At 41.4% G+C, this 144,179-nt stretch overlaps 2 protein-coding genes and 1 long non-coding RNA gene across 5 annotated transcripts; 1 reads left to right on the top strand and 2 right to left on the bottom strand.

Annotated features, from left to right (window-relative positions):
* Window positions 1-971: 971 nt before the first annotated feature.
* CDH24 (cadherin 24) lies at window positions 972-118,330 on the top strand. Of its 3 annotated transcripts, XM_040354183.1 has the most exons (13): window positions 1,320-1,408; window positions 2,543-2,596; window positions 4,149-4,517; window positions 86,038-86,332; window positions 90,827-90,946; window positions 93,472-93,639; window positions 97,717-97,904; window positions 99,163-99,416; window positions 105,006-105,142; window positions 105,834-105,955; window positions 108,503-108,611; window positions 108,731-108,979; window positions 117,468-118,330. In XM_040354183.1, exons 2-13 carry the CDS (start codon window positions 2,576-2,578, stop codon window positions 117,983-117,985), a joined length of 2,550 nt encoding a protein of 849 aa, XP_040210117.1. In that variant the 5' UTR covers window positions 1,320-1,408; window positions 2,543-2,575; the 3' UTR covers window positions 117,986-118,330. The 3 variants fall into 3 exon arrangements, with proteins under 3 accessions (XP_040210110.1, XP_040210126.1, XP_040210117.1); XM_040354176.1 differs by lacking the exon at window positions 2,543-2,596 and having other exon boundaries at window positions 972-1,408; XM_040354192.1 differs by lacking the exon at window positions 2,543-2,596 and having other exon boundaries at window positions 972-1,408; window positions 117,494-117,626.
* Window positions 4,063-5,575, bottom strand: LOC120940992. Its single transcript, XR_005749502.1, has 2 exons — window positions 5,192-5,575; window positions 4,063-4,505 (listed from the first exon to the last, which is right to left on the bottom strand). It is a non-coding gene; the product is annotated as an uncharacterized LOC120940992 (long non-coding RNA).
* Window positions 118,331-135,928: 17,598 nt separating the features above from the next.
* LOC120924910 (proteasome subunit beta type-11-like) lies at window positions 135,929-137,109 on the bottom strand. The gene has a single exon (XM_040335878.1). It carries the CDS (start codon window positions 137,024-137,026, stop codon window positions 136,181-136,183), a length of 846 nt encoding a protein of 281 aa, XP_040191812.1. The 5' UTR covers window positions 137,027-137,109; the 3' UTR covers window positions 135,929-136,180.
* Window positions 137,110-144,179: the final 7,070 nt, after the last annotated feature.

The following is a 144,179-nucleotide window of genomic DNA, read 5'->3' on the forward strand; positions in this document are numbered from 1 at the left end:
ACTTTGGGGCATGTGCCCCAGGTACCCAAAAATACCAATGCCAATGCCTTACACACTAAATGTTTTTTTTGTTATGTTTGTTTTTGTTATTTTAGCAGCTGCATTTTCCAGATTATTTTAGTGGAAAGGCTCCACATATGCTTACTACATGCTGTAGGATACTGATGTGATTTCTTGTGAAACATTATTACTAGTCACATGGTTAAAAGTTGTAACTTGTATGTCTTATCTAGATGCCAGATGTGCAATATGTACACAATAACCTTGGCTGGTAAAATGCTAAATATTTTTCCCTACAGTTTTTCTTCCCTAATCTGTTTTGTTTGCTTCATACTGATATATATATATATATATATATATATATATATATATATATATATATATATATATATATATTGTGCGCAGCTTAATAAATTGAAATGTTAACATTTCTGTGTCTGTCTGCAGACAGGTCTGTGTGTTCTTTTCTATCCTGGAAGGCACACATGGACCCCAGAGACCCTGTGTCACATTCCACCCAAAACGCACCATGTCAAATGCCCATTTACGAAATACCTATAATCCATCATTGTTTTGCTGCTTGAGTACCCTAACTATTACTCTGTGACTGTGCCCTACTGCTGGCTCATTCTATTTCTATCTATCTATCTATATATCTATCTATCTATCTATCTATCTATCTATCTATCTATCTATCTATCTATCTATCTATCCATCTATCTCTTGCTTTCCAATGTTTCCTTATATACGTCTTGCTGCTGCTTGACCATTGTGAGCTCTGTGTTTATTTCACTCCTTGTCCCTCTGGTTTCTCGCTGTCACTTTGTCTCTGTCTCTCTCTGTTCTTTGTGTCCTCTTGTATTAGTGGAAAGGAGAAAGAGGAAGAAAGAGGAGGAGAGATAGAAAAAGAGAGAGACTGAGGAGGAGGAGGAGGGGGAGAGTGCAGAGGATTTGGGGGGGTGCATGTCAACTCGTATTCTCAGCATCACTCGCTCTAAAACCAGAGCAGCATCTGCAGGAACCTGTATCTGCCTGTCTCCCTCTCTTTCTCTGTCTAGCTCCATTAGTCCATCACCCTCACCCTGCATGTCTCATCCTCTCACTCTCTAGCACTGTCTGCCACTAACTGTCTCTAACATTGTCTGTTCCTCTCTATCACATGGTCTCTGCAGCAGGCTCTCGCAGATTTGGAGCTGTCTCTGCAGCAGTCTTGTCCTCTCTCACATCTGGAACTCTCTCTGCAGGAGTCTGCCTCACAACTGGAGCAGTCTCTGCAGCTCTCTCTCATATAATAGCATCTATCCCTTCGGTGGTCTTTGGCACCCATGTGGAGCTAGTTCTGCAGAGGTCTCTGCCACATCTTGACCTGTCTTTGCAGCGGTCTGTCTCATACGTCTGGAGTTATACGGTGCGTTAAAACTTCTGCTTGAGTGTGATGAGTGTATGTGGCATGTGTGTGATGGACAGGTAATCTATGTTGTCTGTAGGAGAGGCATAGCCAACACCTGTGAACACATGGAGATTGTGTCCATAACCGTATAGAATGATACATATACATATGTGAGTGTAATTCTGTATGGACGTGTGAGCAGACGTACTCTCCTAAGACTGACGTGAGCGTTCAGATGCACAGCATGCCTAATGTGCACTGCATTCATGCAGAGCTAATGTGTTTATACACACACATGTGAATGTTCCCAATTACATCTGAATACATGGAAGAAGCTCAGTTGGGTCCAAGCTGTCTGCATGATCATTTTGCACACAGTGCAACAGCATACACTAGGAGCAGTAGGAGGAGTTCTGGTTACTTGATGTGTTCCAGGAGGTGTTATAGACAGGAGTACTATTTACCAGTTGTTGGAGTTATGTGGAAGGTTGAACAGAGAGGACATATGGGCTGAGGTGGTAATTGGCAGCCACTATTTACAATGATGGTCAGTTGGAGGAAACGTGAGCAAGGAGGAGCTTTGAGGGCAGATAAGGGCAAAAATATAAGTTATATGGTGCACGTCTTGTAGAAGGTTAAACGGGGTAAAGGAACCCATTTCTAGGGAGTAATTATGGAGCAATTAGAGAATTTATGTAGAGCAATACCGGATTTATAGGGAAAGGTTATGTGGAGCAATATAAGTAATGGAACAGCTATGGAAAAACTGTTTTATGCATTGTAAAAAGGAGATGCAGTGAGAAGAGATTTAACTGAACAATGGGATCAATTGCACCAAATGGAGTAATCAGGCATTACAAGGAGCACTTATGCCAGGCAATAGAAGCTTTATAGGATGCTGAAATGGGATCCAATAAGGAGTTTTAGGGAGCAATAAGACGGAGAGAGAGAGAGAGATGATCAATGACCCTATCAGAATGTCAAACACAGCATTCTGTACACGCTCCCTGGCAGACAATCCACCTGACATGTATATGTAAGAGTTTAATTCATGTGATGCGCAGATACTGTCTCAAGAAGAAAATTGTCATTTATATGTGAAAGTTAATACCCAGCATCCACCACACTAGAATAATCCACTAAACCCTACAGGGAGAAGAGACATGAATTTTACAAGCAGTTGGAATGAAGATAGCGGGAGGAACGGTAATGTGAAAAAAGGACAGATCCAGATGGCAGGACACTGGAAATATCTAAATGGAAATGAGTAGAGATAAAGTAAAAGAAATACATCACAGAGTATAAGTTTGTTATGCATAACCCAGAGAAAAAAACACACATAAATCATTGAAAGATGAATGCTGTGACTTGTCTTCATTCTGGTCACCTATCTGAGCCTCTAAGGAGTTACTGCAGGATATTTGTTGCTATCACGGAGATGTGTCACCAGATGGTCATGTGTGTCCCTTAGAGCCACAGAACTTCTGCAGTGGCACAAATTGTGTCCAGGCAAGCTGCTGCCATCCTCTACACCCTCCTTAGACTTCTGCCCTCCCCTTGTTTCATGTCCATTCTTTCTTTATTTCTTCTTCTTCATCTTTCCATCCTTTAGGCATTTTTTCTTTCCCTCTTACCCATTTTGTCTGTTTTGTTTTTCTTCCTCTTCTCTTTATCTCTCCCTTTTTCCATCCCCCCTCCCTCTCTGAGTCTCTCTCCCTATGATTTCTTATCCTCTTCTTATTGCAGTAAAGCGTAAAGTGTTGAACATGACGGGCATACAAAGAGACAGAGAGAGAATGGAGAAGCGAGGGGGGAAAGGGAAGGAGAAGTAGAGAGGAGAGACAGATGGTACAATTTGTACACAGCTAAAACCAAACAGGGGAAATAACTTCTAGACAAGGAGGGGGGTGCAATGGGGAGAAGAAACTGAGAGATAAACAGTGGGAATGCTTGAGTGAGAGAACATGAGTTAGAAATAAAACAAAATCTCCTATAGTCAAGGGGAGAAGAGAGAAAGAGGTAAGAAAGAACAGTCAAAACCCTTTCACATAAAAGATCAGGCCTGCAGGGAGAGGGGGGAGAACGCAGAGGAGATCTGGAGAGAGAGAAAAACAAAAGTGCAGACAGAAGCAGCACAGCTCTGAATATCATTCTTGCTAAGCTTCCTCTGCTTCTATCCTTTTACTTGTGCTTCAGACAAAACCGGAGGCAGTTGACTTCTTAAGTCCACTGCTTCTCATGTACTAATGACAGACACTCCCTGTTACGTCCCAGCTGACCTCAAGGATGCCCATGGCTCACTGCTGCAGCTGTTGACTATACGACCACAGGATAATAGTCTATTTCAAGTGCAGTAAGGATACGTGCCATTATCAGCATTACTATACTAGACTTATGAAGTAGTGGCAAATTTTTTTTTTAAATTGATGTGCAACCCAAGAGGTTAACAAGTGCTGGTAATGGCGAATGCACATAGTCTGCCTTATTTTATTAAGTAGTGCAAAAAAAGTGCAGTAACTAAGTGCAATCCAATTAAAATGCAAATGCTGGATCTGATGTAGTGCACAGCTTGATATATTGCAGTCAGCAATAGTTACTCATAGTACAGTCATTTGTAAGAATTAACTAGAACACAGAAAAGATTTTAGAAAAAAAAGGTTAGAAACCTATTCGCTGAAAATGCTTTAATGATGAAGGGGAGGCCAAATAGTCCTACATTGTAACCTTTTCTTCCTCTCTTGCCTTTTTTCTCTGCCAGTTTCACATCACATGGATTGAGGTGCATTGTAAATTTCACCTCTTAACTACATGGAAGGTTTCACCAAACAACAAAGAAGTTGCAGTTTGTTGTGACTTCTGTCCAGTGGACTTATTCTTCGACCGGGTTTGCATCTTCCCAATGCCTGCCCTTCACTTGTGTCCTCTACTCTCTCTGCTTCTTCTGGGCTGCTCCTCCACTGTGCCAGTTTTGGAGGACATGTCTCCTGGTCTTAGTGGAGAGGCTGGGTCTTCATCATCTCCCCCTCAGGGGCCTGGCCCTCCTCCACGGTCCAAACGTAGTTGGGTCTGGAACCAGTTCTTTGTAATTGAAGAATATGCAGGACCAGAACCTGTGCTAATTGGGAGGGTGAGTATTTATTATTATTATTATTATTATTATGATTATTACTATTATTATTTTACTAATATTTTAGTAGTGTTTTTTACAAAAGACAGCTTTACAGGATTTTGCAGTAACTTTCCACCATGACTAACTTTACAATTACCAATTCAACATAAGATACATCTTTGTGATTGTGCTAACTATTGCTGAAATATTACTGATTTACTCAAAATTTACAGTCTATACTCAGGGGTTCTCAAGTTGAGCCCTTGTGGCTATAGGCAGACCTGATTTTTCAAATACTTTTAATTAAGCCCAAATGAGTTAGTCTGAAGCTTGGTGATTATGACAGCCGCTTGGGCTTAAGCAGAGAAAGAAGTTTTAAATGTGGCCTCTGTTCAGCTGTCACTACAAAGTAGGAATTCTGAGCTTTATGATATTTTTAAGTAGCCTAAGCAAAATGTTGGAACAGTATACCCTGAGGGTACAGTTACACAGTGCTTTTGTTAATGCATTTACAAACAATCTAACCACTGGAATATACTTTGTTCTCTCATACAATATCCTGCTGTGATGTTCAACGAACCTTAGGTCAAACATTTGCAATTTTTTACAACAAACCATATGGTTACAAAAATCCTTTACAAAAAAAATTATTCTATAATCATGTTACAGATTCTATGGCCAACTTGTGTTACCTTAATACAATGATTCTTTATAGATACCATTTTCATTTACTGGAAGAAAAAATATGTTTGTTATCATTATCCAACAAGTACAAATTTGTGGTATCATGTGAGGCATTAATGGATATTCAGGTTCTCTAATTAAGCAAAATGCAGTAACCCATATCAATTAATCAGCAATTATCTTTCACTCTCTTGAGTGCTCCAAACTGAAGAATGGTGATTCTGGTGGCCTCATACATGACATCATCATTGCTCTTTGATCCGCATTATTAAAGGGCCAATCAGCTGAATTGTAAGCTCTCGGTAGACATGGATTGTTTTAATTTTCAACCAGCTTGTTTAGGGAATCAGGTAGATTCTTTAGCTGAATTCCCTGCTCCTCCATAAGAAGAGAAGCCCACTCTCTCTCTATAAAATTTTGCATTGAATTTACATTGTGGAGAATGCAACAGTTGGAAAAAAAAACCTGTGTCTCCTGGAGAAGTGAAAGTCCTGTATGGGATTGGGTGGGGCAGCAGAGCCATTAACTGCATTGGATATCTCATCTTTGGATTCCTTGACAAATATGAGTAAGTAAGGGCCAATTTACACCAGTAGGTGCACATTTAGCTTTATATATTCTGCACTCTCTGGTGTGTGCTATGAAAGGGTGGTGCAATGTTTTGTTGCAATGTATCGCCCTGCTTACCCTTTTTTCTTTAATTAATTGAAATGTGACAAATTGACATTTCATTAAATTTTATGTACCTCGGTGCATTGTAATGCACTGGAGTGCGTTGCATAGAAATGCAACCTGTCACACTTTTTTCAGTGCACACTTATGCACTGCATTGGCATAAACTGAAACAATTAGACATAAGGAAACTTACCTTGTGTATGCTTTGGGACTACATTGGGTAATGGTGCCCAAACCAGCCCAATGCATATGGTATGAGTGGGCTCTAAGAGGTTCATTCTAACACACTCAACTCATAACTATACTATCAGGAGGGTTGACCCTTCAAATATGTCCATGTATACATATAAATTTGACTTTTATGAATTTGGTAGAAACCACAGAAAATTATACAAATCATACAATTGCTAATAGAAATTTTTCAATCAGTTAATAAACATAACAATGCTGTTTTATAGGCTTGAGTGTAATGTTCTAATTAGAAATTATATGTTTTTGCCTTGTATTTGTCTGCAGTTAAATAAAAAAAATAGATGTGTCAGACATAATGAGAAATTAAACATCAACACTGTAAAGGATTTGATTATGTCTACAGAGTTTCTACTGGAGATTGAAAAATCAATATAAAACCACAAACGGTGAATAGCTGTGTCCTTTCTTAGTCATATTAAATGCTTACTGAGTGGAATGTTGTTAACTGTCTGACACTACATCTGGCTGTGCACATTAGATGATGCTCGGACTTTGGGCTGTGATCCAACTATCTACAGTTTGTTTTACCACCAATTTACGCTGTAGATAAGTATATCTTTTAGTGGTCATAACAGCTTAGGCCTTATCTGTGTGAACTGACAAAGGATAAAAACATCTACTTAAAGCTCCCCAATGGATAGACATGTTTGACCTTGTTCCTGGGTTGTCTCTGGTGGACGTTCACAGGCACCTACACTTTTCAATATTTTTTTAAATCTTTTTTGACATTGATACTAGTGGATGACGAACGATTGCAGTTCTCTTCTCCCTTAGGAACAATTTCAGCAGTTGTAGCAACTCTGCTCTAGGTGAAATCTGGTATAGTGAGCTGCATTTTATTTATTGGAGTGCTGTTCGAGCATTATGTTATGTGAGGAATTAACTTAATCCATGAAAGCAACATAGCTAACAGAATAAAGTGCAGCTGTCTATAATACACATTATTTATTAAAGTGATACTACATTTTTTTTTTTTTTATATAACAATACTTACCTCCACTGTGCAGTTCGTTTTGCACAAAGTGGCCCTGAACGCAGTCTTCTGGGGGTCCCCCGGCAGCTCTCGCGGCTCCTCCCCCCATCAGATAACCCCCTAGGAAGAGCGGGGGGTTACCTTGTGGGTGCACTCCCGTGTCCAGCATTTGGCGTCCATAGCCGTCGAATGCAGGACTCTGCCCCGCCCCCCGGCACCCGTGTCATTGGATTTGATTGACAGCAGTGGGAGCCAATGGCTGTGCTGCTATCAATCTATCCAATCAAGAGCCAAGAACCCCGGGCAGAGAGACTGCACATCCCCACCGTTGGGACATTCCAGGGCTCAGGTAAGGAAAACGGGGGGGCTGGGGGGGGGGGGGCGGTGACTGCCAGAAGTTTTCTCACCTGGGATGTATTAAGGTGAAAAAACAGGAGGGTTTACAACCCCTTTAAGTGCAAAATCCTTAAAAGTATTTTCTGTATGTGACCGCTGGAGTCACATCTACATATGATGGATCAGTCCATAGCCACAACACCCAGATATGGCTACTCCCTCAAGGAGAATTGAAGGGTATGTTGAGGCCCCCTTACTTGGCCCCTTTACTTTTCACTATACACACCAAAAGGTGGGTTCTATACAGTGCAGGAAATGCCCTGTGCTATATTTTGGTAATGACAAAAGCACAAATAGAAAGGAGGTCACTTAAAACAAACCCATCATCACACACTTACTTGTCTTTAGCTTTCCAACCAATCTATTCATCCATTGGGAGCAGGTACATACACAGGTACATGTTCTTGTTGATTGACCCAGAGCTGTCACACAAAAAGCAAGGAGACAATCCTCTGTTCATTGGAGTCTCTGACTAGATCTATGCATGGGCAAAGCACCAGTTAAGGAGGCTATTAGAGCATTGGCCAAGGGGAAAATGTGAACATGCTGTAAGAAGAAGGTTTATTGAGTGGATTGGCAATGCTGAAGCTGAACTTTGCAGGCATCTATATTGTTCTTATATCTGAAGTAAAGCAATTGTAGCTGCCAAGTGGTTCCTGGTCAAGGGTGGTATTAACTCCAGCAGGTATATTGGTAGGAACAATATTACACACCTTGTCGAGCTCAACTAGTTTTGCTTTTTCTTAAAAAGGTTCACCTATAGAAGATGGCAACAATAAATTATAAAATAGAAGATTTACTGTATAATATATTTTATAAATTTCACCGGAAAAAAAAATCAAATCTGTTTATTTCGCTCATTTGGACCTTATGTGTTTTTTGTGTTTGTTAAGCACAAAGCAAGTCTCATATATTGTATATCAACAAGAAGCATTTACAAATTTTTGATGGGGCATTACCTTTGTGTTGTCTATATCCCAAATGACTAGACAAGTTTAAAGTTAAGTCTTACTGTAGACTTATTTTGGTTCTAGCAGAGGCACACACTATGGTACTTAACAAAGCAGCAAGGAAGAAAGGGGAAAGGATTCTTGTTAAGCATTCTGTGCAGAACTGCAAGGTCAAAAGAAGTATCTTTTGAGGCCAGAATGTCAGTACTGTATTATCTGGTGAAGGTGGATACTGGTGAAAAGGATGATACATACTTGGTATCCTTAACCAGAGCAAGTACCAGTTTAACCAGGTTGCTTCTTTTGCTGTAGTGGAATGAGAATGTGCTTCTGTGAACCCAACTGTTGCATGAAAAAATGTGTGTTTTCTAAGCAGCTGTGCTCTATTAAAGTGTGTTTTAAGAACTATGGTCACATGTACGCTATTCCTCCAGTGGGGATGAAGGAACAGGATAAAGTAAAGACTAATACAAATTAACCATAGGAAACCTAGGGATAAAATGCAAAAAGACGGCATTATGTTGTTCACTTGTTAGACATGTTTAGTGGAATTTCTTACATTGACTTAAAGGGTTCAGGTTCAACTATCCTTAAGATCCTTAAATAACACTTTAACTGTGCATCTGAAGTAAGGTTCTAGTAATAGCAGCTGAAAATGCTGAAAACTGAACAAATAATGTGCTCTAACAGATTTCTGTCTGTTTTATTGGAACACAAAATTCTAAAGTGAGGTAATTTGGAGAAGTTCAGTTTGAGTATGAAAGCAATATGTATTCTGTCATTGTGGTCAGAAATTGTTCAAATCATCTAAGAGTTCTTTGGCTGAAAAAATCAATCTGGAAGGTTGGGATGGAATAGACTACATTTTCCTCCAGAAAAGTTCTGGAAGGTGTGGATGGATTAGAATGTCTTGAACCAGGAGGTCCTGTTTGAGGGGAGAACACCTGGCTGATCCCTCAGGCAGTTCTTCTAGCAGTTGCATAAACCAAGTCATTGGTCTTGCTGAAACTTTAGCTGCCACTATTTTGCACATCAATACCTTTTTCAGAACTGTGGAAATCATTGGTATTAAGAAGCAACAAATTACTCAGGGTCTGAAACCTCTTGATCATTATGCAATCTAAATAGTGGTCATCTTTGGTTCGGTTGTTTATCAGATCTATTTGTGGTGGGAACCATACTGTGGGTGGACAATTTCCTGACTGATTTCCTAATTTACAAGTAGGAGGAATTTTCTTCTCCGCGGGTCTGTCAAAACATTATCTACCTTTTTGTATCTGGACTACGCTCAGTGACACTAGTTGTTATAAAACTAGAGGTATACAAATAATTTCTGGCATTTTAGAATTAGAGAAAGCAATGTGGTGTCTTCTTGACAGTTGTACACAACAGGCATTACATTACCTGTCTGTACAATCACACATCCGGCTAGCCCTGAGTTTGCAATGATACAATGGCTTTTCTGACCACCTGTATCTCCTCCCATCTCAAACTTTTGATTATTAATGAACATCTTTCTCTGTTGGATCTGGCTAAGAAGAGGTGCATTGCCCAGCCAGGGATGGACATTACAGTTATCAGGACTAAGTGACCTGGTGGAGCTCCAGTCTGGGCAAACAAAATTAAAAGTCAGCAGCTACAAATACTGTAGCTGTTGACTTTTAATATAAGGACAATTACCTGTCCTGGGACACTGAGCTGTTGCTTCAATCTGCTTCAGGTGCAAGCGCCAGCATGTTCACCAAGGGAAATGGGTAGTGAAGCCTTCAGGTTTTTACAGCTAGTTTCCTACTGCGCATGTGCGAGTCATGCTGTGCTTTCTGTATGTTCCCATCATCTTCTGGGACCTGTGTGTGTCCCAGCAGGCGGCAGGGGGGAGAAGAAGGGCCCAGAAATACTCAGAGAATGCTGCAGTGGTCTTTCCTGTTAGTGGGAGGGGGTACCTATCAAAACCAGGTACCCACTCTCTTTCTCCCCAAATAGTGCCAAATATGGCAGTGGACAGGAGGGGGGGAGTGAACAAACTGAGCTTCCCCTTTTGGGTGGAGCTCTGCTTTAAATAAGTTTTCTTGGGTTATTGAAGGTGAATGCAGCCATCATCTGAGAGAGTTCTTGGCTTCCTTAAAAAAGTATTTTTGTGATCTAGTAGGGTTTAATCTTTTTTCAACGCTCAAGGGGTTTCAAGTGAGAAATTGTGAGTATTGGAGGAGACCAACAGTTCTCAGAATGAACACAATAAACTTCAGAACTCTAATAATCATCCTAGATTTTTACAGAGGGAGTTCAGTTAATGAGGGAACCAGTGATCTCTACTTTTTTATCTGCTCCTTTGGCAGGGTCAAAATTATTTTAAAAAGACTCTACAATTAGTCCAGAAAATGTATGGCAGCAACATGGTAATGGGACTTTTTTGTACTCTAACTGCAAGCATTATCTTTAAGGTAGGTTGAACGTTTTGTCAATTTTTTTTAACAAAATATCTTTTAGCAGCCAGTTGTCCAGGAAAAACCCAAAGGTAACATTTTCGAACCTTGGTGGGAGATTACCCCATATTGAGTCGAGAAACAACAGTTCCCAACCTATTTCCCTTACCTATTTCCTTGACCTATTTCCTTCACTGAAACCTGTGTGCTGACTGGGGATTGTTCCACCAGACCCGCTTCAGACTGGGAGGACACTAGTATCATGGGCAATCCTTCCATCTAGGAAGTTTCCTCGGAATGAAATATGCCACCCATTAAATCCAGGATCTTCTGGATCCTGGCTGTCCTGTTAGAGAAAGTCCAACTGATGCTTTCAAGGACATTACTGAGGACCCATGTGAAGATGTTAAGTGTCCTGTTGAGCCTATGGACCCCTCCATGGATACTGTTGCCCACCCAGGTGAGGGTGTTATGCCTGACCATGGTAACCCCCAAACACCTGAGGCCTCTGAGCAACCAACAATAGCTGAAAGTCCTGGCATTGAGCCAGTGGGGTCTTTGTCCGATTAGGTCTAACTGAGGGCAGTTACCTACAAAGTATTATGACTATGTTGTGTAAACATACTTGTTATCAATCCATTTGTGTCTTATGAGAAGTTGTATTTTGCATTTGTGTGCTTCCAATGCAGAGAACAGCATCTGTAAAAGTGGGGGGGGGGGGAGTGTAGGCAAGTGCAGTTTATCCTCCCTTCTGTAGGTGGTGCTGTTTTGCTGGCCACTGTACAGAGGGAATGGAGGATGAGAGGATTTTTGTTCCACCAAAGCCTCAGTAGGTGTCATCAGGGAAGCAGCTGTCCGATTAGATGTTGCAACACTAGAAGTTGGCTTGCATTTCAAAGTGGATAGAGTAGGGACAGGAGCCCTGCTTGTTAGGGATAGTGTATTTAGTGCTGGGGAGAGGTTCCTGTTGAGGAGGGACAGAACAGGGATACCTCAACTCGCGGGGCAAAGATTTTTTTATCTGTCTGCTAAGTTTACCTGCACTGCTGCTCTGCCAGTCAGCTACACTCTTTATTCAGATGCTGCTCTTGGAATGTAAGCATTATTGTAGTGACACCTAAAGTGCTAGGGCTGTGTTAAAGTATCGCCAGTGTTGCTGAGAACTGTTGTAGCCTAGTCACCTGTGTTGTCAAGACTCTGATGCCATCTTGTTTTATGACTGTTAAGTAAGTCCCTTGCCACTGCTCTCCACGTGTCATTTGTTACTTCTATTTAACCAAATAATAACAGTGCCACTGTATTTGGCCTCTCTGTGTGTCTTTACTCCAACTTGCGTACCAGTCAACTGACCCTGCCCACGGGCCTTTACATCACATTGAAAGGACAAAGAGACACATCCTGACTTCCAAGTTCCTTGGTGGTGGAATTTTTAATAATTCTAATCTTAGACCTGAATAAATTGTATTTCTGAACAAGTGCTCTAAAATTGTGCTTTTCATAGATAAGACTTCAAACAAATGGAGAGGACAAACTTCTGGCATCATAATTCTTTTGTTTTGCTGTTGCTGACACCTAATTTCAGTTAAATTTGGTTGAAAAAGAAGAGTCTTTTATACATGCAATATTTTCAACTTTCTTCATATTTTGTTAAAGAGATTGTAAAGGATCGTTTTATTTTTTATTTTTATATAACAAACATGTCATACTTACCTCCACTGTGCAGCTTGTTTTGCACAGAGTGGCCCCGAACACGACTTCTGGGGTCCCCCAGTGGCTCACGCGACTCCTCCCCACATATGATAACCCCCTAGGAAAAGCGCTCTCCCGAGGGGGTTACCTTGAATTTGGCAGTATATCAGGCTCCAGCAGTCCCTGAAAGGCAAACTGGGAGGGGGAGAGCAGAGAAGTGCCACAAGGTGCCAATCAAAACATGTGTTGACAAGAAGCATGTTGTTAGGAAGAGAAAGCAGTCACAGAGGAATGAGCTTATCATTGTACTGCTTCTCCTTCCACTGTCCACTCACAGGCTGGACTGCAGAAGTGATAAAAGTGGTTATAAAGCCAATTTTTTTTTTACCTAAATTAATTTCTGCAATACGTTAAATGTGTATTGGCCCCTCACCTTACTAAATACTTGCAGTTCCTGAATTCTATCTCCATCCAGCAGTATGCCCATCTACAGTCACGCTAGTCTGTGTTCCTCTCCTCACATACAGGGCTCAATTCACTAAAGAGATGAGATAATTGAATCATGTGATACATTTTTTCCAATTATCTCATGAGATGCTAAAAATGTAAATTCACCATCAACTCATGAGATATGTACCTCAAAAACCAAAAACACTCAGTAAATACCAAACAAAAATTAAAATAAATGATGGTAAAGTCAGTTTACTAAAGGAAATACATAAATAAATTAATGAGGTAAATAAGTAGTGGTCCAGGCATGAGGTATTTAAGGAATGTAAAAATATAATAGACAATTTGGAGTAGTCTCTACCTTTTTGGATCAGTTCTACAGCAATGCATAGAAACCTAAATATGGAAAAATACAGAATCATTGGGGGGCTGAAAGTATAACTAATTGCAGCATTTACATTTTTTGGGGGTTTTGGGTAGAGTGGAGATGGATTAGACCCCCTGTTGGGTTTCTATTGCTGTCTGTCCCCCCCATCCCCCGTTAGGGAGACTCACTACTTGTCCTGTTTACTGTTATCATTGAAAGTAAAAGAAAATCTCAAATTTTGGGTTGTCTCCAGAAAAGTAACACAGGGTAAATCTTCCAATGGGGACACTAGTTCTGTTGACCTGAAAGTCCCCATGGGATTCTTTTAATTTGTAAGGATTTCCTCTCACTTCCTCTTTTGGCCATAGGACAGAAGTGAAGTGAAGGGAAATCTCCCCAATGACAACGTTTGTATTTTTTTTATTGGTGGAAAAAGGGTATTTATTTATGTGTGTGATTTTTGATACAATTTTTTTTTTGACACTTACAAAGATATCTAGTATTTACTTAATTGAACTTGGTTGTTTTTGATACGCCATATGTGTCCTGTGAAAGCAGCTTCCATTTTATTGGTATTCTAGTCACCTTTTTTCTGTTGTTTTAATACATATGCTGCAGGGTTGGCATACACTGACTTGTGAGTTGGCATATTTCTACAGTTTAAATCATTTTACCACTTTATTAGCAATAAAAACTGACAGGGGTTTTAACCCGTCTCCACTTTATCCATTCCAGTGGATGTCACATCATGGGATCAAATACTGAATGGTTTCATGAGAAGAATACTTTATATTTTGATGAAATAATGCTTTATTTTAATAGTGTTTTTTTGTGAATTGAAAAAAGCTATTTTTATTTCAAGTTATTTCAAGAGGAAAGAGGAAAATAACTCTTTGTGAATTCAACCCTCAGAGGCAGCAGTTGGCATCAAATGTGGATCATGGTGCCTATCTGGCCACAGTTCCCGAGACACTGGGATAAAGTCTGTACACCAGGGCCAGGACAAGGCGTGGGCAGGAGGGACAGCTGCCTTGGGCGCAGTGATATATTGCAGGGATGGGGTCGATCTGTCCCAGTTGCTTTGGATACAAGGCTGAGTGACAGGAGCAGTGACAGTGACATCAATGTTGACTCTAACCTTAAGGGAGAGGGGTGCATTTTGGCATCTTTGCCCCAGGTGCTGGGTGACCTTGTCCCGGCACTGCTGTACACCCATCCTGGCTATGCTAGTTAGGGACCATATACAATCGCAGCAATGTTTTGTAAGTAGAGTCTACCAGAGCTGTATTGATAGAAATCGTAGAGAGATTATTTGTCCAGAATAATTAAAAATATTCTAGTTAATTGCCCAAGATGCTATAAAAACTGTAACTGTAAGTAATTAGGTACTGGCACTACAGAAAACTGGTACAGACAGGTGGTGTGACACATCCCTGAAAGGTTTGTATGTTGATTCTAACAGGCTTCTTTTCCTGAGAGTGTAAGTTAACTTTTGACTGGTTGAGTACTGACTAGTTTATACTAATTAATAATTAACTTTTGTATGCCTTCAAGGGAGGGAGAGATAAAAATATTTGTGGGTGTATTTATAAAAAAAAATTGAATACCAATTTGCCCAGTGAAAGCATTCAATCTGTGTAAATCGGGCAAAAAACAAACATTATTAAGCTATTTCCTGTCCTGATCCTATGTTTGTCATTTATTTAAAACAGAAATCACCCCATTTGACCTCTAGATGGTGCTAAGTATTATAGGAATTTCCTATGATACTTAACTCCATCTAGTGGCCACATGCTGTGTTTTCCATCTGAAATCCATGAATAACACTAGACCAGCACATAAAACAACCTAATAGCAATCTTTTCTTTTTTTCCCCCCTATTCGCACAGAACAAATGTTCATGCACTTTCACTGGGCAAAATGCTATGCAGATTTTTATTACACCATTATGTGTACTGCCATTAGCACCAGATAAAGGGTAATATCCATGTTAAAGATTATTATTATTTGCACAACTTATGCTTATGATATATAATAATTAAAAATAAGGGAATGTTTAAAAAATTTTAATTATTGCTGGTACCCTTGAAAATCCTGCATGTTCTAAAAGCTTTAGCTTTAGAGTTTCTATTTAAATTTGGAATGCGTACGCGGTCTATTTGAGGCTGTGGTACTAATTATTTACATCTGTCATCGTTTGGCAAGGTTGTCTAAATAATGTAGCAAATTGTCTGGCTTAGACAGTGTCAAGTTTGATAACAACTTAAAAAATCAATATATATATATATATATGCAGGCTGTTGTACAATGGGTATTTTATTGTCTGGTCTGGGACCTTTTGTCTGTCAGTTCCCACAGTATTTCCATATTATATCCACTATTCTGATTATAGTTATGGTATAGCTCTTTTACAGTTCTTGTTTCTTAGGTAGTGTGTCTTTACATGGATCAATATAAACTATCCAGTCTTTATCTAAAGAGCTGTAAGCGTGTATTTTGTATTGGAAATTTAGAATACATTTAGTTATAAATATACTGTCACACAATGTCAGTTATGCAGTTTTTGAAAATAATTCATTTTAGGCTGTGAAATATGTGACATCGCTATAAAGAATTGTTAACCAAATAAACCAGTCTGGTTAGACTTCATGAAAACGGGAATATTAGAATACTTCTGGCAGAAAAACCCAGCGCAACAAAATGCTCATTTTGGCGTGTAATCGTGCACGTGTACAGGTGTATAATGTTAAAGTATATGCGCCTAACTCATTTCATAAAGGCTTACTTATACTTGTGTTGCCCACTGAAGAGTGATCCCTCTTGGGTTGCTTTACAGAAGGAATTGGATAGGTGATAAGGAGGTGTTATATTTGAACCCTTAAACACCTGCACCATTGCGCCACAGCCTCATTCTGTTAAATGGGTCACGTTCGGCAGGTGGGAATACATTTTGTCATGGGATATGTACAGCCCTGTTGACTCTCTCCCCACCTCTTTGAAGAACTATCATGTGCTGTGGGGTTCTCCGTGTGGCCCTATGGATCTGATGGGGATGGGGGCTTGTTCCCAATAACTCCTCATTATATACATGTGAGTGTATTGAAGCGTTTTCCCTTGTTATACTTCTGAGGGCCAGTTCTGAATGTGCATTATATTTTTTATTGTAGAAAAAACATATACCCTGCATTTATACTGTAAACCCCTAAATAAGAAAGAGTTTTTTTTAAATTTGTAATGCGTTGGGTGTTTCCATCTTTAAAACAAGTGTTGTTTTGGATGGAGCTTTGCGGGTTTTCATTGTACCCAGTATCAGTGGCAGCCCGTAATGCAGGGCACAGGGGCACCACCCCCCTATCCATGCATCCAGCCCCCTGACCTACATACGGGGTGCAGGGCACATGGATACCAATGGGGCTTTTTCTTTTTTTGAAGCACGTAATTACAGCCTGAGGCTCTAATTGGCTTCAAAAAGGGGGGGGGGCTCGGGGTGCCGAGCAATGCGCCTTAACTTTACCCAGTTGTGTGACAATAGCAAATAAATATTCGCTATTGTCACACTGGTTCTCCTCCCGGCCAATCAGAAAGCGGGTCGTGAGATCCATTTCCCGATTGGCCAAAAGGAGAAGATATCCTATGGCCTAGGAGGTGGAGGGAGGAGACGCAGGGGAAGCGGTTGCCCGGAGGGAATCGATGTTCACGCCATAGATAGGGTAAGTGCAAGGCTGGTAAATTGACTGACCGACCGCCGCCACTGCCCAGTATTCTCTGATCTGTACATGTATGCTTTGGCCGCACAATAATGATTTTATACCTTTTATGTGTCTTTTTGTAGAAATAAAGCTTTCATATATTTTTATATAACTGTATACACTTTTAAGTCTAGTTCACAGCTACGCAGTTTGCTTTTGATCCATTTCTGCAGTGCTTTTTGCTGTGCGTTTTGCATTTTTGCATATGCAATTTTACAGCAATTTGCAATTTTTTATGTTTTTTTTTCTTTTTTGGGGGGCTAATTTGTTGGCAAACGCAAATCACTGCATGCTTTTCAGCAGCTTCTCTATTAACCACTTCCTTACTGGGCACATATACCCCTTCCTGACCAGGTGAAATTTTAGCTTGTGGCACTGCGTCACTTTAACTGACAATTGCGCGGTCATGCGATGTGGCTCCCAAACAAAATTGACGTCCTTTTTTCCCCACAAATAGAGCTTTCTTTTGGTGGTATTTGATCGCCTCTGCGGTTTTTATTTTTTGCGCTATAAACAAAAATAGAGCGACACTTTTGAAAAAAAAACAATATTTTTTATTGTTGCTGTAATAAATAGCCCAATTTTTTTAAAAAAAACATTTTTTTCTCAGTCTAGGTGATACGTATTTCTTCTACATATTTTTGGTAAAAAAAAAAAAAAAAAATCGCAAGAAGCGTCTGGTTTGCGCAAAAGTTATTGCGCTTACAAAATAGGGGACAGAATTTTTATTATTTTTTATTATTTTTTTTACTACTAATGGCGGCGATCAGCATTTTTTTCATGACTGCGACATTATAGCGGACACATCGGACACTTTTGACACATTTTTGGCGCCATTCACATTTATACAGCGATCAGTGCTATAAATATGCACTAACTACTGTATAAATGTGACTGGCATTGAAGGGGTTAACACTAGGGGGTGAGGAAGGGGTTAAATGTGTACCCTGAATTGTGTTCTAACTGTGGGGGGAGGGGGGTGACTGGGGGAGGTGACCGATCTGTGTCCCTATGTACAAGGGACACAGATCGGTCTCCTCTTTCCCCTGACAGGACATGGATCTCTGTGTTTACACACAGAGCTCCACGTCTTGTCCCTGTAGCCGCCGATCCTGAGTGACTGGCGGACATCACGGCCGCCAAGCACTCGCATCGGCATTTTAGCGATGCAGCAAGCACGCGCGCGACGCCGCTGGACGCGTGCCCGCACCGCTGACTGCGCGCGCAGGCCGTAAAAACACGGCCAGTCAGAGAAGTAGAACCACCCTGCGGCCGTATAAAGTCGTACGGCTGTCGGGAAGTGGTTAAAGTCTTTTGAACAAAAAAGCAAAAAAATAAAAACACTGTTTTGCATTTTAAAAAGTCCCTGACTCTTTCCAAAAACGCAGAGGCTGAAAAAAGCATAGATGTGGACATGTCCCATAGGAAACCATGTTAAATTACCTGTAGTACGTTTCTGTAAAAAGCACCAAAAAACACATAGGTGTGAACCAGGCCAAATGCCCGAGATAGTCCCAACTAAGAGGGTTGCCTGGTTTTGATGATGATATTCAGCAAAGAGGGCATTATACTTTGCTCTTTACAACTTACAAAAAAATTTGTATTGCAGCTTAAGGGGAAGCAGATGGGGGGGGGGGAGAGGTGTTCTACCACCCCAACAACAAGTGTAAACAAGGCCTTAGCTAGAATATTTATTTGTTCTGGCCACTGGAAATAATATACAGACACATCCGTTTACACTCATTTATGCATGTTTGCGTATGTGCATAGGTTATGTCAGTAAACACCCCTCAAAATGTAATATCGAAATAAGCCACCCTCAACCCCTTTACTCAATTCCACAGATAAAGGATGCCAGTGCTCTATGGACTCTGTTGGCTGTTCGGCAACATAGCATGTCAAAAAAGAGTGAAATTGGAGGTTTAGGTATGTGTATGAAAAAATTGGTCTGCCAAATCCAAATAGAAACATAGACAAACATAGACAAGAAACACCTGATGCATAGAAAACCCCTCATGGATTTTTGATTTTTGACGGACAGACCAAACATGTTGATAAAAAGTATACATTTTATTATAACAACATGATAAAATTGTACAATTCAATAATAAACATCATATAGTATTATATGTGAATCATATAGCATTGTGACTATAAGATCATAATACATATTACCCAAGATAACGCATTCTGTGTGTCTAGCACATGCTGCCCCCATAGATATGGTAGGCTAGCTGTTGTACATACTGATGTGGACACCTTACATGTTTCAGACTAATTATAGTCCTTCTTCAGAGGTTTTATGTCAAATGGGTAGTGGTAGTTTTACAATATAAATATATCTTATTAGTAATATAATAACATAAGAATGCATATAGAGCAGAAAAAAGTGCATTAATGTATCTATATATAACATAAATCATATGTCATACTTACAAAATTGGAAAAACAGACATTGCATATAACTGATGAGTAGGTGTTCAGTTGTTTCCCAGAAAGGGCAGCGCTGACAAACCCCTGTTGAAGCCACAAAGACTGTGAGGAGATTGGCCCAATAATGCACATACAGGGAACCCAGGTATCCGGGCGAAAGCTCCCACCATATAGTGCCAGATAGCCAGTCAATGATCAATCATTGAGAGGGTTTATTATGATGCTCATCTGTATAGATAAGATGATATAGGAAATTGCTAGTGTAGAGGTATGCAGAGATTCAGAGACATTTCAATTATAATGTGGTCAAAAGTAAGGTAATTCAAGATTGAACCTGACCAATATCTAGTTAAAGATCTCATGGCTAAAATCAAAAAACTGCCTCAAAGTACAGCATACCTTGATCTCCACCACCAGCTCCATTGCAATCTGCTGCAAGTTGTGTCCTGCAGAATGACCACACAAGAAGGAGCAGATATACCCAGCTGGCAGGCTTGTTAATCGAATCCCCAATTAAGTAATTGGGCACACCTGATTAGGCAAGATGGAAAGGTTGGTGCCTAAGTATAGGCATCCAGCATCCATCATGGATCCCTTGGTGCTAGGGTGCGTGGAGTGGCCATGCCCCCCGGAAGGGGGCCGGGCGGAGCCGTGTCCCGCGTCATCATGCCACCAATGCGTGTGCAGTCGCCCTACTGTGCTCTATGGTAGAACGCAAGCAGGAAGGAAAATAGCGGTGGACCCTGTGATTCCCTAAGGCCAGAAAATAAGTCCATCCACACCCAAAAAGGGGGGTATGAGATGGACCCATACGCGCCGGGCAGTGCAGAGAGGGCTTCACCCTCCCAATCCAGCTGCACCCTTGCAGGACCAACAGAGAAAGCGTCCGTACATGCCCAATCCAGGGGTATAAAACCCTCCCAATCCAGCAACACCCGTCCGGGTGCCAACCGAGAAACCGTCTGCGCATGCCCAATCGAAGGATGTAAAACCATCTATCGCACATAGACACTTCTACAGCATATGCATTAGGTTGACCCCAAGTGGTAGTAATGGATACATCATTTGTTGTACAAACTAAATTGGTTATACACATAGCCGAATTGGTAACAAACATAGGACAACAGACCGTGTATCCCATAAAGCAGCCAATTCGACCAGTGTGTCAAAATACAACACCCAACAGAGAAAGATGAATGAAAAAAAATATAATACTGTAAATAACATGAAAAAAATATGTAAATAGTGCAAATAATAATACAGAACTGGAGATCTAGTTCACATACATCTAATTGAAAACCTGATAGATAGGGTTTGAAATGTAATGCCTCATTGAGGCCTGGTGGCATGGTAACCTAAAGATGGTAAATCCATCTTAGTTCACTCTGTAATAGTAATTTATTGAAATCCCCCCTCCTCTGGGGTTTGCATAAATATGAGCTAATGCCAAAAAATTTATTTGTGGAAAAGTTTCCCTGTGAACCAGAGAGCTATGTCTTCCAAGTGGTAATTCTGAATCTTTTCTGTTTATGTTAGTTGTATGTCCGTAGATCCTTAATTCCAGCTTTGTCTTGCCAACATAATAACAGCCACACTCACGTGATAATAGATAAACTATACCAGGAGTGCGGCAGTTAACATAATATTTGGGTTTAAATGTCTCCAAATTTCGTAAAGTGATACATTTTCGGGAGTCCATGAATTGCCAATAGCTACAATTACCACAAGGGAAGGTATCCGTAAGTTTGTATTTTTTGTGTTTCTCTGCTTGGTACTCACTATGCACAAGTTTGTCCTATAAATATGAAGACCTTTTGTAAGTTATCAAAGGATGGTCAGAGACAAAAGGGGCTAAAGTGTAATCCATACCTAAAAGATGCCAGTATTTCCTAAAAATATCACTAATTTGCTTGTATTGTCTTCAATATTTTGTTATAATTCTAGTGGTTTCCTGCACCTTTTTTTAAGAAAAGAGTAGATTATACCGTGATCTATTTTTCACTTTTTTATATGCTTTTTTTTAAGGATCTTGTATCCTCTTTCGCATTTTCTGGCTTTTAATGTCTGAGCCTCCTTCTCAAATAGGGCATCACTCGAGCAGTTGCGTCTGGCATATGGATGTATTGTCCATATGAAATAGAGGCCTCATGTATGATGTTTCCTGCCTTAGGTTTTCTAAATAGTACATAGACAAGAAACACCTGGTGCATATAGCACAGTAAACCCCCCATGGATTTTTGAAAGACAGACCAAAAATTTTGATAAAAAGTATATATTTTATTATAACAACATGATAAAATTGTACAAATCAATAATGAGCAACATATAGTATTGATATAAATGTGAATATTTTTTTTAATGATACAGTATCTGTGTATACGGACCATGCTATTGCATGGTACCGATATATAGATGATATTTAACTTTTATGGGATGGCTCCATAACACTTCTCAACCAATTTCTTGATTATATTAATCCCAATAACACCTTCAACCTCAAATTTACCATGACATATAGTCCATCCACCATTACATTTCTGGATGTAACTATACATAAACACTCCAATGGCCATCTGTCTAGTGAACTATTTAGAAAACCTACGGCAGGAAACACCATACTTGAGGCCATATAGACAATACATTCGGGCCACATGCAACTGCTCGAGCGATGCCCTTTTGAGAAGGAGGCTCAGATATTAAGATCCAGACTATGCAAAAGAGGATATTCTAACAAGATCCTTAAAAAAGCATATAAAAAGTGGGAACATTAGCTACTCTTTTCTCCAAAAAAGGTACAGGAAACAAACTCCACTAGAATTATAACAAAATATTGTAGGCAACACAAGCATGTTAGTGGTATCTTTAGGAAATACTGGCATCTTTTAAGTATGGATTCCACTTTAGCCCCTTTTGTCTTTGACCATCCTTTGATCACTTACAAAAGGGCTTCATCTTTATGGGACAAACTTGTGCATAGTGAGTACCAAGCAGAGAGAGACTAAAAATACAAATTAACGGGTACCTTCCCCTGTGGTAATTGTAGCTATTGCCAATTCATGGACACCAGAAAATGTATCACTTTACCAAATAGGGAGACATTTAAATCCAAACATTATGTTAACTGCCGCACTCCTGGTATAGTTTATCTATTATCATGTGAGTGCAGCTTTTATTATGTTGGCACAGGATCTACCGACATATAACTAGCATAAACAAAAAAAGATTCAGAATTACCACTTGGAAGACAAAGCTCTCTGGTTCACAGGGAAACTTTTCCACAAATTACATTTTTGCCATTAGATCATATTTATGTGAACCCCAGAGGGGGGGGGGATTTCAATAAATAACTATTACAGAGTAAACTAAGATGGATTTACCATCTTACGCTACCATGCCACCAAGCCTCAATGAGGCGTTCAATTTCAAATCCTATCTATGAGGTTTTCAATCAGGTGTATGTGAACTAGATCTATAGTTCTGTATCAATACTATTTACAATTTTATTTTATTTTTTATATTTTTTATATTATTTCATGTTATTCATTATATTTTTTCATTCATCATTCTCTGCTGGGTGTTGTATTTTGACACACTGGTCGAATTGGCTGCTTTATGGGCTACACAGTCTGTTGTCCAATGTTTGTTATCAATTCGGCAATGTGTATAACCAATTAAATTTGTACAGCAAATGGTTTATCCATTACCACTACCCAATCTAATGCATATGCTGTAGTAGTGTCTATGTGCGATAAATGGTTTTATATCCCTCGATTGGGCATGCGCAGACGGTTTCTCGGTTGGCACCCGGATGGGTGTTGCTGGATTGGGAGGGTGGGGCCCTCTCTGCACTGTGCGGCGCGATTGGGTCCATCTCATGCCCCCCTTTTGGGGCATGGATGGACTTCTTTTCTAGCCTTAGGGAAACACAGGGTCCACCGCTATTTCCCTTCCTGCCACACGACTCCGGGGGGGTGTGTGGCCACGCACCCTGATGCTGAGGAAACCATGATGGATGCTGAATGCCTATATTTAGGCACCAGCGTTTCCAGCTTGCCTAATCAGCTGTCCCCAATTACTCAATTTGGGATTAGATTAACAAGCCCTCTAGCTGGGTATATCTGCTCCTTCTTGTGTGGTCATTCTGCAGCACACATCTGGGAGCAGGTTGGAGGAGATTTTAGCTATGAGATAATTAACTGGATATTGGCCAGGTTCAATCTCTAATTACTTTACTTTTGACCACTTTATAATTTAAATGTCTATGAACCTCTGTATACCCGTACACTACACTAACAATTTCCTATATCTGCTTATCTATACAGATGAGTATCATAATAAACCCTCTCAACGATTGATCATTGACTGGCTATCTGGCACTATATGGTGGGAGCTTTTGCTCAAATACCTGGGGTCCCTGTATGTGCATTATTGGGCCAATCTCCTCACAGTCTTTGTGGCTCCAACTGGGGTTTGTCTGTGCTGCCCTTTCTGGGAAACAACTGACCACCTACTCATCAGTTATATGCATTGTCTGTTTTTCCAATTTTGTAAGTATGGCATATGATTTATGTTATATATATAGATACATTAATGCACCTTTTTCTGCTCTATATGCATTCTTATGTTGTTATTATATTACTAATATGATATATTTATATTGTAGAACTACCACTACCCATTTGACATCTCTGAAGAAGGACTATAATTAGTCTGAAACATGTAAGGTGTTCACGCCAGTATGTATGACAGCTAGCCCACCATATCTATGGGCAGCATGTGCTAGACATACAGAATGCGTTATCTTGGGTATTATGTATCATGATCTTATATTCACATTTATATCAATACTATATGATGTTTATTATTGATTTGTACAATTAAGTGGTCTTGCATAGCAAGACCACTTACTGTTATCTCACATATATATTATTCTTATTATAGACAAATTTACCACCCTAACTCCTCCCACAGTTTTTACACTACATAGACAAGTAATATACCGAAATGTGCGGGTTGTTCCCGATTGGTGTGCTATTACTTCGTAGAACGTTTTGCCAAATCGTTCACAAAATATCGTCATTTTTGCAGCGAAATTTGTCCGGTAGGAATGAATGGCGAAACTGTGAGCTGACAAAGACTTAAAAATCAGGACACGATTTCTAAACTGCCACCACTCCCTCATTTTCGAAGCCCACACAAATCTTATATCAAAACGTTCTCCTATCCCTGTTGCCACTACACATGTCCACGGCTAAGCCATAGTCCTAAAAGTTTTCACAATATGACCATTTGTTTGCAACTCACGCCATCCATAGACATTCATTGAAACTTCACTCTAGAAACCTAAAATTTAAAAGGGCAAAATCTAAATTGCGACTGTGCCTTCAATTTTAATATTTCAGAGACATACTATGCTATACTAGGATTTATAGTTTTTAGAATACGACCGTTTGAAAAATGACAAGTATTCAGGAGAGGCAAAATACTCTGGACTGTGCTTAGAGCCTGCATAAACATTGGTTTCTTGGCAATGCTGAGGGAAATTGTAGCTCCTCCCACACAGCTCTGAGGAGAATTATAGCTTCTCCCACACAGCTCTGAGGGGAATTATAGCTCAATGTTCAAAAATAGAGTGGGAGCTGACAAAAGCTGACAACCCCATGATCATCCAAAACATTATGACCTCTCCATGATCAGCCAAAACATTATGACCTCCCCATGATCAGCCAAAACATTATGACCACCCCATGATCAGCCAAAACATTATGACCCCCCCCCTCATGATCAGCCAAAACATTATGACCAGCCAAAACATTATGATCAGCCAAAACATTATGACCACCCCATAATCAGCCAAAACATTACGACCCCCCCATGATCAGCCAAAACATTATGACCACCCCATGATCAGCCAAAACATTATGACCACCCCATGATCAGCAAAAATATTATGACCCCCCCATGATCAGCCAAAACATTATGACCACCCAAAACATTATGACCACCCCATGATCAGCAAAAATATTATGACCACCCCATGATCAGGCAAAACATTATTACCACCCCACGATCAGCATAAACATTATGACCCCCTATGGAGGCAACAACACTTCTCACAATTTCCCCAGAAATTGTAGCTTTTCTAGTTTTATCATGTTTTAAAAAAAATATATACTTTTTATCTAAATTTTTGGTCTGTCTGTCAAAAATCTATGAGGGGTTTTACCGTACTTTATGCACTAGGTGTATCTTGTCTAGCATGTCAAAAAAGGTCGATGACCCTCTCTGAATTTCAGAATCGGGGGCAATTTTTTGGCCCTGAATGCTGCCTAAAAAGAAAAAAAAATAATGATCATAAGCACATTGGCTGAAATAGCTGTGTTCAGAGGCTTAAAAAAAAAAGAAAAAAAGGAAAAATTCCTCTAAGGCCTCGTACACACGGCCGAGGAACTCGACGTGCCAAACAGAGGAGCTCGGCGGGGCGAGAGCTCCCATAGAACAACGAGGAAATAGAGAACATGTTCTCTATTTCCTCGCCGAGCTCCTCGTCGGCTTCCTCGGCCGAAAGTGTACACACGGCCGGGTTTCTCGGCAGAATTCAGCCAGAAACTCGGTCGGAAGCTGAATTCTGCCGAGGAAACTGGTCGTGTGTACGGGGCCTCAATGCAGCTCATGTGCATGAGGCCATACGGATGAGTCTTCTATTAGTAGAAATGCCTCTATGCAGACAGGGGGTTGATTTACTAAAACTGGAGAGTACAAAATATTGTGCAGTTGCGCATAGAAACCAATCAGCTTCCAGGTTTATTGTCAAAGCCTAATTGAACAAGCTGAAGTTAGAAGCTGATTGGCTACAATTCACACGTTGCACTAGATTTTACATTCTCCAGTTTTGGTAAAACGCTATCAGGTTCATTCAATAAAACCGTGCAGACAGCAGTGATGAATTGCCTTGTGCAATAATCGTAGCAACCAGAATTCTGTTTACTTTAATCAGTAAGAAGTTGTTGATAGACAGGTTTTCTGTATATTGCTCCACCTCACAAAATAGGACCACGTGTTAGTGAATATACAAACTTTTCTAGATTTTGCCCACTATGAGTGTTTAAGCCTTTGCCTGCAAAAAAGTTTTCTTAATGATTTCCTTTTAAAGTATTGCCAACTGAAGACTTACTCCTTACTTTTTTTATTCAACATATTAGTAGGACATTAAGGCTGTCATATAATATCGGGAAAAGTATCCGGCTAGTACAGATAACATGCTATTGAAAGTAATGACCTCCATCTGGTTTGCAGGGCCTTTTTGTTTATTGTGAGAAAGATTTGCAGAAAAACATTAGTTTGGGATCTCAGGGCACATTCTTCTCTGTGAAAAGATCATTTTAATTTTACAAATAGAAGAAAAAACAGATACACAGTAAGTTATCAGAGATATTAAAGCGGAGTTCCACCCAAAAGTGGAACTTCCGCTTAATCCACTCCTTACCCCCTTACATGCCACGTTTGGCATGTCATTTTTTTGGGGGGGGGGGTGGGGACTTCGGGAGGAGTGGGACTTCCTGTCCCACTTCCTCCTTCCGCCCAGGGACCGCTTAGGCGATAGGTCATATCGCCTTTTGGCGGCCCCTCCCTGTAGGCGATCGCCTGGGACACGTGACAGGTCCCAGCCTATCCAATCAGGTAGCGCAGCGCCGCTCGCGCATGCGCAGTAAGTGCCCGGCCGTGAAGCCGAAAGCTGTCACGGTCGGCTGCCCACAGTTAGGATGGAGGCGCCAGCCAGGGAGGGGGTGAGAGGAGCGGAGCTCCGTGCAGCGCGGCGCTGGACAGTGGAGCAGGTAAGTGTATGTTTATTAAAAGCTAGCAGCTATGCTTTTTGTAGCTGCTGCTTTTAATAAGCATCAAAAAGGCTGGAACTCTGTTTTACTTGGACTAGCAAGTCTTGAAGAATTTGAATGGAGCAAGCAGACCCTTGGAAGATCATGTTAGTGTGAACGGTTAGGGGATCTACTCATAGAATACATTTGCATAGCAATCCATCCAGAAAATCTGCATGCACATTCATGTGAATTGGGCAAAAAATGTATGTTCTTTAGGTTATTTTCTCTTCTGAATGAATGTTGTTTTGTAATGGACAGTAGTAAAATACTGCATTATGGCCACTAGATGGAGGTGAAGAGCACAGGAAATACATATGTCTTTGTGACAAGAGGCACAATGGGGTTGATTTACTAAAACCTGCACCAGATTTTACACTCTTCTGTTTTAGTAAATTAACCCCAATGTAACAGTTTCAGAGAATGCTAGAGGGAATTAACAAAATTTATATAAAACCAAGGTTTTGTATTTATTTATTTTTTACATGTATTTGCTAATTCCCTCAAGAGTTATAGGTGTTATTTGGCTCACTCGGGTCCAGAAACAGCACCAGTATCAATTTAACCTTGGCTGTACTAGTTAACTTTGGTCTTGAAAGTGATTCCAAAGAACCCCTATAAATTGCATCTCATGCAATTCTTGAAAAGGGAATGCCTTCTTTATTACAAATAACTGTATGTATCTTTAATGTATTAAGTACTACCAGCCCTAAAAAACAATCATATAATGTACCTGCAGTTTAGTTTTGTTTTTGCTGTTGTTTCCTGGTACTCTGATGTACAGAGACAAAGAGCCAATAGAGGGCAGTGATGCTTTGTAAAACGAAACTGGATTGGTGCTGACACTCAGTAATCACACCTCCTTGATTAGTCACCACAGTGAGAAATCTCCCAGTACTGTGGTTATCAGGAAACAGACAACCAGGAAGTGTCCAGAACAGAGAGAAATTACAGCAACATCAAAGCAAAAACAAACAATGAGGACATGAAACCAGGACTGCAGTAAGGTAAAGGAAGCTAATAAGCTAAAAAAAAAATCCTTTAGTGACCCTTTAAGTGGTTAAAGATGTCTAAACGTCCACTGTTAGAGATGGAGACTTTAGAAAAACTCAGGTCCTAATAAAGATGTTACGCCGCGTACACACAACCGTTTTTCAATGATTTAAAAACGATCATGTGTAGGCTTCAGAGCATTTTTCATGACGTGAAAAATGGGCATTAAAGATTTTTTTTTGCATTGTTTTTTCACGTCGTGAAAAATGGTCATGTGTAGGCTTTAACGACGTGAAAAACCCGCACATGCTCAGAAGCGTAATGGAGATAACACATTCGTCACACTGTAACAGACTGAAAAGCACGAAGACTGAAAAGCGCGAATTGTCTCCCCCCAAACTTTAAATAACACAAAATCAGCAAAACCAGCCCAAAGGGTGGCGCCATCCAAAAGGAACTTCCCCTTTATAGTGCCGTTGTACGTATTGTACGTCACCGCGCTTTGCTCGAGCATTTTTTTTCACGATCATGTGTAGGCAAGGCAGGCTTGACAAGAATCAGGTCGAATAAGGCCTTGAACATGTCTGCTGAAACTGGTCCGCGAACCAGTTTCAGCAGACATGTTCGGTGGTGTGTACGGCCGAGCGGACAGGTATCCAGCGGAAATTTGTCCAGCCGACCGTTTTGCAGCGGACAAATGTTTCTTAGCATGCTAAGAAACATGTCCGCTGGAATCCTGTCCGTCGGACATGTTCGGTCATCTGTACAGACTCACCGTACATGTCCGATCGGCCGCCATCCTTCACATGCGTCGAAGTGATTCGACGCATGCGTGGAAGCTTTGACCTTCCAGCGTCGCGCACGTCGCCGCGTCATCGTCGTAGCGATGGCGCGGACAAGTCACAGCGCTGTCTGTCCGCGCGGATTTCGGTTTGATGGTGTGTACAACCATCAGACCGAAATCTCCCAGATGTGTACGAGGCCTAAAACGTTGTTTTTTCTAGACCATTAAAAATGGTCGTGTGTACGCGGCATTAGAGTTTTTAAAGACAGAGCCATTTGAAACTATAAAGCCCAGTAAATGGCTCTGGAAGCCAGGAAGACTTTTAATATACATAGGTAATCTACAAAACCAGCCTGTACAGTCTGTTTACATCCTTTGGATCATCAGACGTCAATGGTAACCATATGAGCATGCGCCCACTTCCAGCTTTATCCCCATGATTGATGCATGAAGCACAGGAAGGAGAACTCCCATTGATCTTAGGGCGAAGCACATTTTTTGAGTTACCACACACAGGTTATAATTTTTGGAATTCTTAGAGAAGATGCATAGGGACCCAATAAAAGTTTATCATTTTTTTTTCACAGAAATGAATATTGACATTCTGACACATCACCAGGGATGGACTGGCCATTGGGACTACAGGGAGTTCCCCGGTGGACCGATGGCTCAGTGGGCCTGCTTCAGTGAAAGCGGACCGCTGCCCCCCTCCGCTCCTCTGTCTCTCCCTTCCCGCAGCACTCACCTCCTCTCCCTCCCCACAGCGCTCACCTGGGGGGAACAGAGAAGCAGGGGGAGGACCAGAGGAGCAGGGGAGACGACAGAGGAGCATTGGGGAGGGGACAGACAGCTGACTCAACAGCTATGGCCTGGGAGTTTCTCACTTCTGCCTAATCTTGTCCCATAAGGGGGGCACCGAACTGATTCCTTGCCCCGGGTGAAATAATGTCTAGCTTCCCCACTGGTACTGCCTATAAGAATACCAGTACCAGCTGTTCTACCCTAATAAAGTAGAACGGCTAGTGGCTACTGGCTAGTGAAGGGGGAGAGGGGGGCTTCGGTGGCCGGGGGGGGGGGTGCAGGATTTGTCCGGCCGCCATGGGAGAGACCTGTCAAAGTGGGCCAGTCTGGATGAAGTCCAGGGCCAAATTTTTGTCCCAGTCCAGCCCTGCACATCGCCGTCTTTATCTTATATGACATTAGTGCATAGCAAAGTTCTTGTTTTCTTAAAAGAAAAAAAAAATGGCAAGGAGCACTCCTGATGGCAAAAATCTACATTGTTAAAGTAGTTGTCAATTTAGCCTCATCAGCAGAAGACCTTATAACCTGCAACTAGATTAATACCCTACGTCAGTCATCAACATAATGGGCTGTGTGAGTTATAGCTAGCGATAATATGTAAGAAGAGAACTTAATTCATTTTAAATCCATTTAAATTAATAAATAAATGTAATGAGATTGCCGACTTCACGACTTCTATGATAAAATACATTTTATGTGGCATTTACTGTGAGTGTTCATGTGAGCCATCATCAGTTTCATAGAAATAAAAAAAGCTCAGGAAATTATACAGTAGAGGAATATAAACCAAACTGTTTTCTAACAGGAATTTTGGGATAGTGGAAATGTTTGGGTCCCAAAACCATAGCAAACTGGCAAATGGGTTCTTAACCATTTAAGGACCGAGCCTGTTTTTCTGTTTACAAGTTAAAAACTTGCTAGAAAATTACTTAGAACCCCCAAACATTATACTTTTTTTTCTAACACCCTAGAGAATAAAGTGGCGGTCATTGTAATACTTTTTTTGTTACACCGTATTTGCGCAGCGGTCTTACAAGCGCACTTTTTTTGAAAAAAAAAATCACTTTTTTAATTAAAAAATAAGACAACAGTAAAGTTGGCCCAATTTTTTTTATATTGTGAAAGATAATGTTACGCCAAGTAAATTAATACCCAACATGTCACGCTTCAAAATTGCGCCCACTCGTGGAATGGCGTCAAACTTTTACCCTTAAAAATCGTCCATAGGCGACGTTTAAAAAATTCTACAGGTTGCATGTTTTAAATTACAGAGGTCTAGGGCTAGAATTATTGCTCTCGCTCTAACGATTGCGGTGATACCTCACATGTGTGGTTTGAACACCGTTTTCATATGTGGGCTCTACTCACGTATGCGTTCGCTTCTGCGCGCAAGCTCGTCAGGACGGGGCACTTTAAAAAAATAAATGGGGGTTTTCCTTATTTATTTTACTTTATTTTATTTGTTTTAAAACTGTTTTTTTTTTAAAGTGGGAAGGGGGACCTCTCCCGCCGCCGATAAAAGTGATCACGCGGCGAATCCATCGCAGAGACCACTTTTATCTTGTAGCGGACCGCCCGCTGAAGAAGAGGACACTGGGGTTATGGTAGCTATCTGCTACCATAACAACGGTATTCCTCTTCAAAGTGCCGACGTAAAACTCAGAGTCTTGTTTCAATTGTTTAGATCAATTGATTAAATAAATGCAACTCAAGACAACATAACACAGGCATAAATAATGCATTTGTGCGCACAACAAGGGTTTCATCATATCTAGAAGTTTCCCAGCCCAAATATTCCACCATGTCACTTACAGACAGTGGCCCGGATTTACGACGGCGTATCTCCAGATACGCCGTCGTAAGTCCGAATGTGAGGCGTCATATCTATGCGCCTGATTCAAAGAATCAGATACGCCAGAATTTGTCCAAGATACGACTGACGTAAGTCTGTTACGCCGTTGTATCTTAGGTGCATATTTACGCTGGCTGCTAGGGGCACTTCCGTTGATTTACGCGTCAAATATGCAAATGAGCAAGATACGCTGATTCAGAAACGTACTTGCGCCCGTCGGATTTAGCTACGCCGTTTACGTAAGGCGTATGTCCGGCGTAAGTTTACCCCTCATAAAGCAAGGGTAAGTCATGTTAAGGTATGGACGTCGGAAACGTCAGAACAGCGTCGTATTTTACGTCGTTTGCGTAAGTCTTACGTGAATGAGGCTGGGCGTATGTTACGTTTACGTCGACAAAGCATTGAGCCGACGTATCTTAGGGAGTATTTGCAACGTGACTCTGAGCATGCGCGCATGCGCCAGTCGTTCGGCCCCTCATTTACATGAGGTCACGGCTCATTGTAATACAACACGCCCACTGCTTTGATAATTTGAATTAGGCGGGCTTACGCCGGCCCATTTACACTACGCCGCCGTAACTTAGAGCGCAAGTTCTTTCTGAATACGGTACTCGCCTCTCTAAGTTACGGCGGCGTAGCGAATATGAGATGCGATACGCCCACTGAAAATTACGCAGATCTTTCTGAATCTGCCCCAGTGTCTACGAGATCAGTGATAATCTCATTTTTGGTCACAATTTAGAAAATCAATGTGAATGGACTAATCCTTAAAGTACTTGGATGTCCTGCTGTATTGTGATTGAACAAAAGCTGCAACCAGAATTTACTGTGAGCTTTATAAACCATGTTAATGAACACTTGATTTAAACATCAGGATTTGCCTAAGGTTTTATGGCAGTATTTAGAATACGTGCCATTTATTCAACAAATATTGCTTATTGTTCTTGTAATTATTAGCAATGACATTGGCATGCCTTGCTTCTCAGTAGTAGTCGTTGTTAAAGCTTTCTTCCCTTCTGTAGGCTGTTTATTTACTAAAGGCAAATAGGCAGTTCACTTTGCAAGGGAAATTTCCCCAAAGCTTAGAGAATGAGTTGAAGCTCTGCAGACTTCTGTCATCCAATAACGTGCAAGTAAAAATGCATTTTTAGAAAATTCCCTTGCACATGATTTTTTTTTCTTTGCAAAATGAAATCTCATAACATTCACTAAGCTCTATGGAAAATTCTGTTGCAAAATGAAACTTCCATTATAAAAAAAGACTATGGGGGTTAGTTACAAAAGGCAAATCCACTTTGCACTACAAGTGCAAACTGCAAGTGAAGCAGAAAAAGGAAAAAATCTTCTGGACAGCCGCACTCAAAACAAATGTTGCCTTTATTGGTAAAGTAAATAGCACTACAAGCCACAGCAAACTGGACAGCTGACGCGTTTCACACTATTCCTAGTGTTTCAAGTGCAGTCTCTGTAGATCCGAGGGAGACATACAAGGAAAATAAAAAACAGCATTTTAGCTTGCACATGATTGGATGATGAAATCAGCAGAGCTTCCCCTCATTTCATATCTGCCCCTCAGATTTACAGCGACTGCACTTCCAAGTGCACCTTCAGTGCAATTTCAAGTGCACTTTGCACTTGTAGTTTGCACTTGTAGTGCAAAGTGGATTTGCCTTTCGTAAATAATATGTGCCTTTAATAAATTAACTCCATAAACACATATTTAGCACTTTCTGACCCTTGTTTTCCAATGTTAAACTGTAGGGCAGAGCCTAAAAGAGTAAAGTGCACATCATACTTGTGACAAAACCATCCAGCATCCAGCTTGGGTGCTTCCATCAAGATATGGCTTCCTCCAGTCTGGACCCAGGATCCAGGTATTACAGCTGAATTTTGCACCCAAGATACTGGACGATACTAGCTTAGGTGCATACTGGAACTCAAATTGACTTTATTGAAAATTCCCACAATATATATATATATATATATAGCACACAAAATTAGCTTGATCATGTTATGAAAACAGTAAGATAATTAACATATATTCCCAAAGTCTGTGTGTTTCGGCGAGACATGGATCCAAATCCGAAGCAAAACCACTCCAAGGGTCCCCCAGGCACACACCTCCCAAGGAGTAGTATTCCCTTAAAAGTCCAGGGCCCATAGTCAGTAGACAAGAGTCCACCCTGTAGTCCCCTCCATAATCCTTCGTCCCGGTTGGGTCTGTCACAATGCTATACAAGTGCTGCTTTACCCAAAAGGAAGAGTGGAGGGTTTGCCAAAGATTGCAACTTGGCAATACCAGTAGCAGCACCAGTTTCCTGGGTTGTAAATCATACTACAGATTGGAAAAAAAGATGAAGGGAGCCCAGATGAAAATTTGTAGATCCCAAGTAGAACCTAATGCATAGGTTATAAAGAGGTCCTAATTGTAGATGGGTCCCATAGAATGACTTCCTGTGAACCAGGCATAGGCGTGCGCACAGGGTGTGCCAGGTGTGCCTGGGCACACCCTAATCCTGGGATTGGCAACCTGTCATTGGTGACCCTCAGAACCTGCACAGGAGATGTGGCAGGGTGCAATTTAGTGGAACCGATCTGCATTTTCCTCCTGCAGCAGCTGAAAGTAGGCTTCTCCTCCTCTCCCCTTTGTCAACATTCAGCTGCCACAGGAGGAAAATATAGGGGATTGGTACTAATATATGTCACCCCTTCTTTCCCTGTTTCTCTTCCTTCTGTTGCCAGGGTCCCCCATGTGCTCCCTTGCTCCCCCTTCCTTCCCTTTCCTCCCATTGTTTCAGGATGGAGGGCGGGGAAGAGGCCAGTAAATATTTCAAACACATATGTGTTGGAGCTTTGAGGTGCACACCCTAATGCAATAGGCTGCGCACACTTATGGAACCAGGTAAACGCGTCACTACACAATTTCTGATCCTAACTGACAGTAATAATGTTTGATTTGACTTCTGCTCTAGTCCACCATATAGATCTTAGCAATTTATTTCTTCTCCTCAGCAGTCATCTTTCATGCGCTTTTAACAATTTGACCAGCAATCAACCTATTGGGTTTTATAGGATAATAGCAAACATGATTTACTTTCATTGCAAGCATGATCAGGCATCAGTCCAGTTTTCAAATGTCAGTGCTGATCTTGCAAAATGTAATTTTGACAAAATAGTGAAAATACTAAGAGCTTTTCACAGATGATGCAACAGATTTGATCATCTCCTTTGTGTGTCACAAAGTTTATCTGTTACCGAAGCCATAAGTACCTGCAGCATTGGTCGAGAGGTGAATCAAGTTGGGGTTTGACTCAGTGATCATTGTCAGAATGCACCGTTCTAGGATCTATCTGCAAATGATCAACTAATATAGACCAACATAAAGTCAGAGTAGTACTCCATTATTCCACTATTATGCTAAATATTAACAACTTTAATCAATCCAACTTCTACTCTGCAGAGTCATTAAGGGACTGGTAAGTGTTCTTTCGAACCTCTTTTTACCAGTTCAAAAACACTAGAAGGCAATACTAACAATTGCCCAGTGGATTCGATTTTTTTCCATTATTCACTCATCTCTAATTACTATTACTGTTTGCACTGTCTTATGGATTGTATAGCTGAGGTTCCCCCCTGGTAGGATAGCCTTTAGAATGAATGTTGGAAAACCCAAGGAATTTTGCCTAATTGCATGCTCACAGTTATGCTGCTAGACATTCATTATATACAAATATTCCATTAAAATCAATAGGAAAGGTATCATTATATGGGAAAAGGTGTTTAAAATATACTGTATACACCATCATGTTACTTTGTTAGCCACAACTTCAAGAACAGATGATCAAAGCATCATGGGTGGTATAACTGCACTTGGTTGTAATGAAAATCGCACCACCTCTTTCATGTAGTAAGCCTAAAGTGTCCAGACAAGCAATTACAAATTATCCACAAGCAGAAAGAAAAGCTCTAAAACAAGCCATCTGTCCTAACCTCTCTAGATTTTGCGTGGAGCTCTGCATTAACTACATGAACAATCATTCTGTACAGCAAAGAAAAAGTGGGAAAATATAATATATCTGCTAGATTGATGCCGCCTCAGCACTCTGACCCCTCTACACCCCAGATATCCCCCCAGCACTCTGACCCCTCTACACCCCAGATATCCCCCCAGCACTCTGACCCCTCTATATCCCAGATACCCCCCAACACTCTTGCCCCTCTACACCCCAGATATCCCCCCAGCACTCTGACCCCTCTACACCCTAGATATCCCCCCAGCACTCTGACCCCTCTACACCCTAGATATCCCCCCAGCACTCTGACCCCTCTACACCCTAGATATCCCCCCAGCACTCTGACCCCTCTACACCCTAGATATCCCCCCAGCACTCTGACCCCTCTACACCCTAGATATTACCCCCAGCACTGTTACCATATACCATAAGATACCCCTTGTATTGTGACCCCACTACATCCCTGATACCCCCTACACTGTGGCCTCTCTACATCCCTGATACCTCTAGCACTATTGCCACCCAGGCTACCCCAAGCATTGCTACCCCCTATATACCCCAGATCCCCCCTCAGCATTGTTTTCCCCCAAGAATAACACAGTCTTTGCTAGGTAAAACAGCTTTTGATAAAAACAGAAAAGAGCAGAGGGCACCTCCATCTGAGTGTAGAGTGTGCAAACCAGAAAATAGTATAAATACAATAATGCACTCACATATGGTAAAGAAAGAATCAGCATGTCATCTAAGGAGGAGTTGTAATCACTGGCAGAGATCAGCAGGCAAGCGGCTTATGAAAGCTGCTGCCTAATGCTGCGTACACACGATCGGAATGGACTTTTTTCATCGGAAATTCCGATCGTGTTTGGGCCCCATTGGCCTTTTTTCCCATCAGTGTTTAGAAATAGAACATGTTTTATTTTTTTCTGATGGAAAAAAAAACTATAGGAAATTCTGATCGTCTGTGTGCAACTCCAACGGAGAAAAAATCCACACATGCTCAGAATCAAGTCGACGCATGCTCGGAAGCATTGAACTTAATTTTTCTCGGCTCGTCGTAGTGTTTTACGTCACCGCGCTTTGAACGGTCAGAATTTGGTCTGACATGGCTGCTGCACACCATGTTGCTCGTGTTCCAGCTCTATAAGCCACAACGCTTTAATCCATATCAACTTTGCAGCTTCCTGGCTGAACTCTGCAGAACACCAGTTGCTTGCCTGTTGATCTCTGCCAGTGATGACATGCTGACTCTTCCTCAGATGGAGGCGCCCTCTGCTCTTTTCTGTTTTTACGTTTACTAGGTTAACTCAGGACCTATACAGGGGAGCTGCCTTATCCTCTGAGTGGACATATTCTAGAACTTCCATTTCCTTTTTTTTCTTTACATCCATCCAATTGTATCTCTGGGAGACTACAGCAGTGCCGTAATCTTTTTCCTTTAAAAAAGCTTTTTATATATGTATTTATTCTGTGTATGCAGCTTTTTGGCTGGTGTTCAGCTTTAATCTCTAACCTAAATTATAAGTATTAACCCCCTAAAATCTAACCCTAAGGCTGGGTTCAAACTAGTGCTCTCAGCAGGGGTGGTGCGTCCCTGTTTTCCATTTGAGGGAGGAATCAGGGTCTGAATTCGGAGCCAAAGATGCACAGGGCCCCTGTGCAAGCCGCTCCGCAGCAGCCCCAGAGATTTTTGTTAACCGGCTCCATAGAGAGCTGGTTACAATCTCCTGTCATGCGAATTGGATGACGGCGAAACCTGCATTTAATTTGCACTAGTGTGAAGCCAGCCTCAATCTCAGTACTTGCACCAAAGGCACACAGTGTTAAAAAAGAGAGAAAAAAAAAGAGAAAATATCCATCTACGGTTGGGTTTTTTCAGTCCACAAGATCTGTAAGAATATGAGTGTGATTAAACCTGTCATTATCCACTTACTCTAAATATAATTATGTGTATAGACCTATACTTTAATGAAATTGTTAAGATTTGTTTTTTTGTACTGACCTTGAATAAATTTGCATATTATTCTAATCTTCAGTCCGGTCACATATAAGGTGCTTTTTCCAAAGTAAATTTGTCTTTAACTCATCTTTTCCTTTTATTGTATTAACCACAGTAACAGTAAAAATGAAACCGGTTTTATGGAGAAAATCACATAAACCCACCCTTTCTTTTTTACAACTGTAAGCTCTATAAAATAATTAGCTATAACACAGCCTCCTATTGTTTACATTCACCAATAATGGTCCTCTGCAGACAAGTACTGTAAATGGCGGATGAAAAGTATATCTATTAGACAATTGGCAGTAAAATGTAACCATTACTTTGATCATGACAGGTAACAGATATTACCTTTAAATGATAACAGTCTTTCATGCTACCATTCTTTTGAAAATTTGCGTTAAGAAAAAAACCCAAATAAGGCTCGAGAGACGACCGTTTGCTGCTCTAGCGCCAGTCTCCAATTGAAAAACAACTCACTTAAGCATCTTTTCATCAAAGGTTATTATTCCCTTCACATGGGACAGATAAAGTCTCTTAAATAGCTCAGCGTTTGGATGAATGATCCACGCACAGCAGTATGACTTGTATATGTCACTCTGGGATAAATGAGACAAGGTGAAGAATAGACCCCTAATCTCTTTTGTGATGAAAATACTATTTTTTTTTGTAAATGTGTTGAATAAACTTTGTAGATATCAGTTTAGAGGGCTGATTACAGTAACACAATCTGCTCAGTGAAGGGAAACAATATCTGCATAAAAATTCTGCTTTGACTGAACATAAAAAGATAACTGCCCCCCTGGTCATTAATTTGGCAGGTATGGAAACATATTCTGAACAATGAACAGTTCAAAGCAATGGAAGACTGCATGCTGTTTTAAAGATAAACAATGTGCACTCTATCCATCATACAGAAAATTATAAAAAATAAATAAAAAAGATAAGCTAAAAGGAAAAGTACAATAGCTGTACTGCATGACTTATCAGAACAAATGAAACAAATAATTGAACAAACTAGTAACTACAATGCATGCCATGCAGATTGGACTGTAAAGCCCCATACACACGATCTGAATTTCCGATGGGAAAAGTCAGACAGACTTTTTCCATCGGAAATTCCGACTGTGTGCATGCCCCATCTGACTTTTTTTCCAAGGAATTCCATCTGAGTTTAGATAGAGAACATGTTCTATTTTACTCCGATGGAATTCCGTTAGAATTTCGATGTAAGTGTGGCAGGGCAAAAGCCCGATCGTGTGTACAGGGCATAACATCTGGGCTCAGTTGGGTGGACCTGGCACAGATACATAAATATTCACACATGCAAAGCTGTCAGTTAAAAAAAACTTTTGGGATTGTGCAAGGAAAAATTTGAATGGCTGCATGCATAGTCATGCATAGTCTTTGCATTTGCCAATCAAATTTAAAATTATGTGTGTGGAGAAATCTGATAAAATTAGTAGGCTAATTAGTGGCAGACTATATCTAAAAATGCCATACAAAAAAAGCTAATGGTAATGCAGTAATGCATAGAAACCTATTATGTGCTGGTGACATGGTGAATTTTAATTGGCTAGCACTTACTAAATAAGACTGCAGATCTGTAAATTTTAGATTTTCCAAGTACCTGCAATACGCTCTTGGAAATTGTAAAAAAAAAAAAACAGCTATGCTAGTCCTGAACATAGGCTTCACTAAACTTAACCTATGGGGATAACACCTACTGTACAGCCATGGCCAAAAAATTTGAGAATGACACAAATTATATTTTTCACAAAGTCTGCTGCCTCAGTTTTTATGATGGCAATTGGCATATACTCCAGAATGTTATGAGTGATTAGATGAATTGCAATTGATTGCAAAGGTCCTCTTTGCCATGAAAATGAACTTAATCCCATAAAAAAAAAAATTTCACTGCACTTGTGAAGAAGGTGTCTTGGTGCCCAAGAAAGTCCAGCAAGCACCAGGACCGTCTCCTACAGTTGATTCAACTGCAGGACCTGCAGGCACAGTGAGGCAAAGCCTTTTGGAGGGTGGCCTGGTGTCAAGAAGGGCAGCAAAGAAGCCACTTCTCTCCAAAAGAATCAGGGACAGACTGTTATTCTTCAAAAGGTACAGGGATTGAACTGCTCAGGACTGGGGTAAAGTAATTTTCCCTGATGAATCCCCCTTTACGATTGTTAGGGGCATCTGGAAAAAAACCTTGTCCGGAGAAGAAAAGGTGAGTGCTGCCATCAGTCCTGTGTAATGCCAACAGTAAAGCATCCTAAAACCATTCATGTATGGTTGCTTCTCAGCCAAGGGAGTGAGCTCACTCACAATTTTGCTTAAGAACACAGCCATGAATAAAGAATGGTACAAAAACATCCTCCGAGATTAACTTCTCCCAACCATCCAAAAAGTTTGGTGATAAACAATGCATTGCCATAAGGCAAAAGTAATAACTAAGTGGCTTGGGGAACAAAACATCAAAAGTTTGGGTCCATGGCCAGGAAACTCCCCAGACCTTAATCCCATTGCGAACTTGTGGTCAGTCCTCAAGAGGCCGGTGAACATAAAAAACTCCCACAAATTTTGACAAACTCCAAGCATTGATTATGCAAGAATGGGCTGCCATCAGTCAGGCCTCGTACACACGACCGTTTTCCTCAACAGAATGCATCAAGAAACTTGGTGGCAGAGCTTTTTTGCCAAGGAAAACGGTTGTGTGTATGTTTTTCATCGAGAAAACTGTCGAGGAACTCGACGAGAAAAAAAGAGAACAAGATCTCTTTTTCCTGGTCGGGAGTCTCAATTTCCTCGTCGTGTTCCTCTTCGGGCTGGACGAGAAACACGTTCGTGTGTATGCTTAGAAACCCGCGCATGCTCAGAATAAAGTATGAGACGGGAGAGCACCTTCGGTAAAAGTAGCGTTTGTAATGGAGATAGCACATTTGTCACGCTGTAACAGACTGAAAAGTGCAAATCATCTCCTACCAAACCTTAACACGCAGTAACATGAGATTAGCAAAAGCAGCCCCAAGGGTTTTTGCCAGTGGAATCGAACTACCCCTGCCGTCGTATGTGTTGTACATCACCGCGTTTGAGAACAACGAGATTTGGTCTTGACAGTGTGTACGCAAAGAAAGCTTGTCAAGTTTCTCGACAAGCCTAATAAGGAACTCGTCGAGGAAAACAATGTTTCATTTATGATAAGTTCCTCGGTCGTGTGTACGAGGCCTCAGGATGTGGCCCAGAACTTGATTGACAGCATGCCAGGGCGAATTGCAAAGATCTAGAAAAAGAAGGGTCAACACTGCAAATAAATTGACTCTGTATAAACTTAAAAAGGAAGTAAACCCTGATGGGTGTTTCTTCCTCTTTGTTTCCCTGCCAAGTTAAAGCATAATGGGCTACTATGTATCGCATAGTAGCCCATTATGTGACACTTACCTGCAGTTGAACCCCCCGATGTCCCCGTCTTCCTCGCAAGTAGCGAGCTGCCATTCTTCATCCCCTTCCTTTCTGGGGCCGCAAACTCCGGCTCTGTGAATGGCCGGAGTCGCGTGACTTCAATCCCGCACATACGCGCGGGAGCCTCCACTCACGGCATGACCCAAGTTAGAAAGGGCACAGCGTGCCCTTCCTAACTCTGGTGAATGCACAGAACAAATTGCTGTACGGTGCAGGTCTGGGAGATATTTCAAGCACCTACAGGTAAGCCTAAATCTAGGCTTACCTGTAGGTTAAAGTGGTTGTAAAGGGTTTACAACCACGTAATGTAATTGTCAATAAAAATCCTTTGACACTTATGAAATGCTTGTAATTATACTTCAGTATATAATAGTAACATCTGACAAAAAGATCTAAAAACACTGAGAGCCCATTCACACAGGGGCAACATGACTTCTAGCATGACTTTGGGAGGCAACTTGGACACGACTTGAGTATGAATCATCAGGCAACTTACAAGGCAACTTCAAGTTGCCTCCAGGACAGTACAAGGCAACTTCAAGTCGCCTCCAGGACAGGAGGCTTTTCAGTGGCCAATCAAACAACAATCAGCTATGTGGGAGGGAGGGGGGAAGGAGGGGTTTGCCTGAGAAATGTATGTTATCTTCCTGTATTGTTGCTTCAGTTAAGGCAGTGATCCGACTTCTGAGGCGACTTCCATTGAAATCAATGGGTACAAGTTGCCTAGAAGGTCGGATTGAAGTAGTACAGGAACATTTTCTGAAGTCGTAGTGACTTCAGTAGTGTACATTAAGATGGCTCCCATTCACTTCCATTCATTTTCTCGACCGCACAACTTGGGGCAACTTGGGGCAACATAAAGTCGGACCCCAGGTCGCCCCAGTGTGAACCGTCTCTTAGGCAGCAGACTGTAAAAAATTATTTGTGGCATTCTCAAAACGTGTGGCCAAGGATGTATATACTAAAAAAAAATCCTGAAATTATATATATTAACATTGTCACATACAGTAAAATCTTGGTTTGAGAGTAACTTAGTTTGAGAGCGTTTTGCAAGACAAGCTAAATATTTTAATAAATTTTGCCTTGATATACAAGCGATGTCTTGATATAAGAGTAGCGTCATGTCACAACTGAGTATAAAAAAGAAGAGAGCAGCCTCTAAGTGTAGCAATATGGTTACATTTAATGAAGGTACAACATTTAGCAACATATTGCTACACTTAGAGGTGCCTCTCTTCTCTTTTATACCCTGTAAAAAAATGCTTTGATATACAAGTGCTTTGGATTACAAGCATGTTTCTGGAACAAATTTTGCTCGCAAACCAAGGTTTTACTGTATTTTATCTATGGGGTGTCGTATTTTTGAAGGACCATGTTAAATTGCCTTAGTTGATCAATAAATGCATTTTCCTACACACCTTGATAGAAAGCCCTGGTATAAACAGATCTCCTAAACAATTATGTGTGGAAACATGTTCAAAGTATTTTTTCAAATATTTGTGATGTTCAGACACTGTTAATATCTCCTACCACTATTATAGTCTTGTAGTTTTTTTTGCTATGGCAATTTTAACATGGCAACCCAAAGCACTGTGAATTTTGTTTAAAAGGGCCTATAGAGTGCTCTGAAAGATTTTCTGTAGGGTTTTAGGCCCCGTACACACCATAGAATCCATCCGCAGATAAATCCCAGCAAATGGGTTTCTGCGGATAGATCCTATGGTGTGTACACGCCAGCGGATCTTTTTCCACGGATATATCTCCCCTGGGATGGATTCCAGCAGGTCGGATATTTGCTGACATGCAAACAAATCCATCTGCTGGAGTCCATCCCAACGGATGGATCCGCTGGTCTGTACAGACTCACCGAATCCATCCGTCCGAAGGGATCCCCCGCATGCATCGTAATGATTTGACGCATGCGTGGAATTCCTTATATGTCAGCGTCGCGCACGTCGCCGCGTCATAATCGCGGCGACGGCGCGACACGTCATCGCCAGAGGATTTCGGCACGGATTTCAATGCGATGGTGTGTACACACCATCGCATGAAAATCCGCCGAAATCCACGAGAGGATTTATCCACGGAAACGGTCCGCTGGACCGTATTCGCGGATAAATTCTATCGTGTGTATGGGGCCTTAGTGTTTGGGCACCACCACCACCCAAAACCCATTTTTTTAGAAGCATTTTAAAAGTTGCAGATACAGTGAATGTTTAGTAGAGTCCATTATATGCTCTGCAGGATTTTATCTGTGGATTTACAGTATGTTATTTGGGCACCACCCAATTTTATCACAACTGTTTGATAGTTGTAGATGCAGTGAATGTTTGTTAAAGCAGAGTTCATCCTGTGATCTGTAGACCGTTTTGTGTAAGGGTTATGGTGGTTGGGTTGATCCTCCATTCTGCAAGAATATTAGAAATGTGATTTTTACAAAAATTATTTTACAGAAGTACAAACTGTTCAGTTTATCTGGGCTGGGTAAACACTGTTCTGGCCATAAGTTTTTTGGTTGAATTGCAGTGCATTCTTATTAAAAATGCACAATACATTTTGTTTCCTCATGCTTCTTCTCAATTGCAAAATTTGGTAAACACACATCTGGCTTTACCCATTACCTCTGAAATTCTGGCCTGTAAAACATGCTTTAAAACATGTTCAAATTCAGGTTCAGTTAATTTCTTAAAATATTTTTCTCCTAAGTCCAAGGGAAAATACAATGTAATTTTTGGATTTGCAGAAGGAACCTGTCTGCTCTCTTCCTCTCAAATTGCCTCTGATGTCTATTATTTACAATTACTGCAGAAAATCGATGTAATTTCTAGCTTACGTGTAATAAAAATAACAGTCTGATTTGTGCTGATTGAAATATAACATCTCCCTGGGTTCTAAATTGCCTTCTCTTTTAACAGAAACATTAATGTGCATTGAATCTGTAAAAATTATATAGTGTTTCCTAAAAAGAAAATGCATGTTTTATTTTCTGGCATAAATAAGCCGACTCTCTGCCCCCTTATTTGACTAATCACAAAAAGAATGAGATTACTGTATGTACTAAGAATACAAATTCCATTATTGGTGTGGTTTCCTTTACAATTTCAGGCTTATGTAAGTCGACTCTCCAAATTGGCCTCCCATTAAAGCGGTAGTAAACAGCAACAAAAAAATGGAAAACAATGGGCCCCTGGGTGGTTTTAGTCATAAAGTGCTGCATTGCACAACATACTAGTACATTATGAAAGACTTACCTGAAAACAAAGCACTGTCTTCCTTCCGGTTTCGCAGGCTTCGACCATATGAATGGCCAGCTGTGATGACGGGAATCATGGCCACGGCACAGAGATCTGAAGGAAAGGCACGGGCATGCCATTCCTTCAGAGCTCATGTGCTGGTGACATCACAGGCTGCTGCTAAGGTAAATATTTACTTATATAATATTTAATAAACATTACATATTTTTAAAAAAAATACTGTACCTACAGGTAAGCCTTATTACAGTGGGGGAAAAAAGTATTTAGTCAGCCACCAATTGTGCAAGTTCTCCCACTTAAAAAGATGAGAGCGGACTGTAATTGTCATCAACTATGAGGGACAAAATGTGGAAACAAATTCAGACAATCACATTGTCTGATTTGGAAAGAATTTATTTGCAGATTATGGTGGAAAGTAAGTATTTGGTCTCTTCTACAAACAAGCAAGATTTCTGGCTCTCACAGACCTGTATCTTCTTCTTTAGGAGGCTCCTCTCTCCTCCACTCATTACCTGTATTAATGGCACCTGTTTGAACTTGTTATCAGTATAAAAGACACCTGTCCACAACCTCAAACAGTCACACTACAAACTCCACTATGGTGAAGAGCAAAGAGCTGTCGAAGGACACCAGAAACAAAATTGTAGACTTGCACCAGGCTGGGAAGACTGAATCTGCAATAGGCAAGCTGCTTGGTGTGAAGAAATCAACTGTGGGAGCAATAATTAGAAAATGGAAGACTTACAAGACCACTGATAATCTCCCTCGATCTGGGGTTTCACACAAGATCTCACCCCGTGGGGGCAAAATGATCACAAGAACGGTAAGGAAAAATCCCAGAACCACAAGGGGGGACCTAGTGAATGACCTGCAGAAAGCTGGGACCAACTTAACAAAGGCTACCATCAGTAACACACTATGCCGCCAGGGACTCAGATCCTGCTGTGCCAGACGTGTCCCCCTGCTTAAGCCAGTACATGTCCGGGCCCGTCTGAGGTTTGCTAGAGAGCATTTGGATGATCCAGAAGAGGATTGGGAGAATGTCATATGGTCAGATGAAACCAAAGTAGAACTGTTTGGTAGAAACACAACTCGTCGTGTTTGGAGGAGAGAGAATGCTGAGTTGCAACCAAAGAACACCATACCTACTGTGAAGCATGGGGTGGCAAGATCATGCTTTGGGGCTGTTTCTCTGCAAAGGGAACAGGACGACTGATCCGTGTACATAAACGAATGACTGGTGCCATGTATCGTGAGATTTTGAGCGCAAACCTCCTCCCATCAGCAAGGGCATTGAAGATGAAACGTGGCTGGGTCTTTCAGCATGGCAATGATCCCAAACACACCACCCGGGCAATGGAGGAGCAGCTTCGTAAGAAGCATTTCAAGGTCCTAGAGTGGCCTAGCCAGTCTCCAGATCTCAACCCCATAGAAAACCATAGAAAACCTTTGGAGGGAGTTGAAAGTCAGTGTTTCCCGTGAGCCTCAAAACATCACTTTTCTAGATGAGATCTGCATGGAGGAATACCAGCAACAGTGTGTGGCAAACTTGTGAAGACTTGTTACAGAAAACGTGTGACCTCTGTCATTGCCAACAACGGATATATAACAAAGTATTGAGATGAACTTTTGATATTGACATAATACTTATTTTCCACCATAATTTGCAAATAAATTCTTTCCAAATCAGACATGGATTTGTTTCCACATTTTGTCTCTCATAGTTGAGGTATACCTATGATGACAATTACAGGCCTCTCTCATATTTTTAAGTGGGAAAACTTGCACAATTGGTGGCTGACTAAATACTTTTTTTGCCCCACTGTATAGGCTTACCTATAGGTAAAAATAAACATAGTAACTTTACTACCACTTTAATAAGGATTCTCTGTCTGAAATCTGTACAATATTTATATCAAATCTTTGCAAATATGCAGTCTATTTTATTATTTAAAGTTAAATCTGCATGCTATGCCCCTCATAAATAGCGACCTCTCCAAAAAAAGGTATAAAAGCTGTGCTGGCTAGTACTTAAATTTTTCTATCTTCTAAGTGGAAAAAAATACATTAATCATTAGGCGCAATTTGCTTATTTTTTGAGAGAAAGCTACATTTTTGGGACAAAAGGTTATTCTGCAAAGATGTTTGCAGTTTCCATCTTCAGTGTCCAAAACAAATGCTTGCCTGCTCTATCTCTCTGAAATTATGGACCGTCCACATCAGTTTATTAGTTGTATCAGTGGCAGCTGGTAAACAATTTTCTTGGGGGAGCAGCCCGTGGCCCCACCAGCCTGCAAACCACTCCCCACCCCCGTCGCTCGATGGCCGCATCGCTTGCCTGTCACCCGCCAGCCCTGCACTTATCCCATCCAGGTCGCGACTTAGGTGACTTTCCCCTGCGTCTCCTCCCTAGTCTGGCAGATGCTTCTCCTCCCGGCCAATCAGGACTTAGGACTCATGGCCAATTGGGTCTCAGGACCTGCTTCCTGATTGGCCAGAAGGAGAAACAGGAAGACATTAGCAAATATTAATTTGCTAATGTCACACAACTGGGTGGGCTTGGGGCCCACCCAGTTGGGCCTTTTGGAAGCCAATTAGAGCCGCAGGCTTTAATCATCTGCTTTGAAAGAAAAAAAACATTGGAATCCATGCGTCCAGCGCCCAACATGTAGATTAGCATAAACGATAGATGAAGGATGGATGGCCGCACTCCAAAAACCGTACAGGTTGTCTTTTATTAAATGAACAGCAGATACATCACCAGATCAAAACAACAGGAACAGGGGAACAGCCGACGTTTCGCACAAAATCAGTGCTTATTCATGGCCATGAATAAGCACTGATTTTGTGCGAAACGTCGGCTGTTCCCCTAGCACACTTGGAATCCTGTAAACAGTGTGTGACCGTATAGTAGACCCACCTGGAGCGGTGACTTTCTTTCTTCTATTCAACATGTAGATTAGGGGTCGGGCACATGGATAAGGGGGGCGGCGCCCCTGCGCCCTGCATGAGCGGCTGCCACTGAGTTGTATTGTTAAGCTATATGCTTTTTCTATCCTCAAAAAAACGAACAAATTATTTATTTCCAGATGGTAAGTGGCTCAGAAATTGTGGCCTGTCCAAACAGGCTCTTAAACTGTGGTGCAAACCTGTATGCTATTTCCATTGTTAGTGTCCCTAAAAAGAATATTTAATTTTTATAAATTTTTTACAAATACTAAATGCTAGACGTGCAGAACAGAAAAATGTGTTTTGTTTAGTTTTGCATAGGTTCGTTATGTTACTAATTTTGTTTCGTTGGTTCGTTTTGGAATTCGTTCCCTCCACATCCAAAAAATACCCTTTTTTGGTAATTAAATGCCTGCTCAATGTCTCAGGATTCCTGGCTGTGGTGCAAACCTGTATGAGATTACAATCATTAGTATCTAAAAAAAAGATACAGGGGCTAAATGTCTGCTCAGAAATTGCAGCCTGTTTATAAAGGCTTTTCATCTGTGGTACAAAACCATATGATATTTCTATGTCATTGTCCAAAAAAGACACTAAGGGCCAGATTCTCAGAAGAGATACGACGGCGTATCTCCAGATACGCCGTCATAGCTCTGAGTCTGGCCGGTCGTATCTATGCGCCTGATTCTTAGAATCAGTTACGCATAGATTTCTATTAGATCCGACCGACGTAAGTCTCTTACGCTGTCGGATCGTAACTGCATATTTACGCTGGCCGCTAGGGGCGTGTACGCTGATGTACGCGTTGAAATATGTAAATCAGCTAGATATGCGAATTCACGAACGTACGCCCGGCCGACGCAGTACAGATACGCCGTTTACGTTAGGCTTTTCCCGGCGTAAAGTTACCCCTGCTATATGGTGGCGTAAGTGCGGCATACCAATGTTAAGTATGGGCGTCGTTCCCGCGACGAAATTTGAAAATTTTACGTCGTTTGCGTAACTCGTCCGTGAATGGGGCTGGATGTAATTTACGTTCACGTCAAAACCAATATGTCCTTGCGGCATATTAGGAGCAATGCACACTGGGAGATTTCCACGGACGCCACATGCGCCGTTCATGAAAAACGTCAATCACGTCGGGTCACAGAACATTTACATAAAACATGCCCTCTGTTCCAAATTTGAATTAGGCGGGCCTACTGACACCATCCACTGCCCTACTGACACCGTTCACTGTCCTACTGACATGTCCACTGCCCTACTGACACTGTCCACTGCTCTACTGACACTGTCCACTGCCCTACTGACACCATCCACACACGGGAGGGGAATAATATTGTAAAATATATATTTTTTTTAAACTAAATAAAAAATAATAGAAATAAAAACTACTGACACTGTCTATTGCTCTGAAGGCTGTGCTAGTTAAATTCATAAAAAAAAGGCCACCAAACCCCAGTGATCTTTGATCTCTTTCATGTTGTTTAGGTAGATCTCCATCTCTCAAAGGTTGCCTACCCCTGCTTTAGAAGGATCAAACCTGCTGAGTCTCTCTCCATCTTCCACAGCGGCCTAGTAAAAACACTTACATGGTGTCAGTGGCGGCTGGTGAAGTTTTAGGATGGGGGGGCGCAAGACCCCGCCCCTCCACGTTTGGCCCCTCCCACTTCTCATAAGCCACACCCTTATAGAATCCACCCACTCCGTCCCCTGTATTCCAATTGCTTCCACTTATAGTGTCAGGAGTATACAGCTCAGCATCACAGGACAGAGTATATAGCCCCAGCATCACAAATCATGGTATATAGCGCAGTCTTACAGATTGGCGCAAACTAAAAAAATTACACTGTTAGTAATGAAGGACTCTAAATGGGCATGAGATTACCAGAGACTGCGGACATACTGCACGAGATTACCAGAGACTGCGGACATACTACACAATTACCAGAGACTGCGGACATACTGCACAAGATTACCAGAGACTGCGGACATACTGCACAAGATTATTAGAGACTGCGGACATACTGCATGAGATTACCAGAGACTGACTTACTGCACGAGACTACCAGAGACTGCGGACATACTGCACAAGATTACCAGAGACTGCGGAGTGCAGACATACTGCATGAGATTACCAGAGACTTACTTACTGCACAAGACTACCAGAGACTGCGGACATACTGCGCAAGATTACCAGAGACTGCGGAGTGCGGACATACTGCATGAGATTACCAGAGACTGATTTACTGCACGAGATTACCAGAGAATGTGGACATACTGCACAAGATTATTAGAGACTGCGGACATACTGCATGAGATTACCAGAGACTGACTTACTGCACGAGATTACCAGAGAATGTGGACATACTGCACAAGATTATTAGAGACTGCGGACATACTGCACAAAATTATTAGAGACTGCGGACATACTGCACAAGATTACCAGAGACTGCGGAGTGCGGACATACTGCATGAGATTACCAGAGACTGCAGACATACTGCATGAGATTACCAGAGACTGCAGACATACTGCATGAGACTACCAGAAAATTTAGATAACCAGGTAGTTTAAATATAAAAGATAAATTGTTAACATGCCGGGGGTGGGGGGGATGGAGGCTGCGGCTGCTATTTTTCCACAAATACACAATTTTCGGGGAACACTGAAAAGAAAAAACAAGTTAATAAGTATGTGTGTGGGGGGGGGGGGGGGGGGTGCTCGCGCCCGCATTTTTTGGGGAACGCTGTAAAGAATTTTTTTTTATAAGTTTGGGTTGAAGCAGGCCAGCCTCAACACATCAGCAGATAGATGGAATGCACCAGCAAGGTTGGATAAAATAAACGCTCAGCACCTTCTGGGGTGATTTGCTGTTTCAGAAAAGGCAGCAGAGTATTTAGTTGCTTTAACAGGCAGCGTAAGGTTAAACAGAGCAGAAGCCAAAAAAAATATCTGTACAAAATGAATACATTCTCCTACAATTTATTCATATAATCTCTGAAAATAATGAGGAGAACAATGCTGCAACAACGAACAAATATTCATTATAACTAATAAATTATATAAAATTATAAAGTTAAGAAATTACATTGACACAATATAAAATATCAATGTAAAAATGGTATTGCAATGGTATTAAAAATAACCACCCTTCTCCGTAAGCAGTTCCCACAAGTTAATATGCAGGAAGGGGGGGGGGGGGGCTGGTTGAGATGCCGCAATTATCGAGGAACAGTGAACATTGCAAAGAAAAAAAAAGTTAATATGCGGGTCGGGGTGGGGGGGGGGGGGGTGCTCGCGGCCGCAGTTATCGGGGAACATTTAAAAAAAAGTTAATATGCGGGGGGGGGGGGGGGGTGTGTGCTCGCGGCCGCAGTTATCGGGGAACATTGCAAAGAAAAAAAAAAGTTAATATGCGGGTGGGGGGGGGTGCTCGCGGCCGCAATTATCGGGGATGAGAAATGTTGATCAGCTGTGGGGATGACAGGGGTTGTTTGGACGTGGATGCTGCTGTCTCTACAACATAATTACTTACTTACTTAGCAATGTGCAGGCTTCTGTTCTTTAGTTCAACTAAGCAGACGTCACTTCCTGTTCCTGTACTCCTAGTGGGGAACTGACATAAGCTCTTTACTATGTGCACCCGCAATACTGTCCATCGCGCCAGAAGCTGTGGCGCGCTGGGTATAGCCACAAAGGCATTTTTCCGCTGCCAATGTAGCGCCTCGTCTGCAAACCCCGCAGACGTAGCGCTACCCGTCCCGCACTCTGCCCGGCGCCCGGCGCCGGGATACAGTGCACACAAGGACCTTTTTTCGATTTTTTTTTTTTTTTATTAAAGAGACATGTTTAAATATTTTTTTTTTTTTTTTATAATTTTTTTTTTTACTGACTTTGGGGTGGGGGGGCGGCGCCCGGGCGCCCCCTATGGACGGGCCGCCACTGCATGGTGTGCTGCATGTCCTTGAAATATTTCTGGCTCTTGACTATGACATAATGAACTGATTTTTTATCTAAATAAAATATGCCTTATCTTTTCATCTAACATTGTGACCACATACAAATGATTGTTTAATGAGCAGCGAGACTCTGTAATATTTATGTCTGCCATGTTTAGAATATCATACTCTATTTGTTTTTCCTTGGCTCAACTCTCCCTCTCACACTCCTGCCCTGGGCCGCAGTAGTTACGCCCCTGGTGTTATGCTGTCACTTTTGACACAAATAATACTTGGTGGATTTATTTTTAGTGCGGTAGATTAGAAGTTGAACAACTTCTCTGACACTGGAAACAGAATGAATGACTCTGAATGCATTACATTTCTAGTTGACTTCAGGCAACCGTGCACACTAACAGGTGCTCTACCTATAGGGTACAATTAACCCTATTTATGGTGCCAATCTATAAAACCACTCAATTACCTATGCTCTAACACATCTGTTTATTTGCAAAAGGAACAACAGGCCTTAAAAAGAAGAAAAAAGTGGAAGAAAAACATGCCAGTAAGAGCTTATATTACATTTTCATGCTTTTGCTAAAATAAGGTGGCCTACAAGGAAGATTAGTTTTCCTCCAATGCAGCTTCTTGTGTTTTTCATTTTTCTGCATTTACATAAGTACACAAAACAGTACAAATGCATTATAGGCTTATGTTGTCAGAATAATCCTATACAATAAAAGGAAGAAAAGGTATTGGGTCCACAAGGAAAAGGGACTATCTAGCAAACCTGTTGGTCATGAAGCCGGTGTTCCAAAATCCAAATAAGGCTACTCTATTTTTCAGTTCATTCCTAGCTAGATATTAATGTTAATTCCAATGTATTTTCATGGTGCAAGTTCAATAAAGCTGCTATAAACATATTTCTTAAAATTAAAAATCCTCATAAAATAGCAAATAAAACCACTATCTCACCACTGGATGAATATGTTCCCAAGTTTAAAGACACTGGGCTAGATTCAGGCACAGCGGCGTACCTTTTGGCCGGCGTAGCACATCTCATATGCGCTACGCCAACGTAAATCAGGTAGCCCAGAACAGTATTCTCTAATATCTTGTTGCGCCGGCGTAGTGTAAATAGGCCGGCGTAAGGCCGCCTAATTCAATATAGGCAGGTAGGGGGCGTGCCTCATTTAAATTAGCCGTGAGCCCATGTAAATGAATGGCCGTTCTTACGGCGCATGCGTGCGCATGCTCAGAATCACGTCGCAAATACTCCCTAAGAAACGTTGACTCAATGCTCAATGCACAGCCCCATTCACATACCACTTACGTAAACAACGTAAAATTTGACGGCTGTTCCGACGTCCATATTTTAACATTGGCAATGCCTCATATAGCAGGGATAACTTTACGCCGGACGTAAGCCTTACGTAAACGGCGTAGCGGGCGCAAGTACGTTTGTGAATCGGCGTATCTAGGTCATGTACATATTCTATGCGTAAATCTACGGAAGCGCCCCTAGCGGCCAGCGTAAATATGCACCCTAGATACGACGGTGTACTAAGACTTATGTCGGTCAAAGGAATCTGAAATTCAGGCGTATCTAGCTCCATGAATAGCAAGCATAGATACGACGGCGCATCTTTCAACTTACGCAGCGTATCAATAGATACGCCGACGTAAAGGCTTTGTGAATCAGCACTACTTTTGCCTGTGTTGTCTCGAATAGTTTGGCACTGAAAGCTGCAATCAAATTGTTTAAAGGCTTATATAAAAAATAAAATAAAACCACTTGGTAGTGCATCAAAAATTTGCTAAAAGATGTAAAAAAAAGTTAATTTTCCTTAAAGGGTCACTAAAGGAAAAAAAAAAATTGCCTAAAAGTAATGTCTGCAAGGTAGACAGACAGAATAGTGTAATGATTCTGTTAAAAAACGAGTAAATATCTATTAAATTCCTTCATCTATATCACCTCAGGCATTCTAGTTTCTGTTCTCTCATTCACTTCCTGGTTTTCATCGATCGTTCATGTAAGAACTACATTTCCCAGTATTAATTGCGGCACGCCCAGTAATTCACACCTCCTTGAAGTCTCTAACACGTAGAGAGCGTCCTGCCACACAGATGTAGTTCCCAGGAGGGGGTGAGCACGTTACTGACCACCGCAGTAAAGCCTGCCATCACGGTGGTCAGTAAAATAAGACAAGCAGGAAGTGAACAGAACAGAGAAGAAATAGAGCAACTTCTGAGCAAAAACGAACAATGAGGAAGTGAAAAGAGGAATGTCTGCAGGTAAAGGATGCTTATTATGAAAAAATAAATTTCCTTTACAACCCCTTTAAGGCTTTGTCTTCTTTTTCTATTGTTGGTTAAGTTTAAAGTTTTAAGTTTGGTGTAAACGAACAAAGAAACTGTCCAGACTAGTACTAGAAATAGGCTGATCTGTAGCAATTTATTTTTCCCATAAAGATATGATCAAATATCAATTTCAACATTTTACCAGTATATAAATAGGCCCCACAGTGCTTCCATGTGCAGATAGCAGAATCTAGCAATGGAATATTCCGATCACAGCTGAAAGGCACTGACCTTCTCTAAACCTTGCAGCTCTGGAGTGTAAATTGACATATATTGAAGTCTGAGGTGAGGAAAAGGCCAAAAGTAAGAAAGCTGGGGCTAATCCTAGAGCATGGCATTTTTATCAGACTTGTGTTTTGCTTTGTACATTACAATGACATTGGAGTCGTTGTGGGGACCCCTAACAGTAGAATTATTTTCGTAGCGTGGGTTGTCAGCACCCAAGGCTCTAACCCACATACATTTAGCGCTCCGAGTGCCTTCCACTCGTACAGTATTAAAACCCCTTAGGGTACATTTTAGGATGTACCACTCTTTTTCTCTTCTCCTTTCTTTCCCTTTTATCTCTCTTTATCCTAATTTCTTGTTTTTTTCCCCCATCCCTCTCTCTAGCCGTCTTTCTTGTTATTTTTCTTATTCTTTCTCTCCCTTTTTTTTTGTTCCTCTTCCTTCCATATATTCCCTATTTGTATTCCTTCCCTGGGGGGAATGGGATGAGTGGCAGTGCTAGCGGACAGTTGGGATGAGTAGCAATGCTGGGGGGAGTTCTGATCAGCCAACTTGGGTGCTCTTCATCAAGGACATCTGCTGATCTGAGAACTGTAGTGGGGACTTTTAATGGGAACTATGATCACAGTAGTGTTACTCGCTCTGTCTCTGGATTCACTGTGTCTCCGACTTTGTGGTGTCTCGTACCAAAATCAGGAGATAGGGTCTCCTCCAGCCCCTCTCACTTCACATTCCTCACCAGTCAGCTGACCTTTAGTCTCTGCCCCCCAGCCATGCCGTGAACTGAATGGGCGGCTGCAAAGAGGCGAGTGGGCGGCCACAGGCTCCAGAGACAGCCCTGCTGGGCAGCCGCAAAAAGGCTGGGAGAGAGGTGCGGGCTTCAGGAACAGCCCAGGATTTGGTGACCCCTGGCAAATCATCATTCGACCCCCAGGTTAAGAACCATTGGTCTAGAGCCTACTGGGAGGAGCAAAACGAGGTAGCAGCTTTAAACATATTGCAATTAAAAAATAATAGGTCCATAACCATTTTAGGACTGCAGCTTAAGGGCCAGTTATTACCAGTCCGTTGCAGTAATGCACATGCGGTATTGTGCATTTAGCATGCATAGCATTGAGAACATCAGAAATTTGGAATGGGCTGCCAAAACAACAAATAACAGAACCTGCAACACTTTGTTTAACATAGCACGAAGCAACACCTAGATCGTACATTTTGTTGAGTGTGTTGGAGTGCCGTTCAAGGTGAATGTATGTGAGATAAACATAATGGTATGAAATGGTACTGAATATATATATATATATATATATATATATATATATACAGTCAATAATTTATAGAATTGAAATACTGTAACCAATTACAGATCAGTTATAGTAGTCTAAAGCTATCAATGGGGATGAGATTATTCAGATCCAGGAGTCTTTGGCTTGACTGGGAAGATGTTTTATCCCTTTTTATGCTTTTACACTGATTTTGGCCCTTGTTGGATCAACATAACCACTAGATCCGCTTTGACTAGCCCACTGCAGAATTACCCCTATATGTGATCCATGCAATAATAATAGATATTATACATCAATGCTATTTACTATGTTTTATGAAACAAGTTGCATTAGAGTTTGGCTGTGCTATATTTGCCTGCAATTCATAAGGCCTGACCATGATTGTTTTTCAGAAAATTTGGTCTGGGGTGAAATGGATGGTTGGCAGGCAACCTAAGCTTTCAAAACAAAAATTGGCATATAGGGGTTGGTTTACTAAAACTGGAGAGTGCAAAATCTGGTGTAGCTGTCCAAGGTAGCCAATCAACTTCTACCTTCAGCTTGTTCAATTAAAGGAGTTGTAATGCATTCTATGCATTAAAATAAAAAATACTTTTTATGTGTAGCAGCCCCCTAGTACCCCCCAATTACTTACCTGAGCCCCATCTCTCTCCAGTCCATGAATGTCTAAGCTGTCCGGGACACTCCTCCTGATTGGTTGAGACACAGCAGCGGCGCCATTGGCTCCCGCAGCTGACAATCAAAGTTAGTCAGCCAATCAGGGGGGGGGGGGGCTGGTCATGGCTCTGTGTCTGAATGGAAACACAGAGCTGTGACTCTGCACCAGTGCCCCCATAGCAAGCTGCTGGCTGTGGGGGAACTCGATAGGAGGGAGGGGCCAGGAAGACAGAAGAGAGATCTGAGGAGAGGTTGATCTAGGCTGCTCTGTGCAAAACCACTGCACAGAGCAGGTAAGTACAACATGTTTTTTTTTTTAACGTGACTTTACAATCACTTTAAGCTTTGACAAATGAAAAAAAACTGAAAGCTGATTGTTTTCTGTGCAGAGCTGCACCAGATTTTGTACTTTCCAGTGTTAGTAAATCAACCCTGTTCTATATTAATCCATACCAACTCCACCTATTTTTTTCAGCATTTGGGCTTTTTAATCCAACATTTATTACAGCTACCTACAGACACAAGATGATCAAGACAGTATTGAAACTGAAAAATTATCCAATGTTTAACCCTTTCAATGCTGGGCCCAGCCTGCCATAATCAAATTTTTGTTGCTGGATTTTGTTTGACAATTTTTCTTTTTTTGCTGTTCTTTTTTTTTTTTTTTTTTTATGTACAACATTGAAAGTTAGCAAAAGTTCACCAAACGATATATTACCTGAAATCACAGTGTCTGTAGAACTAAAAGATTAAGCCACTGGTTTTGTATGTCCTATAATAGTTGCAGAACATTTTCTCAAAACTGTATTTTCAATACAATTACACTAAAATCAATCTTCGTTCACGCAAATACCACATTTTAAACTTCCAATTGAATCTGTAGTAATGGCAATAACAAACAAATATATTTTTAAACTTTAAATTGAACCTTAAGCAACTTACAGTTTATGACTAGCGAAAACAATGTTTTTCTTTTTACATACAATGAAGGCTAAAAACCTTGAGGCTAGCTTTACACCTATGTTTTGTACTAATTTACAATCTGCAGTACTGTTCATTTTGAATGCCACCCCAATGAACCTTGCCAGGGCATCTCAATGCATATGCATTTCAGTGCACAGCAATGCACAGATGGGAACCATCTGTGTGTTGTACTGTGCTGCATTGAAAAAAAAGGATCATGTCTGATTTTACGTGCATTGTTCTGTGCTAGTACTTCATTAAAAAAAAGAATAGGCTGCCTTAACACAATGCATGTTAAATAACAAAGCAAAGTTGACTATTCAAAGCAATATTTCCACTGATACTCACCTGTCTAGTGACCACCCCCTTACATTAATGCGTGGTAAAAAACATATTTTACTGCACTTTACTGTAATGCATAGCAATGCTATGTGGTGACATTCATATTGAACACCACCCCGATGCTCTAACCAATTGTTCATAATATACCCGCACTGCAGCGTATCACATTTCACATGCCATGCGTTGTAGTGTGCTGGTAGATCATCTTTTCAAATTCACACTTCCTCATTCCACTAACATGTACAATAACATATATGACATGCATTCCACTGTGGTTAACCAGTTCCAGTCTGGGCCAATTCTGACATTCCTCTCCTACATGTAAAAATTATCATATTTTTTTTTGCTAGAAAACTACTTAGAACCTCAACATTAATTCCTCAACATAATACAACATCATCGGTTTCTCTTGCTGTGTTCCAGGAAGCAAATGTCGCTGATAGCTGACTTACCAGGCTCCCTGATTGGATGGGAGAGCCCACTAGAGGCAGTGGTGGTGGGAGGTGGGGACCCCCTTCTGCCACCTGTAAAAGTGATCCAGTGGCTGTATAGCTGTTTGGATCAATTTGACTAGGAACAGAATCACTGGCTCTAAAAAACATTCCCAGGATCATGATTGTAGCCTCTGGCATGTTCCCAGTATAACTACTTCAACCATAGGCTGTTTATAAAAGGCATAAGGGCCAGTTCACACCACATGCAGTCCAGTGTGTTTTTCTTTCTGCATCAAAAACACATGGGAAGAAGGTTAAATGGTTTCCAATGGCATAGTTCACACCTGTGCATTCAGTTCCAGGGCTTTCCAGTTCCAGAAAAAAAGTAGAACATGCTGCATTTTTCCTTCACTGGACTGTACTGGAAGGCATCAAAAAGGCACCGGACCCCAGTAAAGTGAAAAAAAAAAAAAATAAGAAAAAATCATCTGGAATGCATTTGGAAATGCATCAAAAACGCACCGGGACCTGTTAAAAATGCGCATTCAGAAACGCATACAGATCTGCGTTTTTGTGGTGTGAACTATCCCTAAGGATGGGAAATGGTTACTTTTAAATGCCAAACCAATGCACAAGGCAACACATTCGCAATGTGTGGTAGTACAAATAACTGTGTTAAAAGAAAAAGAAAAAGGAGTATGTGTATTTGTAAGCACATTAGTATCTGTTGGTAGCCCATTTATTTTAATGCCCTTAAGTGTTACTGAACCAATAACAGTAAAATCAGTCTGTATATGCAGTAAAGCATGCTTGTTATACTCACTGTGGAACCTATAGGGTTAGTCCCGCGTGTTGTGTAAAAAGGTTGATTTATCCTGTCTTCTCTGATCCACCCCTTCTTCCACAGTCCCTAATCCATTTCCTGATAGTACAGAGCCTTGAGGGCAGTCTTTTTTATTGTTTGGGAGGGTGCATGTGATCAGCACAGGGCCAATCGGCACTGTACAGACACTGGGTCAAGGGTCATGCAGCCTCATAGGACAGTCGGAGGAGAATGAAAACTCCTCCCACAAACTTTAACCAGTGCTTTGCCAGATGCTGATAAAAGTCACAAGACTGCTATATACTGCTAATGAGAAAAGGTATTTAGCGGTTTATATTTACTAAAATAATTGCATTTCCATGTTTTGTGTACTATGGGAGACCAGATATAGTGAATGCAGGGTCCTGGGTTTAGTAACACCTTAACCACTTCAGCCCCAGAAGGTTTTACCTCCCTAATGACCAGGCCTTTTTTTGCAATATGGCACTGCGTTATTTTACCTGACAATTGCATGGTCATGCAATGCTGTACCCAAATAAAACTGTCCTTTTTTTTCTCACAATTAGAGATTTCTTTTGGTGGTATTTGATCACCTCTGCGTTTTTTGAAGAAAAAAAATGTATTTTTTACTTTCTGCTATAAAACATATCCAATAAAAAAATGTCAAAAAAATCCCAATAAGCGTATATTAATTGGTTTACGCAAAAGTTATAGGTTTAGGGACATTTTTTTCTTTTTATATATTTTTTACTAGTAATGGCAGCGATCAGCAATTTATAGTGGGACTGTGACATTGCGGCTGACAAATTTGACACGTTTTGGGAACCAGTAACATTAATACAGTGATTAGTGCTAAAAAAAATGCTCTGTCACTGTATAAATGCCATTAGCAGGAAAGGGGTTAATATCAGGGACGATGAAAGGATTAAGTGTGCTCCTAGAGAGTGCTTTCTAACTGTGTGTGGGATGGCTTAGCTGGAGGAAAAGAGAGATCTGTGTTCCTGATTAGCAGGAAGACAAGATCTCTCTCCTCCTCTCTGACAGAACAACGGTCTGCCTTGTTTATATAGGCAGACCGCCATTTTGCCTCTCCAGCGAACGATCAGCGGGTCCTGGTGGCCATCGTGGCATGTGCCCCAGAGCCGACAACAGAAATCACGTACAGGTACGAGATTTTGTGCTTATACATGTACGTGGGGCAGTCCTTAAGTGGTTAAAGCAATGCACGTTACCTAGCAACATAGCGCACCCAGCACTGCACTGATTCACTATTAATTCAGTTTTCTTCTGCAAGAGATCGGTAAACATTACAGTATTGTTTAGTTTACTGGCCTCCCTGCACTTCATTCTAACACAAAAAGCTGGCAACGAGAGCTGGTCTCATTGCCGACAATATAAACAAACTCGCAGCGACTGGTGAGCAACGGCATACGGGTGGGGAAGCACAAAAAACGTTATGAATGGGTGTGATTGGTGGCTTGTCAGCCATTGGTCACATCCATGCATCATTCCAGGCCTGGGCACCAGATGGCTGTGAGTTTTTGAACACACTACATTATTCTAAGGCAGGGGTAGGCAACCGGTGGCACTCCAGCTGTTGCAGAACTACAGTTGTAACTGCCAAACTGCCAACCCCATCATGCCTCTGGGAGTAATTGTAACTGCCAACCTTGCAATGCCTCATGGGAAATGTAGTTCCACAACAGCTGGAGTGTCAAAGGTTGCCTACCCCTGTTCTAAGGCATAGTCAACTGTTCAATGTACATTTTTTCTTTCTTACTTTTTGTTACTGTTTAGTGCATAAACATACATTAAAAATAAATCTTTATGGAATGATCTTTCTGTGGTCACGTGTTCCAGCTACCTTGCTAAGGCCCCATTCACTCAAGCAACATTGGAGCATCAAGTTTTTCACACTTTTTTTTTTTGCGCATTTTTGGACGGACACTATTCACTTGAATGGGCCGCCCATCACTACAAAAACTGTGCATAGTAGCTGCTGTACCCTTTTTTGGAGTGAATCTGCAAGCCATATGCTATGGGGGCACACATAGATGAGGAGTAGCAGACAGCTGACAGGGGACCCCAGAAGAGGAGGTTAACTATAACATGTTTATTATTATTTTAGAACAAAAAATGTACCTTTATAACTGCTTTAAGGCAATATACCAATGTGAACCAGCCTTTGAGCAGATCATTCAGATGGAAACTAAAAGATAAGTTAACCTTGCATAACATGTTACACCCATATTCGGTATATACCTCCCCAATCCTCGCTGTGCCAGCTAGCAGGGTTTTTTCACTAGTGTCAACATATAAAAAAAAAAATGGCTGTGCGGGGCTCCGCCCACCCGGCCATGTCACTCACAGCGCTCTGAGGATGGAAAACTACTGGGAGCCTTTGTGGATGTGGGATTGTAGTTTTCAATGAACTACCACGGAGCTGTGAGGTACGAGGAAGCAGATCTGTGAATGGAAAACTACACAGTCCAGCAGTGTTTGCGGCTCTCGGCTTGTACTACCATGGCACAGTGAGGTACGAGGAAGCAGATACACTGACTGGAACCCACCTTACAGTGACCACAGATATAGGGGGCATCTCATTCTCCCATGGCACACATATGAAGAAAATTGATTTTCTTAGACTCCTTTCACACTGGCAGCGACTGGCCATTACCAAAAAAAAAAAATGGCAAAAAGTCCAGTTTTGCAGCACTTTCAAAGTGCTTTGTCAGGCACTTTGGAAGCACTGCCCATTCATTGCAATGGGCAGGGTGTTTTGGGAGCGCTATTTACATCGCTCTCAAACCGCCCCAAAGATGCTGCTTGCAGGACTTTTAGTAACGTCCCGCAAATGTTCTGCCCCAGTGTGAAAGCACACTGCAATGAATGGGAGGCACTTTTCAGAGGCTATTTCTAGTGATAGAGCGCCTGAAAACCACCTCAGTGTGAAAGTAGCCTTAAAGTGGATGTAAACCCACTTGCATCCTTTCTAAACTATTGCCATAGTTGTTATCTAGAAGGATATACATGCCTCCTGCATGAATCCTTGTCTGTCAAATATCTCCCCTCTGTCTGTTATGAGACCCGAAAAATTGCAGATTCTGTGGGTCAGTCAGTTGTCTGGAGCTCAGTGGGTGGAGTCGTGATGGCAGTAGACTCCCCGGCCACCTTTATACTCCCCTTGTGAACATGCATTTTCTCCTGTGTATTTCTAATGCCTTGTACACACGGTCGGACTTTTGACCATGCAAAAGTCCGCCATGAGTCCGTCGGAAGTCCGACGGAAAGATAGAGAACAGGTTCTCTATCTATGGTCCGTCGGACTTCCGACAAAAAAAAGTCAGATGAAGGCTACACGCGGCCGGTCTTTCAGAGAAAAAAAGCCTGCTTGACTGTTTTTTCTCGGAAAGTCCGGCCGTGTGTACGAGGCTTTACACTGAACTTCTGCTATGATCTCCAGCATCCAGTCAAAACCCAGAAAAGTCATCACATGACTTCAGCATGCTCAATCATGCTGAGGTGTGGTGCAGCCAATCCTGGGAGAGCTGGAAAAGAATGGAGAAGGGGATCTGAAGTACACAGAATGCCTCTCTCACACACTCATGCATGAGATATGTAAATCACCTGTCTGTCACAGCAAGGGGGAAGAACTGACTTCTATTTCTCTGTGTCAGTTTTTATCTCACTGAAAAAAGATAAGAGGATTGCTCAGTGCTGTATTAACTCTTCATGGCAAGACTGGGCACAGATGACATGAAATCCTATACTGTACAAGGTGCAAGCCTTAAAAAAAAGATTTTTGAGTTTACATCCACTTTAAGGAGCTGAGAATCTGTACACCAAAAAAAAGCATGAACATTCCATTCCATTATCAAATCATGTGAAAAATAAATTCCTGTTTATTCCTTTATCCACACATGACTTGGTATTCAAAATAAACAGGAATTTCACATGATTGGATTATTGAAGTGAATATCGCCTATGCTTGGTCAACGGTTCCTGAAGATAGGAGCAGATACTGCCAAAAAACGGGCACACTGAGAGTCTATAGACAGCTTGGGACTTTAAAATTGGGAATTCTATTTTTCGATTTGGGCTGCGGCTTATTTTGTCCTAAATCATGATGCTATGATTGTTTCTGTTTAAGCATTGTGCAGATTTTTTTTTTCTCATCGTTCTTTGTATTGCTCCTAATTTTTCTTTCTTTAGTGTAACGCTTTCCTTTGTATGGGTCTGTCTTTCTCTGCCACTCTTCTTTTCAGATCAGCTGCAATCACTCAGCTGCACTAAACATGGGTATGCATAGCTCTAGATGGCAGATTTACTCTGAGGGCTGCAGGTGAGAGGGATGCAATCTGCCAGTAATAACACTCTCTGTCATGCCCAGATTTTTTTTAGCTCTTTCTGTTTCTAGTCATGTCTCTGAGCTTGGCATAGAGATCACAGACAGTGTGCGTATACAGTTTTCAGGAGTCCGCAGTAAGCAATGGCAGCAGAGGAATGATTTATTTATTTGCAGCTTTTTTCTTTCCTCCCACTTACACTAGAGGGGAGATCCAGTGTATTACAGTCTGGCCACATGTTGCTCCATTTTGCATTTTCTTTTTCCGATTAAGTTACTGCTGATGATTCTTTATGGATTTGTCTATTTTTCAGATTTACATCAGCGTGTCACCGTGTAAGTGCAGTTAAATCTTGTGCCATTAATAGCGGAAGTAAATCTTGTTTTTCTCTTTTTCTTTTTCTTGTAGTCCAGAGCCAACCATAGCCAACTGCACTCTTCTATTATTTACTAAACAAAGACAAGGGGAAAATGTATTACATCCGTGGATATAATATTATTTAGATATAAAAAGGTATAAACTAGACATTAGATATCAACCGCTGATTAGAATATCATATATCCACTGTAAAATCTTTTTTTTTTTTTTTTTTTTTTTTTTATATACTCGTACATATAAATGCCTTTATACCAAGGACATCACTTTAGTTATTATCCAAAAGCATTGTGCACATATTTAGACATATGCCAGAACAACTGCAGCTGTGGTACGGTCGGTTGGGCTACTAGACTCAAGCAAAACCGGTTTTCCTTTTTAATCAACATTTTATTTTCCATCATGTCCACCGTTTGACATTCATGGAAGTTATTCCAAGATTGATTAGTGCAATGAATGAATAGGATAAATAGGAGCTTTGAAAATTTTATCTGGGTTGTGAAAGGGCCCCATCACCTAGGGTGTGTGTCCAACTGCCAACGATATGAATAGTTATCAGTATTTAGAGTGGAACTTTAGACTGGGTTCACACAGCTCCGGGACTGCTGTGGAGCGGTTTGCAGAAAAGTCCTCTTCGTCTTCTGATCTGTTTCAGGTCCGAATCCAGCCAAAAATTTGTATCTAATTCATCCCTGAAACAGAGAACAGGGACGAACCGGAGCTCACAGCAGGGGTCCAGTGCGTCCCTGTTCTCTGTTTTAGGGATGAATCAGGCCTGACACTTTGGCTAGATTCGGACCAGAAGACGCACAGGACTTTTCTACAAACCCCTCCACAGCCATCCCGGAGCTGTGTGAACCGGCTCCATTGAGAGCCGGTCACAGTCGGTCACGGCCTCCTGACAATTGGAGGAGGGAAAAACTTGCTTCCAAGCCATAGTGTGAACCCAGCTTAGGCTGGTCATAGATGGTCGAATGTCGAAAGAATTTTCTTTTTAAAATCTGAAATTTTGTGTATTTTGTGATCTGATTGTGCTACCATTGATTTTGAAATTTGACCAAACAAGCCTTCAATTTCACCTCGTGTTGCTACAGAAAATAATTTGTGGCTGGGAATCTTCTTTTCTTTACGGGAATTTTCTTTTCTTTCACTCATGCGCATTTCTTTTTCGATTACATTCTTTGCACGATTCTACCATCATTGATTGAAAATCGTTTGTTTTCAAAAAATTTCCAACATGCCCGATTGCTCAAATTTGATAGCCACACGAAAATTGCCTGTTGCTGCAGCCCACTAATGGTACAAAATTCAAACGAAAATTCTTAGATAAGATTTTCTAAAGAAAATTCTTTTGAAATTCGACCCAATTATGGCCTGCCTAAGTCTGAAAATTAAAGCGGAGTTCCACCGACAAAAAAAATAATTAAAACCAGTAGCTACAAATACTGCAGCTGCTGACTTTTAATATTAGGACACTTATCTGTCCAGGGCGCCCGCAATGTCCTCACCCGAAGACAATCTGTCCCTCAGCTCCCGGGTGCAGGCGCGGACATCTTCAGTAAGGGAATCAGGAAGCCTTACGGCTTCACAGCCTGGTCCCCTACTGCGCGTGCGTGAGTCACGCTGTACGTCCTTATTGGTCCCTGCTGTCTTTTGAGACCTGTGTGTCTCCCAGAAGACAGCGGGGGGGGGGGTGAAGGAGGGGACAGACATAGCGTAGAAGCCCCTGAAAGGTGTTGTTGGCTACCTGCATACTGTCATACACTCTGCTTTTGTAACTATTGTGGTCCATAATAACCGTTGGAATCTGTTTTTAACAATTATTAAATTTTGATATTTTTTCATAAAACAACCTGTGTTCAGTGTGTTTGCCTTTGCATAGCAATTGACACCTCTCACATTAAAATCCCCAAATTTGGGGAAGTGTTTCTTCTCTCCCAAATTGTTTTACTTTCTTTTATTTGTCTCTCATTTAAGCAAATTTAACATCTATGAAATGAATATGCCCTGTTTTCCCTGACCAACATCATTGGATACTGTAAATTGTAAAATGTTAAAAATTAGGTGAATCAATGGCATAACACAATATTCTGTATGTTATTATAAGGTCAGTAAGGGATCATATGATGCCATGGGCGTAACATAAGGGGTTGCAGGGGTCATAATCACAACCCCAGCCCTAGCTCAAGGGGGCCCCTGCAGCCTTCTTGTCATATTATCATATCCTCCACAAAGTCCAGCTCCAATCTGCCCAAGAGCCCCACAACCATGCTTCAGTACTGTACTTCCACTTTGCCTTCCACGGTCCACACCGTTCTCATCATTGGCTGAGAGACAAGCTGTGAGCCATATCCTGAATGAAGGGGAGCACTTTTGCATCAGGGCCCACAAGCTTCAAGCTACGTCTCTGTATGATGCAATAAGGGGTTTAATATCAAGCATGATTTTTTGTTTGCATAGTTACATTGGCTCAGCCTGTAAGTGTGCATATTCCATATATGGCTGACCCCTGTAGAAGCATAGAATCACTGTAGTAGCTACCACTACTATGGTGATCCTCATTGTCTTTCAGATCCCATGCAAAGTGGCTGCCTAACTACAGAGTAGCTCTAGTGACCACATGAGGAAAAAAACAGGGTCACGTAACCCCTTCCAACAAAGACACTTTTATAGTAATTCATCCTGTCTAAAAAATGTGATAATACGTTTTAAGCCTGATACACACCACTAGATTTTGTTTGCTCAAGCCAGCGGGTTGGACGAAAAAAAACCCTGACCTGTCAGATCTCCCCTGCTGTGCTATTGTGTTCTGACAGGGGGATGGTCCCCCTCCAGAACACTCTGGCCAGCATTCTCAGCCATTGGCTGAGGGCACTGATCAGGAGCCGGTCAGCAGATCTTTTTCAGTCGGCTTCTGTCAGACCAGCTGCCATACATACTGGCCAAATGTCGGCCGGTTTCTTTTAAACCGGCCGACATTCAACCCGTATGTACTAGGCTTTAATCTTTGAGCCATATACTTTATGTTAGGACCTCAACTATTCGAATGTTGGCCGGTTTCTATTAAACTGGCCGACATTCAACCAGTATGAACTAGGCTTAAATTTTTGAGTCATATACTGTATGTTAGAACCTCCACTGTCCCATTTACATTTAAATCTTTTTGCATTGTTTTGTTATCTTTATTATGAAGATTAGCTGGATAAAATGTACCTTGGTAAAATGAAATAAATGACTTTGGGTGTTACTATAGTCAATGCAGCAGTAAGGTCCTCAGGTGCTCTGTTTCTTTTTAGACTTTAAAGCCAGAATAGAAAAATGGCTTAGTCACACTGGGCATTGATTGGTTTGGTCAACAAATAGATTTGCCAGGAACCAAGGAGGAGATATTTATGTTTCAGGAATCCTTAAACAGTTATCAGGAATATAATTTGCAGTTGTGTTTTTTGTTTAGGGATTAAGTAGGTGCCGGTGAATGGGTAGGATTTAAGCAAATAAACAAAGAGAGTGCAGTGGCTGGAAGGCGCGAGTCTATCTGGAACAGTAATTTCTAATTATGTGCCTGACCTCCTTTTTTTTGCATTTTTTTTTTTTACAATTCCAGCTGTCTACACAGAGATTAATCAATGTCTCTTTCAGTCGTTTGTAGAGGGTCCCCCAAGATATCTTATAGCTTATATGAATTAAATCAAATTTCAAAACAAAAGGACTATAGAATAATGTCAGTATTAGATTACAGCACAGTGGAACCTAAATGGATCATCTTGGTTGGAAATGTAAAACTCTGAGAAACAAGCGATTCTAGAATTATTATCAATGTATCTAAAGCTGAGCATAGACCATAGGATAGATGTTTTTTTAAATCAGCTTCTGTTTTAAACAGAAGCATGGAGAGAACACATATACAGTATCTCACAAAAGCGAGTACACCCCTCACAAATTTGTAAATATTTTATTATAAGTGTAATTTATTAAGTGTTGACACATAAAAAGATAGAATAAAATATTAACAAAGATGTGAGGGGTGTACTCACTTTTGTGAGATACTGTATTTCACAAATATAGGAGAGAAGGTCATCTGGGGCTTTCAGGGACTGACCCATAGACATTTGATTGCCATTGGGTGGAAATAGCTGAATTGGGAGACTGTCATCTAATATTTATGGACACCTTCAAGGAATACTGTCACACAAGATTAATGGAGGCTGCTATCACTAAACTCTCCGTTGGGAATACTAGTTCCTTAGCTGTCATTCTGATGCTTTGATTATAATGCTGTCTGAGTCACTGACAGAGAACAAGTATAGAAATAAGCAGGTGTGATGCCTTTCTGATACTTATTTGCAGCATGCTTGTTCTGGGACTTGTTCTGGCATTTTCAGAAGCAAGCCTGCAATGGCAGCTTCCACACTTCTTTCATGAAAGGCTCATTTTGAAGTTAAAAACAAGGCAGATTAAAAAAAATCACTAAGGAGCTGAATTATACAGCAACCATGGCCAAACCACTACATTAGAAGCTACTCGGAAAGATTACTTTGTGCTTCCTGAACATGGTTTGCGCTTCAACTGCTTCGGGAATACGATGGGTCATGTAACAGTACTCTCCTATCTCTGAGTGATCTGGGCAGCACTATGCAGAGAATATAGGGGGAGGAAAGATATCAGAAGTTCCTGTATTTTATATTATTTTAATATTTGTCTGTAGATGAGCCTAAAATGTTACAAGTGTATTTAACCCTGTCTATTCTTCTTTAACTCCACTCATCTCTTGGCTTCGCAGCCTTAAAGTGGATGTAAACCCAATTCAATTTTTTTTATGTCACAATGTAGAGCAGTGGCGGCTGGTGCTCAAAATTTTTGGGGGGGCGCAAAGGAAAAAAAAAATGTGCAGTCTCACTGTGCCCAAACGCAGCCACTGTTACATGCCATCAAACGCAGCCACTGTTACATGCCATCAAACGCAGCCACTGTGCCATCAATTTGCACCACTGTGCCATGCCATCAAATGCAGCCACTGTGCCATTAATTTGCACCACTGTGCCATGCCATCAAATGCAGCCACTGTGCCATCAATTCGCACCACTGTGCCATGCCATTAAACGCAGTCACTGTGCCATGCCATCAAATGCAGTCACTGTGCCATCAATTCGCACCACTGTGCCATGCCATTAAACGCAGTCACTGTGCCATGCCATCAAATGCAGTCACTGTGCCATCAATTTGCACCACTGTGCCATGCCATTAAACGCAGTCACTGTGCCATCCATTGTCACCACTGTGCCATGCCATTAAACGCAGCCACTGTGCCATACATTGTCACCACTGTGCCATGCCATTAAACGCAGTCACTGTGCCATCCATTGTCACCACTGTGCCATGCCATTAAACGCAGCCACTGTGCCATACATTGTCACCACTGTGCTATGCCATTAAACGCAGTCACTGTGCCATCCATTGTCACCACTGTGCCATGCCATTAAACACAACCACTGTGCCATACATTGTCACCACTGTGCCATGCCATTAAACGCAGTCACTGTGCCATCCATTGTCACCACTGTGCCATGCCATTAAACGCAGCCACTGTGCCATACATTGTCACCACTGTGCCATGCCATTAAACGCAGCCACTGTGCCATACATTGTCACCACTGTGCCATACATTGTCACCACTGTGCCATGCCATTAAACGCAGCCACTGTGCCATCCATTGTCACCACTGTGCCATGCATTGTCACCACTGTGCCATGCCATTCAACGCAGCCACTGTGCCATACATTGTCACCACTGTGCCCTTTGATGGTCGCCGCTGTGCCAATTATCCCCACTGTGCCCTGTAAATTGCTTTCTTCCCCCTCCGCCCGGCACTTACCTTTACTGGTTTTAGGCATCCACGTCCCACGATGTCTTCTCCCGCCCTCGATGACTGACAGGCGTCTCAGCCAATCAGGTTACTGGTAGCCAGAACCGGCCAACCTGATTGGCTGAGGCGCCTGTCATCTTATTCAAGGGGCGTACAGTCTGTGCGCTCCGAGAATAAGCTTCCGGAACCCGAGGGCTGTATTGGGAAAGCCTATCAGAGCCGCTGGCTTTGATAGACATTTCCCTACAGCCAACCAGCTGGCGTTATTCAGATGGCCGGACATTGAGTGCCGACCATCTGAATAACAGCGGCAGCGGCGAAAATAACATAGATTCGTGCAATGCATGAATCTATGTTATTTGACTGAGTGGCGGTGAGAGCCAGAGGGGACGGCGCTCCAGCGCCCTCTATGGACGAACCGCCACTGATGTAGAGTATACGATTTCCTATCATCTGTGCCCAGTCTTGCCACACAGAGTTAATCCAGCTCTAAGCAATCCGCTTTTATTGTTCATTGAAATAAAACGGACTTACAGAGAAAAACCTTAGTCCGTTCCGCCCCCTTGCTGTGAATGACAGGTTATCTCATGCACTATAAATTTCCTTTTTTAGTTGGTCATTCTGTCTCGTGAATTCTTCCTGATCTTTTAGTTCCTCCAATCCCTGTGCACTTACTTGAATTTGTTGCTGGATCAATATCAATTGCTGTTTTTCCTCGTCAACAATTAATCCCATCACAGCCAGACCATGATTAATACAAAGTTCCTTCCATTTGGGAAGAAAAGTGTTGGTGTGCAAGTGTTTGGCCGGTATAATTCTGTCTCGCAAACCTCTCGGTATGATCCTTTGGGAAATGTAAGTTTCTAATGATGAAACGTCCCATTTCCTGTTAAGGTGTTTTATCAATAATTTTTTGTGTTCCTTAAATTTGTTCTTTATCTCGTCGTCTTGGTCAAAGGTGTGAGGGGTGTCACACCTTTTATCTCCTGGTCTATGTCCTCGCCCAATACGAAGGCCATCCCCAAATAGGAATGATGTGATCTGGTCTAAGCTTAGTCAAACTGTACTTTATGAAAGAGGGTGGACTTGCTAGAAATGACCCTAAAGATCAAGCAATATAGTCAAAATATGAAGGGAAGTGGGGGAGGAGGAGTGCGCAAGATAACCACTAGTTTATGGGTATGAGTATATCAAACCCATAATAGATCATGTACCCAAATGGGTTATGTTGCTGTAACCAGGTATATAGCTTATAAATGGGGCAGGGAGAAGGGGGGAGGTGTCCAAGGGAAGGCCAAAAAAAGGGGTTACTGTTAGCAACAATAATTGATCAGGGGATATTCAAGTAGCAAAAATATAAAATATATTTATTAATTGATAGTATCAAGAATATATATATGAAAAAGTACAATAGTCGATGAACTATATGAAAAGGTTAATAATCATATACAGAAAATGTAATTACCAATAAAAAACAATGTAACGAACAGGACCAACAAATAGACAACACAAAACTCAAGGCACAAGTCCGGACGTGTGTGTATTCAGCCCAAATATTCCTGCACAAGGAAATTCATATAGTGGCTAAATTTGGATATAAGGGGCAATGTATATGTCAGAAATCCTGATAGCCCCTGGTATATTGAAGCCAAATATGTGCTGGTCAAAAAGGGCTGAATACAAAGTGTGGAGGGGAAGAGAGGAGGGGGATGGGGGAGGGTGTGGCGGGGAGCGAGTGGATAATTCTGCGGTACCAAAAGAATGTCAATCAATCTTCATAAATAGAAGGATGGTTGTTGGGCCAAAAAATTATTCAAAAAATTGTGGTGCCACTTAGGTAATTTGGTCCTGATATGCAGATGCTTGGAGGAATGTTGATTGGAACAGTCTATGCTAGATCCAGGTAATTCAATTAATTAACAGTTGTCGGAAGGATTTGTTCAGCATAAGTAGGTTACCCGTGCAATGAAAAGTCTGTTTGGCAATAGCGCAGAGGACAGTGAATTCACAAGTTAAGCATTGTTAAGTGCTTGTGCTGTATGGAAGTCCTACAAATAATGGCTGAGCACGATGTAAGCACAAGAAATAGAATGCGTATACATGTCCAAATGACTGTACATTGCCGACTTTTTGGTCTGCATCTTGTCTGCTGTCAGTCGCCCAATTGAATTGATGGTGGATGAACTCCTCCGTTACTGGGTGTCCAAGTTGGAAGGTCCGGACTTGTGCCTTGAATTTTGTGTTGTCTATTTGTTGGTCCTGTTTGTTACATTGTTTTTTATTGGTAATTACATTTTCTGTATATGATTATTAACCTTTTCATATAGTTCATCGACTATTGTACTTTTTCATATATATTCTTGATACTATCAATTAATAAATATTGTTTTATATTTTTGCTACTTGAATATCCCCTGATCAATTATTGTTGCTAACAGTAACCCCCTTTTTTGGCCTTCCCTTGGCCACCTCCCCCCTTCTCCCTGCCCCATTTATAAGCTATATACCTGGTTACAGCAACAGAATCCATTTGGGTACATGATCTATTATGGGTTTGATATACTCATACCCATAAACTAGTGGTTATCTTGCGCATTCCCCCTCCCCCACTTCCCTTCATATTTTATCTCATGCACTAGCCTGGAGACAGGCATTATTTTTCAATTCCCACCCCCACTCCTTTTCTGAAGTCATGTGGTTACTTTTCTGGATTTTGACTGGATGTTAGTGATCATAGCAGAATTTAGTGTAAGGAATATACAGGAAAAAATGCATGTTGACAAGGGGAGTGTAGAGGTGGGCGGGGAGTCTACTGACATCACGACTCCACCCACAGAGCTCCAGACAACAGATCCACCCACAGAATCTGCAGTTTTTCAGTTCTTATAACAGACAGAGGGGAGACATTTGACAGATAAGGATACATGCAGGAGGCATGCATATCCTTATAGATCAGCACTATGGCAGTAGTTTAGAAAGGATGAGAGTGGGTTTACATCCACTTTAACATCCACCTTTTGGATCTATATGCTTGTCCCCATACATTATTTTACACAGATATTGAAGAGTTTTTCTATTAATTCTTTAAAGAAAGCCAAGACTCTGATCTTCAGATCCCTCCATCTGCCTATAAGATCACAAATCTGCATCCAAAAAGAGGACCCTAATTTATCATATCCTAATTAGGGATGAGCCGAACACCCCCGCGTTCGGTTCGCACCAGAACGGACCGAACGTTCGGGCGAACATTTAGAACCCCATTGACGTCAATGGGACTCGAACGTTCGAATTCAAAGTGCAAATTCAAAGGGTCTTGCCCCAGAGAACATGTATCAATGGAAAAAAGTTTTAAAAACGGTCGTTTTTTTCTGGAGCAGTGATTTTAATGATGCAGCATCATTAAAAACACTGCTCCAGAAAAAACGACCATTTTTTAAAAAAATATTCCATTTATACATGTTCCCTGGGGCAAGACCCGGGTTCTCAAATACGTTTTCACAGGCATACTATAGACACCCAGCAGGTACAATATTTAAAGGATTTTTTTTTTTTTATTTAAGCATCATGATGCTTAAATTAAAAAAAAATATGAAAAATTCCTTTAAATATTGTACCTGCTGGGTGTCTATAGTATGCCTGTGTAGATTTATGGTGCACACTTCAGAGGACACAGGCAATACACCACGTGAGAATACTGCAGCTAGCACAATCAACTACCTGCCAGTAAATTAGGAAGAACTGATCTAGCTAAACTATACAGTGTATAAATATATGTACAACACCTGGGATGTATATATATCCTCTACACACTGTAACATTAACTGACTAACCTGCCTGCTCTATCCACCTAGAAAAAATGACACTCTCTCTCTCTGACTGATCTCTAACCAGCGCCGGAACACACTACACAAGGCCGACCTGCAGGCGGCCTTTTATAGTGTGGGGCGTGTACTAAAACCCCTGGCTTTGGCCAATTACGGCTCTCTGTACTGACGGCGCTGTGATTGGCCAAGCATGCGGGTCATAGTGCATGCTTGGCCAATCATCAGCGCGCAATGCCGCAGTGAATTATGGGCCATGGCGCTTCACTCGAATTTGGCGCGAACGACCCGTTTTGTTCGTATTTCGACGGACATACGTTCGACTCGAACACAAAGCTCATCCCTAATCCTAATCTGTGAAATTTGTAATTGTAATTACATTATTCTACATTTGTATACTGTTGACCATCTGTATATATCCGCATCTGTTTGATGTACAGTATGTCATTGCCTACAACGTTAACTTCTCAATAAACATTTGTAAAAGAAAAGTGTATGAACTTTTCTTATATGCTCTGTTTTGGTCTTTTATATATACAGTACAATTGAAGGCATTCCTTTATACCTGTTCAATAAGTGCAAAGAAATCTGTTGATGCTACCAGAAATCTAGTAAGCTCTTCCTGATCCTGACTCTGCAGCAGTGAAATTCTAGACACTGTGATAACTCTTTACAGTTCAGTCTGTGGAGATGGGGAGGGGGAACTTGTTCTGTAGTCCGAAGGTGACAATGCTACTCCTCCAAAGATACAATATAAGAGAAGTGTGTTAAAAAATAAAGATAAAAAGCTTGAAGATAAAAGAAAATGAATGCAACCAGCACACAAAGACTCATAAGTTGCAATATATTAAATTTATGTTCTTGAGGCTTGATAAACTTTAGCCCACGTTCACACTGAGGGCGGGTTTGAAACTGAATCGTGAGTTCAGCTGGCATTTCAGTCCCACTTCGGGGGCGATTTGACAGACATCTGTGCAGGTTCATACACAGATGTCTATTGGAATCGCCCCCGAAGTCGCCTAAAGAAGTGCAGAGACTACTTTTGGGAACGGACGGTGCCATTGCCAGCAATAGGCTCTGATTTGATATGCGATTTGACAGGTCGAATCGGCCCAATGTGAACGTGGGCTGAAAGGCAGTTTGCAAACAATGCTCCAATATTAATTATTAAAAATGATCAGTGTATCCAACTATAAGTGGATCATGTTTGCAATGCTCTGGCTCCTGCAGATTCCAGATCTGTAGCAAGGTACAGACCTTCAGTTACAGGGATTTTTTTCCAGTCATTAATAATTAAACTTTTTTTTTCCCTTTTTTTTTCTTTTGTTTATTCATTTTTTAGTGTTCATTAAAAAATACAAATAAATAAATAAACTTATTTTTTTTTTTTTTTTTTAAAAAAGCCTTTATTTCATTTGTAAATAACTTTGCAATGCTTTGTAACAGAATCATAATTTTAGTGTAATTTAAACTGTATAAATTATAGACCAAATGTGTATTTTATATCCATAAAAACACAATACATTTTAAAACTAACAATGATCAAAGTAAGACACTTTAAGAATATATCACCAAAAAAAAAGCCTTGCTTGTTCTAAAAAATATATGAACTTGTTCTCTTAACTACTTAAGGACTGGAAGGATTTGCCCCCTTAATGACCAGGCCATTTTTTGCAATACGGCACTGCGTCACTTTAACTGACAATTGCGTGGTCATGCAACGTTGTACACAAACAAAACTTATGTCCCTTTTTTCCCACAAATAGAGCTTTCTTTTGGTGGTATTTGATGACCTCTGCAGTTTTTATTTTTGCGCTATAAACAAAAAAATTGTGCCAATTTTGAAAAAATCCCAATATTTTTTTTTTTTTCCTATAATAAATATTTTAAAAAAAGTAAAAAAAAACATTTCTTCATCAGTTTAGGCCAATATGTATTCTTCTACATATTACTGGTAAAAAAAAAATCAATAAGCGTATATTGATTGGTTTGCGCAAAAGTTATAGCTTCTACAAAATAGGGGATATATTTATGGCATTTTTAATATCATTTTTTTTTTACTAGTAATGGCGGTGAGCAGCGATTTTTAGCGGGACTGTGACATTGTGGCAGACAGATCAGACAATTTTTACACTTTTTTGGGACTATTGACATTTATACAGCAAATAGAGCTACAAATAGCCACTGGTTACTGTCTAAATGTCACTGGCAGGGAAAGTGTTAACACTAGGGGGCATTTCACAAGGGGTTAAGTGTTCCCAGGGAGGTGTTTCTAACTGTGGGGGGAGTGGACTGACTGGGAGTAGAAAGAGGTTGCTGTTCCTGCTCACTAGGAACAGATGATTTCTCTCTACTTCACTGACAGAACGGTGATCTGTCTGTGTACATTGTGTACATTGACAGATCCCCGTTCTGGCTCTCTGAGGAGTGATCGCGTGTGGCCGGCGGACATCATGTCTGCCGGCTACATGCATCAGCTCTGGCATCACGCCGTAGGTGCACGTGCCCTCTATAGCTCGTAAAGTCACCTATCACGGTTTGCGCACCTGTGCAGTATAATGACAGCGGCTGGTCGGCAAGCAGTTAAAGCAATTTCTCTACAAAAAAAACACGAAGGCATGTATGGATGGGTGAGTTTGCTTTGAATATTAAAAATTAATTAAATATGTTTTAAAATGCTTAACCTCTTGACCACTGCCCCATGTCAAAAAGAAGTCCTCTTTTTAAAGATGGATATCTCGGTAACGGTAGCAGCTGCTGCCACAACCGAGATATCCATCTCTTCAGTGGGCGGTGGTGTACACGATAACGGCGGTCTCCGTGGAGGATTCGCCGCGAGATCGCCGTTATCGGTGGCGGGAGAGGGGCCCCCCTCCCGCCGCTCTCCTGCGCCCTTCGCCGCTTACCGGAGCCGTCGGTAGCAGCGGAGGCGATCGGGTCCGTTCAGCAGCTGACTGGGGTTGCGAGTGAGGGAAAAATGTCCTTCACCCGTCCCCATAGCTCTGCTGGGCAGAAGTGACGTCAAAAAGTCAGTCCCGCCCAGCGTCTTAAAGAGACAATTTTTTTGTTGACATTTTTTTAAATGACAAATTTTCCTTTTCTTTTTTTTCTTGCATTTAAGTCTAAATATAAGATCTGAGGTCTTTTTGACCCCAGATCTCATATTTAAGAGGACCTGTCATGCTTTTTTCTATTACAAGGGATGTTTACATTCCTTGTAATAGGAATAAAAGTGATCATTTTTTTTTTTATTATTTCAGTGTAAAAAATTATTAACTAAATAAAAATAAATAAGAAAACAAAAAAAAAATTTTTTTAAAGCGCCCTGTCCCGACGAGCTCGCGCACAGAAGCGAATGCATACGCGAGTAGCGCCCGCATATGAAAACTGTGTTCAAACCACACAAGTGTGGTATCGCCGTGATCGTTAGAGCGAGAGCAATAATTCTAGCCCTAGACCCCCTCTGTAACTCAAAAAATGCAACCTGTAGAATTTTTTAAACAAAACGTCGCCTATCGAGATTTTTAAGGGTAAAAGTTTGACGTCATGCCACGAGCGGGTGCAATTTTTAAGCATGACATGTTGGGTATCATTTTACTCGGCGTAACATCATCTTTCACAATATATAAAAAAATTGGGCAAAATGTATTGTTGTCTTATTTTTTAATTCAAAAAAGTGTTTTTTTTTTCAAAAAAAAGTGCGCTTGTAAGACCGCTGCACAAATACGGTGTGACAAAAAGTATTGAAATAACTGCCATTTTATTCTCTAGGGTGTTAGAAAAAAAATATATAATGTTTGGGGGTTTTAAGTAATTTTCTAGCAAAAAAAACTGTTTTAGTCTTGTAAACACCGAATCTGAAAAACAAGCCTGGTGGGAAAGAGGTTAAAAAGAGTTAGTTCAGCTTTAATGTGTTAGTCAAGCCCATCTAAAACATCTAATGCACCTAACACTACCTACCTTCCCCTAGATTGACAATGCTCCTTCATCCAAAGTGGGGGCACTTTAATATAGGAGGTGTGTTACTGGCCAGACCACTGGGTAAAAACAGACCAAAAAAAAGCCCCCAAAAAGAAAACGATTGCAGCCACCACATTTATTGATTGGTAAGCTGCAATATATTATATTTTTGTTTTTGTTATTGATTTTAAGACCCACTGATCTGGAACAAGAATTCAAATTAGGAATTCTGACCTTACTGCCTGGCTTGTTTGACATATGAAGGCATCTAAATGTTGCACTACCCCGGAGGAGCTGCTGGTTATATTTTGGGTGGCACGTTACCTCTATCTTCTCGCTGTCCAGGGTGAAGTGAGAGTCTGAAGAATTTCAATGTCCACACAATGCACTACTTTTTCTTGGGTTTATTTGGGAGAACTTCAGTAGAAAATAAGGATGAGGGGTGGAAAGGGTAGGAAGGTTCAGGTGCATAATCACAAATAGGAAACACTCCTGCTTCCAGCAAAAATTCTCGTTGCCGCTCAAGCCAGAGTGGGTATTGCTCACCCAGATAGGTCCCTCTCACTGGCCTAGCAGCTGGGATGACGCACTGAATAAAGTACAGTCTCTGCCACAGACCTTCCTTCATGAGGAGACACTTTTGGTCCGGAATCCTCTGCCACAGAATTCAGCACCCGGATCTCTCCAGCCTAACTTTGATAGAACTTTAGGCCCGACAGGCGACACTGTCAAGCCTCTCAGTGTATGTTGCATCCTTCAATTAAGTTTCCAGGCCTTCTCCCATGGTACCAGCCTCTTACATGGCCCCCTCCAGGATAGGTCCTCCCCTGGCTTCTTCATCAAGCGAGCTCCTCCCGCAGGACGTACGGTACAGGATCACCTCTGAAAAAGAGGCAGGCCCCAGTCTGACTACTGCCAGGTGAAGCCGCGCCCCCGGACCAACGTAGTCCCAAAGTCAGGATTCAGGACACGCACCACAGGCCAGGCGGGCCACGAGGCGTGTGGGATGACAGACCACCGCCAATGGTGTCTGTCTCTTAAGTTCCCCTCCCCAGCATGCATAGCGAGGCGACCACTCCCACTGTTTTGCTGCTGAGGGGGACACCCAATACACCCTGACTTTGCTGCTGCCACCCTTGGCCTGGGGTGGTAATGACACCCCCAGGCGAACAATGGTGGAACTCTCAGCACAGCCATGGCTGGAACAGAGGCTAAATTTGCCATTAATCATACTAGTCTGAGCCAAATAACATCCCAGACCCCACTAAATTTACAGCAGCGCCTGTTCAACAGGAGCAGTGCGCTACACAAATAATCCGTCTAATTTGTATTCAGACAAGCAGGTCTTTGCACTATTTAGTTGTTGTTAGATCTAAAGGATATTGTACAATCAAGTTGTATAGTGTGTGGCCAGCCATAGAAGGACTAGCCAGCTCTCTCTGTTAGGCCCTGTACACACGACCGAACATGTCCGCTGAAACTGGTCTGCGGACCAGTTTCCGCGGACATGTCCGACCGTGTGTACGGCCTAGCGGACAGGTTTCCTGGCCTAGCGGACAGGTTTCCAGCGGACAAAAGTTTCTAAGCATGCTTAGAAACTTGTCCGCTGGAAACCTGTCCGTCGGATATGTCCGATGGTTAGTACGACTCATCGGACATGTCCGCTGGTTATGACGTATAACCAACAGCCTGAAATCCCGCGCATGCGTCGAATTGATTCGACACATGCGTGGAAGCATTGTACTTCTGTGTTAGAGAACGTCGGTGTCTTCTACGTCACCGCGTTCTCTGTCCGCGGGGATTTTGGTCTGATGGTGTGTACACACATCAGACCAAAAGCTCCCAGCAGACATGTCCGATGAAAACGGTCCGTGGACCGTTTTCATTGGACATGTCTCCTCGTGTGTACAGGGCCTAACACGTTAAATATACAGGCAGTCTATGGTGCACAGGGTAACAATGCTGCTCCTGCAATAAGACACTGTAGAAGTTTCATTGTCCCTTTGTAGCAGGGGGCACACTTGTTGGCAGGATCATAATCTAAAATTAAAAAGGGAAAGGCAATGATCATGAAAAAAAAAACTGCACAAACTGTTGTGGAGCCAAGCTATTACATATTAAATGATTTTATTTTTATTTATATACATTACAAGAGTGCTTGCAGGCTGCTGAAAACTCCTGAGAGCTTCTTGCCCTGCTAAATCTTGTGTTAATAACATAAAAAAATAACTCTGCTGCCATACCAAATAAGCACTGCCTACAATATACTAAATGTATAGCACAGTTGAGCTAAGGAAACTGTAGTTGCAGACCTGCATGTGGGTCAGTACTTCTTGGCTATGGCTCATTTAGGCCCAGGCTGGCACTGGCAGGATAAATCTCCACTGAGCTGTTAAAGGTTTAGATTAGATTTATGCCAACTCACAGCCTAGCTGGACTATAGATGATTATGGACCTTTAGACATCATTACAAAGCAAAAAGTGCAGACTATTGCACTCAGATGGCCTGGCAATAACACATTATTTAAAGATATGTACATATTAAAGGGTACGTTTTAACTTAGCATTACATGTAACAGTCAGCATCGTTGTTAAATAATTTTCAGCAAATAACAGAACAAGCCATGCAAAGACTTTATTGCTTTGCTTACCCTGTGTAGCTCACTCCATAGGGAGCCATTTGTTCCATCTTTTTAGAGAACAATTGCCACTCCTAGTGATGAGTCCTTGGAGAATTTTTAGTAGTTCAATCATGTTGCTAAATTCACTATGTACCCATAGCCTAACGAGGTGACACAGCAAGTAGTTGCATTAGTCAGAAGCAAGTAGATCCAAATCGCCCATGTAGCTTGAGGTCTAGGTTTGACTTCATCATTCCTAAAGCTTTTAAACGGTCTGTAAGCTTTAACTGTGATTTGAGCAATCACATGTAATCAATAATCTGTATTTAGTACACAGAAAATGCATATGATGTACAAAAATGTTGCAGCCCATAACTACAGTGGGGATCAAAAGTTTGGGCACCCCAGGTAAAAATTAGTATTAATGTGCATAACGAAGCCAAGGAAAGATGGAAAAATCTCCAAAAGGCATCAAATTACAGATTAGACATTTTTATAATATGTCAAAAAAAGTTAGATTTTATTTCCATTATTTACACTTTCAAAATTGCAGAAAAAAAAAATGGCGTCTGCAAAAGTTTGGGCACCCTGCAGAGTTAATATCTTGTACTGCCCCCTTTGGCAAGTATCACAGCTTGTAAACACTTTTTGTAGCCAGTCAAGAGTCTTTCAATTCTTGTTTGAGGTATCTTTGCCCATTCTTCCTTACAAAAGTCTTCCAGTTCTTTGTGATTTCTGGGCTGTCTGTCACGCACTGCTCTTTTAAGGTCTATCCATAGATTTTCAATTATGTTAAGGTCAGGAGATTGTGAAGGCTATGGCAAAACCTTGAGTTTACGCCTCTTGATGTAATCCCCTGTGGATTTTAAAGTGTCTTTAGGATCATTATCCATTTGTAGAAGCCATCCTCTCTTTAACTTCAGCTTTTTCACAGATGGCATCAAGTTACCATCCAAAATTTGCTGAAATTTTATTGAATCCATTTTTCCTTCTACTTGTGAAATGTTCCCTGTGCCACTGGCTGCAATACAACCCCAAAGCATGATTGATCCACCCCCATGCTTAACAGTTGGACAGAGGTTCTTTTCATTAAATTCTGTGCCCTTTCTTCTCCAAACGTACCTTTGCTCATTCCGGCCAAAAATTTCTATTTTAACCTCATCGGTCCACAGAACTTGTTTCCAAAATGCATCAGGCTTGTCTATATGTTCATTTGCAAAGTTCAAGCGCTGATTTTTGTGGTAAGGACGTAGAAGAGGTTTTCTTCTGATGACTCTTCCATGAAGACCATATTTGTACAAGTATCTCTTTATAGTGGAATAGTGTACCACAACTCCAGTGTCTGCCAGATCTTTCTGGAGGGATCGTGCAGTCAAACGTGGGTTTTGAATTGCTTTTCTCACAATCCTGCGAGCTGTTCTGTCTGATATTTTTCTTGGTCTTCCAGATCTTGCTTTAACTTCCACTGTTCCTGATGACTGCCATTTCTTAATATCATTCCGAACAGAGGATATTGACATCTGAAAAAGCTTTGCTATCTTCTTATAGCCTTCTCCAGCTTTGTGAGCGTCAACTATTTTCAGTTTCAGTTTTCTAGACAACTGCTTAGAAGAACCCATGGCGTTGATTGTTGGGGCAAGGTCAGATGAGTCTGGGCATTTAAAACCTTTGAGATTGACATCACCTGGTCTTCCCAGACGATGATTGAGAACAATCCATGACACTGGCAGGTCTCAGCTTTGCAAAGGGGGTAGTGCATGCTATAAATTCAAACTTTTGCAGATGCCATTTTTTTGTTTTCTGTAATTTTGAAAGTGTAAATGATGGAAATAAAATCTAACTTTTTTTGACATATTATAGGAATGTCTAATCTGTAATTTGATGCCTTTTGTAGATTTTTCTATCTTTCCTTGGCTCCGTTATGCACATTAATACAAATTTTTACCTGGGGTGCCCAAACTTTCGATCCCCACTGTATGTACGTTATTACAAATAGTAAATCAATCATATTAAAGTGGAATTAAACTCCACTTTTGAACTGTTACCTACAGGCAAGAATTTTAGAAGACTTAGAAAAAAGAAAAACTGTGCTAAAAACAAACCTTATGCCTCGTGCACATGATAGAGATTTCCGTCAAGAAAACCGCATTTTTTTTCCTTGCATACACACGGTCACATTAATCTTGGACGAAATTTCAACTTCAAGAACGTGGTAACGTACAACACGTACGACAAGCCAAGATCAATGAAGTTCAATAGGCAGTTTGATTCAGAGCATGCATGTTTTTTTTTTGCATACAGACGATCACGATTCCCGATAGGAATTTTTCGTGTCACGAAAATTGAGATCCTGCTCTCAATCTTTTCTTAGCAGGAATTCTCACAGAAAAAGTGCGATGGAGCATACACACAGTCAGAATTTGCGACAAAAAGCTCACATCGCACTTTTCTCTTTGGGAATCGCGATCGTCTGTACGAGGCATAACAATAAGCTGCAACTCAAAGTAAGATACACACAAGATAGCAATACATAAAAATATTGTTGAGCTCTAAAGTGACATATCATTAAATTTATACACAAATAAATAACTTAAATAAATAAAATAAATAAAAAAAAATAGTAAATATTTGAGAAAGTCCCAACTGTGAAATTTTTGACTCAAAGTCCTCTAATAATTATTCAAAATACTGAAGATTCCTTCCAAAAAGGATGAATCAACGGCCAAGACTTCAGTGAAATTCTTGTGACTTAAAGCGGAGCTCCACCCTAAAGTGGAACTTCCACTCATCGGAAGCCTCCCCCCTCCGGTGTCACATCTTACATGTTCCTTTTTCCTCCACTCTCCTCCTAATAGCATGCTCTGTGCTTTGCAGCACACATAAATGGCTCCTTGTTGCACTTCTCTCTCTTTTAGTCTGAGCTCTGCCTAACAGACTATAGAGTAGACTGAAAAAACTTTCTGCATGCCTGCAAGCAGTGCAAGAAGCTACCTACACAGCTTGCATTAAAAAAAATAATGATATATTATTAATCACTAAGCTGCATGCATGTGTGCCTTTTATATCTGCCTGTGGTTCAACTTTAAAGTGGTTGTAAACCTTGTTACACCACTTGTACCTACAGGTAAGCCTATAATAAGGCTTACCTGTATGTACTAGAAATATCTCCTAAACTTGCATGGTTTAGAATAAATTTACCATATACGCCTGCGCCTACGTCATTGGCCCATGCACACTGAAGAAAGGGCACAATCGTGTCGTTCCTAAAGGACTCGTACCGCACGCGCAGGAGTGATGTCATCAAGCCCAGGTACATGGGGGCCCCACAATAATCTTGCATTACATCATACTTGCCAACTCCCACGGATTTGCTGGGACAGTCATGCTTTTTACTAAACTGTCCCGATATGGTCATGTCCCGAGAAGCGTCTCAGAACCTATATTGTGCCCTCCTGATCCCAGTATTGTGCCCTCCTAACCCCCTCCCCCTCGTACTGTGCCCTTCTTACGTTCCCCCCATGCTGTGCCCTTTGTGTTGACTAGTCTTTGATTTATGGAATGTTTTCCTTTTGGAAAAATTTGATTTTATTGGAAGTATTAATGAATATATGTTTAATCCTATTAACTATTTAAACTTTATTTCTTTGAAAGTAGATGTGTAAATTTGGGCAAGCTGGTATGGGCCCCAGTGCATTATTTTGCCCAGGGGCCCTTGATGCTTTTAAGACGACCCTGTTGAGAGGTGTCCCATTGCCTGGCATCCTTTGATACAAAAATCATTTGGCCAAGAATTATTATAATTCTTGGCCAAGCATTGACTGTGGCCAATCAGCTGTAGTCACTGTTTGACAATGCCAAACCTATTCCGACAGTTTCTTGTGCTGGCCATCAGAAAACATGGGCCTCACTACTCTGTTTAGGGTGGATGGAGGAATCTGTTAGATTTTTTTGCATACAGCCTGCAGGCATAATGAAACAATCTATTAGGTTATGGCCAGGCAACCCTCCTAAACAATGACGAAGTGATAGATAACGATTTGAATCTTTATGAATTCCCTACATTACAATGAATATATCAGATCTTGCTCATGTGTTCTATGTTGGTGCAGGCTTTTCCAGGTACTTTAGCTTTCTTCTACAGGCCAAAGAACCACTGGTAGGTTAATTGGCTTCTGACTAAATGGGCGCCAGGCTGTGTCTTTGTACTTTTGTGGAAGGAAAATTAGATTACAAGCTCCAGTTGGGCAGGCTTATGTCTGAATGAAATTTGCAGCTTGTAAACGGTTTAGTAATAGTTTGGTAGAATACAGGGAAAAAAAGCTGTGATTGCAAAGAACAGTATAATGTAAACAAGATACAATCATTAGGGATTAGATCTGAATAAAACATAGGCCTTTATTTAATAATGCAATGTGCAAAGTGTAATAACCCGTAGCAGGTAATCAAAAGAAATCTTATTTACTTGTATTTATTTTATTCATTTAAATCGCACCAAAAGATACTGCAACAATTCAAAAGAGAACTTTGAACCATTCGCTCTATTCCTTACACAAAGAGGAGTTTGCGAAAAGGTTCCAAACATGGTGCTACAGAACCCCCACCCCCACCCCCCCCCCCCCCATAGCAAAGGGATTCAACAAAAATGTGTTGGCATCTTTGCAAACAGCAGGAACAAATGCTTCATTTAGCTACACATGGGTGAAATTCCATTTTTTTGCACCAAATAATTTTTTTTTAGCTGTCTTGTACCAGCTATACATTCTTGGTATACAGTATTTGTGTGTAGAGAAAAAACATCTCCCAATAGGTGTGTGTTGACTAATACTTACAAAAAAAATCTTAATTCAGATAATTTATTTAGATAGTATTAAATCATTACTAAACTGCCGAGTTCTTGCAAAGAGACTGTAACGGAATGACCCGTGACAACCAGAGACTTTTGAAGGATGGGGGGTACTCCTGTGCCAGCGTCACTAATGACTCTTAGGTCTAGGGTCACCCTGTGCCCCTTTTGGGCATAGAGTGACTGGGAAATATTAATTATAAATTACATGAGATGGGACATTAATGATAATTCATATATTGCAGGATATCTTGAGATGTTACAAGTTGGTTATTCTGACCCCACCAGGTCAGTGGAGTGTTTTCATTCAATGTGGGGACACATGCTTTTGAGGTGTTAATTGGGTCTGCTCCAAGACCTTTCATTATGTATGCTAATAACACTGTTTGTGTGAAGATGCTATTGATGATAGATAAGTGTTGTGAGTTAGCAGTCTAAAGGTCAGATGTCTCCTTTCAGGGGTAGGGAATTAGCATGTTAATTATGTTTAGTAAAGGAATGTGTTTGTGTGAAAAGTCTATTGATGATACTATGTGATAGAAATAGCAGGTGAGAGTCATAACGTCTGACTTCTCAGCTGTTGTAATTAGGTCATGTTAAATTGGTGCCAAAACGTCTGACATAGAAATGTGTATTATGCAGGTGAATCACTTAGTATCGGAGTCCGGACGTCTGGGGATAATTAACTCAACTGAATGTCATTGTCTTAGAGTGTGTATTGAAGTGTCTTTTGGGTGGAGTTGATTTATTGTTCACTTGGTTTCTAAAACTGTATATAAGAAAGCTTACCATTAAAAGAGTTCATACATTTTGACTCAGAGAACGGAGCTTGTCTCGTTTATGCTGGGGAAATCCATATGGATCGTGTCTGTTGGATGGTTGGAGTGTCAGATAAGCTGTCGTGGTTGGTGAAATGGGAATATCGTAAACGGTGGTGACCGTTACAGAGACAATTTTAGATTTTAATTAAAACAGGTTATTAAAGTGGTTGTAAACCCACTTTTCCAGAAAAAAAACACCACCTGCAAGACAAAGGCATAATGAGCTAGTATGCATAGCATATTAGCTCATTATATAATACTCACCTTACTTCCGCGTATCGCGGCTCCAGCGCTGTGATTGGCCGGAGCGGCGATGATGTCACTCCCGCGCATGTGCGTGGGAGACGACAGTCACAGGACGGCCTTTTTTTAGGAACGTCACGATCGCTGTTTCTAAAGTGCGCCTGCGCCATTGTCACTAAGTGCTTTAGATTGAAGCATGTACACGCTATAGAAGGATATGCTTTGTTAATTTTTCATTTCAGGAGGTTCACAATCACTTTAATGCCAAGGCAACGATCTTGTGCTCACTATTAAAGAAGATCAAAGTTGAGGCAGAGATGTTTATTGAATTAACGTCATCTTTGACCATGTGACTAAATGCCAAGGCAGAGCAGCTGTTTATGCTGTCTAGGTATATCATGCCTTGTCAGAGTGGCAGGATATTTTTACTCTAGAACTGCTTTAAACTACTGAAAGCTGGGTCATGATTGGTTGATATTGATTAATGCACACTATATTTGTTTAATAGTTTGCTACTAAAGCTTGCTGAGCTTATTACTTTGATAACAGCTTTATGTAACTTGTATGTAACTTATGTAACTTGTATTATGGCTTTACAGCTTCACACAGATATTGATCGAGGGGAAGGACGGGCCAAATATATCCTGACTGGAGAGGGAGCTGGTTCTGTGTTTGTTATTGATGACAAAACTGGCAATATCCATGTAACAAAGTCCTTGGATCGGGAAGAAAAGGAGGAATATATTCTACTGGCACAAGCTGTGGACAAGGTTACCCTCCGACCACTTGAGCCCCCCTCTCAGTTCATCATCAAGGTGCAAGACATTAATGACAACCCCCCTGTTTTCCTGCACCCTCCCTACCGGGCCTCTGTGCCAGAGATGTCCAACGTAGGTGAGGGGGGAACCTGAGGTCTTTATATTGAGACATGTATTGAGCAATGGGAATATTAGAAGCCAAAGATTTATGTCTTCACATTGCAGACATGCCAGTGATAATTACTCATTCTATGAAAGTGACAGTTTGCTAGAGAGAAGGGGCAATGAATTCACACAACATTTAGTGCAGAACTGTTGATTTTAGATAACAGATAAAAGAGATCTGCAAACTGTGTTGACAACTAAAGTCCAAAGAGGGTAGGAAGAGATGATTAAACCGAAACAGGACAAAACATATTTGTGCTTACATTTTTTCTAGAATAACTGAAAAGAAGATTTTTTATTTGGCGCCCTGCTATAGTAACACACATGGATTATACAGGTTTGTTACAACTACTATGGCCAAGATGTGATTGTTAAATTTCCAGATCACTTGTGAGGTTATAGTAGCGATTGTACAACAATTGCATACAATGGCAATTACAGCGATTGGATAAACGTTTTCATTGTTAAGGATGCTCAAATCCACAAATATATACACAAAATAAACAAAGGGCACACCGACCTAGTGCATTATTCTAAGACCAAATATTTATTATAGTAAAAAAATTTAAGTATTATACTCACAAAATGGCTATTGTATAAAAGCTCATCACATAATCCAACATAGTTCAATCCATAATTCATCAACTCATGTGACAGAAGATGAAGATCCAATAGGCTAGGACTAGCCTCTACCTCTGTCACATGAGTTGATGAATTATGTATTGAATTATGCTGGATTATGTGATGAGCTTTTATACAATAGCCATTTTGCGAGTATAATTCTTACCACTTTTTACAATCATAAACAATTGGTCTTAGGATAATACATTAGGTCGGTGCTCCCTTTGTATCTTTTGTGTGGTTTCAGTGTTCCAGTGTTCTATGACGGCAGCAAGACCTTACTTACCCGTATAGAACCAGGATGGAGATATAGCCTACTCAAATATATCCGCATTTTATTTTTCAATTACAGCAAATTAAGTCTAAAGCTGGCCAAACATTATCAGAATCTTGTTAAAAACATTTTTTTTCGAAGCATTCATTAAACTTTTTTAATAGTTAGTGGGGTCAAGTTGACTTTCATTTTCAACTGCAGTGACGACAAAATTCGAAGGATCAGAAATGGAAAAATTTTCTTTAACGAATGCATTTCTAACAATGTATAATGATTTTCCTTTGGGAAATTACATTCTTTCCAAAAATGTAAAGAATCAAAATTGAAGTACCTATGTCAAGTCTCTAAAGGTATTATTGAATGTACTGGTGAGATTTTTTTTTTGTAAGAACGTTCATATGAAAAGCTATAGTGTATTTCCAGCCTAGAATGATTCTGCCCTTAAATCTTTCTAAAGCTAAAATATTTTTGTCAGGTGTTAGAAACTCTAAAACATTTTTCTTGCTGTCTATTTCTACACTGGAGGGATTTGCACTCTCTACTTGTCCTGGTTACTAATGTCACCGAAATAGAATCTGAGGGAAAATTCTGCATTTTTAACTGTCAAAAGAACAGGAATAGAGGAAAAATCTTCCAGTGCGGACACTTCAGTTTACCCAAAATTACTTTTTTAAATCAAATCCAATTACTATGAAGAAGTTGTAGTGGATGATACAGTATGGCCAGTTATGGGCAAAAATATTAGCACCTTTATATTTCTATCAGATAATGCACCACTTCGCCCAGAAAATTGTTGCAATTACAAATGTTTAGGCATTGTCAGGTTTATTTCTTTTATTTGTATTGGTATGACACAAAAGAAGTGGAGAAACTAAAAGCAAAATCTGACACATTCCTCGCAAAACTCCAAAAATAGACAGAAATTTGAAGAAAAAACTGAATTCCAAGTTTGTGATGCACCTGTAATTTGTAATTAAACTCAACTGTATCAATTAACAGGTGCTGACAATATAGAAATCACACCGACATCCAGTTAAAATGGTGAAAATTTGAGCAGCAAATAATTGTCTAAGGATTTGAGAACAAAAATTGTGGAAAAGCATGGACAATCTCAAGGTTACAAGTCCATCTTCAGAGATCTTAATGTTCCTGTGTCCATTGTGCGCAACATTGTCATGAAGTTTACAGCCTGTTGCACTGTAACTAATCTCCCTGGACATGGACAAAAGAGAAACATTTATCAAAGGTTGCAACAAAGAATTGTTCGAATGGTGAATAAAGAACTTCGATCAACTTCCAGACAACTTCAAGCTGACCTTCAAGCACAGGGTACAACTGTGTATAACTGTGTATACGACGCCATCAGAATCAAAAGGAACACTGTGGTCGGGGAAACCAGGAGGACCTCACTGCTAACACAGAAACATCAAAAAGCCAGATTGGAGTTTGCCAAAACTTTTGAATGTGCTGTGGATCTACAAAACAAAATTACAGCTTTTTTGAAATGAGACCTTTAAAAGCCTTTAAAGAAAAGAATGCAGTCCCTACAGTCAAACATGGTAGAGGTTCACTGATGTTTTGGGGATGCTTTGCTGCTTTAGGCACTGGATGTCTTAACTGTGTGCATGGCAATATGAAATCTGAAGACTACCAGAGAATTCTTGGTGCAATGTAGGGCCCAGTGTCCGAAAGTATGGGGCTCTGTCAGAGGTCATGAGTCCTACAGCCCCAAAGCACATGTCAAAAAGAACCCAGAAATGGTTTAAAGTGGATGTAAACCCACTGTCATTCTTTCGAAACTACTGCCATTGTGGTTATCTATAAGGATATACATGCCTTCTGCATGTATCCTTACCTGTCAAATGTCTCCCCTCTGTCTGTTATGAGATGTGAAAAACTACATATTCTGTGGGTGGGTCTGTTGCCTGGAGCTCGGTGTGTGGAGTCGTGATGTCAGTAGACTCCCCGCCCTCCTCTCCACTCCGCTTGTCAGCATGCATTTTCTCCTGTGTATTTCTTACACTAAATTCTGCTATGATCACTAACATCCAGTCAAATCCCAGAACAGTAACCACATGACTTCAGCATGCCCAATCATGCTGAGGTGTGGAACAGCCAATCCTGGGAGAGCTGCAGAAGAAAGGAGTGGGAGCGGGAATTAAAACCTAATGTCTGTCTCAGGCTCCTGCATGAGATATGTAAATCACCTGTCATTCACAACAGGGAAGAAAAATTGACAGGGTTTTCTTTGTTTGTCTGGATTAACTCTTTATGGCAAGACTGGGCACAGATGATCTGAAATCCTATACTATACATTGTACCAGCCAAAAAAATATATATATATTTTTGGGTTTACATCCACTTTAAGACAAAGCGCTGGAGAGTACTGAACTGGCCAGCAATGAGTCCAGATCTAAATGCAATAGAGCACCTGTGGAGAGATCTCAGAACAACAGTTGGGAAAAGAAACCCTCCCAATCTGAGAGACCTGGAGCAGTTGACAAAACAGTGGTCCAAAATTCCAGTAGAGCTATGTAAGAAACTCACTGATGGTTACAGGAAGCGATTGATTTCTTTTTTTCAATTTTTTTTATTTGTAAATAAGTGGAGGGGCCGGTCCGAGCTGGACCACAACATATACATACAGTCCAACAGAGTCATCAATATCAATACATGAACATAGGGAGACAGTAAGACAACGTAACGGTAAGGCGTTTCACTCGGCTCTTATCAGTAACTGGTCTCTGTAGGGTCCCTGCCTTCCAAGGATGGCAACAGGAGCCTAAAAGCCTGGGAGCCATAACTATTCCCCCGTATTCTACTCTGGGCAGTCCCGACAGGTCATCTCTGTTTTTTTTTTTTCCCTTTTAGTGGGCGTAACCATCTATATGTGGATGTGGATCAAGATTAAGGGCCCGGGAGGACCAGCCTCCTCCTCCATTTTCCGAGTTTTCTGCAAGGGAATGGGGTGGAGGCTTAGTGGGGGTGAAGGGGGAGAGATGGGGAGAAGTAGAGGGAAGAGAAGGGAGGAGAGAGGGGGGGGGTGCTGCGCAGGCAAGGGTGTCCCAAAGCGCCCTTCACGGGCGTTAGTTACATAGTGGGTTTCTGAGGGTCGATAAATTATTAATGTTTCTCATGTCTCAAGGCAGAGGTCAGTCCTGCTCTCTTAGGGACTGTCCCTCTTCCGAATATTTAAACATATTCCAGATCTGCCAGGTTTTGGTATATGCTTCCTGCCTTTGTTGGCCAGAGAGGACTAGATCCTCCATGTAGCTGATCTCGTCCACCTTCTTAAGCGAAGCGATTGATTTCAGTTATTTTTTCCAAGGGGTGTGCTACCAAATATTAAATTGAGGGTGTTAATAATTTTGTCCAGTCATTTTGGGCATAATTGCAACAATTTTATGGGTAAAGTGGTGCATTATCTGACAGAAATGCAGGGGTGCCAATATTTGTGGCCATAATTGTACTGTATAATAGGAAATGGCGTACTGATATTTGGATACTACTAGATGCATGTTTATGTAAGTGAAGCTTGCTGATAAAAATTAATCAAACTGAATCTCACAGGGACCTCTGTGATCCAAGTGACAGCCAGCGATGCTGATGACCCAACATATGGCAACAGTGCCAGACTTGTGTACACTGTGCTGGAAGGGCAGCCATACTTCTCTGTGGATCCACAAACAGGTACCTTTCAGTGAATGCGCTTGTGTGACTAATATATAATTAATATTTCAGAGGTATTTATTCTTTCTTTAAAAAGTGTATGTCCACCAGTAAAGCATTTTTCAGATGGAAAATGCTTTACTATATTTTTCAGAAATATTCAGATTATTAGAAGCTGGTATCCATTTATTAGCTTATAAATTCAAGAGTGGTATTCAGGTTTCCAAGCCTGCTCTTGCTTTTGTCTTTGCAAACTTGGCAACATCACACCAGGGTACACTTAAAAAGGGAAACGTTCATAGCGAGGAAGTCCATAGTATTACATCATATTAATCTGATATCCAGTTCTCTTAAGCTATGGAAAAGTCTAATTAATAGCATACTGCCTAATGAGGAGATGAAATTTAAAAACATAAGATGTTCAAATACATTTCTGAAAGTGAGGGGGAGGTGGTGTGATACCCCAGATACACTGGTATAAAATAATTACCATATGCCTGATTTATTATTCTTGCCAGGCGTATTACTCTTAACTTTCATGGTGTTTAAGTATTTCTTAAATTTAATGGCTTTCTCAGAACAATTATTGTCCTTATTTGGTACTCTTTTATAACAATTGTACTGGGTTTACAATGCTTAAGTAGCGTAATAATAATAATTAAAAAAATGCACTATTCTGTATGCATTTTAGTGTTAATTTGTTTAAATACTGAATTCTACGCACAACTGAATTATATTCTGGTACAAGCTTATTAATTATAAAATTAGATCTGATAGGATTCACCAAGCATTTCCTTTAGGATTAGTCCTTTGTATTATGTATTCACTGGGAAAATTGTGTTAGATCAAATCTTGCTAGGATGAATATTGGTAGTACTGTAGCAGTTATTTTTCACTTATGCACAGGTCTTTGAAGGAATGAATCTTTGGATGAATCTTGTTAATAGGAATGTTCTTTCATTAATTTGCCTGCATGCTTTCCTTGGTGCTGAAATGGTGAAGGCTGTGTAGTGCTTTACCACTAGGAGGGTTAATGTAATATTTAAAAGAAATAAACATTTTGAAAAAAATGCATGTAGGTTAATATTGCCATAGCAAGAGAGCTGCAAGCATTCAGCCCCTCTCCTATGCTGATACCCATGCTAGGCACGATATTATGTGCTCAGGGGCATAGCTAAAGTTTTATGTTTTAAAAGGGGAATAATATAAGTTTATTTGTGTGTGGTGTCTTTTTTTTATTTATTTTTTACAATTTTCACTAACATGCAAACACTAGTGGATTGGTTAGAGATCCAAGGGACCCCTAAAACCAGTTTAATGCTGACCATCTACTTGCCCCCCCCCCCCCTCCATGGGGATAGCAGACAGGTGAAGCATTGGCCTTCTGTTTGCGAATACCACCTCCTGGACCCCCAAGAAGCACCCCCCAAATGTTGAAGGGCTGATACCAGCATATCAGGGGAGTATTAGCTCCCTTAATATGAGGATACAAGACCAACATGCCTGTCATAGGTGGCTCATTCATTCTAGGAGCGGGGAGATGCTGTATTTTTAGAAACACAAAGCATTTTTAAAGATACATTATCTACTTCCAATCCAGGAACAGGGTGAATAAGGTAAAAAATAGGTGAATGTTTGGTGAAATTCAGAAGGAAGTTACATTCACTGAATAATAAACAGGATGAATAGTACCGTAAAGTAATTTCCTATTGAAAAACCGATGTTGGGTGAATCTTGTTTGATTACATTTTCAAATGGGTGAATCTTGTTTGATAATATTGCCAATGGGTGAATCGTATTTGAAAACTGTTGTCAAAAACCACTGTGATAAATGGATGGAATCAATAAATACTTGATAAACTAACTGGTTAATATAGGGTGAATGTTGGTTGAAATTATTGTTGAAATATTGTCTAATGCAATCTTATATGTTTACTATATGTTAATATATGTTTTCATGTAAAAAAAAAGAAAATTATATATATATATATATATATATATATATATATATATATATATATATATATATATATATATATATATATATATATATATATATATATAAATATATATATATATATATATATATATATATATATACGCACATACACAAATCTGCCCAATGTTTTTTTTTTTAAGAAATATACCTGCTCTGTATGGTATGTTATTGCTTTTGTCTTTTCTTTTTTACCATAAAGCTCAACTCCAGGCAAAACTTTTTATTTTTTATTTTGGAAAGACGGGGAAGAGAAATAAGCACTGTGTTGATTTTACTGCAGTGTGCAAACCTATCGCTTTCTGTCGGGAAGGGTTATTTAGTAGTTATTGTTACTGTCTGTGTCTTCCTGGGTTGGTGACAACTGTTCCCCTGATTTCTTGTCTTATTGTCACAGGCAAAGGAAGTACGGTGAAATCTCCCCAGAAAGGTCATGTAATGCAATAAAAACTTGGCAAAAGTATTTACTCTTCTAAAGTCTTTAAAAAGGGCTTTGGCTGTTAGTTTTTTAGACATAGTAATATCTGTTAAAACATAACTGTTTCTCCAGGTGTGATCCGCACTGCTATCCCAAATATGGACCGTGAGACCCAAGATGAATTCCTCGTTGTCATCCAGGCTAAGGATATGGGAGGCCATGTAGGAGGTCTCTCAGGCTCCACCACAGTTACAGTCACCTTAACAGATGTAAATGACAATCCACCCAAATTTCCTCAAAGTAAGTGTACTGAACTTTTATGTCATCATGTATTTTTAGTTCACATTATGTGAATTATGAATGTATAACTTTATGGAACATTAGCAGACAAGATTAGTAGGATTGTTACCCTTACTGACAATCTGATATCTTCCCTTGTCAGCAATAGAAGCATGGCAGCTCAAACCATATACAGTACATAGGGTTGTGACAGCACATAAAGCTTGCTTCAAAAAAATGTTTTTACTTTAAGTTCCAATTGTGGAACTTATATGTAATATCAAAACCTTATAGGCAGTGTTTTCCTTGCTTACACCCTGACTAGTGTGACTTAGCCAGTGGCTGAAGTAGCTCTGATTATGCCAATAAAAGGAATTAAAGCACTTTATCTTAAGCTTAGCTGCTGTGTTTGTGCTTTCTGTTGTAAATTCCAACCCGTAAAACCTTGCTATAGCAAACCAGCCTGGGAATTTTCTCCTAATTCTATTTTATTTATACATATACATAAACAGGTTTAAATTATACAATTAAGAAATAATAAGCCTGTGGGCTTGGACTGGCCATCTGGAAATTCTGACAAATGTAAATCTTGCTATTTGTTGATTACTGCCTAGTCCCAGAAGGCCCTCTCTTAATAGGCCAAGAAAGTAATCTTCAATGCATGCATATCCCGCATTTGGTTCCCAATAAGTAAGGTGGTCTCAATTTATAACATGGTCTTTAGTGGTACTCATCAGAAATCTAATGTGATAGTCCAGTTTTGTGACCTTTCAATTTATCTAGTGATCAAGTAAAAAATACTTCAATGAGAGCTATTTCCAAGTCTATTTGACAGTGTGTGGGGGGGGGGGGCTCTCAACACCCATCTGTTTCACATCTATTATAAATGGGCCCCAAAATCTCTTGTGCAGCTGCACAGTCAGCACAAATATGTCTGCCACTGGAGGTCTTGAATAAATTCAGCCACATACTAATGTGGGTTGACATACTGTATCTTACAGGCTAATAGGTGTATTCAGAGAGAGTTAGGCCGGCGTATCAGTAGATACGCCGACCTAACTTGGAATCTGCACCGTCCTAAGTTTAAGTGTATTCTCAAACTGAGATACACTTAAACCTATCTAAGATACGACAGCCTGCGCCGTCGTATCTTAGGGTGCAATATTTAGGCTGGCGCTTCCATTGAGTTCGGCGTAACATATGTAAATAACTAGATACGCCTATTCACGAACGTACGTGCGCCCTTCGCAGTAAAGATACGCCTTTTCCGTAAGAGATACGCCGCCTAAAGATAAAGATGCCCCCTAGGTGGCGTAGCCAATGTTAAGTATGGCCGCCGTTCCCGCGTCGAAATTTGAAAATTTTACGTTGTTTGCGTAAGTCGTCCGTGAATAGGACTGGACGTAATTTACGTCCACGTCGAAACCAATACGTCCTTGCGGCGTACTTTGCCGCAATGCACACTGGGATATGTACACGGACGGTGCATGCGCCGTTTGTAAAAAACGTCAATCACGTCGGGTCACAGTTAATATGCATAAAACACGCTCCCCACATCCTCATTTGAATTAGGCGCGCTTACGCCGGCCTATTCACGCTATGCCGCTGTAACTTAGGAGGCAAGTACTTTGTGAATACAGTACTTGCCTCTCTGACTTACGGCGGCGTAGTGTAAATACGCCGCCGCAAAGATGCGTGCCCCTACCTGAATCCAGCTATAAGTTTTTTATAAACTCCAGCTTCTCTATGTACCAATATACCATAAATGTACCTCTGCTGCAGAAAAGAAAAAGCTTTCTCTATATTCTAAAGCAGGAATCACCTCAGCCTTCAGTATCTCCTATAGAAAGCTCCTCCATTAGTTCCTGGTATTAGTCCTTTGGAACGTGAAAACTGTTAGAAGGAAGTAGTTCAGCAGCTGACTCCACTAACACACACCCTGCATAAGTCCTCCCTCTCTAGGAGATTGTTCCCACCCTCCTCTGCAATTACATGCAGACATTGTCAGTGAGCATCAATCTCCCTCAATACATACCCAGTGTTTTCCTCTGTTGATCAATTATTTTGTACCTTACTTTCATTTTGCATAGATCGTTCATTTGTCAGATTGTGCAGGAGCTGAGCAATCACATAACAGCTGATGTGGAGCAGAGCTGTAGTATTGAAAACAGGAGAAGTGTGTCCCTGGAAGTCTGTAAAGCTCACCATACACTATACAAAATGATTGCACAATCTCCTTTAGATCCACCATTAACTATGTAGTTCAAGAGACTGCCTGGTTGGATACAGAGTGATTGGATAGATAGGTGTGTCCTCCTAATATATAGTCTTGATAAATCTAAAGGGGCTTGTACAGAAACTGTACAATCAGATTGTATAGATTTCCATTAATTGTCAATGGCACCCCTAATGCTAAATCAAACACGCATTTTGGCAAGTATAAAACAAGCAACAAACGTGGCAAAATGCTCAGTAAAAACCACGCAAACTACAACAAGCCAGAGTGTTCCTTGAGCTATTTCGCTGCATGTAGGGCAGCTCTATGCATGTCGCAGGAAGAACGTGCCAAAAAATGTGAGCCGTGTGAATGGTGACTATGGCCCGGATTCACAGAGAGCGGGCGCACAATACGCCGCCGTAGCGCAAATAATATACGCTACTCCGATGCAGCGCAGAGAGGCAAGCATGGAATTCACAAAGCACTTCCTCCCAAAACTGTGCTGGGTTTCCTAGGCGTAAGCCGGCGTAGGTGGAAGTGGGCGAGAGCCATGGAAATGAGGCGTGACCCCATGCAAATGATGGGCCGAGCGCCAGACAGATACGTATAATGAACAGCACATGCGCCGTCCCGGGGACGCATCCCAGTGCGCATGCTCACAATCACATCAGGACAACTACCTAAGATACGCCGGATCACTGCCTACGGCGTGAACGTAACCTACGCCTAGTCATATTCACGTCCAACGTAAACTACGTAAAATACGTCGGCTTGTGTTCCCTGGTGCAGACCTTTGCATGTCTGCTGCTGAGTTACACCTCCTTTATGGGCATAACTTTACGCCGGACGTATGACTTTACGCACACTGTGCCGGGCGCACGTACGTTCGTGAATCGCCGTATCTCCCTCATTTGCATATTTGAATAGGAAATCAATGGGAGCGCCAAATGCATCCAGCGTAAATATGTGCCCACTCTACGCCGGCGTAGGCAAGTTTTGTCGGTGGGATGAAGCCTGTTTTTAGGCGTATCTTAGGTTGTGGGTCCGGCGCATATTTGCACTTACGCGGCGTATCTGGAGATACGTCGGCGCAAGTGCTTTGTGAATCCGGGCCTATGACAGCTGAGTGTCTCCGCCCACTCTCTCCCATGTACTTGTATAAAGCTGGCCATGCACTATGCAATCTGATTGTACAATCTTTGTACAATATCCTTTAGATTTACCAAAGCTATAGAATAGGAGGACCCACCTGAACAATCTATTCAATTTGTATCAAATCAGGCAAGCCTTTGCACTACATAGCAAATAGTAGATTTAAAGCAGGTTGTACAAATTGTATGGCCACCTTAAAGGAAAAAGTAGGAAAGTGGGTGGAAATAAAATCATTCTGTGATGCAGTAAGACAGTGCATGATGTAATATGAAGTTTCCGGGATGGTCACATGATGATACAGGAAGTGATGGGCTCAGAGTGAAGTTTTTAAAAATTTGAACAGAGGGATGAAGATTCACAGCTGCCATGGACTAAGTAAGTGGGAGATAAGCATACTGGCATGGCTTGGGCATAAAAGACATTAGAAAATGCTTCTATTTATTATAAAAAGTGAAACTTAGACTATAAATGCTTCAGCCGACTTCCCTACCTAGTCTAGCATGACGTTACATTTTAAGAACTGTGTCAAAAACGTCCTAAATATGCTGAATTCTACCTTTATAGAGGTCCTAGATTTGATAATTTTGGATTTTGGATAGTTTACTTAGTTACATCTTTGAAATGCTTTAAAATATACTGGGTTACCAGATAATTAAATAAGCATTAGGAGCAATAATCATCAAATTAAGGACTGGGGCATCAAAGGATTCAATCTATTTTTTTCACAGGCCTGTACCAGTTCACTGTGTTAGAGAACACTGTTCCTGGCTCTCTGATTGGCCGACTGAGAGCATATGACCCAGACATTGGTGAAAATGCAGAAATGTCATATAGTATTTTGGATGGTGATGCTGGAGACACCTTCACTGTAATGGTAGATGCTGTGGGTCAAGATGGCATTCTTAGAGTACAAAAGGTAAGACTGACACCCCATGGGTGCATTTCTTTTTTTAATAATATGTCCAGTTGGATAAATCAGGATGTAGGATTTTATTTAAATTTTTTTTAATGTTCACTTTAAGCAGAGAGAAAACACAAATGTTCCCACCTTCCAGCCTGAGCTTATCTGGCCTCTTAAACAAATGGTGGTAGTTCAAACTCACCTTAAAGTCGTGTTAAACCTAAAAATATGTTTTATATTGCAGCTTACTGATCAATAAATGTGGTGGCTGCATTTGTATTTTCTTATATTTTTTCCCTTTATTTTCAACTAGTGATCCAGGCCAGTAACACACTTCCTAGATTAGGGTGTCTCCATTCTGGATAGAGGAGCAACAAAGACACACATTATCCTCTCCCTAAAATTATCATAATACTGTCCACAGGGACAGTATTATGATAATTTTAGGGGGAGGATAATGTTAGATGCACCAGATGGACTTGACTAAATCTTGCCATAGATGGATCAAAATTTGGCTGGTTCAGCAGGAACTGGCAGTCTATGGTCAGGCTGGTTGAGTCGATCGATCGACTTCAGTACAACCAGCCTGTTGGATTTTTTTAGTTCGATTACTGCCAGAGGTTATACTGGCTGGCAGTGATCGTTGTATTTTGATGGCTAGGAAACCTCCCACTGTCAGAATATAATAGCTCAGTGGGTAGAATTCCCCCATCAACACTGACTGTGTTGATGGGGTAATCGAGCAATCTTCTTTACTTCAACTCATGGCTTATGGGAAAAAAATTGAATAATGTATGGCCTGCCTAACAAGTTAAACCCAAACTCCTGTTAACACCTTTTAGGCAGTTACAGACACAATTTTGTTTTTCCTTTTGTTATAAGGGTTTTAAACAAATGAATAAAAACGAAGCACACCGGTTAATGTTAAAAGGTTTGTCTCAACCTTCTAAATGCTACTTTTGCTGGACAAATGGTCTGCTAAAGGAAGTTGAAAAATAACAGATTTACTGGCAGGATCACCAGGTAAAAATAAAGGGAAAGGGACTAAAAAAAAAAGAGAGGTGCAGCCACCACATCTAAGGATTGGTAAGCTGCAATATACGTAATACATTTTTATTTTGGGGTTTAATACCGTTTTAATCTGCAGCACTAAAGGGACTGAGAACTAACTGATACCATAAAAAAGTGTATTGTGCATAGTCCAACCTACATGCCTGAGTATCCAGTTTTTCTACGGTAACTTCCCTTTCTGTCTAATCTTTCATTTTTCCAGCCTCTAGATTTTGAGTCACGCCGGTCCTTCACATTCCGTGTGGAAGTGATGAACACTGTTATTGATCCTCAATATATTCGCCGTGGACCTTTTAAAGATGTCACAACAGTAAGAGTAACAGTAGGAGATGTGAACGAGCCACCATATTTCTCCCAGGACCCGTATATCCTAAATGTTCAGGAAAACCTCCCTCCTGGAACTCTTGTAGGGGTGGTCGAAGCTAGAGACCCTGACTTACAAAGCAGATCTATAAGGTAAATTATATAAATGTCCAGCAATGTTTAAATTACATTAGCATATATGAAGCATTTTTATATATTAAGAAAAAAAACGTACACGTAAGCTTCATGGACAACATTTGTAGCAATACATGAAGGCTAATGACTTACTGACCACATGATACTGTACAAATAATGAATTTTAGTATCAAACTTGTTCATACAGTTTGAAATCTGACCAGCATCCATTTAGGTTAATAACTAATGTATAGTGTCTACTTCTTTAGGGTACGTATCAAATATTGTAATTAATGGCCCTAGAATAGTTGCTTTTGCATGGATCCCATAAAGCAAGTGATAAGTCTATTCATTAAAATAACATACTTGCCTGTTGTAAAAATGATCACCTAGTGCCATGATCAACAAGCAACATACCTCTACAGACCAAGGTTTTTTGTTCATGTATTGACTGATTGAACTTAAAGTAGAACTATAGGCAAAACTTTTGTAAGCAAGGGAGGGTTTTTTTTTCACCATCTGTGTTCCATTGCAGAGATTTCCCTTCACTCCCTGTCCCATAGCCAAAGAGGAAGTGAAGAGCAATCTCTGCAAATTACGGGAATTCCTTGGGGACCCCCAGGTCACCAGAACTAGTGTCCCAATTAGAAGATTTCCCCCCTATTACTTTTCTGGGGGCAACCCAAAATTTGGGATTTTCTTTACTTTCAACAATATTGGTAAACAGAGAAGGTGACTCTCCTTAACAGGGGCACAGACAGCAATAAAAACTGACAGGTGTTCAGATCCCTCTCCACTTTATCCAACAATAAAAAAAGATTTGTTCCTTTAGCTATACTTTAAGACCTTTATAGTTAACCTGTGCCCAAACAAAGCATGGGTTCACTTTAATGGCTGCCCCACCAGCTGCACATGCTTACCTATCTATTTATTACCCACAGCTCTATTTGGCTACTGAAAACAAAGACAAGAAATCCCGTATGAGCTCCAAGTCACACCCTTGAGCTTACACGTGGCCAAGAGCTTTCTCCTTGCCATTATACAGAGCTGGGTGCTAAACTCATGAATTGCCCCATACCATTGCTGTCACATAGAAAAAAGTGGAGTGGGTTACATACTCCCAGTATCCTGAAGTGCCAAGAATTTATCTTAGCTTTCAGTGGCCAAAAGAGAACGTCAGGAAAGCCAATTGAAGCAATCTATATGCTACTGGTAGAGGTACCATTAGGGTTGCCACCTCATCCCTTTAAAAAGGAACACATCTGAATTACACAGGTTCTGTGGCTGATTAAGGTGGTAATTAAACTCACTTGGTGCCTTATCTGCATTAAATTAGCCTCAGAATCTGTGTAATTCAGATGTGTTCCTTTTTAAAGGGATGAGGTGGCAACCCTAGGTACCATTAAAGTAACCCTGGTACTAGAGTTGATTTAAAGAGACCGTGTCACCAACCTTTAAAAATGAATGCCAAAACACAGAAAAAATGCTTACTTGTATAGTGTTTCTCGTTCTATTGCTTTTTTCTTAATTTACTTGCAATGTGCAAGAGAATTTGACCACTCCAGGACGTCTTTACCCTATCAAAGCCACAGTTCCCCCTCCTTCCTTGCACATCATAACCTCTCTCCTCTATTTAATTACTGCCTTTGCTGGCCTAATTCCTCTGCCCCTCCCTTCACATCCTTACAATATCTTTTATGTAGCTGGAGGGGAAAAACTATAATGGAATTGATATCATGAAACTAAAGAGTGCAAAATCTGGTGCAGCTGTGCATGGTAGCCAATTAGCTTCTAACTTCAGCTTGTTAAATTAAGCTTTGACAAGAAAAAACCTGACAGCTGATTGGTTTCTGTGCAGAGCTGCACCAGATTTTGCACGCTCCAGTTTTAGTAAATCAACCCCAGTGTGTCATTTGAGTGACAGCTATGAGTCTGTAGGGGCTGCTGACATCTTATCCAAATAGCGGTGCCCAGCAGCTTTTGGATGCCTTCACAGGGCTTTTACAGGTAAATACAATGCATAAAATAATTTAATTGCAAATGAAATCTTATTGGTAGATTTTTTACTAAAATAAATGGTCTGGTGACAGGGTCTCTTTAGGCATGCTTTGCATTTGCGGAACCTTGCAGGTTTTAACCTGAGCTGAAATTGTGCACTTACAATGCTGCACTAATATGTGTTCACTGATACTATAAATCTGATTATTTACGCTGTCTTACAGTCAACTTACATTAGAGACTTTACTTTGACTGATGTGAGAACTGCATATTCTATACACAGAAGGGCTGGCTTCTGCTTGAGCTTAAGAAAAAGCTCTGACATAATCGGATCATTCAGTCCTCTTTGGTTCAGTATACTGTATGCAGAATTGAAGGAGGGGACCACCAATGTGAGAGTGCTCAAATAAATCACACAAAACAGTATTTTGTGCCATGGCAACAATTTATGAGTGTTGGTTTAAATGTAAAAACATATTATGAAAAATAAATCTGCCAATCTATAGGCAGCTCTTGTGTTTGTGACTTTAGGCTATTGAAAAGATCTCAAAATTGAAGATTCCTTCAATGATGATACGCATTTTTGCTATCTGAGAACACTTGTTTCAAACCATTTCTACAAGATGATATATTTGTTATTATAAGAGATGCTGTGAGATTGAATATGGCTAGAACCAGCAACTGGTCTATTTTTAAAGCCTAACTCCAGATTTTCTGTTATTTTAAATATTTTGTTTGGCCCAAACAATTTCCTTTACTAATTGTTGCAACCACTGCACATACAGTATACAGGTTAATGGGCCAAATCCTCAAAAGGGATACGCAGGCGGAACTGCTGTTGAGCCTGCGTATCCCTGTGCCTATCTTTGGAACTGATCCTCAGAAGCAGTTTTCCAAAGATAGGCAGAAGATCCGACATCTGTAAGAGACTTACACTGTCGGATCTTAGGATGCAGTACCGCATCCGCCGCTGGGGGCATTTTGTGTCGAAATGCCACCTAGCGTATGCAAATGAGGACTTACGGAGATCCACAAAGCTTTTCAGCTTTGTGTTTTCTGCGTAAGTTTACGTTTGCATACGTAAAATTAGTTCTGCTTTTACAAAGTGTAAACTAGTTACACCTTGTAAAAACAGACCTTTTTTTCGAGCGCCACGATTTTTTTTAAATTTTGAATTTTATTTTTCGGCGCGTAATTTTTTTTTACCCGACGCAACTTTATTGTCCCGTCACAATCCACAAAGCCCGGCGTAACGTAATTTTGCGCGCTGCCCGTCGGGAAAATGATGTCACGAGCATGCGCAGTACGGCCGGCGCGGGAGCGCGCCTCATTTAAATTGTCATCGCCCCCTGCAGAAGAGGACCGCCTTGCGCCAGAGACATTTAAGTTACACGGCCGAAAATTTCTAGGTAAGTGCTTTGTGGATCGGGCACTTAGGTAGAAATTTTCCGCCAGTTTAACTTAAATGGTAAAAGTTAAGTTAGGCTAGGTTTTTGTGGATTTGCCCCTAAGTTCCTAAAGTGGTATGCGGACTTCCCATTCTGTTCCCGGAACAAAATCACGTTGGGTTGAGCTCTGCTTAGCCATTCACAGGAGGCTTTGTATTTTATCGATAAGTACAAGGCTTCCTCTGATTGCCTGATGTGGCAAGGTAGGTGGATGAAATCAAAGTCTCTGCCTCAGTCAAGCACTGATAAAATACAAGGCAGCACTCAGCCCAACTGATTTTGTTCCTGCAGCAGATGGGAAGACCCTATACCACTGCCTGAACAGAGCACTGCATGCTGTATATAGTAGATACTACATACAGTTTTTACAGCGCTGAAAGCGGATGCAGCCATTACAATCTAAAGTTTTTTTATTTATGCCCAGGCTTAATTACCAAAGTATAACTATGTTACTTACCATGACGACAGTTTCTTTCAGCAAAGACAAATACGAACCTACAAAAACCAGAACCTGCACAATTTTAATAATTAAAAAAAACTGAATATTCAGATTTCTTTAAACGCCCAGTTATGACCTGTTCTCTTCAAAGTAGAACTAAATACTTTGGCCCGGATTCACAGACAGCAGGCGCACATTACGCCGCCGCAGCGCATCCCCCTGTGCGCTACGCCGACGCAGCGCAGAGAGGCAAGCACTGCATTCAGCAAGCTATTGCTCCCCATGCTGCGTCGGCGTGGCGTAGATTTCGAAGGCGCAGGCCGGCGTAGGTGGAACTGGGCTTGACCCAAGTAAACACATGCAAATGAGGCGTGACACCATGCAAATGAGGGTCTGAGCGCCAGACAAGTACGTTTATAGAACTGCGCATGCGTCGTGCCGTGGACGCATCCCCCTGCGCATGCTCACAACCACGTTGGAACAACTGCCTAAGATACGCCGGATCACTGCCTACGCCATGAACGTATCCTACGCCCAGCCAGACTCACGTCCAACGTAAACTACGTAAAATACGCCGGCTTGTATTACTTGGTGCAGACCTTTGCATGTCTGCTGCTGGGTTACACCTCCTTTATGGGGCTTAACTTTACGCCGGACGTTCAACTTACGCGCACCACTCGTAGCCTGCGTCGGGCGCACGTACGTTCTTGAATCGCCGTATTTTCCTCATTTGCATATTTGAATGGCTGATCAATGGGAGCGCCACCATGCGTCCAGCCTAAATATGCGCAAGTATATAAATATGCGTAGGCAAGTAACGTCGGCAGGATGAAGCCTATTTTTAGGCGTATCTTAGTTTGTGGGTCCGGCGCACAGATGCGACGGTGCATATTTGCACTTACGCGGCGTATCTTGAGATACGTCGGCGCAAGTGCTTTGTGAATCCGGGCCATACTTTTTAAAAAAAATATTTGGTCAGGTTTTCTTTTTTTGCCCATCTATATCTCATTGGGGAAATTTCCCTTTAATTTCCATCACAAAGCCAAAGCAGGAAGTGGAGAAAAAAATCCCTCAAAAGTGAGAGAATCTGTGCTTGTCACCAGAACTAAAGCCCTCATTGGATGATTTGCCCTCTATTCCTGTTCTTGGGACAACTCCAAATCAATGATTTTCTTTCAATTTCTTTTTCAGAAGTAAAGGTAATCAGGACAAATAGAGAGGGTAAATCTCCATTACAGGGGTACACACAGCACTAACCATCTGACTGGTTTCCTAAGACCTCTGCACTTTACCTAATATTTCAAAAATGTTGTTATACTCTCTGCTCTCTGTAGTCACCGGCTCTTTGCTTTGCCCCTTTAGCATTCACTGGAGCGCTGAGCTGTGCAGGGGGTGGGAGGAGCTGGCTTTGTCTCCCAGTGGCTCACTGAGAGGCTGAGCCAGCTGCCAGGCTATGCTCCTTGGTGGATCCTGTCTGTAAAGTTGGGATTGATCCAGCGCTTGGACCAGCTGAGTGACATCAGCGTGCTTTAGCTTGCTGTTGGATGAAAACGGGTCACAGGAGTGCAGAATGAACTTCACTCCTGTGATCCATGGCTTTGGCCATACTTCTCCTTTAAGCAACATAGAAACGTGTCCTGTTTTATGTCAGCAACAGTGTTTCCAAATAATATATATTTTTTTTTTAATAGATTTCTTCTTAATGCTTTATTTTCCTCTCAGTTACTCTATTGATCCCCTCTCTGACCCTGAGGCGCTTTTCTCTATTGACCCTGAAGATGGAACAATTGGAACAAGTACTTCCTTAGACCGAGAGATCAAGAAAGAGCACAGTATTACTGTAATGGCTACTGAGAACGGTGAGTGAGATCATTTATCAAATATTCTAGTTTTAGATTCTTTATTAGATAGACAACCCATAGTTTGAGGGATTCATTCTGTTAATTTGTCCAATTGGCAAACAAGCCAAGCATCTGATGGCATTAGCCACATAAAAATGGCTGGCTATCCAGTTGTATTATACAGTTACGCCTTATATGCACGTGATGCAACCAGTCAGAGCATTGCTAGTGATAATCAGGAAAGGTATGGGCATATCATTTCTTCTAGATATTTGCAATCAATTAGGGATCATACCTCTTTCCCTACAGGAAAAAAAGGAACATTCCTTTTCATATGGATGTGCCAGTCAGAAACCTCTCCTAAGCCATGGAGAAAGGTTGAGGTAGTTCTTGCTTTTATGATCAGAGTAAAGTCAGGTATGACTCTCTGCCAGTCAGCCCTATTTGATCTGTCCTCCGAGAGAGAAATTTTCATCTGTAGCTAAATTAGAAAACGTATCAAGCTTCATAGGAATATTTTGTTGTACATCACTTCAAACTCACAAACTGACGCATTTCTCTTTTTTTGTGTTGTATGTGTTGTTTTGTGTATTCATATATCGTGTTGTTTTATATGTTTCTGTTGTGTGTTTTGTTTTCTCTGTTGGTGTATTCTTTTCTTTTTCGTTGTGTGTCTTTGTTGTGTCTCTGTGTTGTGTTTTTGTTTCAGACAGCCCCTCCCAGGTGTCACAAGTTGGCGTTGTCATCCAGGTACTAGATGTCAATGACAATCCTCCAACACTCGCTGAAGTATATAAACCACATGTATGTGATAATGCACAACCTGGTCAGGTATGTTCAGCTTGTATACAACTAAAAATTGCGCTACTAATACACAAAAAAGTGCAGCGTGTAAATAACATTAACAACTATAAACAATACATGTGCAAAAAAGTCCTTGTGATGAATGAATTCATAAAGCAAGTCCTTGTGAATAAACAAATTCAATTAAAGGAATCCACCACTAAGTAATCGTGCAGAGCCTTCACAGAACAGCACTTCACACCCAGTGAGCAGGGACGCTTACCAGATGTAGTAGACCACCTATTGCTAGGATGGTTAAACAGACAGGCTTAATATGCCTCTGCGGGGCGTGCAAGGGAAATTCTTCTGAGAAGTTTCCAGTATGGAACCTGACCCTCTCTGTGAACATGCTCAGACAGACCATGGCAGGAACAAAGCAGCCAAAATAAAAGTCATAAAGGAGAAAAGGGAACTCGTGTGATATCATTCAGACAGTTTATTGAAATAACAAAAGCCAATCAGCTACTTACAGAGTTAAAAACATCAATCTTGCTTGTAAAAACATATTTTCTAGCAAATTTTCAAATATGAACACAGGCACCCCAGGGTCACATGGATCACGATGGCATCAGCACATAGCTCCGCCCGACATGTGTTCATCACACGTGATGTCTTCCTGGGTCACTCGGCTTGTAAAAAGAAAAAATATATATCAAAAGAAAAAAGTAACAGTAAGATCGGTAGTCGCTGGGATGGGCTCCCAATCACGTGATTACTGCAAAAGCCAATTGCAGTGATCACAAAACTGGGAGTTCATTTCACCAACTCTTGATGGATTAAATTGTGACTGGCTGTAATCCATGGCAGCATGGGTGTGCTGGGAGCGCCTAGTGAGCGTGGTTCCTGGTTCCAGGTCATCAGTGTAGAGTTATGCAGTAGCTCTGGTGCTAGAATTATTGCTCTCATTCTGGACTGGGCAGTGATTAGTAACATGTGTATCACAAATAACGTTTTAATGTATAGGTGCCCCCTATGCATACTTTTAGGTTTATATGTGCATGTATGTGGGGGTGGGGGGCCTCAAAAAAATTTGGGGGTTATTATGTACTTGGGTGTAACTTTAATGTTTTAATGCCGCGTACACACGATCGTTTTTCGACATGTAAAAAACGTTTTAAAAAAATGTAATTTAAAACAATCGTGTGTGGGCTTCACCTCATTTTTCGGGGTTCTGAAAAACGAAAAAAAATTTTTTCTAACATGCTGCTTTTTTTAACGACGTTTTAAACTATGTTGTTTTTCGGGTTTGAAAAAATTATCGTGTGTGGGCTTAAACGACATGAAAAACCCGTGCATGCTCAGAAGCAAGTTATGAGACGGGAGCGCTCGTTCTGGTAAAACTAGCGTTCGTAATGGAGTTAGCACATTCATCACGCTGTAACAGACAGAAAAGCGCAAAATGTCTTTTACTAACACAAAATCAGCTAAAGCAGCCCAAAGGGTGGCGTCATCCGAATGGAACTTCCTGTTTATAGTGCAGTTGTACGTGTTGTACGTCACCGCGCTTTGCTAGAGCATTTTTTTTAACGATCGTGTGGGCGCAACATCGTTTTAATGATGAATTTGGGAAAAAAAACGTTTTTTCTAGAGGCTGAAAACGTCGTTTTTTTTTACATGTGTACGCGGCATTACACTTTAAAAAAAAAACACATCAAATAGGGGACTAAACGTCCGCTATGTGATGATTTTTTGCTGACCGGTTCTCTTTATTGAGACACCAGAGGTCTAAAATACCCCTGATGTTTCATCTGTCCTCCAGTGAATATAATGAAGATTCTTTCCCAGCCATATAGGCTGGAGAAAGTGACGCAGGGACCCAGAAAGTTAAGTTTTACCAGTTGATTCCGGGTCGGCAAAAAGATACAATGAGGGGAATGCATCGAAACTAGAGCAAACAGAATCTGGAGCAGCTGTGCATGACAAGCAATCAGCTTCTATCTTTTATTTTCAAAGATGTGGGTGGGTTGCTAAATGTTGTACCTTAATTTAATGTAACCATATTGCTACTTTTAGAGGCACCTCTCTTCTCTTTTATACTCTGTAGCTCCTGCTGGATTTTGCTTCTAATCCCCTTGTGGAGGCTTCCATTTGTGGATGGACATTTTATGGTTATCACATTGCTATAATCTTTTTATATGGACTATAAACGGAAAGACTTATAAATAAATGGTTGTGGAATGAATCATCTGAGTTTCCATTATTTCTTTTGGGGAAATTCGCTTTGATATACGAGTGCTTTGGATTACAAGCATGTTTCTGGAACAAATTATGCTCGTAATCCAAGGTTTTACTGTCGCTAGAGTTATTTCATCCTGTAATTTTCACACTGTAATCATTTATTATATTTTCATCTCAGTATGGCAATCTATAGATTGTAATTGTCTGGGAACAAAGTACAAGTATACCTCTACCAAATGAGCAGTTTGTATGCTAGAATTTACTTTCTCTGCAGTGGTATAATGCTATTGTATAACAAAACAATGTTTTCTGTTTTCATACTAATGACACTGTTATTCTGTCTCTGGGTTCCCAAAGATCATCCAGACTATCCAAGTGAAAGATGCAGATGTTGAGACTGGTGTTTTCTCCATTCGAAGTCCAGCTGCTGCATCTGATGGAAACTTCACTATACAAGACAACAAAGGTATGCTTATCAGCAACCCCTAAATAATGGTCCTTTTTTTCCATTCCCTCTATGCTCCATTAATATATCCCTTTCTATGCGCTCCAGTATTTATCCTCTGATCCCTCTCTTCTCACTAGATGGAAGCGCGTCTCTTCTGGTGAAGCACAGCAGCTTCTGGAGATCTCACAAGGACTTATTTTTAGTGCCCATAGAAATCACAGACAATGGAGATCCCCCACTTAGCAGTACTGATACCCTGACGGTCTCTTTATGTCACTGTGAGGCAGGCGGAGAAGTCCTAACCTGTCATATGACCACAGGGTCAGCTGCTGGACTAAGCACTCCTGCTCTGCTGGCTATCCTGGCTTGTGCATTTAGCCTTTTGGGTAATTATACCATCATCTCTTCTTTTATTAGTAAGACAAGGGGGCATTGACGATTACACGTGTGAGACCTAACAGGGGTTAAAAGCAATAGTAGGCTGACAGCAACCGCAGCTAATTGGACACCTGTGGTGTCTCCTGCATGTAATCAGTAGCGGCGCTATTTACAAGTGTACTTGGGGGCCTAAAATGTAATTTACACAATGCAAGAAATCGCTTTACTGTCTCCATGGTGTAGGGCTTGTGAGTTTTGGGGGAACAGTACAATGGTGTGCTTTTTCCATTACTAAAACTGGAGAGTGCAAAATCAGTCTCACTTCTGCAGAGAAAATAATCAGCTTCTAACCTCAGCTTGTTCAATTAAGCTTTGGCAATAAAACCTGGAAGCTGATTGGTTGCTATGCAGAAGTGAAACTTATTTTGCACTCTCCAGCTTTAGTAAATAAACGCTTTAGTGTTCTTAATTAAGATGAGTACACACTATAGAGGGATATGCTTTGTTCACTTTTAATGGAATCTGAGAAAAGCACATATATTTGTAGTGTTCACTTATCTCTCTCCAAAGCTATGGGTGTCGTTTCTCTCTGGCGCTTCGTTCCCCTGTTATCAGCATGAGTCACTTCTGAGAAGTCAGCTGTCACACAGTGTAACTGCAGTCTCTCCACCCACTTCTATGTACTGCTGATAGATAAAGAAAGATTTTTAACACAATCTGCACTTTGGAAGGGGTGTAGAGGGGAGAAGACATACAAGTACAGATATACAAGTAAAACTTATAAAAGAGGATTTTTAATCTCTGTGTATCATCTGAGGCTGTTCACTTCACCTGGGTATATGTGAGGGTTTACATCCTATTTAAGTATGGCAAACACAGTTTCCTAGCCTTCCTCGTAACAAAGAGATGTAAGATTTTTTGTTTTTTTGCTGGAGCAAATTTTTTTTAATTTATGCTATTTGAGTGGGAACAAATATAAAGTAGGTATTATTCTTGGCTGTAAAAGTAGAAATACACTTTGATAGCTGCACTATTTGCACTATTTTCCCAGGCCTACAAGCCCTATATCACCAAGTCAGTACAGCCATATCCTGCACTGATGAGGGCTATGAAGCCAGAAACAGCTGTATGCAAGTTGGTAATACCAACTCTGTAAATTTATGGCTACTACTGTAGCGTACACCAGTGGTTTTGAATGCACTGATGGCTAAAATGAGCAAAGGGGAATGATTTTAATGACTCAGCCCACATTCCCACAAGCTGAGATTGAGCACCTTGGGCCAAATCCTCAAAATCGTAGCCTAACTTAATTTTTCCCATTTAAGTTACACTGGCGGGAAATTTCTACCTAAGTGCCTGATCCACAAAGCACTTACCTAGAAATTTCACGCAGTGTAACCTAAATTCTCCCGGCGCAAGGCGGTCCTGTTATCCAGGGGGCGATGACAATTTAAATGAGGCGCGCTCCCGCGCCGGCCGTACTGCGCATGCTCGTGACGTCATTTTCCCGACGTGCATCGCGCGAAATTACGTTACGCCGGGGCTTTGTGGATTGCGACGGGACAATAAAGTTGCGACGGGTTAAAAAAAAGATACGGCGAAAAAAAAAAATCTAATTTAAAAAAAAATCGCCGGGATCGAAAAAAAGGTCTGTTTTTACAAGGTGTAAACAGTTTACACCTTGTAAAAGCAGCCCTAATTTTACGCATGCAAACGTAAACTTACGGAGAAAAAACAAAGCTGAAAAGCTTTGTGGATCTCCGTAAGTCCTCATTTGCATACGCAAAGCGGCATTTCGACGCGAAATGCCCCAGCGGCGGATGCGGTACTGCATCCTAAGATCCGACAGTGTAAGTCTCTTACAGATGTCGGATCTTCTGCCTATCTTTGGAAAACTGCTTCTGAGGATCAGTTCCAAAGATAGGCACAGGGATACGCTGGCGGAACAGCAGATCCGCCTGCGTATCCCTTTTGAGGATTTGGCCCCTTGTTTTTAGGTCTTGTGCTGGAAGTTAGGACGTGTGCTTCCCTTCTGTTATAAGGCAATGCTGTATCTCGTTTTTGCACTGGTAGAATTTTGCACAAATGTTTGTATGAAAAATCTCGCCAGTACATTTCAAAATGTTAAAATTTCCCGCTGTGGTTGAAAACAATTGTTAATTTGATTCCACTAACAATTAGAAAAAATGAAATTTTCTAACAAAATTCTACTAGTACCTGGCCATCTTTAGATTTGTGCAAATTTGCATGTACAGTGTAAACACATTGCGTATTTTGGTGCCCGGGATGTTCTGGTGTTGCATACAGCCATCCATAGACAAACCTTTATGAAGGTGGCTGCATGCAGCTATGCTTTGCTATTTGCGTAAAGTGGCACATGCGCACAGATGTAATGTCCCAGATAAAGTTAGTGTGTGTTTATTTGCCACTTTATGCATGTGTACAGCCTTGTTTATCCATTCATGCCTATGAAGGGCTGTACAAAGCACCAGAACATCACAGGCACCAAAATACACTGTATGGGTGAATATGCCCATGTGCATGAGCCCTTCGATTTTGCAGATGCAATCACATTACATAAAGGGTAGAGCTTGTACAAAAGGCCATAATTAATCAAGTGCCTGCTGCACACTGCTCCAATCATCAGCGTTCTCGCTCCTTGAGGAGCAATGTTGATTGGAGAAGTGTGAAGGTGGTGTGTCGGCCCTCTGGAGACCTGACCTGCGTGAGAGCTGCAGTCCGACCCTCCAATGTGTTATCCTTGGCTGCAGTACATGGCAAGTAAAACTAAGCAAAAAGAGCAGCATATTTATGGCTGTATATGCAGCCTGTAAACAGCATGCATCATTGTAATAAATAGATATGGTTCATTTGGCTTTTAGCAAGGATGTTATCATATTTCCTGATATACAGATAACCACTATAGGAAGTTTAGTGTAGGAACCAAAATAAAAACAACAAAAAGTTAAAATTGTAAAGTCAAATCACATATTACTTTCATCTGAAGGTTACAATGATATCACAAAAGATATACATTCCAAAGTATAATATAGTTTTCTGTAACATGGAAACTCCAGCAAATAACTTTTTTTTTTACATAAAACAGAAAAGAGTTGGAAGTTGGAACCTTTGTTAGGCCTCATTTACACTTGCAGTGTCAAACCTGTGTTTACATGCATTTAGAGCACATTTATAAATGCATATTGTGACAGATCCCGGATACCTCGCCTGGGCACCTTTGCCAGAGCTGTGTCTCCTGTTCTCCAAATGCACCCTCAGCCGGCAGACTCTCCATAACCAGCCCTTAACCCCTAATCACGAGGCAAACCACACAGATGTTGAGGGTTAAACATGCAGAGCATAAACTGTTTATTAAGTACAAAACATACACTTTTAAACACAGTTAAGGAGACTCCCCTTAGCCTTGTCATAAAGGGGGTAGGGGACAAGGAAGAACCAATGGGAACTCAACACTTGTACATTCAAATAGAAACTATAGTTGAAACAGATAAAGGGATTATGACAGGCTGGCAGCCCCTCCTTACACACCCCCACTGGGATGCGTCTTCACACCTTTTGTCTACGTGCAATGATATAACATACTTAAACACAAGAGGAGTAGGATGGGGAGAAGGGATGCAACTTATATAGGGACATCATTACATTATCCCAACGCCATTTTGTCCCCAAGTCTTGTAGCCCACACTTTGGGCATACTGCCATCTTGTATATGCCTTCATCAGCTAAACGTACATTGTTTGTGGAATAAACGTTTAAGTGTCCGGAAACAGCTCCACGAGCCCTGCCACAGACACCACGTCCACCCAGTTCTAATGAACCCACAACCGCGGACACAAGTATCTGGAGGTGGCATCTTCTCCTGGTTGCGGGAGGCAGGAAATAGCCCTTCAAATCTCCTGTTCTCTGCTTGGCCATAGTCTGTTGGTAGAAAGCTAGCCCACACCCCCCTCTAAAACACACAACGACAGTGGGTTCTGTCACACATATAAATGCACATAAGGATTTTCAATGGTATCATACAGACTGGAAGTTTAGCTGCCATTAGGGTGGTTTACTAAAGCAGCGTTTATAGGAGGGATTGTTTGCTGGCCTCCTCATGTCACTATGCTTCTTGAATGTAGCCAGCAATCACATGCAAAAGGGAGGGGAAAAAATCAACCCAACACAGTAGTCAAAGAGTGTAACTCCACTTAAATTTTGATTGGTAGAATGTGCAGCTGATAAAATTGCAGAACCAAATGATGAGGGAGCCAGAACTTCAACCTGGTAGTGTTTTTATATAAGTTGTGGGAGAATTCCACCATACAAATCTTTCCCAAAGAAACCTTGGAGACTGAAGCCCATGAGGACACCACCCCTCTTGTGGAATGAGTCCTAATTTTCTCAAGAGGAAGAAGACTAGAAAAGGAATATGCCTTTCAAATTTTCCCGAACAACCAAGAAGCCTCCTCTCCTTTCTCGTGCTTCTCTGCAGAAGAAAAAGGTTTTCAGCCTTTTGTAAGCTATCAGTCTTTGCCAAATAAATTCAAATTAGGTTAACCTTATACAAGGGGTAGCTGACTGCTGAATCCTGTGAATTTGCTGGAAACCTAGGAAGCACTGCTTCCCAATTCTGATGAACTGAAGAAACCTTTTCAAGAAACTCAGATGAAGTCCTCAAAATTACTTTGTCTTGTAATATACCACAAAAACAGTTCCCTGCAAGAAAAAGCTTTCAACTCTGATACCCACCTGACAGAGGTAAAAAAAAAAAAAAAAGAGTACTTTCTGAGAGAGATGATTTATAGATCAGGAAGAATTAGGAGAAAAAAGAGACTTCACCAGCAGCACTGATGGCAAATCTAACTTCAGGCCTCGTACACACGACCGAACATGTCCGCTGAAACTGGTCCACAGGGATTTTGGTTTTTGATGGTGTGTACAACCATCAGACCAAAATCTCCGAGTGGACATGTCCGATGAAAACGGTCCGCGGACCGTTTTCATCGGACATGTTCGCTCGTCTGTACAAGGCCTCACAGGTAGATTTAACCTGAATACGATCTTCAAGAGCTGTTGAACCAGACGATGATCCACTCATCTAACGTCGGTCAAGGATGATAGAGCTGAAACTTGCAGCTGAGTCCTGACTGAAGAAAATCTAGCACTTCATTAATAGTTAAAATAAGAGCATCAATCTCTTATTTTTGCATAAACTGGTAGAATATTATAAACAGCATTGGTTGAGAACTTTCTGGAATTCAACAAGATCTCAAAGGAAGGTGCCATGACCGTGAATCCTCTTGAGAACTCAGGGTATCCATGATGTTGCATTTGGTGAGTTCAGCCATCTGATAAAGACTGTCCGTGGTGATTGTATGAGCTAATACAGGCCAGGCATATGTCTCAGCAAGGGATAAGTCACAATTACAACAGTTGGAGTCAGAATACTGCCTTAATTCTGGTCTGCAAACCTTCTGCTCACGGAGTCTTTGGCAAATACCTGGTTGTTAGGGCTGTGACATGTCCCTGTGCCCAATAAAAAAACCTCTGGCACAACCTGGAGAAGTGGCATACTTTTGGTCCCACCTTGTTTGTCAATATAGTATATTACTGTTTTACTGTCCATCAAAACTTTCCCCTGTTTGTCTTGTTACAGAGGAGTAAAATGCATGAGAGCTCCTGGGGCCATAGTCAATTCTGTAAGATTGGAGTAATGAGGCAGTTTCTGTTATCCTCTTGCTTGAATCTTGTGAGCTGACATCTGAGATAAGAATGGAAAGGGAGAATATTTTGCTGGGAAAATTGCATTAAATTCCAAAAGCAAAACTGAAGTTGCCTCTCATGCCACCTGGTTCATTAGCCACTCCAAATCTGTCAAAGTCAGTAGAAGAATAATCTTGTGTGTCTCCAGAACAGAAGGTGTATCTCAAAGCAGCAGGATGTTGTCTAGGTAATGAAAAATTCACAACTATTGCTGAAGATGAACCTCCACATTTGCCAAAAACATCTTCAAAAAGGTCCAGGGAGCTGTTGTTAATCCAAATGTTAGACATCAGAACAGGTAGTGCCTTCAGTGAACTAAAAATTTGAGAAGCCTCTGGTGAGACCTTGCCATCAGAATATGAAGATAAACATCCAGTCTTGCTCTGACACTGATTCCATACAAAACCTCTTCACTTTCATGAAACAGTTCAGAGCCTTCGAGTTTAAGACAACCTAAACTTCCTGGAACTCTTTGTGACCAAAAATATCGAAGAGTACATACCTCTGCCCTGTTCTTAGTCTGGGACCAGGAGATAGACCAGCTTACAATCATTTATTTTTACTGGAGACGTGGGCAATTTTGTTTCCACAAATCATCCTTGGAGAGCTTCTTGATAAACTCGATTGGGTGACCCCTATTTTATAACATTTGAGACCCGTCAATCTTGAATCCTGCCCTCCCAGACCCTGTAAAACAGGGACAGTCTGCCCCCAACTGGACACTTTGGGAAAACAGGGCCCCAGAATTTCTCATCTGAAGGCTTGGCAGACTGGGAGGATTTATTCTGCTTTCCAGACCTGAGAAAAGAACCATGAGCGCCCTGCCACTGGTCTGCCAGCCTGGGCATGTCTGAATTGACTGAAAAATGTCCTTGATCGAACGGAATGTTGCCGCCTCTTCTTATGTTGTGGAATTAACCTGTTACTCTCTGGATGGCATCTTCCAAGGTTTTACCAAAGAGCATCTTGCCATTGTAGGGAATTTTACAAAGTCCCTGTTTGGATGAATTATTAGCCTCTCAATGTTTCAGCCATAAACCCCTCTTAGGTGTAACAGCCAGCATCATATTATGAAAGGATACATGAACTAAGTCCACTGTTGACTCTGCTACACAGGTAACTGCAAGTTATCCAGCACTTTAACTGTGGTTAACCTGTCCACCTTGGCCTCCAGAGCTGTCTGAACATTCTCTTTTCACTTCTTTAAAGCTTTTACCACAGTGGTAAAAAAGCCTTAAACTTAGTCAGCCCTAGCTTGCAGGCCTTCTGTCACAGAAGGCCTGCAAGCTAGGGCTGACTAAGTTTAAGGCTTTTTTATATTGACATGAACACAGTGTTTGATTGGTCCTTGAAGGCAATGGAGTTGTTCAGAAGTAAAGTGACATGTCACACCGGTCTCTGAAGCATATACCAAAGGCAGTAAACCCACAAGGAATTTGTTTTGGAGAATAGATCTATTTCCTGCCATTCTTCTTCAATTATTTGCTAAAATATTGCATAAGTGGAAAGAAAGGCATAGATTTATTTAAGGTTGTATAATACTTATGGGCTTTTTTGGCAGCCTCCAGCTCCTCAATCCAATCAAGTGTTTCTTTCACTGTATTGACATATAGGGGAATTAGAGAGTCCTCCAAACATACAGATCTCCTTCGGACTCAAAATCCTGCAGTCGGGCCTCAGGTCTTCACTGATACTTGCCGGTGTTGAAGGACACTCCTTTTCTGCAACTGTAGAAGATAGCAGGTTTGCTGTTAGAACAGTGCTTTGGGCTCTTCAGTGGCTGGCTGACTCATAATATTGTAAGGGAACAAGGCAGTAGTTAGGCTAAAAATAAAAGCCAGCAGCAGAAAAACAAAAACAGAATTTGAAATAGACAGGAAACATGACCAAAAGTGATGCCCAGAACTAACCAATAAAAGCCCACAAAAGGAGTATATGTAATTTAGGCAGGCACCATGGGTGCTTCCAGGCTAAGGAGGCTTTACTCCCAATACCAAAGCCCTCCACACAGCAGAGGCTGATTTTTGCATGGGAATTAATATAGGGAACTTACTGCTAAAATCATGTAAGGCGATCCTATCTGGTGTGGAGCTGACCCAAAAGTATGCTGATTTGAGGAGGCCTGTTAAACTTGTTTTTAACTCTTCCCCACCATATTGAAAACTAAAAAATAATTTTTGCTGGAGTTCTATTTTAATTTCTATTTTGATCTACTTATCTATTGTCTTTTCTCTTCCTGTTGCATGTTAATGTATTTTATTTTTATGGAAAATGCACTAGGGTGAGTGAGACTTTGTGACATAGACACCAACTGCTGCAATCTCCTCCACTGCGATCTTGCAGTACAAATGAAGTAGAAGAAATCTAAAAATCTAATGGTGATTCAGACTGCTGAAATGGGTGGACTGGCTGTTTACAGCCATAGCAATTTCAGATTATTTACACCTCAGCAAGCAATTGCTCACATTGGAAAAAACATAGGTGTCATTTCCTTCACGGAACTTAGTTACGTCTTGTACGTTCTGTCAGGGAAGCAGCTTTGTTGTATATGCTACGGTGTGTGCCCATAACAGCATTTACATAGTTCCTACTGGCATTGTTTAATATTAATGGTAAAACCTCTGTTTTCTCTCCATAACATATCCATCCATGAACACAACCCCATTATTATTATTATTTTTCTCTGTGTCATAACATTTTTCCTATCCTACTCATACTCCTCCACGTCAGCCCTAGTGTCCCTCTTCTATTTACAGCGCAGACACAAGCCATCCCCCCTGTCTCTATGTGAGGATGAGGATATTCGAGAAAACATCATTACTTATGATGATGAAGGTGGAGGAGAACAAGATACTCAAGCGTTTGACATGTCAGCCTTGCAGCCTCCCCAAACAGGCCTCAGTGGAGGCTTCTTTCACCCTCCCCGAATGGATGTTCTTCCAAGGGTTCCTCACCAGCCTGCTCCCCGATCACCTCAGCCAGCCCCTGTTAATGTACAACGGTTTCTGGCACTCCGTCTAAGAGAAGCGGAACGAGACCCTGTGGCTCCTCCCTATGACTCCATTCAAGTTTATGGGTTTGAGGGAGGAGGATCCTCAGCTGGATCCCTGAGCTCGCTGACCAGCAGCTCTGGAGGAGCTGGGGAAGATGAAACTATTGGGGATGACATATGGGAATGGGGCCCACATTTCAGGACACTGGCAGAAATCTATGGAGCAAAACGAAGAAATTCTGTTCCGGATGATTAAAACCGTTGAGTGATTGTTAACCGGTTTCTTGTGAATGACATGCAGAACGATCATTTTCACTTTTCCATAAAACAGAGTGACATACAATATCAGTGACAAAGCCCCTATTTCTTCACAGAGACTAGCAGACATGTAAACAAAGACAGGTGGAACCTTTGTTAACCCCTTCCCTGTCAGAGGCCACCTAAAAAAAAAGGGTTCCTAGGGGGTCTTGTGACATTTACAAGATTACATTCACTTCTTCCAGTCTTCCCACCGCTTGCTGCGGGAGTGTCAAATACAGTCCGACGTGTGCCATTTGTGGAAAACAAACATTTTATTTTCAAAATAAAATTGTAAAAGAAACCATTTGTTGTGAGCAATATGTATGTGAGTACATTCTTTTACCTGCTGTTTCAAATCCATGTATGAATCCCACATCGAACAGAATAGAAAAGAATAGAACATAGAATAGAGTTTTTTCTTTTCGCTGACCATGTAAAGTGTTGGCTAGGTATAGGCAACTCTTTTGTCATGATTGGCGCAAGGTTCTATTATTAAGCCAGCCATAGTCAGTTTGAAATGTAGGTGACATCAACTCACTAGAGCAGTGGTCGTCAACCCTGTCCTCAGGGCCCACTAACAGGCCAGATTTTATGTATTACCTTGGGGAGATGCAGACTAGACAACTGCAATCACTGAGCAGCAAATAATACCACCTGTGATGTATTTCAGTTATCTTGCAAACCTGGCCTGTTAGTGGGCCCTGAGAACAGGGTTTATGACCACTGCACTAGAGTATACACGCTGTACCGTTCAGTGTATGAGCAGGTGCGACGTCCCTTAGATTTGCTGACTCACCAATAGTGGTGCGGTCTAAGTAACTCAAAAGCATACAGCAAAAAACCTTTAAGGGGTTAAAAACCCCCTAAACGGAAGTTACAAACAAACTATGCAGCTTAAGCTGCATGGTCCGTTTGTAACTTTTTTTAGGGGGTCTTTAATCCCTTAATGTTTTTTGCCATAGACAGTTCAAACCTCAGACGGGCCTTGTAGAACCATGTATGTGCAGGCTTAATGTACCCAAGTTGATTAATCTATCAACTTTGGCACAACCTGCCTGTCGGTTTTTATATGCAACTATTGCTAGCAGTTATTATAGCCACTAGCAGTAATCTCTGTGTTCTCCTGGCAGGAACAGCTCTAGATGTCAATCCCCTCCCCCCCCCTCCCCGCTGGGAGAGCACAATGGCTACACGGAAGGGATACCCCCATCAACAATGACTATGTTGTTGGGGAAATCAAGTGCTTTTTGCAGATGGTTGCAGGAAAGAAAAAAAAATCGCTATATCTATGGCCAGCTTTACCCATTCTCCAAAATAATTAAATAAAACAAAACTGTTTCTTTGTTGTGCCTCAGGGCAGGGCTGTCTTTAATATTGATTGTACCCTGGGCAAACATTTTCTTGGGCCCACTTGAATTCAAAACTTGCAGTGCTGGCTCAAAGGGCAGTACTTTGGGCCCCACAAGAATGACTGGGCCCGGGGCAGCTGTCCCTTTTGCCCTGCATTAAAGATGACCCTGCCTTAGGGCCTATTCTGACTGTGTTGAGTTATTGCACGTTCAAAACACATAACACCTTACTGTATTATTATGAATGAGCTAACCATGCACCTTAACGTGTAACTGCATCAAAGTAGACTTGGTAGTCCATATAAATAGATGAGATTGCACAGCACATGTGCAGAACAAACCAGGAAGATTTCTGACTAGTGGCCAGGTGATTTAGAAAGATATTTTGCTGTATTAGGGCTAGGTGAGTATAAAACTGGGAGGAGGGCAGGGGATACGCAACACACCAATGTGCATTACCATGGGTTGCAGCATGCTACCAAAAAATGACAACTCATCAATTTTTTTTCCCCACACATACCAAAGCTCAGCATTGTATGCACAGCGTTGTGCATTGCCCGCTATAGTAAAGCCCATGTGTATTGCGTGTTAAAGCGGAGTTTCGGCCACAATTTCACTTTTTAAATATAAATACCCCTGTAATACACAAGCTTAATGTATTCTAGTAAAGTTAGTCTGTAAACTAAGGTCTGTTTTGTTAGGTTGTTACAGCATTAAGACACTTTATAAAATAGAAATTGACTGGGGCCATCTTAAGTGTGGGCATCATGAAGCCAGACTGTATGACTTCCTGGATTTCAGCCTTGCAGATCTTGCACTTGCTCAATGCTGCACAAGCAGTGTAATAGGTTTCAGATCAGGTTTCAGCACCTGTACTATTCAAGTCACATGATTCTTCGAGACTGGGGAGTGCACAGACTCCTGGAAAGTTACACCCACTACATTCCCAGGAGTCTGTGCGGTGTAGGTTAGGAAGCTTAAGCACCTAGGTGCAGGAAGAGGGAAGATTAACTATTCTGCCTAGCAACAACACTTTGAAGGCATCTAAAAAAACTTTTAAAACTACTGATGAAATGTTATATTTATGGGTGGAACTCCACTTTAATAATGAATGAAACTACAGTGTCTTAACACACATTACCATGCATTTAGGTGGTGCCATTGTCACAGAAAAATTAAGGGCCCTAATAGTGCATGTGGATGTCATTCAAAATTAATGCCACTGCAAGATACCCTACAACAATTTGCATATTACTACAACCCAAATGTGTGAATGGGTCCTTTAAATTAAAACTTGCCATATAGTTACAAAGCACGTAACATTTAGTTAGAGATATTGGCAATTGATAACCTTTGCTTCTGAAAAAGCTAGTTGCCTGTCTACCATGCTAATCCGGTTGGCTCAATACTCTATTGCCGCGTAAAGACGGTGTTTTTTTGTGATGAAAAAAAACGACGTTTTTGAAAACGCCATTTAAAATGACCGTGTGAGGGGGAAAACGTCGTTTTATGTCTTCTGAAAAACTACAAAAAAAAATTCGAACATGCTCGAATTTTTTGTGTCGTTTTTCAAAACGTCGTTTTTTGTGTCAATGAAAATGATAGTGTGTGGGCAAAACGACGTTTTTAAAACCCGCGCATGCTCAGAAGCAAGTTATGAAGCTAGCTTCAATGGAAAAGAGTGCCGCCGTACGTGCTGAACGTAACCACGCTTTGCTAGAGCATTTTAAAAAACGATGGTGTGTAGGCAACGTCGTTTTTGAAAATGAAGTTTCAAAAACGTCGTTTTATTTCATGATTCAAAACGTCATTTTTTTTTATCACAAAAAACGACCGTCTGAACGCGGCATATGAGTCACTGACTCAGGAAAAGAAAGATCAGATGTTTGGACTTTATATGCTACAAACCTTTTCCAGGTTAGTGAATAAGAGTCTACTGAAGCCACATTAGATTTCCTCTATGGCTTTTAAGTGGTATTAAACCCAAAAACAAACATTTATTATATTGCAGCTTACCAATTCTTACATGTGGTGGCTGTATTAGTGTTCTTTTTTAGGCTTTCTTTCTTCTATTTTCATCTGATGATCCAGCAAGTAAGCCTGTTGTTTTCCAAAAGAACAAGCTCTCCAGCAGAATGTATCAGTTAAAAAGATGAAACAAACCATTTAAACACTGACAGGGGTACTTAAAATTATATATATATATATATATATATATATATATATATATATATAAATATATATATATATTTTTTTTATGTAAAACCTTTATCGCAAAAGGAAAAACAGTTTGCTGTAACTGATTATAAAGTGTAGCACTGTCCCCGTAGGGCTTGCTGAGTGTTAACTTCATAGTCCTCGCTGTGGTTACCTGCAGCTGGTTGCTGAGGGTTTCCCACTTGGTTGCTAGGGGTTCCCGCTTGGTTGCTTGGAGTTCCCATCCTACCCTTACATCCACTTGCTCGTTACTCAATAACCAGTCCAGGGTATTTGTGTTGTGTATTTTATTTTGGAACATGGATGGGAGAAGGGATGATTGGGATACTCCAACTGGTACTATTCACAATGGATAAGGACAACTCTCACCTGACCTCACCGGATTACTTGCTGAATCAGTCACACTGCTTTAACCATACAGCCACATGTATGGATAAATTAGGTCACCTTGCTGCTCTCACTAGCAGCATACTTGATGCACTACATTATCTTCAGGATACCCTATATCATCCCCTTTACTGACACCCATCCATCGACTCTTCTAGCTTAAGGGGGGGACCTCGACTCGACAAAGACAGAGATCTGTACTCACAGTAAGCAGAATCAGATCTTTCCTGGTGTCTCCTTTCCAGTCAGCTCTGCATGACCTCTGAGTTCAGCTTCTCTCTCTCTCTCTCTAGGCCCCTGGGTCATCCACTCAAGGCCGCATGACCACCTCCGTGAAGGAGAGGACTGCCACCCCCTCATTCCTGGACTCTGTTCCCCCACTCAACAAATGCCGCGTACACACGATCGGTTCGTCTGATGAAAACGGTCTGATGGACCGTTTTCATCAGACGAACCGATCGTGTGTGGGCCCCATCGGTTTTTTATCCATCGGTGAAAAAACTAGGAACTTGTTTTAAAATGATCTGATGGTTAAAAAAACGATAGAAAAAAAACAATTGTCTGTGGGCACGTCCATCGGTTAAAAATCCATGCATGCTCAGAATCAAGTCGACGCATGCTTGGAAGCATTGAACTTCATTTTTCTCAGTACGTCGTTGTGTTTTACGTCACCGCGTTCTGACACAATCGGTTTGTGTGTAGGCAAGACTGATGAAAGTCAGCTTCATCAGATATCTGATGAAAAAATCCATCAGACCGTTTTCATCGGATGAACCGATCGTGTGTACAGGGCATAACTCTGAGCACATGTACTCTGGCTTTATATACAGTATCCCAACATGCAATGCAGCATTTGTCCTCTGCCAATTGCCAGGGCTGTAACAAAGCCTGTGCAATCACTTGTCAGGTCCCCTCCCCTCCCACTGCCCAATATGTCTCCCTATTGGACCAGTGGGGGACAGTCAGAACAAGCTTAGCTGCACCTGAGTACAATGAGCAGACCTAACCAATAGATCCTGCTCTCTGGTAGGCAGAGAGCACTCTAAGTTTCACCCGACCATCTTCCTGCTACATCAGAATTAGCTGGAGTTTGGATTGAATTTGCTGCTAGTATATCTCACACTCCCCCCAGACTGACAATGCTGCTGTCTGCTGTGGCTCCTCTGCTCCTTCATCCAGATTGGGAACGACACCTTCTCAGTGCATGTCAAATTACTCTAAAAAGAGATCACTTTTCAGAGGGGCAGCGAAGTCTGCTGCACATACTGTATAAACATAGCCAAAATTGGAAGAAATGTCCTAATTTTTTACACCAAATGTTGTTACTTGATTTCCACATTTGACAGTTCAGATTTCCATTGCTTCACATAGTGCTTGTAAACATTTTGAACCACGCTACCCAGTTAATACAAACAACACTCAGCTATTGGTTGCATTAGTGAAAAGACCGTAGGGTTATTTGACCATACAGGATAAAATTTCACCCGATTCCTGCTGTATGGGCCAAAATTTGTTCTGTGGCTGGCCCTCTTGGCACCACTCAGCTTGACATTGTTTAATTAGCTGACTTGTCGGGGAAGCAAGCTGGAAAATTCTCATTTAACCAGCACCTGAATCCATTCATATAATTGGACGCAGGCGCTGTTTGGCAGAGATTTTTGCAAAACTGTTTGGGTATTCTGAAAGCTGCAAATGCCGACCGTCGGAATACAATAGTATAGCTTGAATGGGGGAAATCGCATGATTTTTCTCACTTAGCCCATACACTGAATGAGAGAAATCCTAAAAAGCTGCTTCCAGTGTTGCAGATGACAAACAGGTACCGAATGTAAAAGATATTGAATATACAGTATATCAGCTGTATTTAAAGCGGTTATAAAGGCTAAAGGTTTTTTTTACCTTCATGCATTCTATGCATGAAGGTATAGCACCCTCTAGTTAGGTGGGTGCTAGAGCAGTGGTTCTCAACCTCTCCAATGCTGTGACCCCTTGATAACATTTCCCAAGTTGTGGGGACCCCTAACAGAAATAGTTTTTTGTACCGTGGGTTGTCAGCACCCAAGGCAAGACAAATAATTTGCACCCCTAACCGTCGGACATTTAGCTCCCTGAGTCCCTTCCACTCATACAATATAAAAAACCCTTATAATACATTTTAGGATGTATCACTCTGTTCTCCTTTTTTTCGCTATTATCTCTCTCTATCGTAATTTCCTGTTTTCTTCCCCATCCCTCTCTCTAGCCATCTTTCTTGTTCTTTCTCTTATTCTTTCTCTTCCTTTCTCTTTGTTCCTCCCCCTCTTTTCCTCACCTTCCACGTTTTCTCTATTTTTATTCCATCTCTTACTCCTTGGAGGGGGGGTGGGGGGGGGGAATGGGATGAGTGGCAGTGCTGGTGGGGGGTGGGATGAGTGGCAGTGCTGGTGGGGGGTGGGATGAGTGGCAGTGCTGGAGGGGGGTGGGATGAGTGACAGTGCTGGTGGGGGGTGTAATGAGTGGCAGTGATGGTGGGGGGCGGGGGTGGGATGAGTGGTAGTGCTGGTGGGGAGTTCTGATGAGCCAACTTAGGTGCTCTTAATCAAGGTCATCTGCTGATCTGAGAACTGTAGTGGGTACCATTAATGGCAACTATAATCACAGGTAGTGTTACTCACTGTGTCTCCAACTTTGTAGTGTCTCGCAGCTGTGACACCTATGCCGAAATCAGGAGATAGGGTCTCCTCCAGCCCCTTCCACTTCACATTCCTCACCAGTCAGCTGACCTCTATTCTCCCCCCCCCCCCCCAGCCATGCCGTGAACTGAATGGGCGGCTGCAAAAAAGGCTGGGAGGGCGGTGCGGGTTTCAGGAACAGCCCAGCATTCTATGACCCCCAGCAAATCATCATTTGACCCCCAACCCCCAGGTTGAGAACCACTGTGCTAGAGTGAGGATTTTTCTAGCAGAGTAGGAAAATTTAGGCAGGCGTAGCTGGTGGCTAGGCCTGTTGTTTTCATTCTGGGCTGGGAGTGGCTCAGTGCAGGGCTGGGTGACTCACAGGCAGCATCACTGTCACCACCCTCTTCTTTCTAGAAGGTGCTAGAAAGAAAGGAGGAGAGGTGGAGCTGCCTTGGGTATTCCATAGTTGCCAATATTGTAAAAAAAATTATAGGGACACTTTTTTGCCTATAGGCAGAGTCGTATTATAATTAGGGGCGGGACATTCATTAGTAGGAGTGGCAAAGCAAAAAAATAAAAACGCGGCAGCAAAAAATGGGCGTGGGTTATGCAAACATCAGCGGAGCCTCTCCTTACATCAGTGTCCCCATCAGCAGATCCCCTCCTTACATCAGTGTTGTCCCCATCAGTGGAGCCCCTCCTTACATCAGTGTCCCCATCAGCGAAGCCCCTCCTTACATCAGTGTTGTCCCCAGCAGCAGAGCCCCTCCTCACATCATAGTCCCCATCAGCGGAGCCCCTCCTTACATTAGTGTCCCCAGGAGGAGAGCCCCTCCTTATATCAGTGTCCCCATCAGTGGGGCCCCTCCTTACATCAGTGTTTTCCCCATCAGCAGGACCTGAGTTCTGTGTCCCCATCAGTGGAGGGTTGGCGGCAACTGCATGAGTTCCCTGCTTGTTTCCCATATGTTCAGTGGAGAGAGGAGGGGACTGCGTTCCGTGCAACCAATCGGCTTCTGTGTACAAGAGAATTGTCTACTTGTACACTGAAGAGAGAAGCCTGATTGGTTGCCCCTCCCCTCTCCAATGAGCACACGGGGAAAGAATCCTCGCGGCGGCGTGGGACATCTTTTTGTAGCCCACTGCTGTTCTTGCCAAAAGAACAGTCCTGATTTCCCGGGACAAAAGCAAAATCACAGGATTTTAATGGGGATGATCTCCGATTGGGATGAGGGTCCAAAAATCGGGATTGTCCCAGGAAAATCGCGACTGTTGGCAAGTATGGTATTCTAAGGAGCCTTGACCAATGACCAACTTGGATTGGCAGGGGGCAGGCCTCCTAAATACCCAGGGTCAGCCATGGGTCGGGTTTGGGCGCATCCAGGAGGAGAAAAGAGATCCTGGAGGAGAGGCACATGAGAGAGCAAGGAGAGGACAGAGAGAGAGAGAACACTGCTAATAGGCTCCAGGGAGGACAACTGGTCGCAGCCAGGTCGGCTGGTGAGTGAAGCACAGTCGGGAGGACTTTGGAGGCACGCCTGAGAGAACTTGGGGGATTGCAGTTTGAGATGGGTGCAGAACCAGAAGGGAGGACTGTGGGAAGGGCAGTGAAGAGAGGTCATTTCAGCCAGGTTGGCTGGCAGGGCCTGAAGAGAGCTATCTGAGATTGGTAGCTGAATGGAGGACAGTTAGCACCTGAACTATTTCTACACCAGAGGGACCCGAGGTCCCTGCCCGCAAAAGGCAGTTCACTGAGGCCTCGTTAAATTAGTGTCAGGCCTAGCCATGCAGTGCTAGCTAGTTTGGAGGAGTAACAGTCTGCAGCAATGGAAATACTAGTGGAGTAACAGTCTGCAGCAGGTGAAGTGCTGGAGGAGTAATGGTATGCAGCAAGTAAAGTGCTGGAGGTGTGAAGGATAAGAGGTCTTAAGCAAGAGTTTGTGCTGGAGAGAAGACTGGAGTGTATATATTAGAGCGTATATAGAAGTCCCAAGCAAGTTGCACTGAATGTTCCTAGGCATCCCATCATTTTCCATTTCCCATCCAAGTTTCATCTCCTCAATAAGAAGAAGAAAAAGAAAAAAAAATCTCACAGACTGTTCTATGTCTCTGAGTGTCAGAGAGATGGATGCCGGGCTGGGCAGGATGACAGGTGAACCACTACATTCAGCAACCCCTGTGGAGGCATGGCTACACAGTTAAAAACCTTCAGTGTGCAGCTCTCCCCTCAACCCCCCTTTTACTCAGCAGAGCCCGATCCAGCAATGTGCACCAGAGCAGATCTCCCTGTCAATCACAGCCAGTAAAGAGTAGGCGGGGCCAAGCCACGCTCTGTGTGTCTCATAGACACACAGATGCGGCTCAGGAGCCAGCATGCACAAGTGCCCCCAGATCAAGCAGCTTGCTATGGGGGCACTCAGCAACGGGGAGGGGCCACTAGTGGTCTCCAAACTGTAGCCGGGGAGCCAGATGCGGTCCTTTGCTTGCGTTTATCTGGCCCTTAGTGCACAGCTGATATGAGGTACTATTCTTCCCACTGACACATTCAATGGGATATAATTTCCCTCCAATGACATGAAACATATGTCGGATCTGATAATTTCAAAATATAGTTATTTTGTTCATCTTTATGCACTCTGCCTTGGTAAAATGACTTTACCATTTCTAAGATTTTTTCATTAGTCCTTTTGATTCTTCCCACCCTTGTCTGTGCAACATGACATTTTATATTTTTAACTGACTGAGTATGGGCTATTGCTTCGTTAATTTTATTTGAGAAGGATCATCCCTCCTAACAATACAGCATTTGCTGAGACGTAATTGATTTCAATTCTACACCTTTCCTTTCCTAAACCAGTTGACTGCATTCCCCAGTGCAATGTCGTTTTAGTTACAGTCAAAGAAATCAAATAAATGTGTCTGATATGATCTTCATACAGTCCGTCTAGGCTGTCTTGAATGAATAAGCTATAACATTTTAGATTGTAACATTCTTCAAAGAAGAACATGTGCTCCAGCTTTTGACTGGAGTAACAAAGAGACATTAGAGATTTCTTGAAAAGCCTCCCTGGTTGTCATAGTACTGTTGTGTTCCCTGATATTTTGCACAAGAATTTTAATCTTCTCAAGGAGACAGACTTATTGCAATGCAATAGAGATGCCCCAGTGTAATGTGGACAGTTCATTTAGAACCACCTCTTCTACATGTCCCCATTTACTGCCCACAAATAAAACGTACAGATAAAGTGGACTTAAGCCCTGTACACACGATCGGATATCTAATGGAATCTAATACGATGGATTTTTCCGTCGGATAGCCAATGAAGCTGACTTTCATCAGTCTTGCCTACACACCATCATTTAAAAATCCGATCGTGTCCAAACGCGGTGACGTACAACACTAGGACGAGCCGAAAAAAATGAAGTTCAATGCATGCGTCGACTTGATTCTAAACATGCGTGGATTTTTGACCGATGGAGTTCCATACAGACGATCGGATTTTTCTATCGTTTTTTTATCCATAGGAAAAATGTAAAATATGTTCTATTTTTTTACACCGATGGAAATAAAACCAATGGGGCCCACACACGATCGGTTTGTCCGATGAAAACAGTCCATCGGTCGGTTTTCAGCGGACAAACAGATCGTGTGTACAGGGCTTTAGTATGCATGAAAAAAACAGTATTAAACCCAAAAGGAAACATTTATTATATTGCACCTTACCAATTCATAGACGTGATAGCTATATTCGCTTCCTTTTTTAGACTCTCTGTCATCTATTTTCATCTGGTGATCCAGTCAGCACGTTTGTTGTCTTTCACAAGCCCAAGCTCTCCAGCAGAATGTTTCAGTTTATATGGATGAGACAAACCACTTTTTCACAGACAGGGGTGATTAAAATGATCAGCTTTTAGTTAATCATGTTGATGACAAGGGCCTCTTCCCCGCAACCCTGACGCGGTGGTTGTGGGGATGCGGTTTATCGGAATCTGGAAGCCCCTTTTAAAAAGACCTCCAGATCCTGCCCCCCCATGTGAATGAGTAGGGGGTGCCCCTACTCATTCACCAAAAAAGTGTAAAATGTAAATAAAAATACAACAGTTTTTGACAAGTACTTTATTAAAAAAAAATATATATATATATATATAAAAAATGTCACAATGCCAGGTGCTACCGTCGACCTGTAAAAAAAAAAAAAAAAGTTCAGCACCCAAACAAGGCTCCCGCCACCCAACAGCTCTGCCGGCTGACATTTCTTAAATAAGTAAACGGCAGGGCTACTAATGATGTCATTGATTGACCCCCACCCCCTTATGATGTCATTGACCCAGCATGCCCCCGATCAATGGCATCACAAGGGGGTGGGGTCACCACTCATTCACAAATGGGGAACCAGATTCTGATAAGTCACCCCCCCTCACACCCACAACCACTGGGTCAGGTTTGTAAAGGGAGAGGACCTTGTCCCCATCAACATGGGAACAAGGTGCTTTGGGGGGGCACCCCAAAGCACCCCCACCCCCATGTTTAGGGTTTGTGGCCTGGTATGGTTCAGGAAGGGGGGTGCTTTTGGCGTGGGGTTGGTGTGGAGTTCCCCCTAAAATCCATACCAGACCTAAAGGGCCTGCTACGGTTCGGAGGGGACACTACGCAATTTGTTTTTTTTTATTTGCCGGCAATACTGTTATATTCAGCTGTCAGTGGGGAAGCCTGCTGACAGCTGATGAGTCATCGGTTGTTAGGGACGTGGCTTCCCAGCCCACTCCTTAACAACCAGCTATTCGTAACACAGAATTTGAATTTGTTTTCAACCAATCCAAATTTGAATCATTCTGATGGGGCATGACCGATAAAGGTCTGCCGACTGGCTCCCGATCAGTGCCAATGGCCTAAAAAGCTGATTGGAGTGTGCTGGCGGGGGGCTTCCCCCCTATAAGAACACAATAGCACAGCAGGGGAGATTGCTGTACTAACATTGGAGCGGTCAGTTTTTTTTTATCGTTCAGCCCTGCTGGGTTGAAGAAAAAAAAACTACTAGTATGTACTAGGCATTAGTATTTACTCCTTAATCCTCTGCCCTTAGGCTAAATGAGCATATACCCCTTCCAGTGTGGGGAGGTGGCGATTTTTTCATCTCCAAAAATCTCACATACATTGTAACACTAAATGGATAAAAATTCTCTTGATAAACACCATCGCTAGTTTCCTGAAACAAATAAAAATACAATAAGCTCCAGTGGACAGACGTATATGTTAAAAATTAAAACACGGAAAGGTGCGAAACATTTTTTAACTGGCAATCAATCATTATTTAAATTTGAAAAATCTTGTAAACAAGTAGTAACACATTGAACATATTTTACATCAGTATTCATTTTAATTGGGAAGAGAGATGGTACCTATTACAAGAGAAATTTTTACCAAGCCTGATGCCTGGCAATTAATATAGCAACCAATCTGCAAACGTTTGCCATTGCTAACATCTGGTTGTTGGTCAGCACTCTATATATTGATCCTATTGTGTGTGTGTGTGAAGCTGTTGTATTTGGGCTTCAATACTGTGATACACCAGCTGGGACATCTCATCAGTTTTAATGACACTAGATACTAATAGTATTAGTAGTGATGATTTTCTCAATAATTGGACAGTGCATGCAGCAAAAACAATCAAAACAGATAACTGTAGCACATTTAAAATGTAAGGCTGGGTTAATAATCATCAGCTAGTTTCACAGCTCAATGGGCCTAATCCTCAAAAACCCGGCGCAACGTAACTTTTTCCATTTAAGTTACACCGCCGCAAAATCTCTAACTAAGTGCCCGATCCACAAAGCACTTACCTAGAAATTTTGAGCGGTGTAACTTAAATCCGTCCGGCGCAAGGCGTTCCTAATTTAATGGGGCGGGTCCCATTTAAATTAGGCGCGCTCCCGCGCCGGATGTACTGCGCATGCTCCCGACGTCATTTTCCCGACGTGCTTTGCGCAGTTTTACGTTGCGCCTGGAAAAAAAAATTTGAAAAAAAAAGACAGCGACATGGGATAGAAGGGTCTACTTTTACAAGGCCTAAACAGTTTAGGCCTTGTAAAAGCAGCCCTAATATTGCGACGGCAAACTAATACTTACGGAGAAAAAACGAAGCGTAAAAGCTTCGTGGATCTCCGTAAGTGCTAATTTGCATACCCGAAGCGGCATTTCGACGAGAAATGCCCCCAGCGGCGGATGCGGTACTGCATCCTAAGATCCGACAGTGTAAGTCCCTTACACATGTCGGATCTTCTCCCTATCTATGTGAAACTGATTCTGTGGATCAGTTCCATAGATAGAAACAGGGATACGCCGGCGTATCAGTAGATACGCCGGCGTATCCCTTTTGAGGATCAGGCTCAATGTACTTAAAGCCCAATTGTGGGCACATTTTTTTCCCCCATGCAATGGGGTTGTGCCTGCACTGCATGGAGTAACTGCTTGCTTTGTCTAGGGATGAACACAAAGCCTAAACTCACCCAATCCTCTGGAAAACGGCGTTCCCCCACATCCAGCAGTGGACTGTTCTTGACATCTATACATCCAGCTAGTCTATGGGTGTGATGATGTCAGGAACAGTCCACCACACAAGACCACTGGACCGTGGGGAGGCAGGAATCGCAGGAAACGGTCTCACACTGGGAGAATCAGAGAATTAGGTGAGTGTATCTCATCTTTCCGTGCTTCTAGACAAAAATTAGCAGTTAACCCATGCAGACCCACTGCATGGGAAAAAAAATGCTTAGAGTTTAGCTTTAAAGTGGGACTAAATCCAACATTTTAAAACACAACTAAACCCTCCTACCCTCCATCTTAACCTCAATTTGATCTTCAGGTGCTATGGTACTGCACATGTGATCAGCTAAGGCACCAGCCATTGGATGACTTGACAGTTCCATTAGGAACACAAGCAACTGTGGCAGTTATCATTCATGGCATGCCTTGACTGTAACTGTTTTGGGAAACAGTTCAGTCAATAGATTTAAAGTGATAGTAAAGTCTTGTTTTTTTTTCACAAAAATAACAAATATGTTATATTTACCTGCTCTGTGAAATGGTTTACATAAAGCAGCCCAGATCCTCCTCTTCTCAAGTCCCTTTTCTGTGCTCCTGGCCCCTCCCTCTTGTCGAGTGCTTGGATAGCAAAAAGCTTGCTATGGGGGCACCTGAGCAGAGTCACAGCTCCCTGTGTCCATTCAGACACAGAGCTTTGATTCGACCCTTCCCCTCTCTCTCTCCTGATTGCCTAATTGACTTTGATTGACAGCAGCAGGAGCCTCTGCTGTGTTTCAGCCAGTCAGGACGGAGAGTCCTAAACGACTGAGGCACTCATAGACATCGCTGGATAGAGATGGGGCTCTGGGAATGATTTAGGGGTGCTGGAGAGGCTGCTGCACACAGAAGGCTTTTTATATTAATGCACAGAATGAATTAATATAAAACAACCTTCTGACTTTAATTACGCTTTAAAGTGGAACTAAAGTCTACAATAGTTACGTCTCCTTCAACAGTCTGAGGTCCCTCACCAACAACGTCTACCTGGCTTCTTCTGGGTGCTGGGCTATGGCTATCTCTATTGGCCAGTGTGGGAAGATGTCAGTTCAGTCATCCTGGCACACAGGATCTGTGCCTAGATTGTAAACCGAGCTGTACATTCAATACAAAACAGAGCCTTGGGCATTCCTGTCTCGCAATACACAGTAAAAGAAAAAAAAAAACAGAAAGCCTTATAAGACACTAAAAAACAGTACCTGCTCTGTACAGCATACAAAAGTAAATATCACAGCAGCAAAGATCATTTAATTGGTCTCCAAGTTACCCATTCAGAAAGGACACAATAGAAGGGAAAATTACAGTCCCAACACTGACCCCAAATATTGCTGTTATGAGGCGCAAGTAGATATTTCTATCCCAGGGCCTGAAGGACCATGCAAAAGACAACTCCTGAGAGACACAGGGGATATTTACTGTACATTTTATTGGTGGAAGAGAAATCAAGCTAAAGGTCCAAAACCTTATTAAAGGAGTTGTAAATAAAAAAAATGTTTTTACTGAAATGACTGTTTACAGGGTATAGAGACATAATAGTTAGCTGATTCCTTTTAAAAACGATTAAAAATAGATAAAAATCAATCATATAATGTACCTGTAGTTTCTAGTTTCTAGCCAATACAGGGCAGTGATGGTTTGGAAAACGAAACTGATTGGTGCTGAGGGGTTTTAGACACACAGTAATCACACCTCCTTGATTAGTGACCACAGAATGAAAGCTCCCAGTACTGTGGTTATCAGGAAACAGACAACCAGGAAGTGTGGAGATCAGAGAAGAATTACAGCAACTTGAGAGCAAAAACAAACAACGAGGACATGAAAACAGCACTGCATTAAGGTAAAGGAAGCTATTAAGATAAAAAAAATTCCTTTACAAACCCTTTAAATGTATAAGAACACCCATGAGACAGGTAAGTAACCTTATTAAGGTACACACCTGTATTAATTAAGGATTTCCAAAAATTCAATGTGTGTCCTCCTTCAATTACAATTTTAATGCAATGCCTTCCTAGCATAAAATAACAACAAACATTTAAGGGTTGACGGAAGGTTTTAATTAGAGTCGTTCGTTCCACTTTAACTGTTTACCAAAACATTACATTCAAGGCATGCCATGAATAACTGTTACAGTTACAAGTATGCTTGCTTATGTTAATTCTCAACTGAAAATTCCAACAGGGAGCCAAGCGCAGAAAGTAAACCAAGGAGCCAAAGTAATTATGAGGCCGCATACACACGATGGACCGTCTGATGGACCGTTTTCATCGGTCCAAACCGATCGTGTGTGGGCGCCATCGATTATTTATCCATCGGTTAAAAAAAAGCCAACTTGTTTTAAATTTAACCGATGGATTCCTAACCGATAGAAAAAAAACGATCGTTTGTAGGCACGACTATCGGTTAAAAATCCATGCATGCTCAGAATCAAGTCGACGCATGCTTGGAAGCATTGAATTTTGTTTTTTTTCAGCACGTCGTTGTGTTTTACGTCACCGCGTTCTGACACGATCGTTTTTTTAACCGATGGCGTGTAGGCACGACTGACCATCAGTCAGATTCATCGGTCAACCGATGAAAACGGTCCATCAGACCGTTTTCATCGGATGGACCGATCGTGTGTACAGGGCTTAAAAGTCACACTGGACCGCTGCTACGGCACTCAGATGACCAAATGAGAAACAGACAAAAACAACAGAATTGGGAAGCGCAGATCCAGGAGGTGGCAAGGAATCAATTGGAGATGGAATCCATGTGAAATTTAAAACAGTTTATTGCTGATAACCAAAAATCTTTAGAATGGAAAAACTCACTGTGATAGTGCCAGCAATGGAGCCAAAGGTGGTGGAGAAATGGCTGCCCCGCTTCTTTGAGGGCTGTGGACAGAGGGGTCTGCAGACCAAAAATGGGAAGCCTGAAAACATTTTCAAACAGTGCGGTGCGGTGACCATAACCAGAGTCGGGCCACATCAAGGAGGGAAACGGCTGGGCACAGATGCAGGAAGCACGGTCATTGTAGAGTGGAAAATTTGTGTGTGAAGATGGCAGATGTGTGGAAAATGTGTGTGGAAGATGGCAGAACCACTGCAGCGGCCGGTGAGACCAGAAATGGATGCTGGAGGGGCAGCAGGAACGAAGCTGAGCTGTCCGGACACCACAGGACTCCTCTCTGGCCGCGTTTAGGGCCGCTGATAAGCCAGTACAACTGGCCCTGTTGTAGCGGGCCCCAGGCCAGCAGGGGCCCGGTTGACAACCCCCTTAAAAAACCTTATGGCAACCCCCTTTTTTTTAGGGGTCCGGAGGTCCCCAGGGGCCCGGACGCCCACAGGGCCCCAGATGACAACTCCCCTTTTTTTTACTTATTTTTTATAAAAAATATATATATATTTTTTAATACATTTTTATTTTATTTTTTATTAAAGGGACATTTTTTTTATTTATTTTTTTAGAGGTCCGGAGGTCCCCAGGGGTCCGAAGGCCCCCAGGGCCCCGGATGGCAACCCCCCTTTTTTTATTTATTTTTTATAAAAAATATATATTTTTTTCTAATATATATATATTTTTTTTTTATTAAAGGGCCAATTTTTTTTCTTAGGGGTACGGGGGTCCCCAGGGGCCCGGAGATCCCCAGGGCCCGGGATGAAAACACCCCTTTTTTTATAAAAAAATAAATACATTTTTATACATATTTTTTATTTCTTTATATATATATATATATATTTTATTATTATTATTATTATTATTAAAGGGCCCAGAGGTCCCCAGGGCCCCGGATGGCAACCCCCCCTTTTTTATAAATTTTTTTTTATATATTATTTTATTTCTTTTTTTTTCTTTTTATTCCTTTTTTATATATATATATATATATATATATATATATATATATATATATATATATTAAAGGGCTCATGAGGTCTCCAGGGCCCCATGTGACAGACCCCCTTTTTTTTTTTTTTTTATAAATTTTTATTTTTATTTATTTTTATTAAAGGGCCCAGAAGTCCGCAGGGCCCTGGATGGCAACCCCCCTTTTTTTTATAAATGTTTATTGATTTATTTTATATATATTTTTTTATTAATTTTTTATTAAAGGGCCCAGAGGTCCCGGATGGCAACCCCCCTCTTTTGTAATTTCTTTTTATAAAAAAAAATAATAATTTGTAAAGGGCCCCCCTCCGCTTCTCAATTCGCGGCAGCCCCCCCCCCCCTCCCACTTCTCAATGTCAGATGGCAGCACCCCCGGTTCTCTGCTCCAGGGGGCCCATGACTGAAGCTGTGTAAGGGGCCCCATAATTCCTGATGGCGGCCCTGGCCGCGTCACACACTCCGACCGCAGGCAGACGTCGGCAAAGCCTGATGGATCAAACGTATCAGAGCAGGGGATGTGATGAGTACATCTGGTGTTATCTGAGAAAGGGGTTAAACCCCCGAAACATGTAATCGTATACCACTCAAGCTCCAGCACCTGCTGTGCCCTCTAGTGCCAGCCATAGGACCTAAAGCATTTGAACAGAAGATATGTCAGGATGGAGGGTTTCTGAACACTGATCCTCTCCTTTAGCAGAGATCACATGATCACATGTCTATGCTCCCACAATTATCAGTGACAATGGAGGAAATTTGAAAGCAGCATTTTCTCTAGGAAAGGAAAATATTACACCCCTTCTATTAAACTTTGCTTAACATTTCTTTAAATTAACATCAAGCTGGCTTTATAAAAAGTGCTTAGAAAATGTATTTGTTTGCCAAACTCACCTGTGTTTACTTTGAAAATGTGAAACTGACAATTCTGATATGCTATGACTTTTTAAATACATAAAATTGCTGCATATCATTTGCAGAATAATTGATTTGTGGGGGAAAATCAACTCAGATAAATATTAAAGCACATTAAACAACATGGTCATAGTAATTGCTGTTATATTTACTTGATCATGTTAAATGCTAATAGGGTTTATTCCATTTTAGTCAGAATTTAAGAGAGGAGAACTGTTGCACACTGTCATTATCATTTTCTTTTCTTCTTCTTTTACACGCTCATAAAGTTGTGATAAGTCTTCTCTAGGATCCATTTCACAGCCTCCCTCTCTCACCCAGTACACATCCACTAATCCGCCAGAATAGGCATCTCTTCGGCCTGCGTGGCACACTGCTCTTCTAGCAAGCTGGCGGGCCTCTTCCTCCTTCATTCCAGGTTTGTATCCCTGATCTATAATGCTGTAGGCAAATGGAGAGCCTGATCCAACTGACAGGATATCTGAGCAGAGACGAGTTCCATCATTATATACGTAACAGATGCAAGGGCCATCTCTATCCCAGCCACATAAAGTTACGGCAGCACAGACATCAGTTCCACGGAATGGCATCATCAGGACACTCAGCATTTTTGCTGCTCCTTTGACACTTGGCATGTACCCATTCCGCACCTGGTAGAGCCTGCACTCTCTGGACAAAGCTCTTCTGAAGAAATGGCAATCGGCAGAACTCCCAGAAGTCGTGGCCAGCAAATGACTATGCACAAGGAAGGCTTTACGGCTGTCAGGGCTGCAGACGAGATTTCCAGCAGAGGAACGTGAGTCTGTTGCAACAGCCACCCCATCTGCATACTTAAAGGCGAGAGTGGTAGTGCCATGTTCTGGTGGTGGGGGACCAGTGTTGCGAAGGTGAGAAGAAGAAAGCTTGTTGGCAGATGGAAGAAGATGGGGAGCACCTAATGTAAAATTTGGAAATAAACAAAGATTACTTTCTCCTGGTTGACCTGTAGATTCTCCATCCCAGCCACAGACACTCAGCAATGCCATATTACGCATCAAAGGTCTGATAGCGATGAGTATGCTTTCCCTTCTTCTCAGTGATTCAGAGTTCCATGTACAAGTGTGAAGATTGAGAGGGTTATATCATTTACATGTAAAGCACTAAAAAGGGAAATGCTGCAACATATCATTTATCACTGACTGACTGTTTCAAGACACAAGATACTTCAAGGAAGATCTGTTTGGAGCAATTCACCAGCATACCCCTCTGTTGTAATTGACATAGGATACTCAGTATAAGGTGTTAAAAAACAAATTTGAAACTTGAACTCAGAGGAAGGTAATAAATGAGGAGAAACCGCTTGATTATGCTTTCATATTACCTTTTGATATGATGCTCCTTTTTTCATTGTTTCTTTGTATTCCTCACATGAAAACACTGTAGCCATATATCAGTGCCACAAGATATTTTACTAAATGATGTTACCAACATTATAAACACATAAAGTGACTAAGTGGTTAGCACCCTTCCCTAAGGGACTATGGGCCAGATTCTTGTAGAATCTGCGGCGGCGTAGCGTAAGCCATTTACACTACGCCGCCGCAAATTACTGGAGCAAGTGCCGTATTCTCCAAGCACTTTCTCCATAATTTGCGTTGGCGTAGTGTAATTGGCCCGGCGTAAGGCCGCGTAATTCAAAGGGGGCGACTTGTATTTAAATTAAGCGCGCCCCTGCGCCGATCGAACTGCGCATTCGCCGGGCGGAAAAATAGCCCAGTGCGCATGCTCCAGCTCACGGCGGAAAACGTCAATGACGCCGACGTGAGCGTCATTGACGAAAAGTCATATTCGCGAACGACTTACGAAAACGACATAAACGACGGAAAAACCCGACGCTGACCCGACGCCACACTTAACATGGCATACGACGGACCTATGTAAACTTGCCCCTCATTATAGCAGGGGCAAGTTTACGCTTATGGAAACGTCATAAAATCACTGCGGCGTCTGCGCGTACGTTTGGGAATCTCGCGTAACTAGCTAATGTTCATAGACGACGGGGAAAACGACGATGCGACACCTAGCGGCGGGAAAAAAAATTGCATTTAAGATCTGACAGCGTAAGAGCCTTACGCCTGTCAGATCTAATGGGTATCTATGCGTAACTGATTCTAAGAATCAGTCGCATAGATACCCTGGGCCAGATTAGGACTTACGACGGCGCAAATGGCGTTGCGCCGTCGTAACGCCTTTGAGAATCTGGCCCTAAGTTTAGTTGCCAGGTGAGACTATCTGTGTGGAGGTGATATTGTATGTATTCCCTTATCATTTTTCTTATAATATACTGGTAAGTAAATCAACATCTACTAATGCTGGCCCTACTGTGTATATGTGTTTGCATGACTGGGTAAGATCATTAGATATTAAAGGATTCTAGTTTGTACAATAAATCATAAGAAAATGAACAAACTAGATAAACAATTATGAGCAACAAGCCACTATTTAACTATAATGGACAGTAAACTAGGAGCCTAAGTACTTGTAGCCCTTACTCCCGAAAGAGCTGATGATGCATAAAGATGCCAGATGACATCGACCTTTCTGGCAATCCCACACCATCGGACACCCTGAAGAAGGAGGATTCATCTGGGAAACACCAAACAAGAGAACAATAACAGAATAGCAACAGCAATAAACAAATCAGATAAACAAATTTGTACATAACCGCAAACAATGAGAGGATCAAGTGTCTTTGCGCCTAGGTGGATCCTAACTAAAGGGGCGGTACTGAAAGCTAAAAAGGTCCCTCAGTCTCTCCCACTGGTCAGTATAGTTTTACCGTTGGGGCCCAGAGTACTGCATTGGCGCACTCAGGTCTAGCTGTAGTCCAACGGCACACAACGTATTTTTCCAAACTACTATATGTTTCAGTTTAGGGTGATGCTGTCCCTTTAGGAGGTGAGTAAGGGAGTTGTGGCCAGCGGCCCCTCACCACTATGCAGTTTCTAATTACGCCTCCTCCTACTTTTTGGTAGCTGAAACAGGTGGCATTGGCGACGACTCTAGGCCTTTTAGTGGTGATCCCTCGTGGAACCTGTGGTGCCCCTCTCCTACGGCCTTTGGATCTCTGTTGGCTGTGATCTCCATGGAAATATGGCAACTCAGTCTCTCTTAGACATTGCGGTTAACACTCACGATAGGCAGCATCTGCAACTCAACAGTTACCTCTCATTTTCCTTGCGAGACTGCCCTAACCCCCAGGGTTTTAATTTGGTTTCCTCTTTCTGCTATACCCCGTCCTCCTGGGATTTGCAGTCCCATAAAATATTAAGCTTGATAGCAGCTGCCCTGGCATGGGCATACACTGTAGTACACCTGGTGTGAACGAGACCTAAGCAAGAAAATGGGAATCATATGAAATGTTTGTATTATAAGCAGTCCTGACACATAAAGTTAAAGTTCTCTGCACTCTCCTTTTATACTTGTAAAGGGCCCTGCCTTGGGCTAATGTGTTAATTGGTTGATGATTATCCAACAAAGTAAATTTGTGTGGCACGCATGCCCAAAGGGAGGCAACAGTTAGACTGCTACTGATACTGCTCTAGGTTGCCTTTGAAGAAACATAAGATTTCATCTGAAATCTACAACTCAAAGAATCATGGCCACTAACAAGCTCTATTTTCTTTATGCGGGAGTTAACAAATGTTACATAAAAATAAAAATTATGGCCAATATATATTTCTCATGCATCTTAAACACTCTCTCAAGGCATATCCTACACCTTGAATTGTGGAATGGTTGATTATTATGTTAATACTTTAGCTATAACAGATTTGAATTTGTGCAGTATCTTTCACTTGAGAGGGTGAGGCATTGGAATAATCATGCATTTGTAAAAAACATGCACAGCTAAAGACCTTCAAATGCACTTTGATTCTCGCTACAGCACTGTTTCACTGTCCCCAGTGGCAGCTGCTCGCTTATACGCTTCCTCTTGTTTAGTACAGACAGCTGACATCAAAATGCAAAAATAAGCAGGAGTCAGCAAAAGTCAGGAAGAGAGGGAATAGGTCTAACACTTGAAGGTGGGACAAACAAGATTATCAGAACTTGATGCTCAGAGGTTGTTTAGTCTAATGAATTGAATATCTTAGATTTGCAGTAAAGGGGGTTAAAAAAACTCTACCAGCCATATTCTCGGGGTTCAAAAAAGTCTTCCAGAAATTTTTTTGGTAGATAGCCAGAACGTTATGCAAAGAAAGGTTTTATTTGGGATTATATACTAGCAAGGGACTACAAGTCCAATCACGGTGGTGATGTAAGTTATCTCTTTAAAACAGAACATTGTGAAACCTAATGCCCCATACAGACGGTCATTTTTTGTGATGAAAAAAAAATGACGTTTGAAGTGATGAAAAAAAACGACATTTTTGAAACTTCATTTTCAAAAACGATGTAGCATACACACCATCATTTTGAAAAATGATGAACAAAGTGACGGCACTCTAAAGGGGAAGTTCTATTTGCCTTGAGGCTGCTTTTAGCTGGTTACTTGTTAGTAAAAGATGATTCGTGCTTTTTTGTCTGTTACAGCGTGATGAATGTGCTTACTCCATTATGAATGGTAGTTTTACATCTCGTCTCAAAACTTGCTTCTGGGCATGTGCGGGTTTAAAAACGTCGTTTTGCCCACACACTATCATTTTCATTGACACAAAAAATGACATTTTGAAAAACGACACAAAAAATTCGAGCATGTTCGAATTTTTTTTTTGTCATTTTTCAGAAGACATAAAATGACATTTTGCCCACACACGATCATTTTAATTGACATTTTTAAAAATGTCATTTTATTTCATCACAAAAAATGACCGTCTGTACGCGGCATTAGAGTGGAACTACACTGCACACTCCAAAAAAAAAAACTTGTTTGATTCATTTTTAGAAATCAAAGCAAACTCACTTATCCATCCATGTCGCCATACTTTTTTTGCTTACAAATCACTTTGAAACAACTCATTAGAATTTCTGCCCATGGTCATCTTGAGTAAGGGCAGATGATTCATGTAGCATTTAGTTCCTGCAATCCATCTGCCTTAGCTCATGCATGCATGCACGAATATGTGCTTAGCTGAGAAAACTCCTCCTCCCCTCCTGAAGATTTTTGGGATGTATGACATCATTTGCAAGGCCTGGAAACCAGGAAGTAACTAAAGAAATGTAAAAAAATAAATAACGTTTAAAACAAGTAAATATGATATACTTTCCTATCTATTTACTTCAGCTAGCAGCATAATGACTAGAATTAGTCAATGTTGACTGAGAATGTGAAGTTGTGCTTTAATTACATATGTTTTCTGTGCAGCTTGCCATGTGTTTGGAAATGCACAGATGTGAATAAAGCCTCATTGTCAATGTGGAAACCAATTTTACTTTTCGGTCCTATTCACACCTCTTTTAGTGGAAAAGCACAGTTTTTAATTTTTTTTCATGTGACATGCTTAGAGCAGCCCGTTACTTTTAATGGGCTGCTCTACACGCTACAAAAGTAGCTCAAGAGACATTTTGGCGTGTTGCAGTTTGCACCTTTTTACTGCAGTGTTTACTGCAGTCCTGGTTTCATGTCCTCATTGTTCGTTTTTGCTTTGAAGTAGCTGTAATTCTGCTGTGATCTCCACACTTCCGGGTTGCCTGTTTCCTTATAATCATGGTACTGGGAGATTTTCATGGTGGTCTAAGCTGTCATTACTGTGTGTCTAAAACTCCTCAGAACCAATCGGATTCATTTTAAAGACAAAACACTGCCCTGGATTTGTTTGTTTTTGTTCTGTGAGTCTTCCCGACTCACCTCTCACCCGGAACTTCATGTATGTACCTTTAAAACCGAAAGTGAAACTAGAGGCACATGATATAATAGATTAAATTCAATTTTTAATTATTTTTAAAAAGAATCAGTTAACTTTTATGTCTCTATACTCAATAAACAGTCATTTCAGCAAAAAAAAATGTTTTCCTTTAGTGACCCTTTAATAGAAGCCTGATTCTGAGCATTGCATTATCTGCTTTTACTAATGTCACCTCCCTCTTCTGATCAACAGCTGTTTCTTCAGCCAACCGGCCTTAGCTACATCACTGACATTGCTGCATATCCACACTCTGAGCTAGAGCCCTTTGCTCTCCTAATATCCTCTCTCCCTCTGCAGCATTTTCCTTTTTTTTCTGCGTTACGTGGGAGGTATAGCAGACAATCTGCAATCCTTTTATTAATTTCTACTTCTCAATACTGAGCTTGCATATTTTTGGTTACATTATTGTAATTCCTTCATTTGTATTACTGAGGGGCAGGAGCTGTCATTTAAAAGTGATTTCTTAAGCATAAAAGAGGGGAGGGGGGAGGGCAGGAAATGCCAATCACCAATTTACCTCTATGTCAGAAGGAATTGCATTTTTTTTATTTGTTCATATTCACATAAACAGTAGCAATTGTCACGGAGATTAAGCTTATACTGCAAAGTAGTACAGTTCTGAGAGAAGGAACATCGTGGCAAGACAGAAAGACACATTATTATTCACAGTGAATGCTAAACAGTAGACAATCAGACATGTCCTAATAGCTCCATTCAGCATTCATTGTAAAAACACACGTATATTGCCAACACATTGGCATAGGGTTCAATAAACCCTATGTGGAATGCCATCTGGGCTCTGTTCCCTAAGAGGTTAATGAGTTTAATGCAAGCATATCACAGATAAAGGCAAGTGTATACATAATGCATACAGATAACGCACTTTTCTCCGCTTTAACTTACCGTCTTTGTCTTTATACAACTGAATTACTAAACATGTTATCCAACAAATGTTATTCTAAGCAAGAAACACATCTGAAGCCAATCTTGTGAATGTACAGATCAGCACTATGCAGCCTGTTCTGCCTGATTATCATAGCCATTAAAGAACGTTACTGAATCGGTAGTGGAGTAGGCCTATTAATTTGGTCACACTTGCAAGTTTATTTTCAACACCAAAGGCAGAAAACATGAGCAACGATTAGGTCCCTGAACATTTGAATATCATTTAGTCCTGGTTTACACTGAATGTGGCTTTAAAATTGTATGTCAGTGTAACTTCAGGTGCGACATTCACGCAGAGATGTCTAGGCAAGTCGCACCTGAAACCGGCAAAGGTAGTGCAGGAACTACTTTTTCAAGTCGTTACGGCACCGCAAAGTCAGCGTCGCAACGATTTGAACGATTCCAATAGGGTGCGGCTTGCCATGAGATTTGACCTGTCACACTGCTGTGAATGGGGGCTTAGGGCCCATTCAGGACTAGAGATGGGCTGAACACCCCCCTGTTCGGTTCGCAGCAGATCTCCCAAACAGGAGGAAAGTTCTAACCGGAATGGTGAACTCTATTGAAGTCTATGGGAGCTGAACAGAAACAAATCAAAAGTGCCCATTTTGAAGGCTTATATGTCATTGGTCATAAAAGGGGTATGGGGGTCCGGGTACTGCCCTGGGGGACATGTATCAATTGCAAAAAGATTTTTTTTAAAACTATTGTTTTTTCAGAAGCAGTGATTTTAATGATGCCTAAAGCGGAGTTCCACCCAGAAATAGAACTTCCACGGATCGGATTCCTCCCACCTCCAGTGCCACATTTGGCACCTTTCAGGGGGAGGGGGGACTGATAGCTGTCTAATCCAGGTATCTGCTCCCATTTTAGGTATCTGCTCCCACTTCAGGTATCTGCTCCCCGACTTGGGTGATCACATATCACAATCCCGGCCCCTTACCATGTGATCAGCTGTCAGCCATTGACAGCTGATCACATGATGTAAACAGAAGATCGGTAATCATTTTTTCTTTCTCCTCCGATCTTCTGTTTACTGTTTACTGTTTTCTGTGATAGGGACATCGGTCCCGAAGAGGAAGAGGCGCATCCACCTCAACTGTGCTCACCAGTGCCACCTGCCAGTGCCCACCAGTGTATATTAGTGCCCCCTGCCAGTGCATAGCAGTGCCACCAATCAGTGTCACCTTTTAATGCCCACCAGTGCCACCTATCAATGCTCACCAGTGGTGCCAATCAGTGCTTCATCAGCGCCACCTAGCAGTGCTGCCTATCAGTGTCGCCTACCAGTGCCCATCACTGCCACCCATCAGTGCCAATCACTGCCAGCTATCAGTGCCCTTCAGTTCCACCTATT

The sequence above is a fragment of the Rana temporaria genome, chromosome 1, assembly GCF_905171775.1.
Source record: "Rana temporaria chromosome 1, aRanTem1.1, whole genome shotgun sequence".
Taxonomy (NCBI): domain Eukaryota; kingdom Metazoa; phylum Chordata; class Amphibia; order Anura; family Ranidae; genus Rana; species Rana temporaria.

Excerpts from the sequence above, each read along its gene's own strand:
- LOC120924910 (XM_040335878.1), bottom strand. The coding sequence starts at position 137,026 with ATGCGTAATATGGCATTGCTGAGTGTCTGTGGCTGGGATGGAGAATCT.
- CDH24 (XM_040354176.1), top strand. The coding sequence starts at position 1,160 with ATGGTCTCTGCAGCAGGCTCTCGCAGATTTGGAGCTGTCTCTGCAGCA. Across the intron at positions 105,143-105,833 it reads TGTAATGGCTACTGAGAACG|ACAGCCCCTCCCAGGTGTCA; the intron begins GTGAGTGAGATC and ends TTTTTGTTTCAG. Across the intron at positions 108,612-108,730 it reads CACTATACAAGACAACAAAG|ATGGAAGCGCGTCTCTTCTG; the intron begins GTATGCTTATCA and ends TCTTCTCACTAG.